Source organism: Thamnophis elegans, chromosome 3 (assembly GCF_009769535.1).
Source record: "Thamnophis elegans isolate rThaEle1 chromosome 3, rThaEle1.pri, whole genome shotgun sequence".
NCBI lineage: Eukaryota > Metazoa > Chordata > Lepidosauria > Squamata > Colubridae > Thamnophis > Thamnophis elegans.
In genome coordinates, this window is record NC_045543.1 from 38,790,141 (window position 1) to 38,934,319 (window position 144,179).

The 144,179-nt window shown below is 38.5% G+C and overlaps 5 protein-coding genes across 6 annotated transcripts; 3 read left to right on the plus strand and 2 right to left on the minus strand.

The window, feature by feature from the left end:
- Positions 1-1,071: 1,071 nt before the first annotated feature.
- On the minus strand, positions 1,072-16,649 carry CCDC58 (coiled-coil domain containing 58). Of its 2 annotated transcripts, XM_032213996.1 has the most exons (6): positions 16,533-16,649; positions 11,536-11,661; positions 7,667-7,813; positions 6,672-6,753; positions 4,182-4,241; positions 3,446-3,472 (listed from the first exon to the last, which is right to left on the minus strand). In XM_032213996.1, the coding sequence occupies exons 1-5, from the start codon at positions 16,581-16,583 to the stop codon at positions 4,195-4,197; spliced, it is 453 nt and encodes a 150-aa protein (XP_032069887.1). In that variant the 5' UTR covers positions 16,584-16,649; the 3' UTR covers positions 3,446-3,472; positions 4,182-4,194. The 2 variants fall into 2 exon arrangements, with proteins under 2 accessions (XP_032069888.1, XP_032069887.1); XM_032213997.1 differs by lacking the exon at positions 6,672-6,753 and having other exon boundaries at positions 1,072-3,472; positions 16,533-16,639.
- Positions 16,650-21,005: 4,356 nt separating this feature from the next.
- FAM162A (family with sequence similarity 162 member A) lies at positions 21,006-32,150 on the plus strand. The gene is made up of 5 exons (XM_032214508.1): positions 21,006-21,153; positions 21,362-21,496; positions 24,677-24,779; positions 29,210-29,318; positions 31,758-32,150. The coding sequence occupies exons 1-5, from the start codon at positions 21,129-21,131 to the stop codon at positions 31,839-31,841; spliced, it is 456 nt and encodes a 151-aa protein (XP_032070399.1). The 5' UTR covers positions 21,006-21,128; the 3' UTR covers positions 31,842-32,150.
- Positions 32,151-35,825: 3,675 nt separating this feature from the next.
- Positions 35,826-84,260, minus strand: KPNA1 (karyopherin subunit alpha 1). The gene is made up of 14 exons (XM_032213172.1): positions 84,132-84,260; positions 74,025-74,158; positions 69,569-69,676; positions 65,004-65,103; positions 57,093-57,187; positions 54,239-54,370; positions 53,871-53,959; positions 53,367-53,466; positions 50,625-50,788; positions 46,684-46,762; positions 40,750-40,875; positions 40,071-40,198; positions 39,143-39,321; positions 35,826-38,300 (listed from the first exon to the last, which is right to left on the minus strand). The coding sequence occupies exons 2-14, from the start codon at positions 74,151-74,153 to the stop codon at positions 38,113-38,115; spliced, it is 1,617 nt and encodes a 538-aa protein (XP_032069063.1). The 5' UTR covers positions 74,154-74,158; positions 84,132-84,260; the 3' UTR covers positions 35,826-38,112.
- A 24,029-nt stretch (positions 84,261-108,289) lies between these two features.
- FBXO40 (F-box protein 40) lies at positions 108,290-115,383 on the plus strand. Its single transcript, XM_032213096.1, has 3 exons — positions 108,290-108,358; positions 110,569-112,452; positions 114,680-115,383. Exons 1-3 carry the CDS (start codon positions 108,290-108,292, stop codon positions 114,923-114,925), a joined length of 2,199 nt encoding a protein of 732 aa, XP_032068987.1. The 3' UTR covers positions 114,926-115,383.
- Positions 115,384-117,796: 2,413 nt separating this feature from the next.
- On the plus strand, positions 117,797-127,271 carry SYCE3 (synaptonemal complex central element protein 3). The gene is made up of 3 exons (XM_032213193.1): positions 117,797-117,923; positions 124,860-124,968; positions 127,023-127,271. Exons 1-3 carry the CDS (start codon positions 117,909-117,911, stop codon positions 127,187-127,189), a joined length of 291 nt encoding a protein of 96 aa, XP_032069084.1. The 5' UTR covers positions 117,797-117,908; the 3' UTR covers positions 127,190-127,271.
- The last annotated feature ends 16,908 nt before the right edge of the window (positions 127,272-144,179 follow it).

The following is a 144,179-nucleotide window of genomic DNA, read 5'->3' on the forward strand; positions in this document are numbered from 1 at the left end:
TAATGAAGAATAGCCAGAAGAGAAAATTCCAACATTCTTTAAGGAAACATTGAAAGAGACAGGTTAATGTTTTTTTAAGCGAAGAATTTATATCTTAAATATACAAGATATAATAGGGCAGACGAATGTTATGAGACAGAGGGATATTTTGATTAAATGCAATAAGAAATTTCCTACTAGCAAGTTGCTAGCAGAATATACAACTTCGTTAAAATCAGATGAACCTAACTCAGAATCTGAGGAATTTCCTACAAATGAAATCAATAGAAGTATGTAGGTAATTTTCATTTAATTATCCATGGGGGCATTCAGTCCCGATAATTCTTTTCAACTCTTATCAGTAGCTTTGTTTGAAAAGTCTCCAAACTAGGTAGTCTGACCTTAACACTGAAACAATTTTCTTCATTCATATCTTGTGATTTTTGGATATTCATATACTGCATCATTCTAGTAAAAAAGTTAAAACCTCTTTATTGTTGAGCAAAATTCATATTGACATTATTGACACAACCATGTGACTTTATTGATAATAGCATTGAGGTTGTTAGCCAGTCTTTGCTCAGAAGGTTTTTCAGTTTTCCAATTTGGCCCATAGTCCCAGTAGTCTCCATCAACATACTAACGAGGCCCCACCAACCCTGCTTAAGGGCAGCAAGTGCTATCACCAGCTGAGGTACAATAAATACTGTACAAATGTTTGGAAACTTAATCATATACCGAAAGAGCTCCATCAAAACATCTATGTCATTAAAGTTTGGTCAATGTTGAAACCCTAAATATGCCTATCAAAGCAGTGTTTCTACGCAAAAACTAGAAGCAATTCTCACTTTTATGTATAATTTTGAACATTTCTTAAATCATACATATTCCTTCTGCTATTTACTTTCAGGATAAATGTTATGTAGAGCCCAGAAAAGAGGAACAACAAAATACATGATATGGGAAAAAGAGAAGGAAGTATAACTGAAATTAACATATACCAACAGTATTCACTATATCTCCATGCCTTTTGAACTTTGTAAATCATCCTAGCTCCCACCATATTAATTCATCATTTGATGCACTTCTGTTTTTGCAATTCATCAACTGTTTCAGTTGTAATTTTTTCAATCTTCCTATTGACCCTATCTTTCTTCATACATTTATTTTACAATTGATTCTCTCTATACCATCAATTCCCCATAAATACTTCGGTTTTATAATCTTGCTTTTGAGTACTAATGGTGTAATACTAATAGTGCAATGTACTAATAGCATAATCCTAGATGTGATCCCAGAAACCTAAACAAATCTTTCAAAGACTCTGGCGCCCTGGGGAAATAGCAGAAGACTGGAAAAGAGCTGATGTGGTTCCCATCTTCAAAAGGGGGGGGGGGGAGTGGATCCAGAAAACTACAGACCAATCAGCCTGACATTAATATCTGGAAAGATTCTGGAAAATATAATCAAACAGTGCATTTGTGAGCACCTAGAAATGAACAAGGCAATTATTAGAAGCCAGTAAGGGTTATCAAAAACAGATCATGTCAGACAAACCTTATTGGCTTCTTTGACAAAGTGACTAAATTAATGGATAATGAAAATGTGTGGAATATAGTTTACTTATGAGTGCCTCAAGGTTCTGTCTTAAGCTATTTAACATCTTCATAAATGTTATAGATAAGGGGACAGGGGGGAACTCATCGTATTTCCAAACACCAGGTTGGGGGAAATAGTGAACATTTTAGAAGATAGTCTCAATATACAGAAGGATCCTGACAGACTTGAAAAACAGACAAACAACAAAATGCAATTCAGTGGTGAAAAAATTAAGGTCATACATTTAGGCAAGAAAACCCAAATGCACAGGTATAAAATAGGTGGTACCTAAATCAATAATTAGTGACTGAGAGAGGGATCTAGGTGTCCTAATGGTCAACCCCTTAGGTATGAGCCAGCAGTGTATTGCACCTGCCAAAAAAGCTATTCAAACAAGATGTGGGAACATGAACAGTGAAAATATAGCTGGACTGAATAGTTTAGAAAACAAAAATGAAGGAGGAGACTGGTCTAGCTATTTCTGCACTAGCAACAGCAATAGCATTGAGATTAATATACCACTCCATAGCACTTTATAGCATTATCTGGGCTATTTACAATGTAGAAGCATTATTGCACATTGCCCCCAACATTCTGGGTCCTCATTTTATCAATCTCGAAAGGATGAAAGGCTGAGTGAACTCCTGGCTGAAGGCAGAGTTTTCCTGCAATACTGCACTTTAACCACTGCACCATCAGGGATCCAATGATTTCTTCATAGCTAACACTGTCTTCAAACAACCAAAAGGATGTTTTTTATACACGGGCATAACCAGGTGGAGACATATAAAATTAAATATAAAAAATACAAAACTAATATCAAACAGGTAAAACCACCATCCTTGGAACTGGTTGGATGGACTCAGTTACAATGGTGACCATTGGAAGATCTGAAAGATTTCTATAATTATGAGAGTCATAGAGACTCTCATGCTGTGAACATCAATTTAATGGCACATAATCAATCCAAAACCACACTGTATATTATCTAATGTCTCTACAGGCATCCCTTAAGTGCTACTTTAAACGACAAAGGGGATATTAGATATATCAATGTGGAACCCTTTGCTAAGTATTGTATTTCGTCTCAGTACTTTACTTTGATCATATACTACTGTTATCACATTCAGAAATTAAACCTGAAGTCCATATTCATGCAAAACATTCCAAAATTCAACCTTACTAATTTTATGTGTATGCTTTACTTAAATCAACAAAAATTTCTAAGGTGGCTAGAGATTGGTTTCGAGGAAGGCAGTTTTTCTGAGGCATGGTTTTGCATGCTGCCTGGATCCGCACATGTGCAGATGGCGCTTTGCTCACTTGCGTGGCTTGATTCCTGACGGTCTGCAGACCATCCCGGTCTGCAGCCCTGGGGTTGGGGACCCTTGGGCTTTCACATCTCTGAAACATGCCATCACAATGTGATGTAATTACTCCAGGATTATACAATGTTGGTAATTGGAATAAAGTTTTGTTTACCCTCAATATTTCTCACAGTCTGAAAAGGACCTACACAATTAGTAGAGTACAACGTTGTTTTATATGTAAAAATCTCCAGGTATATGAGAGTGGTTAGACATAAAGTACATTTGCTACTATATCAAAAGAGGTCAAGTATGTGACATCACATTCCATCTGAACATTTTTTTAATGTTTTTTTCTTCTCATATGTCTTGTACAAATTAACAGTTGGTTTATCTTTATTAGCAAAATCACTCATTGTATAGATCCCGTGGGTATCATTTTTCAAGAGGTCCCATGCGTTTTGTTCCATGTTTCTTTTCCAGTTTATTTGCATTACTGAAGACCACTTTCAGGGGATTCTTCCCCCGCATTTGCATTATTGTGTCTTTGGGGGCTTATAATGAGTTCTGCAGCGTTCATTAAATATCTAAAATAGCAAAACAGAAAGTTGATTGATACAAATATTTATGGATCCAAATATCTAAAAACTTAATTAGCTGCAAAGCAGTAATCAAAACTAAATGTATGTGCTCAGAAAAAAACAAAAAAAGATGATATATACTTGTTCAGGTTTGTAGCTTTCAGAATAAAAGGGAATAAATAACTGGCTGAAATATTTCCACACATGGCAGACAGAGGGTTTTTTTTAATGACAGAACTGTTCCCAAGTTCTGATGGCATCACCCTTGTGATCACATGACAGCAATCACATGATCTTTATAACCAGTTGCAGTTCTGTGGTCATGTGACAGGATTTGCAACTTTTTTTTGTGTGTGCCACAAATCAACCTTTTCAGCTGGTTGCCGGCAAGAAATGCCCATAGGAACACATTGACTTGCTTAATGAATGTGGTGCTTGCCTAACAATTGCAGTGTTCACTTAATGACTGCTGCAAAAAGGGTTGTAAAATCAGATTGGTCACATGGGTGTCTCAAGTTATGATTTATGATGGAGGTCCTGGGCTGCATTACAATTAAAGACTACTTACATGCATTAGTTTGGATGTAAGATATTTCTACTTGATTTTCATATTTGGATTTAACTTCAACTATAGTTCTCTTCCTAGCTTTCTTCCCAATCAATCAGAGCCTTAATATGGTATGACAAAAATTCACAAATTAGGACTGCTCCTTACCTTCCAGCTTCTGTCATTTACCACTTCTTCGACATTTAACTCTGATTGCATTAATTTCAACTACAAGAGAAGAAGAGAGGCTTTAGAGACTTAGCATAACAGTTGGGATTGACCATGAGCATACAGATTGTATAAAAATAAATTTGGATAACAATATTAAAAAATATACTTAAAACAGATTAAAACAGAACATTTAATCAAATTTTCTCACCATTCACTAAATAAATCTTCCTATGAAAAATTGGAACTTCATTGTAGAATATTGGGGAATTAAGTATTAGAAGTGGTAAGCATTTTATAGACATTTAGAAGAGAACAAAGCTAAAGCTAAAATTCATACTGGTGAGAAATTAGAAAATATTTTTTTCACCCCAGCTGAAAAATGGCAAAAACAGAGAATATACTTTTGAATGGGTTATTACAATGCAGTGAAATCTTGATTTGCCAAACTTTAATGCAACATATAAGGGTGTGCACCAGACCTAATTTTGCCATGATTTGCAATATTTGCATGATGATGTCATCAAGCATAAGATGCAAATTACATCATTTAAATCAATTTATTTCAGTGGCATAATGATGCAACAACACAAATAACTAGATTACCTGGGTGATGTTGTCATATAGATGCTGTAAATCCCCATGACAAATGACAAATTCTTTATTCAACATACGTTTCTGAATAATGAATCCCTCCCTCCTAATTAACTGTTTAAAAAAAACCAAGGTTTTTTTTAGTAATAATTGCAGTTAATTTTAAATGAGTGAGTTGAGACCAGAATGACAGTCCAATTACATGGACAGAATTATAGCAATGTATATTAAATCCCATTATTTCACATTTGCCTTATAAAAATTTGCAGATGTCTGAAATTACAATCATATGGCAAGTAGATTCTAGATAGTAGAGCAGTATTTCTCAACCTTGGCAACTTGAAGATGTCCGGACTTCAACTCCCAGAATTCCCCAGCCAGCGAATGGGAGTTGAAGTCCAGACATCTTCAAGTTGCCAAGGTTGAGAAACACTGTAGTAGAGTGGCCAAGGTGGTGCAGTGGTTAAATGCAGCACTGCAGGCTACTGCTAGATCAGCAGGTCCAAATCTCACCGGCTCAGGGTTGACTCAGCCTTCCATCCTTCCGAGGTGGGTAAAATGAGGACCCAGATTGTTGGGGGCAATATGCTGACTCTCTGTAAACCGCTTAGAGAGGCCTGAAAGGCCTATGAAGCGGTATATAAGTCTACTGCTATTGCTATTGCTATAGAGCCTTATTTCTATGCCCTCTTTGGAAGCCTTTAGGAAGAAACTGTGGGTTCCAGCTAACTGTTGGAGTTGCAATGCTCCAAGTATGTTCATCACCTTGCCCTGTACTGCTCTCTCCTGGACAAAAAATGACTTTACAATTTTTTCTGTTTCAGGAAACCTTTTTTCTTTTGTCAATACTCAGATAGTTTAACAATAACTAAAATACCAAATGTTTGGGAAGAAGCTGAAATGGATACAGTACCTTTTAATATCACAAAAATGTAAAATATTGATAGAACATGGGATCTCCAATCTTTACTATCATTACAGAGAAGTCTGAGCCATTCACCTGTTTTTCTATATCTAATAAGCATCCCAAGGACTGCTTAGAAATTTCGATGTATAAAATAGCAATAGCAATAGCAGTTAAGACTTATATACCGCTTCATAGGGCTTTCAGCCCTCTCTAAGCGGTTTACAGAGTCAGCATATCGCCCCCAACAACAATCCGGGTCCTCATTTTACCCACCTCGGAAGGATGGAAGGCTGAGTCAACCTTGAGCCGGTGAGATTTGAACAGCCGAGCTGCAGAACTGCAGTCACCTGAAGTAGCCTGCAGTGCTGCATTTAACCACTGCACCACCTCTGATTTATGGGTTAAAGTTTCATGTTTCTTTCCTTTCAAATTGTGTTTGACTTCAGCTAGCAAACATTAATAGTTTAATTATTAATTTAAATTAATCAATATAACATCTGTTAGTACAAGTTCTCATAAACAAGACCTAATTAGGTGTGTTTAACAAGTCATGAATACCTGGGTTTCCCGAAAGTAAGGCCCAGTCTTATATTTTTGGGGCTACAAAATAAGCACTAGGGCTTATTTTCAGGGATGTGTCTTAATTTTTTTTCATGTACTGGAGGCCCAGTTCTGCTTCCTCACAGCCTCAACAGAGGAGACGAGCCGAGACATGGTGGGACAGAGTGGGCAGGTGGGCTTGGAGGCTCATCTTCAGGTATCTCGATTTTCCCGCAGCCCACATAGCATGTAAGGATTGCCTGCCTTCCCCCCTTGTACATCTGCCTCCATCTGCTGCCGATGCCCCTGTGTGAAGATGAATCTCCCGTGGCGCCCTGCCTGCTCCATCCCACCAACTCTTGGCTTACCCATGTCCCATGCGATGCGTCTAGATTGTGTGCCTCCCCCACCTCACCTCTGCCTGCTGCTTGGACATATAATCAACTCACCTGCACTGTGCAGCCTGTGGCTGCTGCCAGACATTGTTGGCCCTTGCGCCCGCACTGCCTCTGGTGCTGTCCACGCCCCCTGCTAATGACAACCTTAACTAGGGCTTATATTTGAACTAGGGCTTATATTAGGAGCATGCTATAAAATCAGACTAGGGCTTATTTTGGGGGGTAGGTCTCATTTTAATACATATAAGGGTACATACATATAATAATATAAAACTTTTGTGTATGTGTGGGTATTTGTGTCTGTGCATATATACATTTTGTTTAGTACATGAGAAAATTATACTGATGGCAGATTCCTTATTTTTGTCTTTCCTTGTGCGTATATGCCTTCAAAACAATCCTGCAACTACTTGGCCCAGTCGCTGCAGTTTACGTAACAACATTTTTGGAAATAGTTTGCTATAGCCTGTTTCCTATGGCTGAGAAAGGATGATTGGCTTTGTACCTAAGATAGGGCTAGAACTCTGGGTCAATTTTCCCCCCTGAGTAATCCTGTTGTATTATCAAACTGATCTTGGCTGAGCAGGATCAGGCTGGCTTAGTCCTTAGAATGAACCCCCAGGGCTTAAGGCAAAACTGGGAAGTTGAACTAATTTCCTGAAATATGACAAGGCAGGTCCATACTGTGGCTGAGAAAACTGTAGATATGCTCAAGAAGGTGCCGGGTGCCAGGAGTTGAGCTTCACCTGGAGAAGGCATGGCCTTATCTAATAATACAATCTGCAACAGCCAGTTTGTCAATTCATGATTTCTATTTCTATCTTTTCCGGATGATGAAGCATGGGCATAAAAGAATATCTAATGACAGATACATTTGTTAGAGAGAACTGGTCCTTTTCCAGCATTAGGAGGATGATTATAATGTCAAACCACAGATAACTATTTTTGTAATTTTACATGTTTTACTTTTATGTGCCACTGGAACAGTCAATTTTCAATCATATTTTATATAATAGAACTTAAAGAAACCAAATTCTGCTACTTACTTTTGTCTGCTCTTTCCTAAGTTGTTTTAGTAGTGTTATGTCATCTGGAGATTTCTTCCTCTCTTCCTGCAGAAGTTTTACTACATTAGAAGTTTGGGCAATACAGCTTTTGATTATTCTCTCTCTACTTTCATGAGCTTCTTTCAACTAAATAGACAGTAAATATAAACAAAGAAAACCAGATGAGCAAGCAATCCAATAACGAGTGAAATGTTAAGTAAAATAAAAGCAGAAATTGAGGAGGTTTTCATAGAATTACCACTTTCCATGCATATATAATGGACACAGCAGAAAAGCTTATTATTCTTATCACTTTTTGTTCAGAGCTTACCCAGATATTGTAGCTATTAAACAAGTGCTTAGCAGAAAAATCCTTGTCACTTAAAAATACAGAAATTAGCAACCACTTACATTCACTTTCTTTTTTTAAAAAAAGGAGGAAAAAAGTCACAATGCGTCATGTGACGACAATGTGACCTTGTGCGTTTGACACCCCTGCAATAGGCTATGGATCCTTTTCCAGAATTCAAGAATTGCAAAGTGGCATTTATAAACAGCATGTATTACATTCCACCAAAGCATCAACATGTATATGGCAAAGCTTTGGTAATCTGGAGAATCAGGTGATAGAATAGTGGTCACTGATTATAAAAGCAAAATTGTTGAACTACAATAAAGCATATAAAATTCCATAGATATAAAAGTACAAAATTCAAGAACTTCAACTCCATCTTAACAAAATAAAATTAGTCAGAAAACATAAGTATATAATTGATCATATTTGGAGGAATATCAAGATATGATATAATATAAAGAAAAAGGATATAATGGATATATGGATATTTTTTGTTTAAATTTCTATTAGAATGTTTTTGACTCTGGTATTGTGCCAGTGTCTCTTAATGGAGCTTATATCAATATACTGTACTTAAAATAAAGTCAACATGATGCCCATTGTCCTGTTTAACAGGATGCTTCTGCCTTCTTAGTTGCTGCCCAATCCAGGGAAAAGAAAGGCAGTTATAAAGAATTGCAAAAAGTTGGTAGATTTGTACTCCCACAACTTTCAAAATACCTTTTTGTAACTAAATCAGAATCTCCTGATTGTAGGTCTATTCATTGATAAATGTTGGTGCTAAAATATATTGTTTTCAATGTTTATAATATTAAGTTGTAATCTGTATTGGCAGCTTACAGTCTATAACAATAAAACAATACAATATAATAATAAAACAATACATTAACTTCCTCGTGCTCCCCAAATACTCTCTGGAAAAGCTACTTTTCCTGCTTACAGAGGGCAATTAGGTTATGTGCCGATTTGATCTCAGGAGTTACTCCGTAACATTGGGTTTGCAAAAAAACCCAACCATATTTGTGAGCCTGTGCTGCCTGTAATGTTTTAGTAATGGAAAACTGTTAATGGATTTTGTTGGGAGCATGCAGATTCTTCTTGAAGGAGGAGGCCCCAAAGATATTTAGGAGCCAAGACATCTAAGGTGTTAAGACAGCACTTGTATTCAGAACTCGATGGGCAATTAATGTATTCAGAACCTGATGGGCTCACAGCAGAGACATGTTTTTTCTTTCTTTTTTCTTTCTTTTTTCGTTTCTGTTATAATTTGCACCAGTGAAGTTAAAACCAATTTTGTTGTATTTAAGTACAATGACAATAAAGATTATACTTATGTGATGACTGCAAACTCCATATTTTGCACAAACTTCAGCTTTCGGTAGTCTTCAAAGTAGCCTTTTATATGACATTGTGGAACAATATGTGCATGAATGGACCTCTCTAGTCATGACTTCTACCTGCCTAATCTAGTTGTAGCGAGGTATCCAGGAGAATCCCCCACCGCATAGTTGCTCCTTCAAGAAGTGGAACCACCCCATCCAGAGTTATAAATCGAGCTGGCAAAGAATCTCCCAAACAAACATCAACTTCATTTTGTTTGGGTTCAGCTTCAGTCCATTTTGTCCCAACCAAACTCTAACAGCTTCAGGTACCAGATGAATATTTCCTTTGGCTGACCTAGGTAATGATGTAAAATAAATAGCATGTTGGTGCCACCCCAATTATCTGAGATTGTTGCAGATTGACTTGCAAAGATATTAGAAAGCTTGATATATTCAGGCTAATTTGTCACAGATAGGGAGTTGGCAGTCTCTCAGACTAACTTACTTCAATAGGATTGTTACTGTTGTAAAGTGGCATATTTATCTGATGGCAGGACATTAACAAAGAACATCAGGTTAGTGGATAAAGCCTACTCCCAATGCCTATTTGCTGATTTCTTTTATGTTATTTCATTTACTATTAGATTTATACCTTGGCTTCTACTATCAGTATGCATAGCACTGTTGTTGGTTTTTACTTGTTACTTTTTATTGTGGCTGGACCATTCCCTGTTGGCAAGTCCACCATAAATATTTGTTTTGTTTGCTTTGTATATTTTTACAATGAAATAATTTTCTTCAGGAATTTTTTAAATGAATCATGAGTCTTTTTGATTTCCAAGTAGGCGTATGAGAAGCAAAATAATTTTGGCTAAGTCTTTTCTGTTGGAAAACATAACAACCTGTCTTCTCTTTTATGGTTTAATTTGGGGCACAAAACCCTCTTGGTCTGTGCTATATGGAAAACCAATGCAGATTAGGTGTACTACATGTACTGATAAACCTGAGCCTTAGGCACCAAAATCAATACAGTTAATTGGTGGTTTTTAAAGTGCTTTCTGGCTCTAATATTAAATGATCTAAATATGAGCTGAGACCTGTGGAGCTACAAAATTATCAAAGCCATTTTTCTTTGGACACATTTCATATCTGTGCAAAAATAATACTAATTTGATAATAATAATTTGAGGCTGAAAAGAAAAAAGCAATAATTGCTATTTGTAGTGCATGTGCCAATTTATATAAAAACTAGTATGGGGTTGGAGTAGTAGTTAAAATGCAAAAATAGCATTGGGGAGATTCAGGTCTCCCTCAGGGATGAGAGCCACTGGGTGACTTTGAGTCAGTCATTTTCACTTGGCCATAGCCTGGGAAATAAATAATATCAAGCCACACTGAATGAATGTGGTGGATTTAGGAGGTCTTATTACTTTTGAACTGCAGGAGGCAGCGAGCATAGTCACCTCATGGCTGTTGCTGTGTTGCAAATTTTCAGGGAGGGCTTATTTTAATGGATGCGCTCCAAAGCCCGATTGGGCTTATTATCCGGGGAGGTCTTATTTTCAGGGAAACAGGGTATATTTCTTAGTGTCAAATACACTTAACATTAGCAACTTAATTATACAACACAATATGACTAACTTTATAAGACCTATTTTGATTAAAATAAGACAAAAAGAAGTATAGTTATCTTTATATATTTTTGGATATAAATGTACTTAAATAATTAAAAGCATGATACAAATTAAATTGGCAGAGTTAAAAAAGACATACAAACAAGACATACAAACAAGAGGAAGTTTGGAAGGAGTAGCATTGCCACAGATTCTATGGCTATAAGGTACTATGGAGGAGAAAGAAGTACAATGATCTCTCTCTCCCTTTTGAGTTAAGTATTTTTAATTGTATATGACAGAAGTAGGAAAATTGGTGACAAGAACAATGAAGGAACAATATATGCTTATGATTTAAAAGGCCAGGTATGAATTGCAAGAAACAGCTAGATGGCAGCAAAGAACTATAGAAAACTCTTAACCTTTGCGGTTATCTAGTGGTCACCTAGATGTTGGCGCTCCCAGATCTATAGATCTATAGAACTATAAGATGCCAATGTGGCCACGAACACCTGGTAAAAACAAAATCAGGTTTCAAATGAAAAAAGTTAAATGAAGAGGAAGGACAAATATATTTACCGAATGATGAAGTTCTTCACAAGTTTGCCTAGCATCAACTTTTCCTGCGAAAGAAGCTGTTGGAACGGTAGTATTTAATTCATGGACTATTCTGTCATCAATTGTTCTTGTTACCCTGAGCAATTCCTGGGTGGGAGGGGGCAGGGGAGGAAAAACTTAGACTTAATGTTGCAAAATTTAAATTAAAAAAAGAAACAGTATGTTAGCAACCAGATCAAATAGTGTATTTTTGAACCACATATTTAAAATTCCTAGAAACTTGCAGAGTACTTTACATGTTGATTGTGCCAGATTACTATAATAGATCATAAGATTGAAAGGAACTCTAGAAATCTTCTAGTCCAAACCTTGCCCAGGACAGGAATCCCCAGATCAAAAGCCATGGTCAACAAAAATGACTGTCCAAATTTGAAAATTTTGTGATGCTTTTTAGCGGACAGGTCATTTGATTCCTTCTACGAAAAGAATAGCAAGTCAAGTTGTGGGAGTATGTTTTAATGCCTACAATAATTTCATTTCTTAAAAGTATATTTGACCTGGAATTCAACAAACTGGAATACATCTTGTTCCATGCCTTTGTCCATAATACAAGAAAGATGCTGAGGAATTGGAAAAAATCCACAGACAAGTGACAAAGATGGTAAGGGGCTTGTGGCTAAATTCTGTGAAGAATGGTTAAAGAAATTGAGTACATTTAGCTTAAAGAGAAGTGGAGACACAATAGTAGTCTTCCAACTGAAGGACTATCTCCTGGAGTAATGGGTGCACCATCACCAGAGATTTTCAAACAAGGCAGAAATTTTTCTGGGATGGTCCGAGGATTCGTCCCCTGAGTTGGGATTTGCACTAAAAGACTTCCAAGATCCATTCCAATCCTACAATTCTATGATTGTATTTACAAAGTACATTTCTCAGGTTAAGCTAGCCACGAATTTACTCATTCAGTTTTATATGTTTGTATAATACATTGAACCATAAATTATCTACATTGGCTATTTACCTAACACAGTAGGGTAAATTAATTGGCTAGCTTGTGGTGTGGGATGTTGTGAGGACATGCTTTTTTACAAATAAATCTGATTGAACATGGACATATTATTGAAAAACAGAGATGAATGTCATTAGAGCCCAATCTGTATCCATCTATATCCTCTGCTTGTTGATGCTTTCTCCTTCTACTACCTTATGCTGCTGATCTTTTTCTATTTATGATGCTTCCTCCCCCTACCTCTCCAATTCAGGGACATCCCATTCTCCATATGTGCTCTAATACTAACATTCTTGGAAAGGGAGGGAAATAAGTTAAAATCCATGAGCAATCACTTATATTGTCCATCCAACCAAACCTGAAGCAGAAATTCAATGACAGTAAGCTAGCTCTTGTTGAAGCTGCTATCTTCCTAATGTAGCTCTGACCAAGTAGGAATGAATTCCCACCCTCATGTTACCTTAGTTGAACATGGGAATACTCTCATACAACTTACTCTTTTACTCATTTATTGAATTTACAGTAAATCATCACCCTGATTTGTTTACAATAATTTCAAAATACACTAAAATAACCACAATAAATAAAACATAAAATAAAGTTAAATTAAAATTGTAAACACAATCCTGACAATGTCACAATTCACTTCAAAGCCCTCTGAAATAAATTGATTTTAATTAGCGTTCGGAAGTCTATATTATCAATTAAGCTATTTTCACTTCCAGGAGAAACCATTCAAAACCATCCCAGAGATTTTTTTTTGAGCCTTGGCCTCCCTCTCTAGCAGCAGTTTTTTTCCAGGGGAAACATTTTAGGAGGGATGAATCTGGTTGAAAAGGATCTAGATAATTATCCCCAAGATAATTTGAAGATGAATCAACAACTCCTAGTTGACATTTGGTTGGAGAATGGGTGACAGTTATCAAACAGTTGCTTCCAGAGATGATCTCTTAAGGAAGGGCATATTACCTCTTTCATGGTCCCATCTTTCCCCAAAGGAGCCAGAAGAGAAACCCAAAAGTGATAAGGGTCATGCTACAAAATTTGACTTAGAGTACACCTGTCAAAAAGAGTCCTAGGAGAACTGTTTTGGTCACTACCATGAATTTTGCCCATATGGAGTGAAGACCTCAGCAATTCTATTTTATATATTCTGTACAATTTTTTCAGCAGTTACATAGTGGCCAGGAAGGCATCTAATCATTCTTGCCTTTCTAGAAATTTGCCATCCTAACAGTGGGAGGCTGATGGCTTACTGATGAAATAAGAGAGGAGATGTAATGCTGCTTTGCCTCTTTTATTACCATAGTGTAAGCTCAAACCTGAGGTATACCCATATTTGATTAGATTCACTTCCACAAAGTGATCTCACCAAGGCAAGAGTCAATACAATATCTTCCCTATCCTTATCATAGTTCCAAAGCAAAGACAAAGACTAGAGTGTGCCCACCTATATGCTTTGGATTACATATCTAAGACTAGTCCACTGTTGCTGTGATGGGTATGAGTTTCATGGCTGTTCCCAGCCTGCTGTCAGAAGGTTTAAGATGTAAACTGCCCAGCCATCAAAGGGATTTAGCTGAGATACAAGATCAAGGAGTCTGGAGAAGGATACAACTAAGCAGCAGCAGGATCACCAGGATGACACACAGCTTCTCTTTGTAAGACACTATAACGCTGTGCTTCCCAAACTTTTTCCTTCATTACCCAAAACCACTTATCAGAAAGTCCTTTTTACCCAACGTAGATAAAACACTGAGTGTAATATAAACATCCCTGTTGTTATTGGGCTTGTCATTATCCAAGAAAAACCACTTTTATCCAACCCAAGTTTGGGATGCACTGGTAAAATATCTAGGCATTCACATCCTATTACCACAGAAGTGAGTCTCTGGCCACAAATAAAATCAGTGCCACCTCTCCTGGATTTATGGAGGTTGCTTTTTTATATGGCTGTGCCCATATTCATTTTTTTTAATGGATTCTTTTAAAAATAGGAAGCTTACATTTTGAGTCAGTTGCCTTGAAATTCAAGAAACAAATAAAAACCTAGAAGAGAAATTCTCCAAAAAGGTGATATCTCATCCAGTCAATTTTGATAATGCAAATCAGGAATAGGAAAAATAATTACCATGCACCTATACAAATAGCACTCCTGAAGGAATGCATTACTTTGCTACTGCCACTAGAGTGCTTTCACCCATGATGGGCTGTCCCTTGTCCAACTGGTGAAAACAATCAAACACTAAAGGGTCTCAAAGCATCTTACAACTGGTTCTGGGATCAATTCTGAATTTGCAATTACTGCAGTATTTCACCATTGCAGTAGTTGTAAACCCAACTGTGGCTTAACTGCTTGTTCTGCTATACAATTAACTTTTAGACTACAAAATAAAGTAATAGAACCTAGTCATTCTGGTTTCAACTATCATAATTCCCATCTTTGTCCTTACTAGCCCTTTTATCCAGAGGTGGGTTTCTGCCAGTTCGTCCCAGATTGTGCAAACTGGTAGTGGTGGCGGGAGGCTCTGCCCATCAGCCTGGAGGCTTCTCCACATGTACAGAAGCTTCTGCACATGCGCAGAAGCGTTGCACAAGCATGCACGAGCGAACCGGTAGTAAAATAAATTGAAACCCACCACTGCTTTTATCCCATTACCTTAAACAAATAGACATTGTTTAGTGGATGTTCACAGTTACAACAGTGGCAAAAAAGTTTGCTATCGATCCTCACATTTACAACCTGTAAAGCTGAAATAAGATTGTAAGTACATTCATATTTTTATTTAGTGTTCACTTCCCTTAACAACTGAGTTGCTGGTTCCATTTATGGTTGCTAAATAAGTATTACCTGTATTTACTTCTAAGGATAATGGTTTCAGTCCCATGCCTACTTTGATCTAAAGAGGCCAACATTCAACATCTTATCCTAATATTTCTGGCTGTTCTGCTCAGCTACAAACAAATGCAATAACATGTTCATCTCCAGCAATGATGTCGGTGGTGTTGTATTGAAGCAGCATCTGAATGCTTTGTACTAAAGAAAAGGATATCTGCTCCCAGGATAAGTCACTTTCCTCATGCTGTTATTCTACCTCAAGAGACCACCATTCCTGCTGCAGCCCAATCTTTTCATTCTGGGGAAGTTATTCTAACCGTAAACCTAACCTCCTATGTTCAAGAGTAACAATCTGTGTCCTGTCTCTTCTGGGCAAGTATTCCATGTTTCACAACTATAACAAGAGGCTGCAGTTCTAACTGCAGAAGCCAAAACATAGAGTTTCTTTTGTACATTTTTCTTCCTTTCAAAATGATTAAAATAACAGAATGAAAAGAACAAGATTATAATTTCTATGCGTTTGCAACACATTGAAGGCAGCATAAGAATCACAGAAATTAATGTAACAGAAGAAGAAATGTGTAAATTAACTTTTTCCCTGTTTGCCCATAGTCTCGCAGCTCCCACCTCCTATTTATCTGCCATTTGACCCTTGTCTTTTCGCGGGACAAAGGAAGACTCTGACTGACATTCAGCTTTTTAATAGAGATCCCCAAGGTCCTCCGGAGAGGCAAACCATGCACCTTCTCATCTCTCCCTTCCTGGATTGCAGTAATGCCCATCTATTTTAGAGAAAACTCCAAGGAAGAGCGTTTCTAAAACATCGAACACACTACTACAACCAGGCAGACATCCCTCCAAGCACGTGCACGGCTGTCGGGTGTGCTGGGCAAAAGAAACATTTTACAGCATCCAGGAACCCGGCTCTCCTTCAAGCCCCTCAAAACGAGCCTTCTGTTCTCCTCTCCACGGGTGGAGAATCTCTCGAAGTCTGCTCCACGCCCGTCCCGCTCCTCCTTTACGGCGCGAGCAAAGGTACTCCGGAGGGCGAGGAGGCGCAGCAGCTCCAAGATCTGGAGGCGAATCAGCACGTGCCAGCCGACCGCGGGGAGGGAAACGTCCCGGGCGCCTCCCCGCCGGCCTCCACCAGCCTCACTTTCGTCTCTGTACCTGAAACTCAGCGAAGTCCTCGCAATTTAGAGTCGAGCCGGGCGCTGCCATGTTGGAAGGTCTCAACGCAGCCAATTGGAAGGCGTGACGGAGGCAGGCCCGCCTCCTCCTGCTCCTTCGCCGCGCCAAGAGCACGCTTCCGCGGGATCCCGAGCCGGGCCGGAAGTCGCGGGGCGTCTGTTGCGCTGCGCCTTTGCCCGTTCCTGGTGCGGATGGCCGATGTCGCCGGGGTGCAGGTGGTTAGAGATCTTGAACTGGTCACGTAGTGCTTGAGACCGATTTTAAAACGCAACAGCAGCCGCGTTTGGAGTTGAAAACCAACCAACTGCAGCTGGTCTTTTTCTCGGGGCAGCTTTCTTGGGATGCAAAGTTTTTTTCCCCAAGCTTCAAGATTCTTGTTTAGGCAAGCCGGCTAGGAAAAATAGTTCATTTAGTACAGGCAGCCGATCTTGAAGCCATGTGTGAACCAGGACGTGCCACGAAGGAGACTGAAGAGAGGTTGAAAATATACTATTCCAAACGGCTACAAGAAATGGACTTTTAGAGATAATTTTTATTTAAAAGAAACCTTGTCAGAAGTTAAACTTCTCCTTAAAAGCTGTTGTAAAATGGAATTACCGTAGTTGGGCACTGGGCATAGCTCCAAAGACTTTGGTACTGTAGATTTCAGATATTATCTCAATCATTCTTAGGAATTCAATTTTATTTTGTTTTAAGTTAATAGTGGGGCAATAGACAGTAAAATAGAAAAACCCAGGAAAGAAAAAAAGTCCACTCAGGTTGGCAGAAGGCAGTTTAAAATTGCTCAGCTAAAAAGCTAGTTGGCCAGATAGAAGAAAAGGAATATTTGGAGATGTATGTGGCAGCCAAGATAGAAAGTTCCATCTACTCCTGCCCTCTGGATTCTAGTAGAGATAGTGCTAAAGGCTAAAGTGATGGGAAAGGGTTTGAGTGGAGGAAAGGAAGTCAGGATGGAAAAGGAAGCAAAAAGCTAAGACAGGAGGGGATTGAATGCCAGATTTGGAGGAGGCAAGGCAGAGGGGGAAAGAAGAAAGGAAGAGTATTTGGACCAGGTGAGGTGAAGATCCCTGCTAGGCAAGCAGAAAGGCTGCTTGTGAACTTTGGGAAGAGAATCCAGGAAAAGCTTTTGGTCCTTTAACCAAGGTAGAGCGTGAGCAGCTGCCAGTTTTCCCAGCCAGGAGACTGCAAAGTGGATGGAATCAGTTTGGTCTAGTCTAGTTGTTAAGGCTCCAGGCTAAAAAACAAGAGACCAAGAGTTCAAGTCCTGACTTAACCATGAAAGCCATCTTGAGTGACTTTGGGTCGGTCACTCTCAGCCCAACCAACCTCACAGATTGTTGTGGGGAAAATAGGAGAATCGTGTGTTGGATATGTTCGCCTGGTGCGCCAGTTGCGACCCTACCTGAACCGGGAGGCCCTCACAACAGTCACTCGGGCCCTTGTGACCTCTAGGCTGGAATACTGCAACGTGCTCTACATGGGGCTGCCCTTGAAGAGCACCCGGCGACTTCAGCTAGTCCAGAATGCGGCCGCGCGAGTGATCGTGGGTGCACCTCGGTTCGCCCACATAACACCTATCCTCCGCGAGCTGCGCTGGCTACCTGTTGATCTCCGGGTGCACTTCAAGGTGCTACTTACCACCCATAAAGCCCTTCATGGTAGTGGATCTGCGTACTTGAGAGACCGCCTCCTGCCAATTACCTCCTTGCGACCTATTAGATCGCACAGATTAGGCCTCCTCCGAGTTCCATCCACCAGTCAATGTCGACTGGCAACTACACGGAGGAGAGCCTTTTCAGTAGTAGCTCCGACCCTTTGGAACGATCTCCCCGTGGAGATTCGTATCCTCACCACCGTCCAGACCTTCCGCACAGCCCTCAAGACCTGGCTATCCCGTCAGGCCTGGGGATAAAGATCGTAATCCGTCCCCACCCGAATGATGAATGTTGTGTACTATTTTTACTTATGTATTGTTTTATGTCTTACTGTCTTATACTCCCCTCCCTATATATTGTAAGCCGCCCTGAGTCCCCTCAGGGAAAAGGGCGGCCTATAAATAATAAAACCAAAACCATAACCATGTTCACCACTTGAGTTGTTTGTAAACATAATAAAGGCTGATACAAGTGGACCAGGTTGTTTCTACCCACAATAGCCATCACCTTGAAAAGCTTCCACCAAATACATTTTTAAATGAGTGCAAAAGACCTAGAAGTAATCCTCAACTTACGACATTTGTTCAGTGACCCAAGTTATGATGATACTTTATCAGGGACTTACAATCTGTGACCAAAGTTCTGGCCACTGGACACATGATCAAAATTCCAGAGCTTGGCAGCCCACCGTACTTACAACCACAGGGGTGCTGCAATTTCCCATACCTGCTTATCTCCCTCCCCTTCTGTCTCTGGCCACCCTCCACCTGTGAAGCCTTCAGAAATCTTACCAAGGCTTGTGACTGGATGACACAAAGAATGGCTTGGCTTGACCTGGGTTTGTGGTAAACAACAATTCTTGGTTTACAGCTGCAGTGGGGAGTTGCTGTTTCAAGTTGAGGCAGTCATGTGACATTTTGTTCTATAATTACACACACTAGCAATCCCAGTCACAACTGGTTTACCTGTAATGCCTTTGACTTGTGTTTTGGAGAAGGGGTGGCAACTCATCAATGGTAGTAAGAAAATAGGGCACCATTAATGAGAGGGGGGGGGCATATTCTTTCAGGTTGCTGACATCCTTTAAGATGTATTTGCCTTCTTTGAGGGAATCCTATTAATGGCAGTGACTGTGGGAAGGGAAAAGAGACAATTTCTATTCCAATACAAATTGAATAAAGAGAGGCTGCTTCTGTTGCATGATGCCTTTCCCCAGCTGGAGGACTCCCCCAACTTAGCAGCTGTTTCTTCAATCTGAGGTTGAATCATAGAGCTGGAAGGGACCTTGGAGGTCTTCTAGTCCAATCCCCCAAGGTTGCACTAAGTGGTGGATTTGCATTGTGATACATTTTAAACCCCTTCATGGCATGAGATCATGTTCTCCCCAGATATTTCAGCCTGTTCTATATTAGATTTGGCAGAGAAGGCTGCTACGATGCCATCAGCTAGAGATCTACATTTGTGAATCCCAGGAGAGGTATCTGCCATGGTATCACATTATGGGGCATCCTTCCCTACCCTTTGAAATTAATTCTATCCCTTTTGACATTCTGGAACTATATTTTATGCAGCATATATTTTTATAGCTGTTGTTTTTATATTACTTTTATCTAGTTGTTGTATACTGCCCAAAGAGTTGCTAATGGTGAGATGGAAAACTATATAAATTTAGTAAATACATAACATATCACCCCCCTCATTCTACTCACAGACAGGTGCAATCCATTAATTTTCCCAGCCTTATTTTTCCTCTATGCAGCCACCTATTATCCAAGTGCAAGTCTTTCAAAAATGGAACCCTTACAGCTGGTGAAGAATAACCTCTAGGCATCAACTTCCAGATTCTTTTGACCTCTGTTTACAAGAGATCAAATAGCTAGAGCTAATGAGTCCAACCCTGCAAGGAAACAACAGTATTGTGAGAGCAAATGAGATTGAACAGGAACCAGAGGAGAGGAGATGTATCAGTTGGAACAATCAATAAATGCTTCCTGGTCACCTGACTTATCTGATGTAAAAGGGGGTGAAAGGTATCTTATATGGGTATGCACACACCTTACAGCTCTTGTTGGATTCCATTGGCTTGAAGGAGAGAGTGGTTAAACCTGTCTTGCTCATGGGACGGGGAGAAGATGATAGTATTTTTATGGGTATGGCAGAATGGCAGATGCTGCCAGGATGTATTTATATTTTATTTAAATGCAAATGTGGATGGGGTCTGTTATGGAAAAATGAGAGGTCAAATGTCTACTTACAATTTAAAGTAGTCATCAGATTCTTATAACAACAGAGGGTGGTAAGGGGGCTTGTCCAGTTGAGGAATTCTATGCCACTATAAAAAGCTGCTATTTCTGGTTGACCACCAACTTGTATGGACTAGTATTACAATCCCAGATTTTTTTTATTGGCCCCTTCTTTCCAGGCTAGATCCATCATTCTAGTCTCAATAAAAGCAAGGCTGTATTTTAGGGGTCATTTTTCTAGCTTGCCACTTTTATTCAGCATATATTTTATCTTTTCCAGTGAAAGAACTAATCCAAACATGATATTTTTATCAGAATATATTAGCATCATATTAAAGAAAATATGAATTGACACCAGGAAAGCAGCAGAAGGGCAATGGGAATTATTTCCACCCCTGCAATAGAAGACAATAGTTTCTAGAGTAATGAAGCCACAGCAGAAATTCATATAATCCTAAAGAGAAATCCTTATTCTCCTCCCTGCGCTCCGTTCTCGCTTTTATTTGAAGTTCGCGCTGGTTCCACTAGTCGGCCTCAGCCCTCAACCTCTCCCGCTTGGCAAGGGGCGAGCGTTGCCATCGAAGAAGCCAGTGCGCGAAGAAGAGGGCTGGAGCAGGAGAGCGGAAGGACCGGAAACCCGAAGTCGGACCGCGGAAATCCAAGGACAGTTCGCGATCATGTCTGAGTTACCGCTGGCTGTTGGTGGGTGCTTCTGGTGGCTGCTAAGGCAGCTTTTAAGGTTTTCTCGCCTTAGGAAACGGAGCTCCTTCTTTTCCGCCCAGTCTCGTAAAATTTCCCCGATCGACCACCTGCCCATTCTCTTTCGAGCTAGAGGAATCGGAAGCCAAGCGATGGGTTACTTCTTCATTTCTCGTTTTTAATTTCATACACCTGTTTCTTTTTCATCCAGGCAAAATTGTCAGGAGGCTGGACAAGCGCATTTTTTCGGTTGCGCGGGCTGCTAAAAGACCGTATTCTATAACTAATAGGCTGTGTTGCAAAACTGAGAAGGCCGAGGAAAAAACCCCGCATTTGAAAGAACAAGGTAAAGTTCATAATTCATAATTTCTTGACGAATCCTGTGTATGCTTCGTTGGGAGCAATTCACATGGTGTAGATTTATGCCCCAAAATACAGTCAGCTGCTTTTTCAAAGAGTTGGAGAGTTTGATTTATTTGTGAGATCAATAGCTTTTCCAGCAATTTGTGTTCTCTAGTCTATTAAGTCCTGTCACAACTAAATATGGTCAGGATTTTAACTTGGAACAAATGAGAAAATATTAAGGGCCTAAAGAGTATGAATGGAAGTTGACACATCTGTGGGTTCACACAATATGCCGAACCAAAATGTGATTGCTTGTTTTCTTTCTTAGTATGTTATGTGAACTCGATCACTTTTAGCAAACCATGATTTTTATAGCTTGTGGTATGTATATCAGTCCAGGTAACTGATTTGTTCTGGTTAGATGGACCTTGGGTTATGTTTTTGGATGAACACAGCACAAATTTGTAATTTGCCCTTAGAAAAAAAAGTCAGTTTGGTGTAGTAGTTAAGGTGTCAGGCCAGAAAACAGGAGACCATGAGTTCCAGTTCCACATTGGTTACAAAGCCAGCATGGGGATCTTGGGCCAGTCCCACTCTTTCAGTTGTAGGCAAGGCCAAGCTATTTCTGAAATCTTGGCAAGAAAAGTTCAGGGCCTTCTTCAGGAAGTCACTGGTGTCAAAATTGGCTTGGTTGGTTTTTTTTTGGTTTTTTTTGCTCCTTTTTTGTTTTATATTGTAAGGAATTCATGCTCCAAAAATATGCATATGGAGCTAAGCACTATCTTAAATATTGTACAAAAGTTGACATAGGTATGTCAAAACAAAATATTAAACATACTTAAACTTTAATAAAACAGAGTGGACCAATAATATACAGTCACCCTTATATATAGATTCTGGGATGGCAGGGATGGCTTCACTCTTTTTGGAAAAGAGGGTATATTGAATTAGAAACAAGACATTTTCCTGTGTTGAATTTCTGTATCATTCCCTTGACTGAAGTATTTGAGAATATCCAGGAGTACAGTAAACATTCTATTAATAGCTGAAAAGAAGGGGCCACTTAGGCATACAATCTAACTCTTTGTTCAGTGTGTGAATCCAAATCAAGCATTCTCTGCTTGAACAATCCAGTAAGGGGAAACCACTACATCAATGGGTAATTGATTTCAATATTGAATTGCTCTATTAACAGATAGAAGGATAGGAGTAGGTATGTATGCCGGCCTGAGTTATTTATAAAAATAAAGGCATGCTATAAATATATAAATAAATAAAAGTTCGAAAGCAAACAGAATCCTCCTTTTGATAGCTTAAATCCATTATTTTGTTTCACATGCTCTAGCTCCGTGATGGTGAACCTAGGGCACGTGTGCCACAGGTGGCATGTGGAGCCATATTTGCCGACATGCCAGCCCTCAGCACTGGCATGTGTGCACCGGCCAGCTGATTTTCAGCCTTCCGGAGGGCTGTGGGAAGCCATTTTTTGCCCTCCCCAGGCTCTGGAGACTTTCCTGAAGCCTGGGGAGGGCGAAAACTCCCCCCCCATTTCATTCTGTTATTTTCAAGTCTATTTCTTAAGAGGTTATTTATTTGAAATTTGTCTCCCATTCCATCCACTTATGTGTCATTTGATAAGCATTCTTTCCAACTCTTTATCCAGCTCATTGGTAAAAATGTTAAATACAGTAGAGACCCACAACTAAAGTCTGACAAGGAATCTTCAGCAAGAAAGGGGCTCCCCCCTTCCTGCATAATGAATATACAGTGCAATGGCACCCACAAAATTCCTTCTCCTAACTCTGATTATTCAGCAATCAGACTTTTTTCTAGGAAAGTAAGCAGAGGTTTAGTTGCAATGTATACTTTTTCAAACTAGCAATTGTAATATTAGCAGGCATGCTTCTGCTATTTTACATAGGCTCCATTCTCAGAGGAGTTAGCAGGTTTGATATTTTGAATCTTATTTTTAGTCATTATTGTTTGAATCCAAAAAGCATATACAGATCACCCTTGACTTACAACCATTTGTTTAGCGACTGTTTGAAGTTAGAGTGGCACTGAAAAATGTGACTTAACAACTGGTCCTCATACTTATTGCAGCATTCCCACAGTCACATGGTCAAAATTTGGGCACTTGATAGCCAGCATGTCTTTACAATGGTTGCAGCATCCAGGGTTATTTGATCTCTATTTGTGACTTTCCCACCTGGCTTCTAACAAGCAGAGTCAACAGGGGAAGTTAATTTCACTTGACGAGTGCAAGATTCAGTGATTCACTTAGCAACCATGCAAAAAAAAAAAGATTGTAAAACTGAGCACAACTCATTTAATAACTTGGCAACTGCTTAGCAACAGAAATTCTGGTTCCAATTGTGATTGCAAGTCAATGACTACTTATATGTAATACATCTCTCTGTATTTTTACAGTCCTCACAACAGTTTAGATTAGGATTAGAGAAAGTGATGTTCTCAGACTAGTTTGTGACCCTTCTGCTGACTTGAGATTTTGAATCCAACTTAATTAGTGCAAAGCCATGATTTTTCCTGTGAAACTTAATGGAAGTGAAAGTTGGACTGAAGCAGGAGAGGTAGATTGGTGATGTTTTTGATCTTTGGTGTTGGTCGTGACTGTCACAGACAGCAAAAAAAACAAAAACCTACAAGTCAATCCAGTGTTCTCACTTGAAGCGCAAATAATGAGGTCAAATTATTTTCCTTTGAATATATTACACCCAGCTCTCTAAAAAAGGCTGCTATGAAAATATCCCTTTGACCTGAATATCAGGAGAGAACAATGAAAGAAGGAATAATGGCAGAAAGTCTGGGAGTCACAAAAGTGAAATGTTTACCTCTACTATCACATGGGCGTGGGTGACTGAATGCCAATTGCACAGTTGCTTCTCTTTGTGGTGGGCTAAAACTGTCTTCATTGTTGAAACTGGACAGCCATTTGTGCAAAATAGTGTAGGATCTTCTGCTTGAGGAGGGGGTTGGACTACAAGATCTGCAAGGTCTCTTCCAACCCTGTTATTCTGTATTCTCTGACTATAAAGTATGTTACCCTTAGGAAAACTGTTAGCATGGGGCTCCTTGGCTATGATGCTAGAATTCAATTCTGATGCTGCCTTTTGTCCTTGGGTTTTCAGGTGGTACATTTTCTCTTTTGTTTCTCCTGCAGTGCGCTCCTCTCCATTCAGCCACGAAGTTTCTGAATGGGATAAGAAACTGTTGATGTGGTCAGGCCGCTTCAAGAAAAAAGAAGATATACCTCATGAAATTTCGTATGTTCATTACCCATTAAAAATGATTGTTGCTGACACCAATTTCAAATAGATATATATTTTTCATGTGGTAAAAAGGAAGGTGGTCATGGGGGGAGGGGGAATGGGAACATTAATACAAGAGCAGCAATCTGAGGCCAACGTGCTGTTTTCTTGGAAGCTCTGGTTCAGCTTTTGATCTATAGTCACCTTTGGAATTGTTGTCAGTTGAGCCAATTTGCTCTGCCTATAATGCAGTTTGTAACTGGCTACAAATGCAGTTTGGATTGTAGATAATTTTGTCTACAAAATACTCCCATCAAGAACTAGAATATTATCATATCCTCGCGAAATTCTCTTTGTCAAGATTAAACCATTTCCCCCAATCTCTCTTTGTAGGACCACTTTTCCATCTTCCTGTTCCAATTTGTTTGAATCTTGAAATATTGTTTGTCCAAAGCTTGACACACAACTCTAGGTTTAGTCTGATAAATGTAGGGTAGAACAGAATTACTGCCTATGATTTGGAAACTCACATCAAATACTTAAGTCATTCTTTATGAGGAACTATCAAAAAAGTTTTCTGTTTAGTTCAGATAGAGCAGCTTATAAAACATTACAGACTTATAAAACTTGTCCTCTGGGATATCAAGTCAAGTGGATTTTCATCTGCTTCAGGCTAAATAAGGCTTAATACTACTGTGGAATTATGATATTGATACTTATTGATAGACGACTGTCTTAAATAGTGGTTTTTTAAAAAGAATATAATATTTGTATAAAATTTATAAATAAAAAATGATTAGAGGACTGGAGGCGAATGTGTATGATGAATAATTATAAGAATTAGTCTAATGAAGAGGACTAGGGATGACATGATAGCAGTCTTCCAATATTTGGGCGTCTATCACAGAGAAAGGATCAATAGAATATAGGTTTAGTTTTCTGCTTGAGCAGGAGGTTGGACTAGAAGATTCCCAATTCCATTCTTGTTATTCTATAGTCTCTAAATTTGGTGAGAATAGTGTCTATTGGCAACTAAACGGAATATTTTGTTCAGAGGACATATTTTATCTGCAGAAAAACTTTTGTAAAACTCTTAGGATGCTGAACTAAAGAGTAATTGTAGGTATGATTCAGTAAACTCTATTGGCTTTCCCCAGACTCATCTTTCTCCAAATGTTTGATTTCCTTAGTAATATGAGCAATGAAAATTCTGGAATTTGAAGCTCATACATCTGGCTCACATTCAGATTGGAGAAAGCTGTCCACTGCTTTTAACTTTCATAATACAAGCCTACCTTTTACATTTCACTTGCTTTGGTATTGTCATGCAAACATGCTATTTGATCTTTGCTCATAAGCCCTGTATAGGAAATTGCCAACATCCTACTGTAATTATCAGGAAGTATGATTGCTTTTCAGTGACTCATCTGTGGAGTCTCTTCAAATGTATTGTTTTAGCCACCTATCAGTATGCAGAAGAGACAGCTAGAATTGCAAGAGAGATGATCCATCAGATAGATTTGATATTTTCTCTTGTTGGAAATTGGCAAAGTGTAAACATATAGGTTCTTATCTCTCTCATTTGAATGGCCATCTAGCTCACAATAGAGTGAAACACAATAAAAACAGAGCAGGAGTGGAGGGAGGATCCAAAGTTGCGACGACACAACGTGCAATCTCAATGCTCTGAGATCGCAGTCGATACTTGCCTCTGGGTGGTCCAAAGGGACCTAAACCGTCCCGTAGGGACGGTGAACAGGAAGAATACATCTTGCTGATCACAGGGACATCGCAAAGTCTCTGTTTGATCCAAGAGAAGTTCTTCAAGGTGACAAAAAAATCCAGCCAAATGGCTGATAAAGTCGGGACAGCTCCAAAACGGAAGGATATGGAAAGAGAAAATGTTTTCAGCTGGCGAGAAATTTTTACTGTTTTAAAAATGACTGCCTATAAAAAAACCCTTAAAATTAATTTAAATTGGAGAACAGAAGAAATAAGTGGCGGAATTAAATTTGGACTGGTTTTGAACAGTGGGCTATCTTACTTTTTAAATGCTATTTGTACGGATGGAATTTATGCAAGCCTTTTAAAACGAACGGATTAAGTTTCTTTCTTCTATTTTTTTTCTTTGACTATTCTCTGTAATCTATGACTAAAACTCTCCCCTTTTATTACTGTGTGTGTTTTTCTAACTCATTTAAGAATCAGACCTTTTTTTAAAACTTGAAATACAAAAAGATACAAAAAGAAACAAACAAATGGTAACATTGTAACGTACCTCTGCTACTCGGAAGCTAGAGGTTTGTGTATTGGAAACAAAATACTTTTTTCACTGATTATCCTGGCTTGGCACTTCAAGGACTCACAGCTTGTTTATAGAGAGTGATAAGAAGAAAAGCACATAGATGTTCCTTTGAAATAGATTTTTAACCAGAGAAAGGTGAAATGTTATTGTGATGCTTAATTCTGCTAAAACCTTCTAAGCTAGAGTAGCAGTGTTTGTTAGCTGGAAATCATGGCACAATTTCAACACCAGAAAAAAGTTTTAAATCTGAAAAAGATATTCTCAGAAATACAGAAATTATCAAATACAAGTGAGAGGATGAGAAGAAGTTGGATTACTTAGTGCATCTAACAGTAAAATATGATGGAGAAGTTGAAGATGTTCATCAAAAGGAAAAAGTGGCGGTTAAAATCCAAAAAACCAAAGAGGAAAATGAATATAAAAAAATTAAAATTGCTGATATTTATGGTGATTGGTTTGTTCCTGAAAACAGAAAGAGTGGAATACTGAAAGAGGAATTAAATGAAGGGGAAACCTACCCCAGATGGGAAGATACAGAGAGGAAAAAAATAAAAGAATTTATGGATTTAAAGAGAGAAATCTTATTAGCAATAGTTTTGATAACACCACCAACAATCAAAGATAAGCTGATTAAGGAAACAGAAGAAGGGTATCGAAATTACATAAGAGATCTTACAAGCAAAGAGTTGCTAAGAGGAGTCCATACAAAGCTGTTTAAGGAGATGATTAGAGGACTGACGCCACGAATGGCAGAAGATATGACACTGTTTTGTTACTGGAAAGATACAGGTTGATAGATGGAAGAGTATAATTTAAAACGAGCTAAATTTAATGATAATATAAATAAATGATTGATATTATAATGTATACAATGTGTAGTGTTATGATAAGTAATGACTAGATATGAATATTGAATGATACCCATGAAAGGAAGATTAGAAACCCTTTTGGATTATATATAAAATAATAATAATAATAAAAAGAATTAAGTTAGATTCAATTAAGTCTTGATTACTAGGGGGAAATGATATGATGCAGGATATAGTCAAATAAAGGAGGGATAATGATAATAACGTGTGTGTGTGTATATATATATATATATATATATATATATATATATATATATATATATATATATATATATATATATATATGTCTGTGTGTGTGTGTGTGTGTGTTTTTATTTGTTTGTTTATTTGACTCTTGTGACGAGCCGAGTGACAGATGATGGAAGCAGTTAGCTTCCTCCCATAATTGGGGCATACCAGGGGTTGTGACTTTAAGTATATTATACATATACATATACATATACATACATACATACATACATACATACATACATACATACATACATACATATATATATATATATATATATATATATATATATATATATATATTAGATTTTTTACAACCCCTGGTAAGGCCCAATTATGGGAGGAAGCTAACTGCTTCCATCATCTGTCCTTCGGCTCGTCACAAGAGTCCATCACGACCGAAACCCAATATTTTTACTGTTGCCTTTGTTAAACAAATAAACACACACACACACACACACACACACACACACACACATATATATATGGGTACAATATAAGGAAATGAGATGTAAATCGTAAACAGTGATTTGGAAAGAAGGATAGAAAACTTTGTTATTAAATATTATGGATGTTTAGCTAGAATAGGACATAAGGATTTAGTGTCATTGAAGGATTTTAGAAATAGTACATGAAATGCCAGTATGTGGTCATATATTAAATCTTGGTATATTTTATGATGAAGGACATTTAAACAACTATAGTCAAATGAAAATGGAGGTATGATGACAGTAACATGTATAAATATCTGAGTTAAAATACTTGAGCTAATATGAATTATGCTTGATGACTGTGGAAGAGATGCACAAAAGCCTTTTGTAACCAACTGATACACTTTCTACAGTATGTAAAAAAGGAAGATTTTATGTGTTACTTGTTTTGAAAATTAAAAATAAAAAAAACCTTATAAAAAAAACAGCAAATGCTTTAAACCATTAAACAAGTAAAATTTAAATGTCAGGTAAAACTGGGAAAGTTGCTTTCAAGATCTTACATACAAGATAGCCATTTCCATGGGATAACATTATGTTTGCTTTTTAAAGGGCAAAGATGATGAGTGCATCAAGGAGCAAACTTCGTGTGAAAGTTGCCTACGTCGCAATGGCTATCCTGCTTATGGGTTTTGTATCGGCAGTTTTCATAGGGAAACAGGTTAGTAGAAAATTGTTACAGGGTTGAAAGAGGGATCAAAAATATTAATAGATTACCCATTATTCAATTATATTTCAAAGCTCATTGAAAATAGTGTGAAGACCCACTGCAATGGCTGACAAAAAAGTATGATTTTCATAGCCCCTGCCAATCAATCTGCAATTGTCCTATGGGACTGCATTATTTTCTGCCTTTTGTTTAAACATCTTCCATGGAGTAGGAAACACTTGGGTTATGTGAGCCAATCAGTCATCTATCATAAACAATGCCCAAAGAGCTTCTTGGGTGCTCTCTTTTTTATATACATAACAATGACTTCATGATTAATGTTATTGTATCCATCATTTGTCCAAAGAAATCCAGATCAAATACTTTACATCTCCACCCCTGGTGACCCAAATGATGCTGTTAATGCCCTCCAGGGCTGGACGCTGTGGGGGCCCAGATAGGGGACAACAATTTCAATGGAACTCTGGCAAGACCAAATGGTTTTGGATACTTGGAACTTCAAGATCCAGGATTCTTAACACATTTAGTTCTGGATGGGGTTCCACTACCCCAGGCAGACACAGTGCGCAACTTGGGGGGGGGGTTCTCTTGGCCCCTCAATTCTGCTGTCATAGCCAGGAGAATCTTTGCCCAACTTTGCATTGTGTGTCAGTTGCACCCCTTCAGTCCTTGCACTCAGTCACTCAAGCCCTAGTCATCTCACGCCTGGACTTCTGCAATGCACTCTAATGGGGTTACTCTTGAAGAGTATAGCTCAGAAGTTATAACTGGTGCAGTATGCAGCAGTGCAGGCAGTTTTGGGAGCTTTGACTGGCCCATATTATACTGTTGCTTCATGAGCTTCACTGGCTGCTGGTTTGCTTCTGGCTGCAATTCAAGGTTAACACCTTTAAATCCCTGTATGGCTTGGTCCCAGCTGAGGAATCGCCTCACCCCAATTGAGATTTCTCCCTTCATCCATGCCAGCAGAGAGGGCATGCTACGGATCCTGTCAGCCAAGAAATTCCATCAGGCAGGATCCAGAAGACTTTTCTGTGGTCTCTGCTCTTTGGAATATCATACACCCCCCCCCCCCCAAGGTGAGATCTGCACCAACCCTCCTGACCTTCCCAAGGGCCCAAAGACCTACTTCTACTAGCGTGCCTTGATCCCCAACAAGGAGGCATCACTGTGGAAGTGGTTAGTAGATTGAAGACCCGTGTTTATGCTTTCTCCCTCTCACCCTTTTAAATCAATTTTTAATGATTACTATGATTACTATGATTAATGTTTGTAAGCAGTCAGTAACCTCCAAAGAGATGGGCGACACATAAATCCAAAAAATACAAACATACTTGAACATGGAGTAACCCAGTAAAAACATAGGCTACTCTCCTTACCTCTCTTCTGTTGCAGATTTCAGGCTTGTAGGATTATACATGTGTCTATATCCAGTGACATGCGGTGAGGTTTATGGCTGGTGAGGCAGTCCTCTCCCCCAACACCCCATTGACTAAAGCAGTTTTTCGCCCCCCTGAGCTTGCGGCAGCCCGCCTGAGCTGCCACGAGCACAGGCAGGCAAAAGAAAGTGCGTTAGTCAGTGGGGTGTCGCGGGAGAGGAGAGAATGCCTGAGCACTGCATTTATTAAAGAAAAAAGAAAATTTGAAGAAAAAGAGGGAGCGTGGGGTGGGGGGCATCAGAAACAGAGAGAGGAGGAAGCGTGAGCGCGATGCTGCAGCTTTAAACAGAATGAGAGTTGAAGCCTCTAAAAAATGTGCCCTCTACTATGAGGCAGGAGAACTGCGTGCCTCAACTACTTCTGGATTTTTTAGGCTTTTACCCCTCGCTTAACTCTGCTCGAGCGCCTAAAAAGTCAGACTAGGTGAGGCATGCAGTTCTCCTGCCTCATAGTAGAGGGAGCTTTTTTAGAGGCTTTTTTAAACAGGCAGTCATTCACGGTGTGGCAGCAGCTAGCTAGCCTAACCTCAGCACTCGCCTTTTCCCGTTTACATTTTTTTTCCTTTTCATGATTGATAGTGGTGAGGCTGTGCCTCCCCTGCCTGCAGGTCACTGTCTATATCCTTAGAACAATGAATGTAAATGGAAAAATGTGGCAATCGAGAGAGCTAATTTGTTGCATTCTCATGAGCCTTAGACCGAACTGATCTGAATAAGGCCTGTATCTTAGAAATATACCTCTGGCTTATTTTAGGAAGCAGTTGTGTTTTTCTCTAACTGCTGAAGTTAGAAGTATACATGTTTGCTGATTTACTGTGTGTTATCCAGTAATTTAACTAGATAACCAAATTTATCTTCTGTCCACTCCTGTATTAGGGGTATTTTCAGAATTAGAGATAAGTGAACATTAAGGCATCTGTTTGCCATGCTGTAGAAATAATGACAAGATTAACTGTCTCTTACTTTCCATGTTATGGTTATTCCTGCTGCAGGATGTTCAGAAATATAGACATTTGCGGTATATGCCCATTGAGAAGATAGTAGAGACTGATGAAAGTACTTCTACCAAGCCATAATCAAAAAGAAGATTAGATCTGTTGGTGTGTGATTTTCATCATGAATTGGAAGAGCAACTTAAGAAACATTTACTTCATTTTTTTCACATTTCACAAAGAGAATTTATAGTTCAATGACAATGCTAAAATTTTCATCCTTTCTGATGGAAGACTTCATTTCTGACTAAAACAAAAGCACCTTTTGTTTTTGAAAGTCTGAATCTATATTAGAATGTTTCTTTAAATCCTGGTGTGTATGTATATTCTTTGTAACCTGTAAAATACACCCTGCTCTAATAATAAATGGATCTATCCAGGATACTGAATTCATCTGAACTGGATAACATGAATGGTAAAATAATTCATACTTTCTATACTGACTAGTGTGCAGATTGTATCCAAAGTTTTTTACTCTTGGGCATTTTTTTCCATTTCATGAAATAAGAGTAATTTCAAACCAGAATATTGAAATGACATAAGGCTACGAAATGAATCATTTCCTGACATTTGAAGAAATGCATGGTATTTAATAAACAATAATCTAACAGCAGCTATCCAAAAGCTACCTAGAATACGAAAGCCTTAAGAAACCATACAGCATACTTTTAATTGCTTTCCAATACTGCTTATGCCAATATTTATTTCAAATTGGAACTCATTTTTGTTATTAAATGGATATTCGAAAATATGCAAAAGGCTGGAATTTAAAAAATAGATCCATTCCAAAAGTTGCTACTAAAGTTTAATATGAATTTAAGTATTAAATTAGATGGTAGTGAATGTCTTATTTGGCTGATAAGAGCACTGAATCTTAACCTTGTAGTTACAGTACATGAAGAGTTGGTATTGAACCAGCTTTGTCCACTAGTTATGCAAGTATAGCTGACAAGTAGCATCAGTTGGAAAGGATATGTGTGTGTGTGTGTGTGTGTGTGTTTGTATGTGTACGTGTACATGTACATATATATTTGGTAAACGTAAGGTCAATAGGTTGGGAGATGAATTATGGTAAGAATAGAGTTGAGAAAAGCCTGTTTTGAACATTAGTTTTAATATTAATCTTGATTGAGGAAAGCTGGTCATGCCCAGTAGAATTTCTAAGAGGTAATCCTCGACTCACGATCACAATGGAGCCCAAATTTTCTGTTAAGCGAGACATATGTTTTAGTGAGTTTTGCCCCATTTTATGACCTTTCTTGCCACTATTGTGAATCATCGCAATTGATAATTTAGTAACCCAGTTCTTAAATGAATCTGGTTCCCCATTGATTTTGCTTGTGAGGTTGTCGCAAAAGGTGATCACATGACCGTGGGACACTGCAATAGCCATAAATATGAACCAGTTGCCAAGCATTTGAATTTTGATCACATGATCACAGGGATACTGCAAAGGTCATAACTTTGAAAAACAGTCATAAGTCACACTTTTCAGTGTTGTTATAACTTTAACTGGTCATTAAACTGTTGTAAGTTGAGGACTACCTATACCATGGAGTATCTTATGGAATAGTATGAGCAATTACATCCAAATGCCAAGGAAGGAACACCCATGATGAATTCCTATCTCTCAGATTTAGGACAAATACATTCCACAATTATGCAGTAGAACAAATGGGAAAGGAGGCAGCATGTTGGAAGCATTCTTACAAAATGACTTCCATGATGGGTATGGCCAATCATAAAAGATAAAGTGGAAGGGCATGATATCATCCATTGCTTACTTCATCTTTTTTTAAATGGACAATTAGGGATACATCTCCACAAAAAAGCCTGGGTGAAGCCACTTGCTTTTTTCCATTGCAAAAAAAATGTCTATGGGTCTTATGTGTTCTGGAGCATGCCAATTTCAAAATTGGTTAAATTAAAAAATATTTTAAAATGAATTCAGATTATCACAGAACATGGCTGACAATCGGCTGTTACTGATACCTTAATACTTGTGGATAGCAGGCTGCCTATCTTGCTGTTACAGTGACAATTCAACTCAGATGGGATTCCAAGTGCAATGCATAGAAGATATATTTAAAAGTTTGTAAATTAAAGCATTAAATTTAAATTAAATGCAGGAAAAAACTGAGAAAGGAAACGAATTGTTAAGATGTATCTCAAACTTTTCATAAATGATCAAAGGAGAACTGAATGGAGAAATTCCCTTGTACATTATTAATGGAATCATACCAGCTTTACTAAAATCTCGTGTGTTTTGTTCAGCACAGAATCTGTATCCGGGGCACAAAAAACACTCTCTACAATAACCAGACTTCTGTTGGCAACCTACGCTCAAATTCTTACTGTATTGTGTTTAATAATAATGGTATGTAGATAATACATTTCATAAGGCAACATCCAAGGTGTTAAACTGCAGGTTAGTAACTCTTTTCACCTAGGATTTAGTTCAGAAGGACAAAATGACATTTCCCTGGACACACAAGATCTGTCTCCTCCTGACTGCAGAGAGATTTTCTTAGCTATTAATTACCAACAATTTAGCAGAAGAGCTAATTTTCCATTGGGGACTGTCCTTACACAACAGTTATGCTAACCATACTGCTGTCCATTCATACTTAGCATGGCATTCTAGCAACTGGATAGCAACTTAATTCTACATTTCTCAAAAAATTCATCTTATCTGCATTAATGCTAAATTAAAATATCTTTAAGTGTCCTAGTCTGGTCTTGTAGTTTTGGGATTTGTCAGTGATGTGTAACTTTCTTTTAAAAAATTACATGTTTTTCTTAAGACAAAAAGAAAACATTTTATGAAATGTAATGCCTCACTTGAATAATACTAATGATGTCTTGTAGTTTTGGCCAAATCTGCTGGCAGAACCAGATCTAATTCTTCCTTTCTTCCCAGTTGAAAATGTCCATTGCAGTTCAGGTTTAGAAATAACAGATCAAGGTACAGGTAGTCCTAAACTAAGGATCAGTTGTTTAACAACCACAGTTACAACATCCTCAGAAAGGGTGATCTGTACTGTACTTCCGGCCATTGCAAAATGTGACCACCCCCTGGTCACAAGACTGAATTTCTAGTAAAAAAATGACCTTTCTGTACAATAGATTTACTTACGACCAAATGATTCACTAAATGATGATTGTAAAAATGGTCTAAAAATTGGGTCGTCATGTGGTATTTTGAGATGCAACTAGGACTAAAATTCAGGTCCCAATTGTGGTTGTAAGTTGAGGGCTATCTGTAGAATTATAGAATAGGGTTAGCCTTAATTTTTGAAATTGGCCCTAAATTCATGAAGTGATGAAAAGTACAGGCTATCATGGAAGGAAAAGAACAGTTCATCCATATTCATTTTCTTTCACTCTTCTGGCCTATGTTGGAACAAGGGTCCTCCAACCTCTGGGCTGTGGTCCACTAGCAGGTCGGGGCCTATTTGGAACCGGGCCGCACAAGCAGTGTGCGTGTGGAACTCCATTCACGTGAGTGGTGGATGCTTGTGCAAGCAATGGGCACTTGTGTGAACCACAAAGCTCTGCTCAAATGGAGCTGTGCATGTGTGCGCACCTGCCACTCACACAGAATCCTCCCATCCCACTGTATTAGAGGAATCTTTGCTACTGCCAAAAATCTTGTGATTATAACTCTGGATACATAAATAGGATACTAAATCCAGTGTTGGCTTTCCCTTGTAAACAAAAGGTTTACAAGCTCTTCAAAGAAGATCTTTCCAAACTCTCCCACCTCCCATTTTTTAAAATCACTTTAAGACAACATAACAATTACGGTCCTCTCACATTGCATTCAATCCACCGATTTCACACCTGAAAAGTATTGACACTTGTTTCAGGAGTTTATCGCCTCTCCTTGCTCCACATTAAAAAAAACAACCACCAAATAACTATCTTCAGCAGGCTACGTAACTAGTAACATTTTACAGCTTCAGCTATCTAAAATACTTCAATTATACAACTCTGGATTGTACAATCTATTTCTACATTTCACCTATATAATAAATCTAATTAACTCTTCTATAAACACACACTCCATTCATTTGAATATATGATTTAATTCACCCTTTTAAAGAGAGAACTGTCATCATTTACTAGAAGAAACACCAATGCACCATTATTGTTCTAGGAGCTTCAGAGAAAAACTTCCACTGTGAAGTTTGTGTAAATATACATATATACATACACATTAGTAATTATTCCAGAAGAGTGTGTATGTGCATGTACAAACTAAGTATGCACAAAAGTATTAGTATTGGTGTACATGATACATTTCAGTATCATATACACACTTCATTGAAGCTGATTTACAAAATATGTAGCTCCTCTCTAGAACAACTATGCGATAAAGTACATGATTTAAAGCATATTATATAGAATGACATGTAGTCAGTAATTTATCCTTTAAAAAACCCAGCCATAAAAAAAAATCGCTGTGGAAACGAAATGGACTTTTTTTATCATCAGTGTTTCTACCATTCTTTAAGAAAAAAAGATGAATATATAAAATTAAAAATGTTAAAGATTGCTCATTTACTTTTGAACTGCAAACTACATATTGTTTGCTTTCCTATGTGTAACAGATTATTTTACCCATTTGACTTCTGGTATTAAAAATGGGGATCTCTTCCCAAAGCAACCATAGCCAATCAGGAAGCATGATTGTCACATCATCTGGAGTCAAACTTGTTATGTATACAACAATTAAAATGAGCCCATAAATTCCTTTTCTCACCTGGGGCCCAACAATCTGGACAATCAACAAAGTGGACAATTAGTTTATTGCAAAATGTACCATCCTAGCCATCTTAGCTCTATTTTTAAATCCTAAGATCAAACAGGAAATTCAACCGACATTGTAACCTATGGTGCACCCTCAGCATAAGAGAGTGCTATCATGAATGCAGTAATTTCGACTGTGATGGCTGCTGAAGAACAGATCTCACCGGAAACTATGTGGGATGTAGGATATGGATCAGACTTTGACAAAGTAGTATGTTGTACGTGATGCTAGTTTTCTTTTGTAAAGTGTAAACAAAGGTCATCTGTTTGGAAAAAGTTAAATTGAATTCATAGGACAACACTCCTGAAGTAGTTATATTATACTATCAAGATCAGAAGACATGAATGTAGGAGATCACAGCAACTGGTATTCATTCCCAGGGTCTTAAATCCAAGCTTATTAGAGACCTCCAACCTCACCTTACCCAAAAGATATTCTTCAAGAAATGGAATCTCTTAGCTGATGCAGAGGCTGAAGTACTACTTTTTCATTGGAGATAGCTGTATTGAAAACTAAATGAAAGGTGCAAGAGTGTTAAATGGCTGAAGTGCTTATAGTTTAACCATGAAACAAATTATTATTTGGGCGTGTTGGAATCTATTATACAGGGCAGATGGTTTCTTCTATTTTTAATGAATCTGCTAATAACCAATCTGTCTGATTTGATTTAGAAACTGCAGTCTGTGAAAGCAGATGCAAACTAGGGATCAAGTGTCCTAGCATCAATAATTTAGAATATTAACCACTTACATACAGCTTTGTTTGATGGAGCTGTACAAAAAATTATGTTGGAAGTTTTCATCACCATGCTAGTGAGGATGTGAAAGTATGCTTTAGGAGAGAGTGCTAATTTAGTGGTAGAGAGGTTTTCTCTACCAATGGCCCAATTCAGAACATGTCAAAGAAAGTGCTATAGTCTTAATAGAAGGATGAGCTGATTCCCAGTCTGCATTGAAGAAAGTGAGCAACTCCAAATCCTATGCAGTCAAAATGGGAACACTTAAATCAGCTTGCTGATAATTAGCAATATTCCTAGAACCTGGAGAAAGGTATTCACGGGCTGCCATAAACACAGGGAATAGAATAACTCTAACCATATATGCTTATAAATTAACAGGAATCCAGGATGCCGCACAGAAGAATGCCACTCAAATTCTGAGTGTGCATTAAATATTTCTCTTAAATTCATTGAACAAGGCAGGCACCTAAAGGAATGCATGGGAAGGAAGAGTCTCTCAAAAGTCTCAGTAGACAGTGAAGAATGCTCCATATGGAAATGTTGTCCTTGTTTGAGATTCTAGGGTTACGTTTTCAGTGTATTAGGAAAATAGGAAAAATGGTATCTTTAAAGACGTGTGCCAGTTCTGAACATGGGCTCAGTATTTAAGATAAGCCCTTACCAAAGTGGCATCCTACAACTAAGAGCCAAATATTTTTCCAGTTGTGTTTAAGGTAGTGTATGTGCAAAGCAAGCAAATTAGCTCACACATTTATGGTAAATGAACCACTCAGAGCTCTACATTAATGGCAGACAGGAGCACTTCAGAGCTGGAAACCTTCCATGGGAGCCTCACACTGCTGGAAGATATATTGTTGCTGGCCAATATCTACTTGTGGGACAATGTTGCTGTCTTCTTCTTCTGTCCCAAAGTAATGCTCAATCAGGTCAAAGGCCTTTTGATATATTTCTTGGTTCTCATGACTTTGCAGGAATTCAATCTTATCCAGGCCTGCAAAAAAATAAAGAACTTCCATCAAATTTTGAACTGGAAGATATAGTTGCTCTATTTCAGCCTTTCCCTAAACCTAGAGACTCAACTAACAGACAGCCTGAACTCACTTATTCTTATGCAAACTGTAAAGAAGACTAGCTCTGCACTATTCAAGATGCAATAGGTCCCTTTGGCACTAAAGTTGGTTGAGCCTTATTAATTAATGTTCTCTTTACTATCTTAGAATCTGCAGATGCCAGTTAGACAACAGAGAAGCAGTATACAAATAATTACATATTCTCCAAATCTCTTAATGTTGTAGTTCAAATTAATATGATTTGTTTAACCCAATGTAGCCAAGTACCGCTTAAAGTCTAATGGCAAGATATGGCTTCCACAACCTTTTGTGGTACAATAGTACTAGTGAATTTTAAAATCTTGTTCTTATTTTGAGAATAAAAACTAGATTTACATTTCTACTAACCTTTTCTATGGCAATATACAAATATTATTTGAAATGGAGGCAACTAAAAAGAATATAGCAAAGATGAAGGCAAATACGTTTATAACAACTGCTTTAGACAGGGACTGAAAGAATAGGCAAACTGTATTAAAATTCAGATTAAAATAAACAATGGGAAATAAGCAAAGATCAATCTACTGGCTATTATTATATTTTTATCCCACATTTGTATGTATGTATGTCAACTCAAGGCAGCAAGCATAAATACTCCTGCCAATTTTCCCCATAGCAACCTTATGAGGCAAGCTGAGCTGAGAGGGGGCTGACCTAACTGGCTTTCATGCCAAGAGAGGCTTAGAATAAACTCAATCTTCTGGTTTCTAGCCATCATCCTTACCATAGGCTTCTTCGATGAGTGCACAGTATGGATTAATGCCAGTGCCACTTCTTCTTGCTTCTTGCTCACCCAGCCTCAGGATGTTTTCCAGTCCATTAAGTGCTACCTGCACAATCTTTGAATCCATCACGGTAAGGAGATCACAGAGTGGTTTGATGCAACCAAGTTCTACTAGATATCTGAAAACCATACCAATTGGAAGTCACACAGAGTATTTTGTTGGTCAACGTGCACATCATGGTTAGATCACTTATTAAAAACAGGTAATTTTGAAAAGTAAAATTAATAGGGCTCAAATGTAAAATTAATATGGCTCAAATGTCCTAAATACAAAAGAAGATTATTGCTGGTAATCAATTTTCTCTGGGAAAGTAGTAAAATAAAGAATTGAAAAACTGCTAAATAGTATTAAAAGACCAACCTAAAGCATTAATGAAAATATATCAAATAAAATTAGTTGCAGGCCAGAAAAAATAAAACATGGAATCAGCTCTTACCACAATTCTATTTTAAAGTATCTTTGGGAGCAATTACAAGAAGAGAAGGCAATTGCTATCCAATGGAAATAGGGTTTGGTTGATGTTCAGGTTTTTTTGGGGGTGGGGGTGGGGGTGGGGTTTCTGGTTTTTTTAAAAATAGAAGAAAGTTGGCAGTGTTGTTATTGGTTGTTTTCATTTTTTGAAAAGTCTGGGAGGTTTAAAATGTAAAATAATGCATTAAGCACTGTAGAATCTTATTATTTTTCTTCTGCACTTTTAATAATATAAATATTTGCACTGCAAAAATGGCACTTTAATGAATTTCATTAGCACAATCTTTGGGGGTGTTTTAAGGGGGTCAAGAACATGCAGCTCTTGGATCACCACCATTAATGCTTCGTAATGATTCTCATAATCAGCTATGATCAATTTACTACTTTATTACTTACTTTATTTGTTCAGCAGAACCACCTGATGTTGCATTAGTGATAGCCCAAGCTGCTTCTTTTCTTGTCCGAAACTCAGCAGTTTGCAAAATATTTATTAGAGCTGGGAAAATATTGGCATCTATGACAGTCTGAAAAACAGGATTTAATATCAAATAAAAATTAGACAACCTCCTCCCTCTTCATAGATTTAATTTAAATAAGAATTTGATGGTAGTCATAGAAATGTGCATTTATACTGACATATGTCTACACTATTATTTGACACCAGTTAACTGATAGTCCTTGTTTAGTGACTGCCTTGTACATAAATCATTCAGTTACACGGGTGATTAAACTATCTTTGCAACTAACCTCACTTTTATAATCTTTGTAGGTCTGTAAAGCAAATGAAAGCTGAAGTAAGATCATAACCCCAATTGTGGTTTCACTTAATCACTGTTTCACTTAACAACCAAGTTGCCAGTCGCAACTGTGGTCGCTAAATGAGGACTACTTGTATTTCCAAAATGTTAATATAGGTGGAGTTCACTTCTCTTAAAAGTTTCTGCTTAGAAATACAATATAACATTTCTTGGATTATGAGGAGAAAGTTGCATCCTTTTCAAAAGTTTTATAAAGACGTCTCATTTTTCCCTCGCAAATATGTCCCGGTTTCTCCCGCCCGAAAATGATTAATTACTTGTATCTGTGCCCTGTTTCCGGCTGTAATGTTTGATATTGTCCAACATGCCTCCTTATTGATTGATTCTTTAGGACTACTCAGCAAGTGTAATAAACTTTGCAGGGCTGCACAGTTCAGTATTACCTAGAAAAAGGGAGAATAGATTTTAGATTATACTCGGACGATGTATTTACTTCAGAGAAATAAGGATGATAATTAACAGAAGCACAAAACAACAACATCAGAAAGAGTGGTCCTAGACTTCAGCAAATAATTAAAAAAGAACCTTAAGAAAAACTTTCAGAGAGAAGCATAACTGCAGATGGCTTATCCAGTGAGAAAGGACTGGAGGGATGGTCAGTGGAAACAATATGAGCAATGACTACCAGAGGCTAAAGTTAATTCTCCCTTAAGTGGAGCTCATGGCAGCAAAATGGGCCATTCCCAAGTTCTAGGATGCTTCTTCAACTATAGCCCTGGGGATCCTCTTACAGCCCCTCAATTCAAGTACTAACTAGGTCCACCTCCAACTAGCTTTTGAGATTAACCAAGAATGGCTGAGGGCTATCATGCTGTGGCATCAGAAGTAGCACTCTACGCTGATGTGTTTGTTTCTTTTTGCTGTTTACCAATGGTTTATTTTGTGTGTGTGTGTGTGTGTGTAAGTGAAGATTTGGAACTGTAAAATTCAAAACAATGGAATAATAACGGATATTAAAGGGAGATACCACCCAAAGTGCACATCAGATCCATTCCATGTACTGTATATACTCGAGTATAAGCCTAGTTTTTCAGCCCACTTTTTGGGCTGAAAAAAGCCGCCTCGGCTTATACTCGAGTCAGTGAAAAATTTGCCCGAAATGGAGGAGAAAAAGGGGCGGGGCCATGCCGCTGGGTGACACTCGTGAATGGCCCAGTGCCCCTGTGAGTTTCCCCTCCCTCTGTGTCAGTTTGCCGCGCAGCGCGCACCGCACCATCCCCCCTCCTCACGTTCTAATGTAATGCAGGGCTGTCTTACGATTCCCCTTCCTCCCCCTCCTGCCGCTCTGCAACGATGTCCCACCTCCTCCTTGTTATGGCAAGCAGCCACATAGCGATGTCCCACCTCCTCTGGTACAGTGATCCAATGATAGGAATCACTGTGCCGTGTGTCATAGGAGGCGGGACATCGCTCCCGCGGCTGCACGGGACATCATCATCACAGCGGGACATCAGCATCATGAGGTGAGTGAAGTATTTCATTGAATACACCGCTAGTTTACTGTTTTTCTTTGAAATAAATATTCAAAAACATTATTGGTATCTATTTTTATTTTTGAAATTTACCGGTAGCTGCTGCATTTCCCACCCTAGGCTTATACTCGAGTCAATAACTTTTCCAGTTTTTTGTGGTAAAATTAGGTGCCTCGGCTTATATTCGGGTCGGCCTATACTCGAGTATATACGGTAGTTCCCTGGCAGGTCTGAAACAGTACACTTGCTTTGTAGCCCACAACACCACATGCATCACACAGCCAACATGCTGGCGGCAGAATAGAGTTTAGATTAAATGAAACCTACTCTGCTCATAGCATCGTGAAGTATCTTTGTGGATGTGCAGGCCTGTGCCTTCTAATGCTATTTAAAAAAAAGATTTTAAAGTATAAAACGGGAAATTTTTTGTTAAGCAAATGAGCATTGTAAGCACAGAGCAGTTCGTTTTATGCTGTGCAGAAATGTTTAGGAGGCAAAAAACTCTGCAGAGAGGATTTTTACACCTAGGCAGAGCTTTCTGTGTTTTGATGGAGCTTGGGCAGGGGCAGCAATCTTGCCCATTTTTTTTAATACAGCTTTTGCCAGTGTGTATGTAATTATAAAAATATTGGGTTAGGACTTAAGAGGCATTTGCAGAGAAGCTCACTGGGATATTTTGAAACTCTCAGATCAATCAAACTCAGATGTTTTGTTGTGAAGATAAAATTAAAGCTGAATATGTCATGTAAACCATTTTGAGCTCCTGGAGAAAAAAAATCTAACCAATATATTTTCAAAGAAATTCTCATGGAAGTATTACCATAAGCATCAGTTGAACACACAGTTTTATTTTCTAACAGCCAGCCACCGCCAGGTTACCAACACTTCTCTCTACGTGCTAAATCTGCTGCTTGAACTTGAACTGTATATCTATGGCAGGTTATGCTGACTGGCATGTGCCACACAAGTTATATTACAACAGAGGAAAGGACTGTGGACTAGGATTTTGAGCTTAACTGATTTTTAGGTAGCCTACATTTTAAAAAAATGTTTGTATATACAGTTTTGAATGGAACTTATAATCATAAGAGAATGGAAAAACATATACTTGCAGATAGCTAGCTAAAGTCTTTGCTACATCTGCCTAAATAACAACAGGATAGGAAAGAATCTGAAAGCAAAACCTTTCAGTAAAACAAATTTACGTATCACCATGATATGATGGCAGGGAGTACAGGAGAGCCACAGGTTTGACTGGTTATCTGACAGCTGTACTGAGCTGTACAGAACTTTTTATCTTATCCCAATTCTAACCCGAATTAAGGGATTACAGGATCACAAAAACAGACGAGACGTAGTTGTTAAAAAGGACTTAGGCAAGATCTGAGAAACAGAAGAGCACTTAGCTTAAACTGCTTCCAAGCAAACTTATGAAAATGGTAATCAAAGAAAAAAAGAGCTGCTACATAAAGGAAAAGCCTCTCTGGAGGAAAACCTAAAATATTTGGAATGTAAACAGACATGTGGATGGAGATGTATCAATCATCACAATATACTCAGATTTTCAAAGTGTCTTTGATAAAATTCCTCACTGACCTATCCTTTAATGCAGTGGTTCCCAACCTTTCTGGCTCCATGGACCAGTGGCAGCAGCAATGGCATTGCATGTGGATGGTTTTGTGCATGCAACCTATATTCTGCGCATGCAAAATCTAGATCCCACATATGCACAAATGAAGTTCTGCGCACTCGCACGCTGCTTGAATAGCCTAGTTCCCAGCAGACCATGGACTGGTATCAATCTCCAGACTGGAGGTTGGAAACCCTGTTTTAATGGATGATTTATAGTTAAAAAATAAAAAACAAAGAGTAGAATAAATGGGCAAATTTCCAACTGGCAACTAGAAAATACTGGGAAAGGTGTGGTGTCAATTCCTGTAAAAATAAGAATATTTAAAATGTGCTAGGATAGCAGATTCAATGTAGTTCAGAAGCTGGAACATCATGGGAAGTCTGGGGAGATGTTTAAAAATGATCCAATGAATGTAATGAAATGGGTCCGCCTTATTCTCTTATTGAATACATGAAATATTAGCTAAAAAGTATCATTTAAGAAGGCTCAACATATAATAGCTTTTCATGTAGCTGATATGCCTTGGCCATTTTCAAAACAATAATTTTCAACCCAAGTAGCATGTACACTTAACTGTCAAACCTTAAAACCAATGCTTAAACACCACTAATCAGAATATTATAAAATATTTTATCAAATGCTTGGGCAAATGCTTGAGTCAAATATTAATGAATGCATACAGCAAATAAAAAACTGATAATAATCTATGTTGATCTTTGGTAATTATTGGCAATTATGATTTAAGGATTGGGTTAAGATGATGGAGGATACAGAGTGAAAAAGAAAATGTTAGCCTGCACCACTTATACTATTGATCAACATCTAAATAGCTTTTTCTTGAATTCTAAGCATGCTGCATTCCTTCCTTCCCAAGCAATGATTGGAATAAATTTGGTTACAGGACAATCGACTAAGATAAATCAGAGATATCAATAATATTGATTTATTGACCAACTAATGTATTTCTAGGTATTAGAGAACCTCATAGACTTTTCCAGTCTTTTACTTGGAAATAACAAGCATATTTATGGATATAGATCACATTATTTGATACTCAACCATTCACCTGTTTAAATACCACTATGATCAGATTATTTACATTTGTAGTTTCATTTTGAGAAACAAGAGCATGTTCGGAATCAAATGTGAAATAACTAACATTCCTGTGTTTAAAAAAGCAGCTATCATCAAGGAACACCTACAAACATAGGTAGTCTTATGCAGAGACAAATGATTGGGTTCATTTCAATAGAACTGTCCAATAACTTTCCATTATTTCAGGAAGTTTTTGAAGTCCTAGTTTAATATTAGGAGCTTATTGAAATATTTTTGTTTTTGTTTAAATATTTCTACACCATTTATGATACATGATGAATCCCCAGGCTTTGCAGAGAATTCAAACATATATAGATCTGGTTGAAAACATCTGCTCAACCACTCAGCAATGGACTATTTTTAATATGCTACCATGTTTCCCCGAAAATATGACATGTCCTAATAATAAGGCCATGCCACATTTTTCAGGTGGGCAAAAATATAAGCCCTCCCCCGAAAACAAGCTCCCTGGACAATGCCCCCCCTCTGGCCAGGTAGAGTGCTGCTCACCAACTTAGCCGTATCCTGAAGTTGCCAAGCTGCGGGAACGCTTGGCACCTTTGGAATACTGCTAGGTTGCTGAGCAGTGCTATGCCCAGCTGGAGAGGGGGGGTTGCCAGGAGCCTGCTTTCTTGCGAGCGGGCTCCCAAAGAGCCGGGCACAGCCTCAGGGACGAACGGCTGTGTTGTGCTATTGCAGCAGTGCAACACAGCAGCCATGAAGTGACCACACTCATGAGCAGCCACCCGGCAAACCCCCTTTCCAGCCGTGCACAGTGCCATTCCCTGACTTAGGGCTATCGCCAAACTGTGTGAGTGCCTGTTTGCCGCCACCTGGCTCCCGCAGCTTGGTGCCTTAGAAATACCAGTGAATGGAGCTCTGCACAGCTGGAGAGGTGGGCTGCGCAAGCGGCTGTTCCAATCCCGCTTGCACACCTTCCAGCTCACGATGCCCTGGCCCAGCTCTCCCTGCAGAGCCAGAGCACCTCTGCTGCCACCGCCACCCCAGCATGGCTTTTTCGGCGGCTTCCAAACTGAGTCTTCCGGTAGTGGCCACTCTGGGTGTACCCTCTATGGTTGTGGGCCGCCTGCCGACAGAGCATATTTCCAGAGCGTACAACCATAGAGCGTACGCCCAGAGCGGCCACTGCTCATGCATCTTGGTGATACCCCTAAGTTCAGTGAATGGAGCTGTGCCCGGTTGGAAAGGGGGTTTGCTGGGTGGCTGCTCATGAGCATGGTCACTTCCTGGCTGCTGTGTTGCACTGCTGTGATAGCGCAACACGGCTGTTCGCCCAAGGCTGTGCCCAGCTGTTTGAGCCCGCTCACAAGAGAGCAGCCGCCTGGCAGCCCCAAAACAAAAAGCCCTCCCCTGATAATAAGGCCCGAGCCATATTTTGTGGGTCAAAAGAAAATAAGACCCTGACTTATTTTTGGGGAAACACGGTAATAAGCAACAATATGGGTGACTCTCACAAAAAGGAAAGCACATACAGCAAAGAGTAAAGAATAAGCTTGGCCCTTCCTCCGCCAGCTCACATTTTTATGCTAATTTTTATTCAAATTCTATATAAAAAAATAACATTCTTCAGGGTTAAGTATTAATTCAACAATTTTGTATTTTGTTACCAAGAGATGAACAATATGAATATGCAATGCATATTTACAGATAGATCCTATTTCTAAATCTTTAAGAAGGAACGTACCAGATCATATAAAATTATTTATGATCTAAAGATTTAACTGCATTTCAAACAGATAAAATTAATAGGGAGAGACATACCTATTCCGCAAACTATGTGTCTCAGACTCTGTAAACTAATTTTCAGCAAAGCTCAAAGCACTGAAATCTGAAGTACGATAAGTGAACCATGTTGCCTTTCGGGGGGAAAAACTTGTCTTTTTATGATGTCCCTCAGATGGGCAAATTTACTTCTGTTCAATGACTTGTTTGAAATGAATACATTAGGTTCCTGTATGAAATATTAATACCTGGGTTTGGATATCATCTCCTGTAACAATATTCCCAACTGCTCGCAAGGCAGGTGATATCACTTTGTAGTCATTGTGCCTAAAACAAGAAAAAGGTGCAGTTTAACAGATGTAATACTCTGTTATAATCAAGAAGCACATAAGTAATCTTAAACACGTAAGACTCCCCAAAATCCAAACCTGATTAAAAAATACCACAAAAGAAATTATTACTAGACTGTAAAATATACACAAGTGTTTATTCAAAGGTAGATATATTGTGATGATTGCTATGTGGTGTCAGTTTTTATACTACCTCTTTTCAATGAATATTCATGAACATATGACACTGTAGCATTTCTGGCTATGTTTTGCTTTTGGGTTGTATGTAATAGTAATATTGAATATCGCTTATCATAACATTGCTGTACAGTTGTTAACAAATGCTGAAACCAAATTTGTCACATTCCTTGAAAACGAGTCATGAATGCTTAAAGAAAAACTGGGTATCAAAAGTAGACAGAGCTACATTGCAGTATGAGAAGGGACTGTGTGAGTCCATATATAAAAACTATATATAGCTTAGAGATTTAAATTACCAATAATTAAAAAATACAAGATGGGGAATGAATAAGGATCTAACTTCTACTGTCAAATGGGTAAACCATGTGTAAAAGAAGTAACATATCCAAATTCAGAACTTTAAAAAAAAATACTATTTTGTACTTTGGGAGGAAAAAGTCACTGAATTACTCTAAGGGGAGTCCAGAGTCCAATGCAAGCAAATGTTTAAACAAATTCCTGTTCTTTGAATCAGAAATTTTCACTTCTTATGATGTCACAACATGCGGTCTTGATACTCTGAGACCGCCGTTGACAGTTTTGCCGCTGGATGGTCCATTGAGACCTAAACTGTCCCGTAGACACGGTGATCAGGAAGACAAAGCCTTCTTGGTCTCAGGGACATCGCAAAGTTCCCCAAGGGAAGTGCTTCAAGCCGGCAGTAAACAGGCAGCCCCCAGGCTGATGAAATCAGGACACTCCGGAAGGAAGTGAAAAGAGAAAGTGAGTCCATCTGGTGAGGTATTTTTTCTATTTTGCTAAAGACTGCCCAAAGAAACGTTTCTTTAAAGCCAAATTAGATCCTTAAGCAAAAGAACTGAGCGGCGAAAATAATCCTAATTGGATCACTGTGGAAAGTTTTTTTTCTTTGTAACTATTTTTTGTGGATTGAAGTGCTCGCAACGTTTTTCATCTCTCCTCTTAAAGTGAACGGATTGATTTTTTCTTCTGCTTTTTGTTGCTTTATTTTTTGACTTCTGGATTAAAACCTTCCTTCTTATTTTAACAATTCTTCCTACTACTTGTTATTAAATCACACTAAAAGAAATCTAAAGAACTTTGTTCCCTATAAGCCAGAGATAAATATTAGAAGGTGAAAATTAACAGTGCCACTTGGAGGTCAGAGGCTGGGTTTTTTGAAACAACGTATCTCTTTTCTTTCCTTATTTGACTTCACTAACTTTGTAGCTGAAGGGTTTGCAACTTGTTTACAGAAACTGATAAAGAAGCAAGGGCACAAATTGTTTTCACAGGCGCTTCTGATAATTATTTTGGCAGGGGAAAGAAAGGGGGAGGGGAAACAGAACCCTTCTCCTTTGAAGATCATAAAAGAACTTGTGTTCAAGTCAATCTAAAATAAAAAATAAAAGAGGCCTGGAAGGCTAGAGTGGCAGTCTCTATTAGTTTCTTTTCTTTTCTTTTTTCTTCTGTTTTGGAAACATGGATCAGTACTCAGATGAAGAAACCTTAAAATTCCAAAATATCTTGGCTGGAATTCAAAATCTATTGGAAGGATATGGGAGAATTGAGAAGAAGTTGGAAATACTAGTCTTCCTCACAGCAAAAGATAATGGGGTTGGAGCCCCAAAAATTAAAGGGCAGAATTAAGATATAGAAGATAAGACAATAGATGAATTTATTAATGGAGCAAATGGGTGAAAGTGGAAAGAAGGGAATATGAAAAAGTGAATTCGACGAATTGGAGTTCTACCCGAGATTCCAGGACACAGAAGAAAAAAAAATACTAATGATGATAGACATAAGAGAAATTTTTTCAGAAGCAAGATTGACAACCAAAGACAAGACAATTTTAGTAGCAACTGGTGGGCAATGAGATTATCTGAGAGACCCTTCAAGCAACAAAGTGCGGAGAGAAGTCTATAAAAACCTTATAAAGGAGATAAAAAGAAGACTTATACAACAATTGGCAAGAGAGATAAGACTGTTTTGTTACTGGAAAGATATAGGTTGACAATGAAAGTTGTTAATAAAAAATCAGTTGATTTTGGTGATTAATAAGTAGGAATTTTGTAACTCTTGGATTGTTTTAGATTGTTATCAAATGTTTATTCATTAACAAATAATTAATTATAATAAAAATAATAAAATGATAATGGATACAACTTAATGTACTGGCAAACTAGTAAAAGAAATTTGGATATAAATTGCAAATTGCGATCTGGGAAAAAGACCTATAAATGTTAATGGTCATTGTTTAACAATATATACATGCTACGGTATTGGCAAAAGTAACTTGGATATAAATTTTAATCAGTGAGTTGGAAAAAAAAGGGGGGAAGGTTTAGAAATTTTATTAATTGACTTTTACTTAAAAGATGTTATAAAGGTTTAATGTTATTGGAGGATTTTTTGAAATAGCTAATGAATGCCATTATGTGGTTGTGTCTTTAAGTATGAATGATTTGAGGTAAAAGTATGTTCAAATAATTGTAGTCAAATGAGAATTGTGGTACATTGATAGTAAGATATAGAAAGATTTTTGATTTAAAGTGTATAATCTAATATGAACTATAAGTAATGACTGGAAGAACTGCACGAAAGTTATCTGTAACCAATCGACACGCTTTCTACAAGATGTAATGAAGGATGATTCTTTTTTTGTGTTTTTGTTCAATTAAAATAAAATAAAAATTTGAAAAAAAGACAAAAAGAAATCACTAAAAATATAAGCACCGCTCTATACTTTCATAATTTACCAGTTCATTTGGGAGCAAAATGGATTTTTTTTTCTGAAATGTATAAAAAGATTCAACTCAGTCTCTTTGTAGGTCTCCTACAGTGTAAATATAGTTTATGCTTGTTTAGTATTGCATTTCAGAATGTTAAGCTATGTGATCCAGCGTTAATTACACACGAACATAAAGTCAATAATTTTTCACATTAAATTTTGTAATTTTGGGAGAACAGAAGATGCTGTCGGATGAGGGGAGGGAATCATATACGTACAAAAACCATATGAAGCTCTAATTTATTACTTCCATTCCTCCTTGGCCAGTTGGTGGATGTCTGCTGTTTGTATGTGGGAGGTGTGTAGATATGCATCAGCTTAAGCAAAATGTGACTACATTGTTCTCATTAAAGCTACAGTGTTAACCAAGGATTCTTTCCATGCTATTCTGTCATTTAGTATAGATAACCGTCATCCTTAATTGTTCTGAGTTTATTATCTCATTGAGATGTGTGCAGTTCCCCCAAAAAGCCTCCAATTGTTAATCTTGGTTACATGTCCAACAATGTCAAGATGCCCCTTCCCAGCTGTTCATGAACTGTGAAGCATAAGAAGGAAGAATTGTTTATGTAGGCTTCAATGAGTGGCAAAAAGAAGACTGGGCAACTACAAGAGATATTGCAAATGGGCAAGTTTTACTTTCAAATAAAGACCTTACTCTGAAAATTATTCTTCATCAAGATCACATAGATAGAAAAATGTGCTGTAAAGCCAAGTTGACTGCTTGTTTAAATGCTATTCAAAAAGGAGACACTGGAACCAAATGAATCAGTCACTGAATGTGAAGCAAACATTGATTCAATCTTACATTGATATAGGAAACAGAATGACTTAATGAAAAATCATATGTACTTGATCTAAAATCCCTTACATCAACAGCTCTACAAGTCTTCTGCACACCCCAGCATCAATCACAGCCTGAATTTTATCATTGGGTCCATCAGACAAGTAGGAGAGAGCCCAACATGCATCTGCTAGAACATCTGTATCATTAACAAACAGCAGCCATGAGAGTACACTCAGACAGGGTGACACCTGCAAAGGTAGAAAGAGGAAAACAATTAATCAAATGGTTTCTATGAAAATGACTCAATAAATGCTTCTTACTCACAAGGTTGCTAAAATTGAATTCTTATGTATAAAAAGAGTGCTCCACTATACATCAAGTTTAGATTGTACAATTGAACCAGTCCAAAGATTAAATAATTGTAGTGAAAAAAATGTATGTAACCATTGGATTATCACTGTTGATTTTAATATTCTGAAATTAAGAAGAATTTCAGAGTTTCTACTGAAAAAATAAACCAAAATTTAGAAACAAATTCTCCTTTCAGATTTTAGCAAACTGAAATACGTATTGCTTATGATATGACAAATTGCTGGTCCTTTAAATGCCTGTCCATTTAGGAATACATTTGCATTTTGTATTTGATTTTGCATAACACTTGGAACCTTACAGAGGTAAACAAACTTTTTGTTGGGAAAGGACTCCTGCTTTCCATACACATCAAAATTATTGACTTCCTGTCTAAATTCCTAATGGATAATTGTGGCTTTAAAACAAACCACAGATATAATTACCAGTATATGTTGATGAAAAAGAAAAAAGACGTATCAAAAGTTTTTAGTTTTTAGTCTCTTGGAATACATTTTTAAACAGTAAGAATGGTGGAAATTTGAATGCTTACTCTGGAGTAAACAGGCAATAGAAAAGGGGACATTCTGACTCTCACACTAGAACAGAAATGCAGCTTCTAAACTCTTAAGACTATATAAATTAACCTATATTTTAAATTAATGCAATTATTCATTAAGACAGTTACTCTTATCCCTTGACCATTAGGTTTACTCAAAAATGTTTTAAGAGGAATTCTGTCAAATAATTTTTGAAAGTTGAAATAAATGATATTGATGAGGCCATCTCCAACCATGCTCCTCTTGACACTCTCAAAAATTTTGCTGATGAAATCAAGATATACTGTATTACATTTACAGTATTCCCACATTGGGTTTTCCCATTCCCCCAGTTATACAGCAGCTTATATGTAATATTTTCCTCAGGTAGACAAGTTACTATGTGTTCTATACATATCACAAACTCCTCCAGTCATCAAATCATCAACTATATGGGGGAGTGTTCTTGGTATGTGCATTCATTATCCAAGGATTAGGATTCTCCTATGGGAACATCTCAGTCTTCTTTGAAATTATTGCCCGGCTCTAGCTCACACGCTTCAGAGAATTCAAGGGCTTTCCAAACCCTTCCAAGACTCTTTCCTAGAAAATCTTCAATCCAGTGACAAGGCAACCCCCCATCCCAACATGTTCACAGCTCAATTCCGGAATGACTTCAGTATGAATCCACAAAGCTGGAGAAATCTACAAGGTAAGACAAAATAGAAGCAAGGCAAGGCACAAATACCAAGGTCCACCGTCCTAGGTCTGGAGACAGGGTTCAAGGCAAAGGCAAGTCCAAGAGGCAGATCCAAGAGTCAAAGCACAAATCCAGGGTCTAAAATACATGGTCATGGTCATGAAGCTCAACTAAGAGGTTGATAAATGCTAGATACCATAATAAATACATTGTTCCCAATGTTGTTTCCCTCCTCCTCCTGCACTAAATAGCCGGCACTCAGTGCAGCCCATTGAGAGGGGGCTGTAGCTTTGTAAATGGGCTGACCTCCATTGCTCCTTCTCTTCTCTGCCCTGCATGCTCTTGGGACTGGATGGAGGAGGCAGTTCCTTCTCCTCCTTGCTGGCTAGCTGCAGCTGCACACTCTCTCCATCTGAAGCCTCAGGGCTGTCCTGCTGCAGCTGGGCCTCAACTGACTCATACTCAGCTGGAAGCTCATCTGATCGCTCCCTGTGATTGCTCCACTGTGTTTGGACTTGTTGCTCTACTCAAAGCCACTGGCCACCTCCGGGCCTCTCCATATGACATGCCTGGGACCGGCTCATCTTCCTAAGCCTATGACTTAGGCAGATGAGCATAAAACTGACATCCTGTGCAATATACCAAAAATAAAGCAGGTATTGTTGGCAAGTCTGGCTTAGTTTAGAAATGTTTTTATTTCACCATAGGAGCTATGCTTTACCTCCTATGATATATTTCTATAGAGTTTGGACCCCTGTCTTCTTCCATGTAGATCTCTTGTTTTTCACTCTGAAAAAAATCAATGGTTTTGAATAAGTTGTCAAAAAGGGAAAGAAACCTCCAGTTGTTTCTCAATTACTGTACTTGAGGTGCTTTGTACCCTCTATTATTAATAATGAGAAATTGGCCACTTCTTCTCTGTGCAGGAGCCTATTGCTATTCTGAAGAAATATTCCAGAAAGATTACTTATAGGTTACAGAAAAACAGCAATAATTGGTACAGCTGAGAATGAAAAAGTAATTGTGAAGAAGACATTCTGGGAAAATAACCCTCCTATGAACAACTTTTTCCTCAAATAGAAAAAGTAACAGGGAAAACAACCCCCAGAAAAGAACAGAACCGAAGAAGCTTTTTGGCTGAGAAGTGAAATATTTTCAAAAAACAATTCAAGAAAGCCCAGATGCTTTTTGGAAAAAGCACCTTTCAGACATTAATTCTCCTTGAATTTTATTCTGTACCTTAACAAAATCTGGAGGAGGGTTCTTCCCTCTGCAAAGATTAGATAGTGCCCATACTGCATTCCGAGTCATGGTAAGGCGATTCTGTTTGGAAAGCAATCTGAAAATAGAAATAAAAGGTTTACAATATCATCTTCCTGCATAGTTGATTGACACTATATTAGATATTTATTATTCAGGCTTATGAGATGCATTACTTATGAACCAACTGTAAGTATCTTTAATGAGAAATAAGTTTAATAAGTTAATGAGAAATACCAATTTGTCAAATACTTCCTTATTTTATCTACATTACACTTTTTATTTCACCTTCATCAAGGAAATGAAGGTGGCATAGGTCAGTTTCTATCCAAGCACAGAACAGATTCAGATTATTTAGTTGTAGGATGGCCTGTTAGTTCATATACTGAAATTATTTTGATGTACTTTGCTGGTAAACAGTTTCTTTTCACAAAGATTGCATCACCCTTGCTGATAAATATGAATAACATTTGTATCACTTACTGTAATAGAGGGGGCAAGATGTTGCAGTCAAGTACATAGTCTCTACACATGGTACTATCACCTGCAATATTACCTAGAGCCCAAACAGCCTGAGAAAGAAAGAAAATAATTAAATATGTTTCCACTACAAAGGCTTTTCTAACATTATATTATACATCTAAGAAGATTTAAAGACTATACTTCCAAGCTAACTATCAGTAAAATAATACTACAATTTAAACAGTAACAAATCATAAAGTCACAATAAAACAAGACACAACATAGCAATCTAGTAAGATAAAGTAACACTATAAAGACAATTTTCAGTTGTGGGGAAATCCATACTATTTCATTTCTCCTTTTCCCTTTTTATTTTCTGAGAATCTAACCTGTTCCTGCACATCTTCAAATTCCGAGCTGAGTAGTTCTATGAAGATAGGAACAGCTCCTGCTTGAATCACAATCCGAGTTTGAAGAGAATTTCCAGAGGCAATGTTAGTCAGAACCCAGGCGGCTTCAAACTGCATTAGGAGATAGAAAAAGCTTCCGCCACTGATTTTTAAAATATAACATTAAATTCCATTAGTTTATACTCATTTGCATTTACAGGGTATCATTTAAGTTACCAATAATAACAAGAAACACAAGGAAGTCTTTAGTATCTGAGTATCTAAGCATCTATGGTTTCTCCAGTGATACTATCTAACTTAGAGAGTTAGCTCAAGATAGATCTAATGAAAAGGTTCTTACATATAGAAGGTTAAACAGAAATTGCTGCTTTCATTCACAATATAATTTTAGTGTCTAAACCAGCCTATTTATAGCATATCAGTTCTCAAATTACGAATTTTATCTTCAACTCAATTTAATATTCTCCCCACAGCTTCCTGGAAGGGAAATATAGAAAAACTCCATATGAAACTCAATACTGCCCTTATGATATGGGTTGCTATAGAAACCACAGCCATGTTTTTCTGTATTACCAGTTCTACAGAGCCATTCACCACTAGTTCATTACCTCTCTTTTCTTTAAATTTCCTGGGCACTCTGATAGCTTTTAGTTGCACCATCTGTTAAATAATCAAGAGAAATTTCTCTAAAAGTAGCAAAATTTTGCTAATTATGTGTAAGCTTCATCCACAAATGGTCGCTAGTAGTTCTTGTTGATAGGGGATAGTTTTGTGTTGTTCGTTTTACTGATTGTATGCTTATTGATCAATGACCAAAATAAAGTTCTATATGTCTGTCTATCTAGTAATCTATCACAATTGAGAGAGTCCTTGCTTATTGACCATTCATTCAGTGACCAAAGTTACAGCAGCAATGAACAAGTGATAGTTACACTTGACCCCCAAAGTTACAGCTGCAAAGCCCCAGCCACCCCTGCAATGCACAGCTGACCTTCATCATCTTCCTCGCATTGCTGACTAGGTGCACTGCCCAACTTGGTCCTCTGTGGTTGTGACTTTCTCCAAATAGCATGCTCCATTCTCACAATGCTTCAAAAAGCTTCTGAGGCCTTCCAAAGCATTGCAAGACAGTTGTGCACACCAATCTCCAAATTGTGCATGCCATTCTCACAATGCTTCTGAGGCCTTCTGATGCATCACAAGAACAGCATGTGCAAATGGAAGAATGGTAGGCAGAGTCTTCTTAAGAGGTTTCAGATTTCAGAAGCCATTTAAAGCATTAATAGAACAGTGCACATTATTTGTGGAATGGTGCTTGCTACTTGGATCATTTGTCTTAAATACCATTAAACTCACATTTTTATAAACAAGTCATAGAACAAATTGTGATTTAAGGCACATGTACAAAGTGATTAACATGGGGAAAACAAATAAAAAGGAAGAGAAAGAAAATGATTTGACTTTTAAAGCCCATCATTTTAAAATGAGCCTCTTGGGGTGCAATTTTAAAAAAAAGGGGGGGGGGAGAAATGCCACTAAAATCTCCAGAACTACCTGTCTTTATTTTCATATCTACAATTATAGATACTAAAGTATCTGAGTCTGGGCTTGCATTCCTTTCAGGAGAAACAGACAGAAATTCATAACAATAGGGAAATCTTCAGGGAAAGTAAACAGCAGCCCTTAAGTCTTCAGTCTACTACCTGAACAACATTACAAGTCCCATGGACCAAACTAGTATTAGTTCAAGCTAATACTGATCCTTTGGACAGATTTGTGTAAAGAACTCTACCAAACCACACAATATAAATCGTGACAAACCCATATATTCCACTTTTGTAACCTTATGGTGGGTAACTTTATGCAACAGCAAGTGTTGCTGACATCTGTTAGATGTATTCCCTAATATACCAATGTAACTGATTAAGATATAGTATGATTAAAACAAAGAATCCTAAGAGTAATATAAGAAAAATACATTAGTTTTAATATTCTTGGGAGCACTACATAAATTGATACAGGTAGTCCTCGGCTTACAACAGATCGTTTAGTGACCATTTGAAATTACAATAGCACTGAAAAAAGTGGCATGACCATTTTTCACACTAATGACTATTGCAGTATCCCCATGGTCACATGATTTACATTCAGATTCTTGACAACTAACTCACATTTATGATGTTTGCAGTGTCCCTAGGTCATGTGATCACCTTTTGCAACCTTCTGACAGACAAAGTCAATGGGGAAACCAAATTCACTTAACAAATGTGTTACTAAATAATCAATTGCAGTGATTAATAAATTATTCGCTTAATAAATGTGGCAAGAAAAGTTGTAAAATGGGGCAAAACTCACTTAACAAATTTCTCACTTAGCAACATAAATTTTGGACTCAATTATGGTTGTAAACTGAAGACTACCTGTAGTGAGAAAATGCCTTGATGAATTCTGTCTTCCACCTTAATTTAAACTCAAGGGATTTTGCACACGAACATCTCAGTAGAGGGGGAAATGTAATAGTACATCAATAGTGTCATTAAAGTTTACTATTAAAGATGCATTTATTTGTATACTTATGCATCATTTGGGAATTTAAACAATTTATAAGCAAAGAAACAGGAAATAAAACATTCACTCCTCCCAAATGAGTGGAAATAAACTAAAATGAGACAATGTTCTTTGTAAAAATATTTTTTTTAAAGCTGAACTGCTAAGTTTTTCACAATAAAAGCTTCTGAGTTATCATACAATAGCTTGACTTCTGTGATTTTAGATTTTTTGAATTATATATGAATATGCATTTTACAAACTAATGAACACACAAACATCACACCTGTAATGTGCAGTTTTCCTTCCGTTTCAGGAACTCCACAAACCTGGCAACAACTCCTGGTGTGCTGATAACTTCATCTATAGGAGGATTTGGTTCTGTTTGAGATGATACAAAATACAAATATATTAAAATAACACTGTTATTCTTTAAATATCAAACAATTTAACATTTGGGCAGATAGCTATAGTATGCTCTGTATCATAAATGCAAAACCATTCTTTTAAATATGGTCTGAATCACATTTTGAACCAGGTGCTATTTTCTCAAAAAGGGAGCAAATAAAATAAGAATTAAGGTAATTGTTAATTAAATGATAAACATATAGTTTCACTCCAACTTTTAACTGATTTTAACTATAAAATATATGATAGAATTGAGTATGAAGTGCATAAATAGATTCATGTTATAGATTTTAAACGATTTGTGCACTCATATATCATCCCAACTATTTCTCTTTCACATAGACACAACATAAATTGCAGAATTTAACTTTTCACCAACTGGCTTTCTACTCCTATAAAATCAAACGATTCTAGGGCAACAAATGCAGACAGGACTCTGTCCTTTATTTCCTTCCCTTTCTAAATGATTTAGTTTGTCTCTAAAGAACATTAGGTAGTTAGGTAGACTGAAATTCTCCAGGCTTCCTTCCCTTCCCTCTCAGTTCAGTTTTCTTTCCCCTCTATCTCTGGCCTGTTCTTATGTGATAGGCTTTTTCTCCATAATAGAGAAAAGTACATTAGGGACTGTAAGCTGTAAAAAGACTTGAAAGAAGCCATTTTATCAGTATGTTATTTTCTTAACAAACCTTTTATTTTATTTCATTTCATGCAAGTGCCTGCCCGAAGACTAGGAATTTGAAAGTAGTCATGGTAAGAATGGAAAACTAGTCTTCACCCCTCTGCTTAATGTCACAGTCCCTCCTCCCATCTAATGATGACAACAAATATGCAAACAAGTGTGTGGAACCAGATACGGTTGGAACTTCAATGGTCTCAAACTATAATTTAGCTATCTGAATGGTTTTGGAAATAGAAGTGTTTGCTGAATGATTCTTTGTCTTCCACAGCGAGAGAGGAGGAAGAAAAGGACAATTTTAAAAAAGCAGCACGTGGGAATGATACAACAGGGGACTCTAGGAGAAATGCGCTTCCCAATTTCTACTTCAATAAGAGAAAGCAACAAAAATGAGTTTTTGTTATATAGTGCAAATACAGAGACAGAAGATACGCAATTCAGCAATTCAATTTGTTGATCTATGTTTCATTCTACAAGGCACTTTCCTGTTTATAAATTTTCTTCAATTTAATCTTATTGGATTAGCTTTCAATGCGCTTAACTGTAACTACCAATAATCCAGCTTTTTTTTGGCTAAATATCTGCATCTTTATTTTAATTTGTAGCCTCTAAACCTGTAAGTTTTTCTCAGAAATGTGACTTGACTCTACTCGCTAAAACAGAAAAGAAAGGATGTGGGAAAATGTTGCACCAACGTTGCGACGATACAGACGTGCGGTCTTGATGCTCTGAGACCGCTGCCGATACTTTTGCCACTGGGTGGTCCAATCGGACCTAAACCCTCCCATAGAGACAGTGAACAGGAAGAATTGAATTGAATTTATTTAGCGTGTATGCCGCCCTACTCTTGGAAGACTCAGGGCGGTTAACAATAAGAAGGGAAGGGGGGGATACAAGAAATAAAAAGCAACAATTTAAAAATTCACAACAGTCATAATTTAGGATGGGGCTGGATAATTCAACAGCCCTAGGCCTGCCGGAACAGCCAGGTCTTGGTCGCTTTGTGGAAGGCCGGAAGGGTAGTAAGGGTTTGGATCTCAACGGGGAGATCATTCCATAGGGCCGGAGCAGCTACAGAGAAGGCCCTCCCCCGGGGGGGTCGCCAGCCGACATTGGCTGGCAGATGGAATCCGGAAGAGGCCTAGTCTGTGCGATCTAATAGGTCTTTGGGAGGTGACTGGCAGGAGGCGGTCTCTCAGGTAACCAGGTCCGATACCATGTAGGGCTTTAAAAGTAACGACTAGCACTTTGAAGCGTGTCCAGAGACCAATGGGAAGCCAGTACAGCTCGCGGAGGATAGGTGTAACGTGGGTGTACCTAGGTGCATCCACAATCGCTCGCGCGGCTGCATTCTGAACTAAGAATACGTCTTGCTGATCTCAGCGACACCGCAAAATCCCTGATCGATCCAACAGAAGTTCTTCAAGCCGGCGACAAAAAGTCCACCCCCAGGCTGATGAAGTTGGGACGGCTCCGGAACGGAAGAGAAGCGGAAAGAGAAAGTATGTCTATCTGGTGAGGAAACTTTATTGTTTTGGAAAAGACTGCCCCAAAAACATTTTTTTAAAGTTAAATTAAATCCAAAAGCAGTAGAAAATAAGCGGCGAAATTAACCTTTATTGGATTGCTTTGGATAGTGTGTTTAATTTTACTTTGTGGATTGAAGTGCTCGCAACTTTTTTTTTAAGAGAACGGATCCGTTTTTCTTCTATTTTTTTATTTTTATTTTTTAACCTATGGATTAAAGTCTTCTTCTTTATTTCAACAAGGACTTGCTATTACTTGCTATTAATTATATTTGAGAACTCTGTTTCTTTTAAGTTTGAAATAACATTAGAGCGTGGGAAGCAATACTGCCACTTTGAGGCTGGAGGCTTGAGTTTTTGAAACAATGCACTTTCCCTTTTCCTTTTGATCTCACTGACTTTGTATCTCGAGGCTTGGCAACGTTTATAGAAAGTGATAAGAAGCAAGGGCATGAATTGTTTTTACAGGTGCACTTTGAGAGTCATACTGGCAGTGGGAGAGAAAAAGAAATAGAACCTTCTTTTTTGAAGATGATAAATGATATAAGAAGCCTTGAAAGCCAGAGTGGCAGTATCTACTAGCTTATCAAAATGGCACAATATTTAAAAGAAACAATAACTTTGCAAAACATCTTGGCTGGAATTCAAAATTTATTAGAAATAACAGAGAAAATTGAGAAGAAGATGGAAAAAATAGAGTTTATAACAGCAAAACATGTGGTCAGCATCCCCAAAATTGAAGGGAAAAATGATTTTAAAGACAAGACAACTGATTACTTTACCAGTGGAGTGAACGTGGTTGAAAGTGGGAAAAGGGGAGTATGGAAAAGGGAATTAGATCGAACTATACCCCAGATTTCAAGGCATGGAAGATGAAAAAAGAGGAAAAACGATGGATTTAAGGAGAGAGAACTTCTCAGAAGCAAGATTGACAACCAAAGATAACCTGATTAAAATAGCAGATGGAGGTCATTGAGATTACTTAAGTGATGCTACAACAAGCTGCAGAGAGAAGTCCAGAAAAAATGTTATTAAGGAAATAAATAGAAGATCAATTCTACAAATGACAAAAGAAATAAGACTGTATTATTACTGTAAGGATACAGGCTGATATATGAAAGTTGATAAGAAAAAATTAGTTAATTTTAGTAATTAGTGATTAATAATTTCATAATTTCTAGAGTGCTATGTTAAATAAATAATTGATAAGGATAATAAGGTACATACATGTGTTGGTTTGATGAGAGGAAATTTGATATAATTAGCGAATGAATTTTTGTTAATAAATAATATCTATAACAATAACAATGAAATGACAAGGGATATAGTGAACAATATATATATATATATGTACTGGTTTAATAAAAGGAATTGGGATATAAATTGTAAACAGTGATTTGGAAAGGAGGATCAGAAACCTTGTTATCAAACATAATTAATTTTTACTTAGAACATGCTATAAAGGGGTAATGTTATTAGATGATATTAGAAATAATTAGTGAAATGCTATTATGTGCTTGTGTTTTTAAATTTTGGACTATTTCATGTAAAAGGATGTTAAAACAACCACAGTCAAATGAGAAGTGTGGTATTTTGATAGTAAGATATATAAAGATTTTTGATTTAAAATACATGTGATTTGAATTATAAGCAATGACTGTGGAAGAAATGCATGAAAGTTATTTGTAATCAATCGACACACTTCTACAATATGATTAGTGATTAGTAATAGTAATCTTTAGAGTGATATGTTAAAAAAAATAATTAAATAATTATTTTATGCAAAAGGACGTTAAAACAATTATAGTCAAATGAGAATTGTGGGATGTTGATAGTAAGATATATAAAGATTTTTGATTTAAAATATACAATATGATATGAATTATAAGTAATGACTGTGGAAGAGATGCACGAAAGTTATTTGTAACCAATCGACACACTTCTACAATATGTAACAAAATATGATTTTATTTTATTTTGTGTTGTGTTTGTCTGTTTAACCAAAAATAAAAAAAAATCTTTTCAAAAAACAAAGAAAGAAAAGAAAAGTAAGATACCAAGAAGCATCTTTTTATGTGGCATTTTAAAATGTTTTCAATATTTTTTATTTTAAGTCTCACTTTTCTTTATGTTGATTTTCATTTATTTCTGTGCCATTTGTCTTGGGTATCTTTTAAAAGATAGGGAATATTAAATAAACAAATAGTGAATACTCCACGTCTACCCAAAAATTATCTGAAGAAATCTAGTAATAGTGTAGAGAACATCTGGGTTAAAACAAATGGATCAGCAAATAAAAACTACTATTGTTGATGTCAATTACTGTTTGTCCACATAAGGAAAAGATACTGCAAGTGTATCTAAAACCAGATTGCAAATATTTTTTAAACGGAGGGGAGGAGTTTAATCATCCAAATCAATCACTGAGAAAAACTCTGTCAAGTATGGTTCTGACTTGTGTTAAATTACTCCTTCAGAGGGTGAAGGAATATGAGCTATTCTTAGCATGATTCTAATAAAAATATTAACATTTAATTAAATTTGACTATAGTCAAAAACATACTTTAAACCTCAAAAAGTGGATTTTAATAAATTTAGAGCAATAATCAAGAGGATCTTGTGGCAGAACACTTTTTTTGGAAAAGGAGCTTAAGCTATATAAGAGTTTCTTTAAAAGGAGATTCTAAAAGCACTATCACAAACAATTCTAGTGAATATAAAATGGAGGACATAAAAAGAAGCCCATATGACAATTAAAAAGCATAGTGCTATTGAAAACTAAAGTTCAGAGTTTGTGAAAGATGCTGAGGATAAAGATGAATGCATTGAGCATAGAATAAGAACCAATATTAGGGCCTAGTACTTTTTAAAAAACAATTACTTGATTTAGGAGGTAGCAATAATGCATATTCATTCTGTAGATGGCTTAAAATTGGATGGGATACTTAATATCCTTACTAGAAAGAGAAATTATGATGTAGCTGCAAAAATGACAAATACAACTTTACTCTGGATCAACGACTTCTAAATCATTCTGCATTGGTCTAACCATTCCAAATACCGTGTTTCATCCTGGACCCTATATTTTAAGGGTTCAGGAGAACTGGATTCAGGATTCAAGAGAACTGGAATATGTTCATGGAAAAGTGATGAGGATGGTCAAGGGACCAAAACCTAAGTTCTGTGAAGAGAGTTGAAGGAATTATGCAAAATCAAGTCTTAAGGCCAGATTATTTAGAAAAGAATAGGAATGCCACACAGAAGGTATTCCTTGATGTTGCAGAATCCAAATAGAACCATGGATTTAAGTTGCCAAAAGGCAAATTTCAATTAGATTATAAAAATGTTCTAATTGTAACAGTAATTCAGGTGAGAAAATGGAGACAAATTGTGGACATAATTTTAAAAAAACACATGATAGATTAGGCAATTAGTTATTTTCAATATGCTAGTGATCAGATAATAAACATTGCCTTTAAGTATTAATAAAGACCAAGAGTAGCATTTAGATCTTCATCTTGTGTTGCATAATTAAGAACATGATTACATAAATATTTTAAAGAAGGTTATGTGAGGGTGCATGTGTGAGTATGTGAGAGAGAGTATGGGAAAACTGCAAAAAGATGTTGTGAGTGATCTACAAAACAAGAACCCAATAGCAATAGCAATATGCGAAATCTACTTGAAGCAAACAAATCCTTGCAATTACCATAAAGATTCCTTTTCCTTCAGTGGACAAAGGGAAATCCTTCTGGGTTGCTCCTTCTATTCAGTCTGATAGGCACTAAAGGTTTTGCATGCTTCTACTGTGGAAAGAAGCAGCCCCTCCCCTGCAGTTTTTGAGATAAAACTCCTTCAGAATATAGAAGGATGAAAAATAAAAGATAAATTGGAACAGGTCTTTCCCTCTGCTGGGTGAGTATTCACTTGAAAAGAATAGATGCAATCTATGCTCATCAAGGTGGCAATTTTTCTCTCCCTCAAGATATTGGTTGCCTCACTTGCTACATAGAGAGCAGGTCCCCTGTGTGGTAGTATAGTCTCCTTTGCCATTGGGGGAAATGGGTCATGATTATTGGGTGGGGAGAAGTCTGCCAAGGTTACCTGGTGCATCCAATGGCAGAAGTCCAGAAGAAACGCCGATCACTTGGTCGTGGGAGTTGGGGGATTGGCTGCTCGTTGTCTCTAGGCTTAGTCCCTTCCTACCCCATGGTCTCTCAGCTCTTCATGGGGATTGAGGGAGTTCTGTTCACCTGCAGAGGTGGCACAAGTGGAATCTATTGACTCAGCTGTTGAGCCAAGAACTGTTCCTGGGATAGTCGGTGGAAGGGAGGCTGCTGCCGAGGGGTAGGGGGAAGACTTTAGGAAGACCGGTTACCTTTTCAAATCAGAGACACACTGTATGTTTTGATCCTCCTCTTAGGGCGAGTGAAGAAGAGCAACCCAGGTAAGGAAAATTTCCTCCACTGTGGAACCCTGGATCCCTAGATGCACATTGTTTTACAAAACTGAATAAACTCTAATCTTGTAGGGAAAGAGCAGAGCAGACTTCAATCTACAGAAAACTTCTATGGACAGCTTATGCACTAGTTCATTCTGTTTTCTGACTTTGCGCTTTCTATGATCTCACCATCCAAAAGTATAGTGTAGTTAAATATGAGTCGTATACATGTATATGAATGAATGATGAATGGAACAGGAAATTAAAATATTATTATTTATAATTATAATTAGGTCATTTCATCTACCTGCTTCTCCTATATATAAATATGTATCCATAAAAGTTATATAAAATATGAATTACTTTACATTGTGTTCTAAATTTCTTTCCTCTACAACCACTTTGGGGTAGTGGGTATTATCTGGCATTCTGAAAAACTCCTGTGAGTTCAGCTGCAAAATGATTACTGAGTGGGCATATAGCTAGATTGGAATAAACAGTTGCTAGAGCAATATATTAATTAGGACCCGAAGGGCAAAATATTTTGGGATATATATGGAACACCTAACTAAATGTAGCCTTTCTTAAGACTCTATTCCTGCAGTGCCAGCCACAAAAGACCCCCAAAAAATGAACCTGCTTTAAATTATTTGAATTGGGTGCAATGCACGTATCTATGAATGCTCTGGATTACATTCTGAATTCACATCACTGCATAGCTTCAAGGCATCAATTTACCAGAATGCTAACTACAAACCCTCACCCTCCACCAAGACATGAATTATGATCCGTATTTACCTTTGTCTATTTTCTGGACATGAAACAGAAATACAGGGAAGCAACCATTCATCTTGTATTTTTCTAGGAGAATTTGGGGATCATAGGCATTCTCAGAAATAATGAAATAGTTGCACATTTGCTCTACACTTGCAAGATGCCATCCATCCAATGTTTTTAATTATTTTTTAAGGTAGGAAATTGAATAGGAATGAGCCTGATGAGCATCCAGGGAGGTTTCTTTGGCACTGGTACTCCTCGGCTCCTTACCTGGCATCCTGTTAATGTGCAGTAACTGCTAATAATAGGACAGCTTTGATGAAAACCCAAAAGACACGCCTAGGAGCAGAAACTTTCTCTTGCACTTACCTTTTGAAAGAAGCTTTCGGAACTTTTGGGTAGCTGAGAGCTGCTGTTCTGGACTATTGGAAAATATCATCTCAGTCATGTCAGATGTGATCACTGCATTCTACAATTCCAAATGGAAAAAAATTACCTAAAAACACTGCTTAAAATTTCAAAAAATTAAATTAATTCACTTAACTGTAGCAAGAAAGGTTGTAAAATGGGGCAAAACTCACGTAACAACATAAATGTTGGGTTCAATTGTGGCCTTAAGTCAAAGACTACCAGTACAACCTAATATATGTACTCCTCGACTTACAACAGTTCATTTAGTGACCATTCAGTTACAGCACTGAAAAAAGTGACATGACCATTTTCACACAACCGTTGCAGCATTCCCATGGTCACATGATCAAAATTCAGATGCTTGGGAACTGCCATGTATTTATGATGGTTGCAGTGTCCTGGATCATGAGATCAACTTTTACAACCTTCTGACAAGCAAAGTCAATGGGGAAGCCAGATTCACTTAACAACCATGTTGCTAACTTAAGTTCCAGAGAGCGCCAGTTTGGTGTAGTTGTATGACATCAGGTTGCAAACCCAGATACCATGAGTTCTAATTTACACCATAGGCACAAAGCCAGCTCTCAGCCCTAGGAAACAGGTAAGGGCAAATCACTTCTAAAAAACTTGCCAAGAAAACTGCAAGGACTTGTTCAGAATCAGGCACAACTGAATGGAAGAAAAAAGTCCTGAAGAAACATACAATAGAAAATCAAATTATTCAGTTTCAATCAGTGGTGTAAAAAAATATATCTGTCATTGATTTTGTTAGAAGCAATATCTGGTTGAAAGAAGATATGGGACAACAGCTAACAAGAATGAAGTTCGGTACTTAAATTCTCCCTTTAAATAATCAGGTATAGCTTTGAAAAGGATGTTAAGACTAGAATTTCCCCCCCAGCATTGTGAATATCCTGCACAAATACTGTAACTTAGAGGTTTCCAGAGAGATTGTTTCTCCAATATAGAATGTTTGAGTATTTGAGTATTTATTAATACTTATAGGCCGCCCTTTTCCCTGAGGGGACTCAGGGCGGCTTACATAAAATGAGGGGAGGGGGTATACAAACAGTAGACACACACAATACATAGAAGTAAAATAATAAGCAACATTCATTCATCATTCGGGTGGGGGCAATTATCTTTGTCCCCAGGCCTGACGGGCTAGCCAGGTCTTGAGGGCTGTGCGGAAGGCCTGGACGGTGGTGAGGGTACGAATCTCCACGGGGAGATCGTTCCAAAGGGTCGGAGCTACTACTGAAAAGGCTCTCCTCCGTGTAGTTGCCAGTCGGCACTGACTGGCAGATGGAACTCGGAGGAGGCCTAATCTATGTGATCTAATTGGTCGCAGGGAGGTAATTGGCAGGAGGCGGTCTCTCAAGTACACAGACCCACTACCATGAAGGGCTTTATGAGTGACAAGTAGCACCTTGAAGCGCACCCGGAGATCAACAGGTAGCCAGCGCAGCTCGCGGAGGATAGGTGTTATGTGGGTGAACCGAGGTGCACCCACAATCACTCGCGTGGCCGCGTTCTGGACTAGCTGAAGTCGCCGGATGCTCTTCAAGGGCAGCCCCATGTAGAGCACATTGCAGTATTCCAGCCTAGAGGTCACAAGGGCCCAAGTGACTGTTGTGAGAGCCTCCCAGTTCAGGTAGGGTCGCAACTGGCGCACCAGGCGAACCTGGGCAAATGCCCCCCTGGTCACAGCCATCAGATGATGGTCAAAAGTCAGCTGTGGGTCCAGGAGGACTCCCAAGTTGCGAACCCTCTCTGAGGGGTATAGAGTTTGACCCCCCCAGCCTGAGCGATGGAACACTGATCGAATTATTGGGAGGAAAACACAACAGCCACTCGGTCTTCTCCGGGTTGAGTACAAGGTTGTTAGCCCTCATCCAGTCCATAACGGCCTCAAGACCCCGGTTCATCACGTCCACCGCTTCATTGAGTTGGCACGGGGCGGACAGATACAACTGGGTATCGTCCGCATATTGATGGTATCTTATCCCGTGCCTCCGAATGATCTCACCCAGCGGTTTCATGTAGATGTTGAATAGTAGGGGGGATAAGACCGAACCCTGCGGCACCCCATATGTTAGGGGCCTAGGGGTCGATCTCTGCCCCCCCACTAACACCGACTGCGACCTGTCCGAGAGGTAGGAGGAGAACCACCGTAACACAGTGCCTCCCACTCCCACCTCCCACAGTCGTCGCAGAAGGATACCATGGTCGATGGTATCGAAAGCCGCCGAGAGGTCGAGGAGAACCAGGATGGAGGGATGGCCTCCATCTCTGGCTCTCCAAAGATCATCGGTCAATGCGACCAAAGCGGTTTCTGTGCTGTAACCGGGTCTGAAGCCTGACTGGAAAGGGTCGAGATAGCTTGCTTCCTCCAAGGACCGCTGAAGCTGGAAGGCCACCACCTTCTCAACAACCTTCCCAACAAAAGGGAGGTTGGAGACTGGACGATAGTTGTTAAGGACAGCTGGATCCAGAGATGGCTTCTTCAGGAGGGGTCTCACCACCGCCGCTTTAAGTGCGGCGGGGAAGTGCCCCTCCCGAAGAGAGGCGGTAACAACCGCCTGGATCCAGCCTCGTGTCACCTCACTGCTGTTGACAACCAGCCATGAGGGACACGGGTCCAGTACACAGGTGGAGGCACTCACAGCTCTCATGGCCTTGTCCACATCCCCAGGGACAACATCCTGAAACGCAACCCAGAGGTGGTCTACCTCATCCTCTTGTGCCTCGGCTGGAACTGCAGGAATGGAGTCCAAATCCGACCGAAACCGAGCAATTTTGTCCGCTAAGAATTGGGCATAATCCTCAGCTCTACCCTGCAAGGGTTCCCCCGTATCCCTCATATTTAGGAGGGAACGGGTTATCCTAAACAGGGCGGCTGGGCGGGACTCAGCGGACGCAACCAAGGTGGCAATGTGGGATCTTTTCGCTGCCCTAAGTGCCCTGATGTACTCCTTGGTGCTGGTTGTTAGAATTGCTCGGTTCGATTCGGATTTGTCGGACCTCCATAGGTGCTCTAGGCGTCTCCTCCGGCGCTTCATCTCCCGGAGCTCCTCGGTGAACCAAGGGGGTCTCCGGGATCCGCCGCCTCGGAGGGGCCGTAGTGGCGCAATCCGGTCAAGGGTCTCCGATGCTGCCGAGTGCCAGGCAGCAACCAGAGTCTCTACCGGACTGTGGGCGAGAGTATCAGGAATAACCCCAAGCTCTGTCTGGAACCTTAACGGCTCCATAAGTCGCCTGGGGCGGAACCACCTGGTCGGTTCCTCCTCCCTACAGTGGGGGTTTGGTCTCCGGAAGTCGAGCCTCAGTAGGCAGTGGTCTGACCACGACAGGGGTATGATCTCATTACCCCTCAGACCAAGATCACAAGTCCACTGCTCCGAGAGAAATACGAGGTCGAGCATGTGACCCGCTGAGTGGGTTGGGCCCCGGATTACCTGGGTCAAGCCCATGGCCGTCATGAACTCCTGCGCCCCATCAGAGTGTTCACCGAGCGATGGCAAATTGAAGTCCCCCAAGACCATAAGTCTAGGGAACTCAATTGCTAGCTCGGCTACCGACTCGAGGAGCGAGGGGAGGGCTGCTGCAACGCTGTTTGGAGGCAGGTACGTTAACAGCAGACCCACTTGACCCTTGAGGTCCAACTTTACCAGCAGAGACTCACACCCGACAAGCTCCGGAGCAGGGATCCTACGAGGTGCTAACGACTCCCGGATAACAATAGCCACACCCCCACCCCTTCCCTGGGCTCTCGGCTGGTGCAGCACCTGAAATCCTTCTGGGCACATCTCTACGAGGGGGACTCCTCCCTCCGGGCCCAGCCAGGTTTCAGTAATACATGCCAGGTCTGCCCTCTCGTCTAAAATTAAGTCCCGGACGAGAGGAGCCTTGTGAACCACAGACCTGGCATTTAGCGACAGCAGCCTGAGACCAGGGTCCTGATTACTCGCGCCATCTGGCCTCGGAGTGGGACTCATAGGGCCGGAAGGAGGGATCTCTGTAACGTAGCGAACCCTCCTTCCCCGGTAATGGCCAGCCCTAAAGTCCCCGCCATATCTGCCCCTCCCTGTTACGACCGTAATGCTCCGGCCCTCTCCCGTGTCTCTGGTCCCCTCAACCACCCCCGTGCCCCCCGCATTCCCCGGCAGGTCCTCCGAATCATACATACTCATGCACTCCCCCAGGCAATCCCCACGTAGCAGTTAAAAACACAAAAAAAATACAACAATAATAGTAGTAAAAAGTGGGACATTCATTCAATCACATACGTATCCCATGCATATCCCATACAAAAGAAAGAAGAAAAGACGAAAGAAAAGAAAAGATAAATTGCGCAGTTGTTAAAAGTGCAAGTGTTCATGCAATTAATAGATATCTTGATTCCAGAGAATTGTGTTTAGCTTTAAAGCTTTAGAAATGATCAGTAATAAAATTATTACAATAGCTGGTCACATAGTTAGCCAGATGTTCAGACTGGATTTGGCATTTTATTATGGACTTACTGATGTCATTTCCATGTTATTCATTTGAGTTTCATGGAAACCTCCATCTGACATAACTTCCTCCTCTGTCTCTTCATCAGCTGTGGCAACATTTCTACGTTTAAATAACTAGAAGAGAAATGCAATGACATTAAAATTAAAAGTATGTAATTTAGAGAATAAAACAATTCACAATTTATCAAACAATCATAAGGTCCTAAACCCCATAACCTCATCAGTAATGTTTGAAAAAAAAATGCTGGGAGTGACACAAAATAATATAACTGTTAAGAGAAAATGGAGATTATACAATCAGCTATACAATGGATATATAAAGTCTACAGGCTTTTGAGATGTAAAAAAAACAGGCCAAGATAAATCACTTCAGATTTTTTTCCCAGTTTTAACATAACATAAAAGCTATATTATACAATTGAAAAACAAACTGAAATCATTTAGGGTGAAATATAAAAAACGTACAGTAACATGGTCACATAAAGATGCATAACCTTAAACTAATACCTTATTAATTATTAAAGCACTTTTGATTTTATGACAGCACTCCGTCTTTTGGGGTAGGAGCCTGGCACATCTTGCTTTCAGAATCTTTTCCCATTCTTCCTTGCAAAAGTGATCAAATCTGACAAGATTTCAAGGGCATCTCCTAAGCTTTTCAGGTCATCCAGATTTTTAATTGGATTCTGGTCTGGATCCTTCCAAAACTTTGATCTTCTTGTGATGAAGCCATTATTTTGTTGACTTAGAGGTATGCTTTGAGTTGTGCCATGTTGAAAAGTGAAATTCCTCTTCGTTGTCAGCATCAGAGGCTGAATTGCCAAAATTGAGTGATATTTGGAACTGTTCCTAATTCCCTCCATCTTGACTAAAGCCCCAGTTCCAGTTGAAGAAAAACAGCCCCAAAGCATAATACTGCCACTACCATGCTTCACTGTTACTTTGATGTTGTTTTTGTGCCAAACATACTTTTTGGAATTATGGCCAGAAAGTTCAACCTTGGTCTCATTAGACCATGGGTGTCAAACTCAATAGTGTAATGTGGCATATCGTGACTTTTTTGCCTTTGTGGAGCCGTGGTAGCTGTGGCTTGCATGTGACATATCTAACCTGTGACCACCAGTTTGACAGGCCTGCGTTAGACTATAACATTTTTCCACATGCTTTTGTCAGACTTGACATAGGTTTTTGCAACAAGTTTGTTATTCTTTGTAAGAAAAGTTTCTGTCTTGTCACCCTACTCTACAGCCAAGACATATGAAGAATACAGTAGATTATTATCACATAAGATACACAACCAGTACTTGCCAGAACTTCCTGTAGCTCCTTCAATGTTGCAGTAGGCCTCTTAGCAGCCTCTCGGACTAATTTTGTTTTTTCTTCAATTTTGGAGGAACGTCCAGTTCTTGGTAATGTCACTGTTGCGCCCTATTTTCTCCACTGTTGATGACTGTCTTCACTGTTTTCCATATATCTAATGCCTTGGACATTTTTGTACTGTTTTCCTGACTGATACCTTCCAATAATAAGATCCCTTTTATGCTCTGTAAGTTCTTTGCAGACCATGGCTGCAAAAATTGTATGGTAAGAAGCAACTGAGTAAATGTCTTCTAACAAAATCCTATAATAGCTTAACTTTATGTGGGCTTGATCAGAGTCACTTTAATTGATTGCATGTCCTGACTATTATTTAATATCAGTATGAATGTGATTGGTTAATTCTGAACATAGCCACATCCCTACTTATGAGGGCGTGCACGCTTATGTAACCACATTATTGTAAATTTTTATTGTTATCTTTATTTCTAAAAGATTCCAGTTTTTCAATTGAATTATACAGCTTATATGTTATATTAAAGGTTGAAAAAAAATCTGATGTGATTTATCTTTGTCTGATTTTTTTAACATATCAAAAATCTAGCATTTTAACAAGGATGTATAGACTTTCTATATCCATTGTATACTGTGGAAGAGAGTATAAATAGAGGCAAAATACAAAAATTGTGCAATATATTTGAAAAAACCTATCCCTCCTGCACTTTCAGCTGTCATGTTTACTAGCTGAAAGACTGTGGATATTATGTTATACATCTATACATACATAACAGAATGACCAAAGGCTACTAATATCCTTCAACCTAAAGTAATGGTCTCTGAATTTCAGTCCAATTTAAGTGGGATGTAAGAGTATAGTGGAGCAGGATCGTCCAGGTCCCTTTACAAAAGCTTTAAAACATGAAATACTAGCTCTTCCAGAAGATTATCAACTAGATCAAAAGTTTCCAAACTTTCTTAGTTGCTGGCTTCCTTAGTTTATTTAATTTGGGAGTCACAGAGCTAGATATTGAAAGGGGCTCACAGTTCCTAATTAAACTTCTATTTATTTCACATATTTTAAAATAATCAGTGACATATTTTCTGTAAGTTGGAGAGTAGGTAATAGTAAGCATAAACTGACATCCTACTAATTTTGGGGGGGAACGAAAGAGATTTTCTGAATTTCAGTAGTTTCTAGGAACAGAATACTCAACATATTTTACGTTATTTCATATAGAATATAAAGTGAGTTCTTTAAATTACTGCAATACAACTATCATAGAAAGTTCAAATAGAACATTTATGAGTGGAACTTTTTTATCCAGCCCTGGAAACAAAAAAACACCAAAAGCATGTCCAAAAGCTGATGTTTTTTTCTTCAGTATTATTTCACAAGAACATAATTACACATTTAAGAAATTTAATTTTTTGAGTAATAGGGAATAAAAATATTTATTATGTTCAATAAATGAACAGTATATAACGTATTCCAATCTAAAACATGTTACATGTGTATAGGAAGGGGAAAATTTTATATAACACATAACAAAATTTAGATTGAATAACAGAACCATGTCCTTTTGAAAGTAAAAATTATAAACAGACCCAGTTAAGAATGACCAGATTTCTTTAAATGTGGTGTTATCCACTATGAATGTGTGCCAGTCTAAAAGAGGCACTGTAATAAATGAATTTTATAGTTTTGTTAGCCCTTTCGTCACACGAGGAAAGCCTTTGCCAAATAGGATGCCCTTTTATCTCCCTTCTAAGACTGTTGTGGAGTGGCCATTGAATTTAGCTAGGGAAAATGCCTTCTTATACTAAAGGGTTGTGATTTGGTAAATATTTGGCAGGATGAAGAGGCTAGTCAAAAATATATCCTTGGGAAGAGATGCTAGGTTTAATTGGCTAGCAATATCCTCAATTCATTGTCTCAAAGCTGCTGCTCCATCCTCAACGTTTGAACGTGCAGGGCTGATTTAAGGAAATTCCAGGATAAATCAAAATTATCAATAAGAATCCAGGACCAGACTTAAAGGAGCGGTTTGTAAAACTTTTGGTGCAGTATGTAAAAATGTGCAAACAAGTGTTGGTCTTAATTATAGTGCCAGCCTCACAGAAAAAAACTGCATTTGAGACCCAACAAGGAGCTTGGAATGTTCCTTAGAAATTTAATTTGAATGCTTTGTCAAAACAAGGAATTATACAAGCTTAGTTGGGCACAAAAAAACGCTGCGTTCTAACACTTGGAGTATACAAGTAATAAATAATGCCTCTTTAATATATAAGAATGATAGCAATGCTGCAGTAACAATCTCAACTTTCATTATTTTATTTATTATTTGTGGTATATATGCATTTTCTGTGAGATGACAGTATGAAAGACTATGCCTATGCCTTGAAATTGAAATCATTTCATTTCAATTAACAATATATGTTCTTGGGAAATCCATGCTAACTTCAAATAATCACTAATTTTTTTTAAAATGTTTACAGATCCGTCACTATGAACTGCACTAGCATCTTTCTAGATATCAAAGTCAAACTGATTGGCCTTTAGTACCTGGACCATTCTTTCTCTTACTTTTGAAGATAAAGTCAACATTTGACTTCTTTTACTTAACTGGCCCTTCATGATCCAGGAAATTCATAGATTTGGCTACTGCGAATAAATTATTACAATATACTACTTTTAGTAAATAATTACATCATTTTATACTGTTTCAAAGATTTCTAAACTGCTAACACACATATACACAAACAAAAATGTTTTTATTACCTGCCAAAAAGTATGTCGTTCTTAAAATCAATTAAGAATTCCATTAAACGAATTAAAATTTTGGGAAATCCATTGGCTTAAAAAAGTTAAAATGCTAGAACATAAAGCATTAGAAAATTTTACAATTAGAGGTAATTTTATTCATTTCTGAACTTTATTAACAGACTTTTTCTTAATTATATTTGAACATGACTTTCTGGGAAGAATTTTTTTGTTTCATTTCCCCCCTTCTTTTGCTTCTTGATAATTTCCACTAAATATTTTATGTATATATGTATGTACAAATGTATGAGTGTATGTATATGTATATGCATATACATGAATATAGCCCTTTCCATTTTCAATGTTCATAGAATTTCATTCTACCTGCTCCTCTCGTTTTTGCTTCCGCAATTGTAGGCCCTCTTCTTCCCGACGGCGACGCATTTCATCAGGGTTCAGAGACTTGTTTTTGTAACTTTTGAGTCGAAAATTCTCTTTTCCTGAAGATGTCATGGTTTCTAAACAGTGATTAGAAAGGAAATCTGTATCAAGTGACACGTAACTTCATGTTTTTACTTCAAATGTATTATTTAAAATCGATTGTGGAAAAGGTTTGGAGGAATTACCTTGTTTGAGGAAAAAACACCATTTGATAAACTATTTTTATTTTTCACCTAATATTGGCTTCATTTTGTCTAATTATTAGTAGAGATATTTCAGAGCAACTATCTTACCTTAATAAGAAAAACAAGCAAATGAAACATAATCTCAAAAATAAAAAAGGAGAAGAAAACACAAGCAAATTGGAATAAGCCAGATCTTATCACAATCAGTGTGATTTCTTCCTCTTTCTTTAATAAATGGACTAAAGCTAGTATACATCAAGTTTCTACAACTTCCCTCCTTTGAAGTGCACATATTTTACAGCCACTCCAGATGCAATGTTAGAGACACAAAGATTTAGGCTTCTGACTTGGTATTTTCCAATTTTTATGGTTCATTCTTCAATCTTTCTTGACCACCAAGAATGTAACCAAGCTAAAACCATGGCCAAAAATTTTTTTCTGTAAGTAACTAAAAGTAAAGTATTCTTCAACTCAAGTTTTATTTACATTTCACGGCCACATCATTTATGTAATTCTCAAATACTGATCAGTCTTAGTTTACAGTTCCAGATAAGAACGGCCCAAAACTTTAACCAGCTAAACCATTTGATATATACATAGGAGTTTTCTAACAGGATATGGCTCTTTTTGTTTTATTTTTATCTCATGCCTATCTTAAAAGATTTATTTCATCCTGATACAATCAATAAACCAACCTCCTTAAGCAAGTCAGCTGTAGATAGTGGTTACAAATGCTGCATATAGTTCTAGACAAAGCTTTTAAAGAAGATCTTGACAAACAGGAGCATATCCAAAGGAAAGCAGGCAAATATTAGGGTTCAGGAAAGACAAATCTATCAACTATAGTTAACAGAACAACAGAGTTGGAAGGGATCTTGGAGGTCTTCTTGTCCAGCCCCCTGCTCAAGCAGGAGAACCTATACCATTTCAGACAAGTGGCTATCCAGTCACTTCTTAAAGCCTCCAGTGATGGAGCTCCCACAACTTCTGAAGGCAACCTGTTTCCCTGGTTGACTGTTCTCACTGTCAGGAAACTTTTCCTTAGTTCTGGGTTGGAGAAACTGGGTATGCTTAAACTGGAGAAAATGGTGGGGAGATATGTTGGCAATCTTCAAAAGCTACTGTGTAGAAAGAGAAAAAGCAGACTTGTCCAGTTGTTCCAGAAGACAAGGAACAATGGCTTAAATTACAAGGAAATGGATTTTTATGGACATTTTAAAAAATCCCTAATGGTTACTGCTGTTCTACAGTTAAGCAGATTGCCTTATCAGATAGTGGATGTTTAAACAGAGGATGAAGGAAAGCTTTGTACTTATAAGATACACCATAGTAACAGAAAGTATTAGAATAACTATTTTGGCAGTGAACCCAAGCAATGCAGTTGTGAATTAGTTTGTTTTCACTCCTGTTTTAAGTTAAAATTATAGAAAAGCTTTTTTCCCTGTGGGTTTTAGAGTTCACTATAAGTATAATCACTCAACAGACAATTTTGGATTCAAGGGAAACTGCATCAAAATAAACACCAGAACTAACACTAGGAGTAAAACAAAGCTGAAAGAAAATATATGAGCAGTGAACATAAAGTAGATAGAAGTGAAAGAAGAACAATGTAAAGAATTGGCACTACTGGGAATAATAAACACTATCTCTAAGATGGAGCTCAGGGCCAAGGTGAAGGAGATCAAGAGTTGTAATAATGTAATGGCATTTAAATTTTATGAAGAGTTAATAAACCCAGGAACAGAACAGCTCTGTATTAGGATAAAGTGCTAAGCGCAAATAGTAAAGATAAAGGCTGTCTCTGAGAAGGATTTCACTGGAAATGTACAGAAGTGCTGCTAACTTCTCCCAAATGGAGGTTTACTTCTCCTTCCAAAGTAGATCCAAGAGGTAGGGCAAGAGTGATACTGGAGACCCTGGAGTGGTAATGGAGGTAATGCTGATTATTCTTTCAGTTTATACAAAACCTTGGCCATCAAGGTAAGGGATGTTATTCTCAAAAGACTTATTCCTCTTTTTAAATTCTTTAAGATCTCCAGTCAAAAGATGTTTTATCTTCATTCTTAAACATGCTTTATTATTCGTCAAGGAAAAAAACGAAACCCAAGGCCATCAGTACTGAGATGGAACACTTACATCTCCAAAGATTACAGTGCTTAAAAGTTAATTAACTGTTAGGAAATTTCTTAGTTTTAGATTGGTTCTCTCTTTAACAAGCTTCCACTCATTACTTCTTATCCTGCCCTCTGGTGCTTTGGATAATAGGTTGACCCCTTCTTCTCTGTGTCAGCTAAAGTACTGGAAGACAGCCATCATGTCACCTAGTTTTTCTCTTCCTTAGACTAGACATACCCAATAGTTGACACATAGTTGTATCTTTATTTTTTTTGATATTGCAAAGTGTATGCTATAATTGATTTTCAAACTGAATTTATTTATTTTGTTGTGTTTTATTTTGAAAGTTACTGTAGACTTTTAATACTAGGGATTTTTTTCTTTTAGGCCAGAAAAATAAGAAATACAAATAATGTCAGAGTTTTGGCAGCGTGGTTAGTATAATGTGATACACCCAGGAGCAATAACACAGCACACAGAGCCTTAAGACAATTAACAATGGTTTATTTACAACTATATACAGGCAAACACATGCAGAAGATAAAATCCCTTACTATTCACTACAGACACAAGGAGAGAACTGAATACATGCTGAGAAGAAACATCATCTAATAGCCACCTATATATAGATTTGTGAGGCCCTCCCATCAGTCTTAAAAGGCTTATACCATAGCTGCAATGAATTAATCTTATTTCATCAGCCCTGCCTTCAGCTTACAAATTACATCTTACAGTCTTACATCAGCTGGCAGCTATTAAATCCTCAGGACCTTGACAAATAAACTATATCGCTCATTACATTTCTACTTATACTGCTTTTAAAATTTCAAATTATTTAAGGGGATGCTCCCAAATGGTCTTTGGCACCAAACTACCGCTACCTCTAAGCAATAGGGTGGATTTGATGTAAATCAACTCGATTTAAATCATAATTTTTAAAGAGCAACTGTCATCTCTATTCTACAGTGGCTCCTCTGGCCCGCTGTTGACTCACCAACAGTCCCATTCACTTTAATGGGACAGCTGGTGATGCGGCAGTGACACATCAAGGTGGGGACGTGGCAGGCACCAGGTGAGTGAATGCCTGCTAACAGGCACTGCCATGATGGATCTGAAATGACAGATGCTCTTTAATATTATATTTATAAGCTGCTTAGGTGGTTTCACTTTCATTTTTACTGCTTTCCCTTTGTCCTCATACTTCGAACCTGGTGGTACAAACACATTTCTCTTCAAACATTCATATAGTTTGAAGTGTACATAATGTGTTTCCCTGAAAATAAGACAGGGTCTTATTTTCTTTTGCCTCCCAAATAAGTGCTTGGCCTTATTTTTGGGGAGGTTCTATTATTTTTGAGGTGCAGGAGGCAGTGGGCGTGGTCACCTCATAGCAGTACAATATTTTCGGGGAGGGCTTTTGATTGGGCTTATTATCTGGTGAGGTCTTATTTTTGGGGAAACAGAGTAGATTTGCAAAACAATGGGCCAAAAGAATATTCCTGAACTTTGTTTTATGATTTATCTCATGGTTACTGTGAAATTGTGTGAATGCATCAATTCAGTGCATGTTCTCAGCTTGTAGAACTTGGATTCATTGAATTTACAAAAAATGTAAATATTGCAGAATATACAGCCTCATGCTACATAACTAAACTCCATTTCATGCTGAATAAATTAAATTATTAATGTATCTTCAATAGAAAACTATCTTTAAATAGATTTTTACTCCAAAAGCATTTTATTAAAATAAATTTGATAAAAAAATTTAAAAATCCAATTTAAATTTTAAAGATCTGACGTTTTAATTAAAAAAAAAACATCGGTTTTTATCTACCCTGCTAAACAATGAGCTAATGTACACACTGGAAGGATTTGAACAGTTGCTTTGAAGGCTTCTTCACCTGATCGCTATAGGCAGAAGTATAAACAGCTACTTGGCTTCATCAGCAAAACAATTATGTAGGAATATTATAAAGACAAGCAAATGTTAAAGCCTTTGAAGAAACCAGTCTTCAGCAGGATATAGTTCCCTCACACCAACATTTTGTAAAATACCACTTTCAAATATTAAATAGCTTGCTATAGCAAGCCATTTCAAATGGTAGTCAATACCCATTGAGACTAATGTGGCAAGGTAAACTACTTGGGCAATCAATATCACATATACTTTTTCCAAACACTCTTAAGATACCCGGGAGCTCCTTATTAGCATGTTTACATCCAATTAAATGTATGTATATGTTTAATCAGCTTCTGAGATATCATATTTAATTCTCTGGTGGAAGAAAAAATATTATTTATTATCTCCCTCAATTATTGATGAGGATTGAAAGATTAAACATAGGGACTAAAGGTCACTGGAAATATTTGTCTATGACAAATATGAGCACAGAAAAAAATGATCCAACATATCATTTTCCTTTCAAATGACTTCACTTCTGCTGGTCAATAAAGGAAAAATAAAATGGGTAGCTGATATCAGCAATCTGCTATATTAATCTTCTACTCAGCTTTACTTAGGCTCAGAGCCACATAAACTAAAGTGGGAAGGAGGGTTCTAAAGTGGGATCTAACAGATACTTGACTTGGGCTAGGAATTAGATTGATGTAAGCTTTTTATCAAATATTGAAATTGAAATAAATTTTTAGAAAATGCTTAATAATATAGTATTGCAGGCTAATTCTGCCGACTGCCAGCAGTTTGATCCTCACCAGCTCAAGGTTGACTCAGCCTTCCATTCTTCTGAAGTCAGTAAAATGAGGACCCAGATTGTTGGACATAATATGCTATCTCTGAAAACTGCTTAGAGAGGGCTGTAAAGCACTATGAAGCAGTAAATAAGTCTAACTGCTATTGCTATCTGATTTCTACACACAGATACTTTCTCATTCATGTTTTCATGATTGATAGAAAAGTCTAGATTTGTCTGCTTTCCCACTAGCATTATATTAAACAATATACTCCCAATATCTCTGCAAGCTTACAATGTGCAATCAAGAACCCAGTCTCTCCTACCAAAAGCCAAATATTTTTTCATTAAATGCCAGCTTTTCTCTGAATTCATCTACAAATTTATCAGCCTCCTCTATAAATCTGTATTTGAAAGACTGACTTGTCATCCAGTTATATAAACATTCATTAATTAGGCGCATCAGTTCTCCCCCTTTTATTATTCCTCTTCCTCTTATTGCTTTTCCATAGACAGAGGTGACTCCTATCCAAGTTAAAATGCATCTATGAATTTCTCTCAAAGGCAAAACTGACTCAATTAAGCAAGGAGGGGTTTTTTTGTGGCACAAATCATAATTTCTTAAGAAAATGATTCCATGTGCTGTGAAGAATATGGGCATGGTCAGTTCTAGGGGCATTTTGTATTTGAATAAACATACTGCAATCAAACTGCTGCAAACAAAATCAAAGACACCGACATATATAAATCCAGACACTAAGATAGAAATGGACAATAAAACTTCGTTTTGAAATGACAATAAGACATGATGAGGCAGGCAGAAAGAAGGTAGTGAGATCAGCTTAAATCTGGTGAGATAGTAACATATTCACCCTAACAGATTCAACTTATTTTCAGTTTTATAACAATGTAGTATAAGAAAAAACAATTCAGGAAAGCAACATATATAACAAACTAAGAGAAAAATATGTACATATATTATTGTAAATAATTAAAGAAAAAAAATCCTGGAAAATTGTGTCAGAAACAGAAAAATTCCAAAACGGTGTTCCAACTAGCTTGAAAATCCTCTTATTCACATTTCTGTCCAAAAGAGAGAGAAAATGAAAGAGAGGCTATTTCCAACATTGATAAACCACATCTTTCAAAAATCCTAATATATACGTATATATGTATCTATTATTTCATTTATTCTTTTGACTACTTTCCCTGTGCAAGAACTCCACAATTCTTGGTGCTTTGATAAACTCCAAATTTATAAAAAAACAGCCAAGGATGCATATGCACTCTTGATAAGCAACATCATTTACTTATTTACTAAATTTGTGTCCTGTCTTTTCTCCATTGGCCTGAGCTAGCTTACTTGAGAATTTCTCCTCATTTTAATCTTTGTTAAACAACATCCCTCCTAACCTTGGTTGCAAAAAACTCTATGAGTGTCCATGAAAGTGTACTCTTGAATTCTCTACAATGCTAAATCACTATGCCACACAGGCTTTCTATTAATAATCATGTACATAATATGTAGAAAATAGTCCAAAATATGTCAATCACAAGATAAGCCGAGGCCATGTGAGTTAATCTTCTAACTACAGAAGTGCATTGCCAAATAAGGTAATTATAACAAACCTTTGTTAAACATTATAAATCCAAATGAAGTTTTCTATTGTATTATCTTTATTTTGAAATAAACTTTATTAATTAAACTGGCAAAAATGTCCAGCCTATACAGCATTCATTGAGCTGTCCATGAAACTTCTCACAGTAGACAGGTACAACTAGGAGAAATGTTGATGGGCCTTAAAGCATCAATTTCACTACAAACTCTCCAAAACAGATCTATTCTGCCTACTGATGGAGTTCAACCCTATGATATAAAACCTGAAGAAATCCACAAGCTGACAAAAGTTACATGCCTTGCTTTAAAACAAAATTTACCAGAACAGGGTACTTACATAGTAATACCAGATAATTAAAAAATCAAGAAATTTAATGAATCTTCTAAAAAGTTTTTAGAAGCATCCAGAAAAACATTTGCATTTTACTCACTAGAAAGTTCCACTTAAATATTCTTATACAAGCACGGACAGAGTGTTTTGGAATAATTCCAGTGGAGGGAGGAAACATAGAGACTACCATTTCAGAATCAAAATACTTAATAGAATGGCCAAGAACAGTAAAGAAAACAAAAACAACCTCCCCTGAGCTACCATTCCAGAAACATAAACCATGTCAGTTGAGGGAAGATAAAATATGGTATCTTCAAATAATGAGTTCAGAGAATGTCTTTAATTAAGATTACTTCTATTTAATCAATTACAATAGATTTCATTGTGAATTAGACAGAATAGATAGATAGATAGATAGATAGATAGATAGATAGATAGATAGATAGATAGATAGATAGATAGAAGGAATGAATAAAACATCTAGTTAAATTCAAAATATATTGCGGGAATTAAAAACAGCAATCTGAAGAATTCCTTCATGTCTTGTTGGCAATGCTCTGAAAATAAATAGCACAACCACTTTGAAAAATACTTCAGCTTTATATATCCTGACCACTTGTACAATATTAAAATGGAAATTGATTCCAATATAAATATTTGAAATATTTTTCAGAACTACATGACTGGTTACTGCATTTACTATAAGAACATGAACATCAAGTAGTTTATCTTTTCCATTCCTAGGGAATATTTTAGATATTCTCTTATCTATTCCTTATCCCCAAGTAGCATTTTATAGGCATACCTATGTTGAACGTAAGGGCAGGATCAGTATATGCTATTATCATTATAAAATAAAATGTGAAAATTGTAGCTTTAAAAGAAAATACTCCATATTTTTCTGAGCTTGAAGTATTTTAGCATGCATGTAATAAATAAATTATCTTTTCATTTTTTAATCCACTAACTGGGTCAAAGTTGTTCTCATATACTTAATAAGCAAGTACAGTAATTTATCAGACGGTTCCAACTTTATTTGGATAAACAACTCATCTGCAACCTTGTCCGGCTCAATGGCCACATTTGGTTCCTGAGGAACATGCAGGGACATGTGGATAGAGAGAAATAAACAAGTACAAAGATACAATTGATGTATGGTTGGTATATGTAAATGTCAGTTTACACATATAAATATATCATAACTTAACATAATTTTAAAATCCATTTTTAAAAATAAACTGATTCCCCATTCTACATTTTTAAAATGAAGCAATAAAACTATCTAAAGCAGTGTTTCTCAACCTTGGCAACTTGAAGATGTCCGGACATCTTCAAGTTGCCAAGGTTGAGAAACACTGATCTAAAGTACTAAAATTGTTAGAATGACTGGGAAAATGTATGGTACCAAAGTACCACAGCAAAGATTATAAGTGATCTTCTTGGGGAGAACATTCTTTAAGTGAAGCAATACCAAGGAAGAGAGTACTTCTGATTTGTCAGGATAAGAAGCTTGGAGGAAGAACTTAAGGTCTAAGTAGGTAAGAACCAAAAGAGAAGTACCACTTGTAGCTTGAATGTAAATTGTTTTAGGATTTTGTAAATACCAGTATGTTGAATTTCACTTGGAAACAGTACAGGGTTAGAGTTAGTACAGGATTAGGATTTTTGTGTGTGGCACAGATCACAATTTCTTAAAAAAAGATTCCATGTGCTGTGGAGAATAATGACAATATGTTACTGGAATAAGCATAATCAGTTCTGGGGGCATTTTGTAAACATACTATAATCAAACTGCTATAAACAAAATCAAAGACACTGACATATGTAAATCCAGACACTAAGATAGAAATGGACTTATTGTCTTCTGGCCTTCGTTTTGAAATGACAATAAGACATGGTAAGGCAGGCAGAAAGAAGATAGTTGGGATCAGCTTAAATCTGGTGAGAACATACTCACCCTAACAGATTCAACTTATTCTCAGTTTTATAATAATGTAGTATAAGAAAAAACAATTCAGGAAACAACATGACAAACTAAGAGAAAAATATGTATGTGTGTGTGTGTGTGTGCATTTACGCAAATAATTAAAGGAAATTGTGTCAGAAATAGAAAAATTCCAGAACAGAAAAAAGATCAAAAATATATCAATCATTGTCATAGTGATTTAACTGTCCTCCTTTGAATTGGAGAATGCCTAGATCATGTACTTGATGTTTGTGGAAGGGAAATTCACTTTGTAACAGAATGGGTACAACTGGACAAAATACCCATCTATGATTATAATACATCTTTAATATCAATATATCTAACACTTCTCGATCTATGACATCAATCCTTTATATTGGTTGGCAAAGCCATCTCATATAGAAATTTTCTGAAGTTATGCGCAAGTCAACAGGATATACTACTTACAATACAGATCTCCCAGAAAAACATTTTGGTTAATTGTCTCATCTGGAACGACTATATACTCTGGGCCTAATGATAATAGCTAACAGAAAAATAAAGATCTGCCCACTCTTAAATATTTGATCAAGGCTCACTTCCTTTGAACAAGGAGGTGGAGGGGCAATTTACAGGGGTTGTCCCCCCCCCCCCAGAAAATAAGACTGGTGTGAAAATTCTGTTCAGTTATCAAAAAGGGTCACGATTCATATAATGGGCAAAGGGTGGCCAAATCTTCCACAGGTGCCAAGCAGAGTCCCTGTCGCTATCAAATCATCCCAGGTAGGAAATATCAAGCCGAACTTTCGTTCTTAACCCTGGAAGGCGAAGGGAGGCCGTGTCCAGCAGCTACTTCATGGCTTCCGAGTAACACCCCCCCCCCCCTTTCAGCGCCGCAAGTCACCACCTCAAAGCCCCGCGAGTAAAAGCAGCAGCCCTCTCGAGGGGCCTGGCCCTCCACTCTCCGCTCCCCCTTGGGGGACGCCAGGCTCAGCCTGCGGCCGCCCCCAACCAAAAGGCCGCGCACCCTCCCAGCCCACCTTTTGCCTCCTCTCTGACCTGCTCGCAGCCCTGGGAGAAACGCAGCCCAGCGGCCGCCCTCTCTTAGGCAAGGCCGGCCCCTCGAATCAGGCGCGCACAACTCATCTACCACCAACCCCCAGTACCTGCTGTTGCGGCCGGCTAAACAGCCGGCCTACACGGTACCAAAATCCTTCTTGGGCCCAAGGCGCGCAGAGGCGCCTCTCCCTCTACGCAAGGCGAAGCCGGGTGCGAAAAGCCACAGCGCGCAGGCGCGGTTGAGCCAGCCATTTGGCGCAGCTTCCGGTCCGCCTGTACGTAAATAAGTCTAGGAACAGAAGGGGCCTGTATAGAAGTGAGTGCTATGTTTCCAACGAGACCTGGAGGGCGGGTTTGCCGGGCTAGCCTGCCGCGGGACCGCAAGGAAGATCCCATGTAAGACGCGCGAGATGCGTAACGAACGAGCCGTTTCTTTGCCTGCTTCTAAGGCGGAAAGTATAACCGGGAAAGATCCATCACTTCACTCAGCGAGCCACTGAACGAGAGGAGGTTGCAGCTTTTTTCTTGGTCTTTGCGCACCTTCGATGGGGTAACTAAATCCACCTGGTTTGCCCACGGAGAGGAATTTACAAGGGAAAAAAAAAGACAGGCAGATGCGCCATGAGCATTCCTAAATAACGGTGATTTAAAAAAGGAAATCCAAAAAGCGGATTCTGCAAAAAGCGGTGCAGCTCAGAACATTGAACATTCACATTTCCTGAAATGATTATTCTGCAACTTGATCCAACAGATCTTGGAAGAGGTAGCAGCTGACTTAATTGGGAAGTCCGCATAATTTGTGGGAAAGGAGTAAAAGATCTCTTCAGGAGATCTGACATAGAACTTTATTTCATGTGATATATATATTTTTTGCAAGTTCCATGGGAAACAATACATTGCATCTTTTTGTACAGAATGAACCCTAAATTCAGTTCACTCTGCCACAAAAACATGGACCATCATATGTAGGCTTCACCAGAAGACTCGGCACAAATAACATCATACACTATACCAAAAACAAAGAAAAGTGGATTTTTTATGGCATTAATAGTACATTTCCAACATTGACTCTTGGGATAAATCTTAAAATAACCCACCAACTAATAAAACCATTGGATATGAAACCTATTGGATAAAATGATCAGTTTCTAATGAGTTTGAGGGAGGGGGTGTTTTCTCTCTGAACATCCTGTAAAGCAGTGCCAAGCTGTGTTATAAAAACACAAGGTGCTTGGGATATTGTTTTTACATCTAATCCAGAACACGCTATTCAATGCTCAATGCTTGAAATCCCAACCATAAAACACCATTTGGCTGTTGGAAGCACAACCCCTAGTTTTATCCTAAATGGTAATATCCCTGCATCATTACTGTGCATCAGCCACAACACATTTCCCTGCCCCATGCTGAACTGAACTGGTTATTGTAAGAATGGATGATGATCAGAACAAGATGGAATTCTGTTGGACATTAGAAGACAAGAACTGAGATGCCAAACAATCTCGCTGCATTATCTTCTAGTCATGGTACAACAGGAAAGACTAACTACAATAGCCTACCAGGCAGTCCAGAGTGTTGATATCCTGTGGCCTCAGTACTAATATGGCTGTACTTTTCCCGTTCAGCTCCTGGCTGAAAAACTCTTATTTGAAACATTTATATAGCTGCCCATCTTATAACAAACTTTGGCAGCTTCCAATTTAAAATTACAACAACACAAAAACCATAGTAAAATGATAACCTAAGACATTAAAGAAAAACCTGGTGCTAAGTCAAGCTTCTGATATTCAGTCACCTCGTCTTATCTCAGCAGTTGTGAGAAAAGCCAGTTCTTCAGTGCTTTGCACTTCAGGAGGAAGGATGAGGGCTGCCATGGTTTTTGGCAAACCACTAACACACTAACCCATCTGGTAAGTTGCTGAAAGGATAAGCTGTTCCATGTGAGTTATCCGCAGCCTTCTTTCTGCAATGAAGTCCAAAACTGTCTTGAAGTCTCAAGATCCTATAGATCTAGTTAATGCAGTGATATCAAATAACATTTTATTATTATTAAATTTATTTGCCACCCATTTCACAGTTCAAAGTGACTATGAGTGGCTTACAACATGATAAAATATATACATAGCTAGACAAGTATAAAAAACAGATTAAAATTACATAAAAAATTAAAACACTAAAAAACCATGGGGTAGGGATGGACAAGAATAACATTAATATGCGCTTTCTGTTTTAATGCACCATTTCCAACCAACAGCTTCTTCATGACTCCATGCCTCCAAACTAGCATAGCCAAGTTTTCAATATTTTTCCCGAGGGCTAAAAGAGAGATGGGCTGGGGTGGGGGAATCTTACCACCTGCAGCAATATATTCCAAAGGCTGGAATATCCTGGATCTCATCATCTAAAATTCCTTGGCTGATGAGATGCAAAGTAGGCCCCTTCTGCCAGCACAAGTGGGATGGGCCAGTCCCATTGGGAAAAGATGGTTCTTCAGATAACCTGCACCCTTGCCATAGACACATTAAAATTCAATTTTAATTTTAATTTTGTGTGCTTGTGGCCTTCTCTTATTTTTGACTACATAAATATTTCCCCTTTTGATATCTAGAGAACTGGTCTCACTGATTTAAAAGTTAAACTATAATTACATGCAAGGTAGCACAGAACTATTAAATTTCAAGAGAGACACTAAGTTCCTTATGTTTGTTAATCCCTGAGCTTTGGGCAGAAGGTCCTAAAATACTATTTTTTAAATACTGGATGAAAGGGAGAAGCACTAATAGCTCCCCAGCAATATTAACTATAGTTTGTCACGAGCTTCAGTTTTAGTGACAATAACCACTCATAATCATATGATTACTCTTGGGAAATGGTGGACTGCTAAGATTTAAATTATCCCTTCTCCCAGTCTGTAAGTGTTTGATTTGCTATCCAGAAGTACCCTCTGGAATAAACTAAAAAAATATGACTATTGATAAACGCTTCCCTTATCTCATACAAAAACTATATTCTAACTCCACCTCCAAAGTAAGGTGTAACCCATAAGGAACTTTATCTAGCTCAATAAGTGAACAAAGGAGTACACCAGGAATGAATGTATTCAAGTAATTTGGGGTGGTTTTCTATAAGAAGGGCATTTGGAAGGCACACCTGAATTACAGGATGCAATCAGCTTTTAGATCTTCAAATGCTATCAAACATTTTTTGTACATGGGTGGAGGACAATTAGTCACCATAGACTTAAAACTGGTTGAGCTAAAAACCTGAGGCAAATTATGGGGCACAAACAAGATTTTTTTAAAAAGAAAGTGTCTTTAGAAACCATACAAACAAAATTCCTGTGATCCATTTTAGCTGCATTTAGCAGGAGACCAAATGCCCAGTTGAAAATTGAGATAGGAATATCAAATTCAGGTAAGGGCCTGGTTGAAAATTCTATTCTTCCCAAAGGGATTGACCCCTTTAGTTCTGATAGACAACTTCCCGTCTTCCTGTAAACAAGCGATAGAGCATAAGCTGGCCTTCTATGGACCTTCCCCACTGTTTTTAATATCCCTATATTCAAGCCAAGCAAGTGGTTACAAATAGAATAAGACACATGGAGTTCCAGCTAGAATTTAACAGGATATCTCTCCACAGCAAAAATAAGATTAAATGGGATTAAAGACCTCAGACTCCCCCCAGTGGCCATTACTGGCACTTCCTCCATCCTTTGGCTGGTCTCATCATTTTTACCATCTTTATCATCTTTACCGCCTCTTTAATTACCATCTACCCACCCCTCCTATAATTACATCTACAATTACATCTGTTGGGCTTCTTCACGTACGAACAAATTGTACCCATCTGGTTAATATTGCCCCTCGTCGTCCCAGGGAAACCATCTCAACTACCCAGACTCTGCCTTCACTGACATTATTGACAAACCGGACTTTAACATCTTTGACGATTTCTTTTAATCGCCTGGACTTTTGGGACCTTCCCAACTACGTAAGAAGGGAAGAAATGCTACCTCCCCTTCTATATATACTCTTTTATAAGATCTACGCACGCTGCGCAAATTTTTAAATGGTATGGTGAGTGCATGTGACTGTATGTGTGAACTGGATGATCCCACTTTTATTATTCCATGATTGTTGTATTTTTTATGTGTTTTTAATTATTACGTGGGGATTGCTTGAGTGTATAAATGAGTGTGCTTGATTCGGAGGACCTGCCGGGAATTGCGGGGGCTATGGGGTGGTTGAGGGGACTAAAGACACGGGAGAGGGTCGGGGTATTGCGGTCGTAACAGGGAGGGGCAGATACGGCGGGACTTTAGGGCAGGCCATTACCGGGGAAGGAGGGTTCGCTACATCACAGAGATCCCTCCTTCCGGCCCTAGGAGTCCCACTCCAAGACCAGATGGCGCAAGTAGTCAGGACCCTGGTCTCAGGCTGTTGTCGCTAAATGCCAGGTCTGTTGTACATAAAGCACCTCTCGTCCGGGACTTAATTTTAGACGAGAGGGCAGACCTGGCATGTATTACTGAGACCTGGCTGGGCCCAGAGGGAGGAGTCCCCCTTGTAGAACTGTGCCCAGAAGGATTTCAGGTGCTACATCAGCCGAGAGCCCAGGGAAGGGGTGGGGGTGTGGCCGTTGTTATCCGGGAGTCGTTAGTTCCTCGTAGGGTCCCTGCTCCGGAGATTGTCGGGTGTGAGTCCTTGCTGTTAAAGTTGGACCTCAAGGGTCAAGTGGGTTTGCTGCTAACGTACCTGCCTCCCAACAGCGTTGCAGCAGCCCTCCCCTCGCTCCTCGAGTCGGTAGCCGAGCTGGCAATTGAGTTCCCTAGGTTGATGGTCCTGGGGGACTTTAATTTGCCGTCGCTCGGTGAAAACTCTGATGGGGCGCAGGAGTTCATGGCTTCCATGACAGCCATGGGCTTGGCTCAAGTAATCCGAGGCCCAACCCATTCAGCGGGACACATGCTTGACCTCGTATTTCTCTCGGAGCAGTGGATGTGTGATCTTGGTCTGAGGGGGAGTGACATCATACCCCTGTCGTGGTCAGACCATTGCCTACTGAGGCTCGACTTCCGGAGGCCAAACCCCCACTGTAGGGAGGAGGAACCGACCAGGTGGTTCCGCCCCAGGCGTCTTATGGAGCCAGCAAGGTTCCAGACAGAGCTTGGGGTTATTCCTGACACTTTCGCCCACAGTCCGGCAGAGACTCTGGCTGCTGTGTGGCACTTGGCAGCGTCAGAGGCCCTCGACCGGATTGCGCCACTGCGGCCCCTCCGAGGCGGCGGATCCCGGAGACCCCCTTGGTTCACCGAGGAGCTCCGGGAGATGAAGCGCCGGAGGAGAAGCCTAGAGCACCGTTGGAGGTCCGATAAGTCCGCATCGAACCGAGCAATGGTAACCACCTGCACCAGGGAATATACTAGGGCACTTAGGGCAGCTAAAAGATCACACATAGCCTCCCTGGTCGCATCCGCTGAGTCCCGTCCAGCCGCCCTGTTTAGGATAACCCGCTCCCTATTGAACAAAAGGGAGACGGGGGAACCCTTGCAGGGCAGAGCTGAAGAATATGCCCAATTCTTAGCGGACAAAATTGCTCGGTTTCGGACGGACTTGGACTCCACACCTGCAGTTCCAGCCGAGGCACAGGGGGACCAAGTAGAACAGCTCTGGGTTGAGTTTCAGGAGGTTACCCCCGGGGATGTGGACAAGGCCATGAGAGCTGTGAGTTCCTCCACCTGTGTCCTGGATCCGTGTCCCTCATGGCTGGTTTCTAACTGCAGTGAGGTGACACGAGGCTGGATCCAGGCGGTTGTAACCGCCTCCCTTCGGGAGGGGAACTTCCCCGCCGCACTGAAAGCGGCGGTGGTGAGACCCCTCCTGAAGAAACCATCCTTGGATCCAGCTGTCCTTAACAACTATCGCCCGGTCTCCAACCTCCCCTTTCTGGGGAAGGTTGTTGAGAAGGTGGTGGCCTTCCAGCTCCAACGGTCCTTGGAGGAAGCAGACTATCTAGACCCCTTCCAGTCAGGCTTCAGACCCGGTTACAGCACGGAAACCGCTTTGGTCGCATTGATGGATGATCTTTGGAGAGCCAGAGATGAAGGACATCCCTCCATCCTGGTCCTCCTTGACCTCCTCAGCGGCTTTCGATACCATCGACCATGGATCCTTCTGCGACGACTGCGGGAGGTGGGAGTGGGGGGCACCGTGTTACGGTGGTTCTCCTCCTACCTCTCGGACAGGTCGCAGTCGGTGTTAGTGGGAGGGCAGAGATCGTCCCCAAGGCCCCTAAAATATGGGGTGCCGCAGGGTTCGGTCTTATCCCCCCTACTATTTAACATCTACATGAAACCGCTGGGAGAGATCATCCGTAGGCACGGGATCAGATACCATCAATATGCGGACGATACTCAATTGTATCTGTCCGCCCCGTGCCAAATCAATGAAGCGGTTGACGTGATGGACCGGGGGCTTGAAGCCGTCATGGACTGGATGAGGATTAACAAGCTTGTGCTCAACCCGGAAAAGACCGAGTGGCTGTTGTGTTTTCCTCCCAAAGATTTGGCCAATAATCCAACACTCAGGCTGGGGGGTCAAATTTTACACCCCTCAGAGAGGGTCCGCAACTTGGGAGTCCTCCTGGATCCACAGCTGTCATTCGACCATCATATAGCGGCTGTGACCAGGGGGGCATTCGCCCAGGTACGCCTGGTGCGCCAGTTGCGACCCTACCTGAACCGGGAGGCCCTCACAACAGTCACTCGGGCCCTTGTGACCTCTAGGCTGGAATACTGCAACGTGCTCTACATGGGGCTGCCCTTGAGGAGCATCCGGCGACTTCAGCTAGTACAGAACGCAAGCCGCGCGAGTGATTGCGGGTGCACCCCGATTCACCCGCATTACACCTATCCTCCGCGAGTTGCGCTGGCTACCTGTCGATCTCCGGATGCGCTTCAAGGTGCTATTGATCACCCATAAAGCCCTACATGGCAGTGGATCTGGATACTTGAGAGACCGCCTTCTGCCAATTACCTCCCTACGACTATAAGATCCCATAGATTAGGCCTCCTCCGCATTCCATCGGCCAGCCAGTGTCGGCTGGCAACCACAAGGAGGAGGGCCTTCTCAGCAGTAGCCCGACCCTTTGGAACGAGCTCCCCGTGGAGATTCGTACCCTCTCCACCGTCCAGGCCTTCCGCACTGCCTTGAAGAACTGGCTCGCCCGTCAGGCCTGGGGATAAGGATTTCTACCCCGCCCCCGAATGTTGTATGCATGTTGCTCATTATTTTATTATGTGTTGTTGTCTCAATGTTGTATTTCCCCTTTCCCTGGTTTTCTGTGAGCCGCCCTGAGTCCCCTCAGGGAAAAGGGCGGCCTACAAATGCAAATAAAACCTCTAAACCTCTAAATGTTTGGGAACCAGCAAGGTATCTGGAAGGCCTGATTTTTCTAAAAACAGATAGCATTTTTTTAGAGCCAGACCTAATATCCTCCCCTTAGCACTCCTGCAGGGCAGCTATGAGCTGAGTGATTGTATACATGTGGCAATGGGGAAATTGAAGATATCTCATATGTCCTATTGCGTTGCAAGTTCTACAGGGACATCGGATCAACATATATCCTCCCTCTATGGGAGAGATTTCTAGAGAGATAAGATAATTTCTATGTGCACCATCTCCTTCAGAATTCAAATGCAGCTACCATTCCTGCAGTAGCAAAATTTTGTGCTGCTGTAATGATAATAAGGAAAAAACGGGAAACTAATTGTTATTTTCCAATAATTTTTATGAGAACATATTTATTTTAATATTTAATTCTTGTGCTGATCTGTAACTGTAATAAAGATTGATTCTGATTCTGATTCTGTCAAAGTCTGAATTTTGATCACGTGACTTTGGGCATGCTGCAATGGTCATAAGTGTGAAAAATGGTCATGATTTCAATGATGTTATAATTTCAAACAATCACTAAATGAACTGTTGAAAGTCAAGGACTACTTGTATACAATTACTATACAGCTAGAAAGGTACACAGAATAATGATGAGATGTGACAGAGAACTGGGAAAACAATTAACAATGGAATGGCAGGTTTAATCACAATCGGCTACTGACCAATTTATAGACAGATAGGGATTTAAACAAAGTCTATTCATTTGTCACTATTTTGTCATATTATGTGCTCCATGTCTGTAGTGATCATGTGTCCTTATTATAAAGGGCAGTCCTTTATTTCAGAAAGCAGTTCTTTAGATTATTAATTTAAAAAAAAACACAATTTGTCATTTACAGTAACTTTAAATCTACAAACAGTATCACTTAACAGAGTCTTTCACATTCATGAAAAAATATGGAAATTGAATTTCTTTTTTAAAATAAGTATACATATACTGTTTGATTTTTGATATTTTTCTTAAAATATACATTTTTAAAACTTTTGTTTTCTTTAAATTTTAAAGCAAAGTTATAAACATAGCAATTAAATATTGTTATCCTTATGAAACCCTTTTAAATTTGTCCCTTTTTCTGGTTTGTCCTTTAGTTTTTTGAAAAAAATGTGGTTACTGTTGATATGCTTCAAAAATGAGGTTAAAAAGAAGTTTGAAAGGAGTAGGATCCGTCCATGCATTAGTCAAAATTCAGGCCTAATATGTTTCTATAAACGTAAAACTCATTAGAAAATGAAATGAAAAGCTGCTGCTAAGATGGAAGAAAGGAACAACCAACCCGTATCTACTTTCAAGCTTCTAAACTATGATTTGGACCTTGGTTATTTCTTAACTTTTAATGTCAGTAAGATTCATAAAGATAGTTTAAACTTTTATGTTTTCAGACAAGAAAGCTTATATTTTGTACTGAGTAAAGATTTGTGATCTGCTGCTATATATGGAAAAGGCTGAGGAAAAATATTTGTAGTAAAAAATAAAAGGAAAAAGGAATACAAAACTTTCTCTATAATACAGCAAAGAAAATACCATTGCCTTTTAGTGGTAATATTGTCCTTTATTAAAATATGAATCACCTGTTCAACAGCAACTCTGTTAAATATCACTCTAGCACTAGTGGAGAGAAATACCATGAAAGGACAGTGTTCCATAAAGTGAATCATGCTGCTGAGTACATCAGTTTTATTTTTAACAGTCCATGTCACATGGATCCATTTCAGTTATTTTATTTCCTGCCTCCTCAGATTTCTTTGTGCAGTGTTTTGCTCCAAGCATTCTCCGGCCATTTCAGCTGAACTGGATAAATCCAAGAGAACTTTATGTACATGAAAAGAGATTGTACATTTAACGGTAAGGCTTTTTAAAAAAAACCTTTCTAACAGAAGCTGAAAGATAAACGCTATATTGTTATGTCAAAATCACCATCATAAAAAATAACTTGCAGTTAATTTGCAAATTGTTTTGTCCAAATATTTAGACTATTTTGAAGCTTGAAGGATTGATTAAAGTTGGGACTGCAGGTTTACATACTGTACTTCCACTAGAAAATAAGAAATATATATCAAGTTGATTAACTGAAGAGAGAGATTAAGCATTAACCTATTTGAGCTAACTGCTTCAGATACTTTCCTCCCTAAATCCCATCAGCACTTGCACAGTTTATGTATAAGTTTACATGTAGTCTTAAAGTTTACTTATTTTGGTTATTTCTTTTTCTGTCTTGTATTTATTCTACTTCCGGCAACAGATTATAGTCAGCCTAAGGTATGATATGATCTCATCTTTAGAATCTGTTTTCAGTGCCAGAGCTCCGCTCCCTTAGGATATTAAATCAAAAGAAGGCCAGGAGTCATCTTATTTCTCTTCTGATCAGCTTAGAGGCAGAGTGGACAATGATAATGAAATGACATCACACAGTTGTTAGCACTGAAATGTCAGTGGTTGTGCAGCATTAAGCCTAACTGTGATTTATATACCATTCCTGTTTTATGACAAATAACATGGGGAAATTGTATTTTATTTTTCAGGAATTGCCAGCACTCATCCAAAATCAAATTTTTGGGAGGAAGTGGGTTGGGGACATTTAAAAAAAGAGCTTTTATACTTGCATCTAGCCCTCAACCTGTCTATCTTTATATCAAATAATAACGAATCTTAGTAAATGGAAAAAAAAACCCTTTGTACTAAGTAATAATGACGATTTATAATAAATGAAGCGGGTACAATGGCTCAGTGGTTAAAGGTGTTGAGCTTGTCAGCTGGAAAGCTGACAGCCTGGTTTTGAGATCCAAGCACTGTGTAATGGCTTGATCTCTTATTACTTGCCCACCTAGCAGTTCAAAAGCATGCAAATGTGAGTAGATAAATAGATACCATTTCGGTAGGAAGGTAACAATCACTTAAGAATGAGTCAGCAGTGTGCTTTAGATGCCAAAAAGGCCAATGGAGTCCTAGGCTGCATCAACAGGGGGACAGCATGACGATCACTTGAAGTTATAGTACCATGTTATATTGCATTGGTAACAGCAAATTTGCAATACTGTGTCCAGTTTTGGTCATCATGATACAAAAAGACATTGAGACTCCAGAACGAGTTCAGAGAAGAGCAATGAAAATAATCTGGAGGCTAAATGGTTGCAGGAACTAGGTATGTTTACCTTAATGAAGACAATGAACAGGAGTGACATGATATCAGTCTTCCAATACTTGACAGGCTGTGACAGAAAAGAAGAGGTTGACTTATTTTCCAAAGTATCTGAGGACAGGACAAGAAGTAACAGATGGAAGATTATTAAGGAGAAATCAAGTGTTGAACTAAGAAGACATTTCCTGATGGTGAGAACAGTTAATCACTGGAATAATTTGCCTCCAGAAGGTGAGTACTCTATCACTGAAGGTTTTCAAGAAGAGATTGGACAACCATTTGTCTATAATGATATAGGGTCTCCTGTCTTGAGCAAGGACTTGGATAAGGAGACCTCCAAGAATCTTTCCAACTCTGATATTCTGTTATAGGAAGGAAGGCTATCAGAACTTTATGCAGTCAGATGTCTGATCAGCTGAGAGTCAAAAGGAATGCATTAGCTCATTTTTAAAGTGTTTTTAATCCCACCTTTATTATTTTTATAAATAATGCAGTGAAGAACATATTCATTCTCCTTCCTCTGGTTCTCCCATAATAACAACCCTGAGAGATGAGTTGGGCTGAGAGATCAAATGGTCCAAAGTCACCCAGTTAGCTTTCATACCTAAGGCAGGACTAGAATTGAAACTTCTGGATTCTTGCCTAAAGCCTTAACCACTAGACCAAACTGGCTCTCTCTCTATAGACATTTATCTACGGATGGGTATACACCCACACAATACACCCACACCTGTATACCTGTTTGTGTCTGTGTCTATATTCCTCATTTAGTGACAACCTTGATTAGTGATAATTTGCAGTTTTGGTGGTGATGAAAAACGAACTTTATGACCAGTCATTGCATTTAAATCTTTGTAGGTCTGCAAAGCAAAGGAAGGCTGAAGTAAGATCATAAGCATAGTTGTAGTTTCACTTAGCAGCTACTTTACATAAGGACTATTTTCTGCTTCCAACTGTGACCACTAAGCGAGGACCATCTGTATTTGATATCTCTGTTGGAGTAAATATCATTGGTATCGCTGATGTACAGTACTGAGGATAGCTATAGCTGAACTTGAACCTGACCTAAGATCTCAGTTGAGGAAACAAGTTATTATTCTGAAAACAAAGTTAACAAAAGGGAAATTCATTTTCTGTAAAGGACCCCATGTCTTTTATTCACACACACACACACATACACAAACACACACACACACACTTGAGTGTACATTATTAGCACATTTCAAGGTCCTGGGAGAGAATGCTAATTTTAAATGGCTGCAAAGGACAGCTAATCTTTTTTTTCTGATGATGGTAATACTTCATTGATTAATTTTTTCTCACCAGAAATATGTAGCAGATAGAGTTTCTGTCTTTGTTTGATTAGAATAGTAGAGACAAACTTCTTCAAATTGTACATATTGTCCATGCTTTCCAATGCCATTGTTCATGCTGATTTCATTAGAAAAGTGTTTGCCAATAATAATAATAATGATAATGATAATAGTATAACAATAATAGCCTTTATTGTCATTGTACAACATGTATACAATGAAATTGGTTTAGCCTTTACTGGTGCTAACAAAAAATACAGGACAATACAGTTCCCAATTTATACAAGTAATTGGGGAAAGAAAAAACTAGTCATACATTTCCATATGTACTTGGAGTGATTTGTGATTGTGTTTAGGAGTCTGACAGCCCATGGGTAGAAGCTGTTTTTAAACCTGTTTGTCCGTCTGGCTATACTTCAATGTCTTCTGCCCAATGGTAAAAATGACAATTTTCTCTCAGTTTTCTATCATCATAGAAGTTAGGGGAGAAAAAGTACTGCAGGAAGCAGGTTCAAAGGAAGAGTTCTGAAAAGTAACTACCATCTTCAGGATGATCTTGTCTCCTTATGACCATTTTGAACATGTTCCTATTTTCTTTGCAATATAGGAGTGCCAGTGCCACCATCTGGGATTTTTTAAAAACTTCCTACTCTAGCCTACAACCCTAGTGTAATTTGGACATCCAAGTACTAACCAGGCCCATCTTTTTCTTCCTTCTCACCCATGACAAAGTCAAGCAGACACTGAACATTATATCTTCAGATCAGGAGAAAAGAGAGCAAGTATTTCATCTCTGGTTTGCTGTCTGTCCCTCAGTGTTTCTTATGGTCAAAAGAATAAAAGTACAAAGAGTCAATGTTTTTGAGTTGCATCTTCCATGCTATATTTATTTAAAAAGGTAAACTGATGTGATATATAGCATTTATGTACTTGGTATTTACAGCATTATTCATATATTGCTGTAGTAATATAAAGCCTGTCTTTGATAATGATATATTGCCGCAACAATGGCTAGAGTATGTTATAAATCACTAGTACAGTACTTGTCATATTTCAAATATAGAAGCATTGTACATTACTGCAACTAAGTTTATTAGCAGTAATTCAGTTATATGGCTTGTACAAATAAACCTTCTGTGAAGAGCATTAAAGATAATAATATTCAATAAACTACAAAAACGTGTACATGTTAATCACAATTACAAGAATCTCTATGGCTTTTTCTTTTCAGAAAACTTACCATGTATCTACATACTGAAATGTATACATCCGTTTCCAGGCATTTTTACCTTTCATGTTTACCTCTCCACCTTACAAATTATCTTGTGTAGCTGCAAGGGGGAGTAATAAACCTGCTTCTAGATTTGTGATATCTACTGGTAGAATAAGAGGGTCTTGATAAATTTTGCACTTAGAGCAATTTAAAAATCATCATCATCATTATTATTATTTATCTTCACTCCTGTTGTCATACACTGAGAGGCTTTTATGGCCTTCATAAACTTAGACAAATGTTCCTAGTAAAATTGTGTTGTATGAACAGGAGTGCTCTTCTTTCCTTCATTTAATGGAAGCTGGAACATTCTGATAACCCAGGAGAATTGGTCACAACCTCAAACAGCATCCCAGATTGGATAGTGCCTCTTGGCAGCTTAGAGATGCAAGGTCAACATGAAGATGAGGTTAATGGTTTTTCTTTTTAACACTTTTTTATTATTGTGATAAGTGGAAACTAGAACACCCACTAAATTTCATCAATGGATGCAGCCTCAGTGTTCATAGAATTACATAGGCTGAGGAGGAAAATGCAGGAAACAACATTGTTAAGATTAGATCCACCTACTCTTCCAATAGATCATGTTAAGGAGGGGAAAAAAGCAAAATCATCCTAACCCATTTTTTTTTATTCTGAAGGAGATTTCTCAATTAAGACAAGATCCTCACCTAGCAAGGGGTAGAAAAGTAAACTTAAGCCTAACTCTGTTGTTGTTCAGTCAGTAAGTCATGTCCAACTCTTTGTGACACCATGGACTATAGCATCCCAGGCCCCCCTGTCCTCCACCATCTCCCTGAGTCTGCCCAAACTCATACCCACTACATCGATGAAATTATCTAACCATCTCATCCTCTGTCACTCACTTCTCCATTTGCCTTCAATCTGTCTCAACTTCAGGGTCTTTTCCAATGACTCCTCTTTTCTCATGGCCAAAGTATTTGAGCTGCAGCTTCAGTATCTGTCTTTCCAAAGGACAGTCAGAGTTGATGTCCTTTAGGGTTGACTGATTTGATCTCCTTGCAGGGACTCTCAATTGTCTCAATAGAGCCGTGGCAGTTTACAGAATGATTTTGTTATGAGAGTATAGATCTTTGTTTTTAGGCTCATTGGTCTGTTTATATTTTCTGGAAATAAAGCTCATTGTGAGTTGAACCTCTAAATTCACCCACTTGCAAATGCCTTGCTTCAGCATGAGACCCAAATCATTAACAATGTGTGTCAATTCAGATGGTTGAACTGTAAGCCCAACACATGCCCCCTGTCCCTGTGCTGGCCCAAGACATTGTACTTTTAGCTGAAATAGCCAGAGATGATACTGAGTATTTGCCTCCTTGCTAGACAAATATTATAAGAATGCAAGTATATTTACAGCTCATAATAAATTAATAATTTTTATGAGACACTATGATTTTTCTCATTATGCTCAAGTAAGGTTCATGTTAGTCTAATGATGGGGAGTTGCAAAAGGGGCAATCTCTGTTGGATAACTTCACTAATTTTGTAGCATGTCTAAGGGCTAACTTCAAGAATCCAGCTTCATTTGGGTCTCATGCGGGAGCAAGGCATTGGCAACTGTGTCTTCTAGTTATGAAATTTGTTATCTCTAACAGGTTAAGCCTTTGGTTCAGAAGTATTCACTGAGTTTCAGCTATGTATTAGCTCAGAATTTGGACTAGAACAAAATAAACTCAACTAACTGGTATAAAGGACTGCCAGGCAAACTAAAGAATGATCTCATTTATGAAGGGATTCCGCAAACTGTGATAACCTGTCCTGTTCCAGCATTAATGAAACATTTGTAGTGAAGTATGGATAGGAGGGGAAAAGATATTTATTGCAGACATTTTCCTGAGCTGTGAGTCTTCTGCCAAATAAGTCCCAATCTGAATAAGGAGTTAAGGGTCCCGAGATCCAAGCTTTATTACAGTATTCAGTGTAAAGCCTGACAATAATCAAAACTGACTACTTAACATTCATTGATTTCTTAAAGGAAAGGCTTATTTCCTCTTTCTGAGAATAGATGACATGAAAGGTTCTTTAATTCACTTCTGATAATCTGTATAGTCAATTGCCCATACTTGAAAAGATTGATGGAAGTTCAGATTGAGACAATCTTCAAAGAAGCTCTGTTGAGCCATCATGGAAACTGGAATAAATGGAAGAGATTTTATATACTATCCCAAACATGGTGGCTTTTTTGACAGGTATCATACTTTTTCTGGCAAGATGTTAAACTGAAAAACCAGAGAATATGAAATCCTCACTTTGGTATAATTCAGAGAATTATGATTTCCACCTGCAATTTATACAGTGATTTCACTTTTTTCCTCAGCCATTCATAAACCATGAATGGTTATCCATATAAACATGTTGATAGAAGTTCACCAAGAGTTTTAAATAGAACTTTGGTAGAACCTGCTATACCTAGAGACAAAAATTTCCTAGAATTGTGAGGAATCAAAATTGTTTTAATGGATTACCTAACAGATTTCAAACTCACAAGTGAGATGTTACAGTGTCATTGTATAATATAAAGATGACTGTACTGGAACATACTGTATTGGTTTTAGCCATGATATCATTGACTCTCAGATCTTATCATACAGCAGATTTCCTAAATAGAGAAGACTTACTTGATGATGAGGCAGGGACAGAAATGCTGTGGAAAAAGTATTAAAATGATGCTGGGATAGAAAAAGTGTCAGAAAAGCTAAAGACAAAATCAACCAAATATAGCAAAAAAGAAAAGAAAAAATGGTAAGAACAATGAAAGTACGTTCAAAATAAAAGGAAGAGACAAGAATCAGTAAACTAGTTGAGTTACTAAAAAAAGAGCACAAAAGATGGCAAAACTACAAAATTCCTATTTTTTAAAAAACAAAACAATATATGCTCTCTTCTTAACAGAGAGATGAAAGAGCAAGATTGCCACATTATTGACAGAAAGCTAGACAAAGAATATGTATTTATTTTGAATGAATCAATATCTCTGGGGCATATGAATAAACTAAAAAAATGGAAGAGTACCAAGATAATATGACTGTTTATGAAGATAGTATGAATTATTGGCAATACATATCTTCTGTTTATTCACATTTAAAGTTCATAGGAATAATCATCATGACAGCAGACAGCATTCACTTGAGCTATTGAAATTTGATTGTAGGTTATAGAAAATGTCACAGTAATCTTACAATACAGTACAGTATTATCATTCTTGGTAGTCCAGTATAGATTCCCTACTATTGACTATCTTTGTTGCCATATTCAAAGGTGTCTAACAAAGCTCTGTTAGAAAGTTGGGCTATATGCTATGAAATTCAGTAATATCTGGTAAACATATGGATCAGTTTGGAGCAAGCCACTTTTATGAGTATTGTGCTTGTTCTGTGAATCTAAATGTTGTTATAGACATTTGTTGAGCATTTGACAAGCTTCTAATATGTTATTCAGTAATTAATACAACAATCAGGATAAATGAAAGCTGGTTCTATAGTCGCCCCAAAGTCATTATTTCTCCAACTTAGCTCTTTGATCTCAGATTCATCAAATTATCTAACCTATATTTTGTCAAACTGAAGAACACACATGTTGTCAGTTCAGCTGGCATTCAGATGCTCTTCTCTCTAATGTATCTGCCAGACAATTCTTTGTAAGTCTTTATTTCAATAGTAGCAGTATAGGTAGTCCTCGACTTATGACTGGTTGTTCAACCAGTCATAAGTTGAGAATTTGTTAAAATGGACTCAAAAAGGTTGCTTACAACCTGCCCTCAAAGTTATAACTTCCACACCACTTCTGGAGTTGTGTGGTTGAATTTTGGGTGCTTGACAACTGGTTTGCATTTATGACCGGTTACAATGTCCTGGACTCATGTGATCACACCCATTGGATAATACTGATTAACAACCATATAATTTGCTTAATTGCCATAGCTACTTGTTTTATGATCATCTAAAATGGTCGTAAAATTGAATCCAGTCATGTGATACTCAACTTATGATCACAATGACTTATGATGAAAATTCCTGCCTCAATTGTGGTCATGAGTTAAGCACTATCTGTAGATTAAGTGTGCTATGGTCAGCTTTTTTGCTCTTAATTTATGAAACTGAAATATTACTAAACTGAATAGTTCTTGAATTCTTGTGAGGAATATTTGCATTTATTCCTTTGCTAGATATCAGTAGCCCAGTTGAGCTGTTAAAGACTTTTGTGAGCAGAAAATGGTTCAACAGTTCCATAATTTAACAATATCTTTTTTAAACTCTTTGACCCTTGTAAAGTTTCAGAAAGCTCATCCTTTGACAAAATAGTGAAGGCTGTTGTAGGAATAATGAGGTTAACTTCTAATAAATCATTTTTTCCTGGCCCACCATTGAAAGCTGTTTATTTTGGCTTTGCTTTGTCAAGGTCACTGATAAATTGAGGCTTTAGATATACTATCAGCTGGCATGTTACTCACACAATTAGCACAGTCTGTTACAACTGCCTCATTTGGCATAAATAGTGGCTATACTTTGTAGAACATCCATAGTGGGAACATTTGAAAAGTATCCTGGGTTTCCATCATAAATGGCAATTAATAGGCTTAGTGCTAATAAGTGCTAATAAGGTTCTCTTTCTTCCTACTCACTCTTCTTCTTACTCAAGATGGCTATGTATCAATCAGCATGCCAGCTATTTTAAGAAGACTGAAGCTTTTATAAAGACAGTTAATCTGACAAAAGTGTCAAGGAGATAATTTATGAAAGCAGTTTAGTTTGCTTGATCAAAGGTAGAAACTATAATGAACAGCTAAAGGCATCCTCCTGAACTTCACTCAGAAGAGATTCTCTGGAAGAATCAACTATATATCAGTAAGTGACACAGGGAAGGACCTCCATTGGACCTGTTCACCCAGACAATAAATGACAGCTCTAAAAGATGTTTCACTCCATTTACAATTCCAATTTTAGTCCCAATGAATATGGAAAAAGGAGGGATACTTAATTTACTTAACATTTCCTTGACTGGCAAAGAGATCATCTATTTTTAATTGTTTTATTGGTTTAGCAGAAAATTGACAGCTTAGTCCTTTTTCTGCATTGATGAGATCACACTTGGAGCACTATAATCTGTGGTATGAGCAAGTTTCTAAGGCTGGTTGCAAAGATGATGCAAGGACTTAAAAACATGCCCTTTAAGGACAGCTGATAGAAGTTGAAATGTAAAAAGAAGACTGGGGGAAGGCATGATGTCAGATACATACAAGAATGTCATAGGGAAGACAATCAAGAACTAGTCTCCAATGCCTCAGAAACTAGGATCAGAAATAATGGACGGAATTTGCAGCTACTTAGATTTTGCTTAAATGTAAGGAAAAAACTTGACATTGAAATCCGTGACAATGTATGGCAGTTTACTAACAATAATTGGTGGTTCTTCATCTCTGGAAGTTTTTAAGAAGAGAGAGACAGTCAGGATTGTTATGTCAGGAGCTGGTTTGGCTAGAAGTTAAGGCCCAGGATAGAAACCAGGAACCATGAGTTCTAATCTCATTTTAGGTACAAAACCAGCTGGATGACCTTGGGCCAATGATTCTCTCTCAGTCCGAGGAAGAATGCCATAGCAAACCAGTCCAGCTAAATCTGCCAAGAAAACACTAGGGATTTGTTCAGGCAGTCATGAGGAGTTCAAAAAAGCCTCAAATTACAAGATGGGCAACAAATACATGTAATAATAATAACACTAACTTGAAGACAGATAAAAATGTAATGTCACAAAGATGATTGCATTAATTTTCCTGCATGTTTAAAAGATTTGGACTAGATAATAATAGTCCCTTCCAACTCCAGAATATTATGATTCATTGGACTTGTGTTGTTTGTTGTTTCTATTTTAATTATACAGGGAGCTGACAAACTGTGATTGTTTTATACTTCTCTTTCAGAAACATAAGCTCCAAAAGATAGGACAAATTATTTACTATGACTTAATTAAGTATTTTACAGATTTTTATATACATATTTTAAATATTTTTAGAGTAGTAGTTATGGATCAGTTAATTACAGCTGGAAATGTTTCCTTTGTTGGATTATAATACAGCTCCAACTAATTTTTAATTCACCTATATGGGAAATGTTATTTGTGTAGGGACTAAACTTTAATTTGGTACATTAAGAATATACTTTTTTCAGTTCAGATTTATTTCTGACATTCTTTTTAGTATCTCACTCTTTAGCTGACTGGAAAAATAATTGTATTATAGGTCCATATGAGAAGAAAAACAGAGATCATTATAACTTGGTACAGAATGTCTGAGATATCCAAATAACGTAAATTTTCAGTACAAATCTTAATTTAACAGCTGCCTTTTTTACTAACTGCATTAAGATGTGCTATATTAATATTTGAGCCAAGAATATTACAAAATGAATTATTTCCTCATCTGTCTTGTGGAATTCACGAAGGATGGTTTTCATCACCTCATATAATAAATTAGATTTGGGAACTATTGACCTGTCTTATTGGACAATTGAAGGTTATTCTGAATACAAAAAGAACTGGCGTTGAACACTTATTATTCATGCTGATGATATATATCTGATTGATAAGTATCAAAGTCTATGTAAAATTAGTTGATATAATATAAACATTTGATAAATTATCAGGTCAACTAATTGAAATAAGTCTCACATACTCCCTGTAGGCTTTTATCTATGGAAATCTGTAAAATCAGGAATCTCATATGTTGTTTAAATTTCAAACAATATTTTGAAATAATTTACATAAAAATATTTACATGGAAAAGTAAATGTTTATATTACTATTATGCAAATGCAATCTCACTTAATTCTTTTTGTCCAACTGACTTAATAACAACATCATAATCGGAAGAAGCAAACTGTTTAAAAGCACTCAAACCTTAATGGCTGATAATAATAAGAATATCATCTGGTGACGCTTTCCATCTTTCATTTGGATATGATCACAGTCAGTTATACTTGATCATATGTTGAACAGTATGAACATTTCTGAGAGGGGTCCATTTATAAAAGTTGCATATCTTTTTAAATACAGAAACATGAACAATGGATAGTCAGTTGCATTTTTGTTGTCTCTAGGTTTAAATCAATTAATTAGTTTTAGTAATCCTAGCATTGGAGGATCAGTTACACTATGGAGGAAGTTTATGTAGCTAACTAATAGCATTGAAGAGTTTATGTCAGAATATATGGCTTTTCTGCCTCCAGGAAGAAAAGTAAACGTCAGAAGAAATCTATTGCAATATTATAGCCTTAGTATTAAGTATGAGAAGATCACATTCACTTTGATTTACCAAAAACATCTAGTCACTAACAGGGTGACACTACAAAATATAGGGTTTTTTAAGACAGTGTTCAAGATATATATGTAGGGATCTGGTTGGCACTAATAACAGTGCAAAATTCCTTCTTTATTCTACTGTTGGTCTTGACTAGGAGAAAGAAGTAGGGATTCGTCATCACTGTATTAACTCCCTCTGCCTAAATTGCATTATTTTATTTGAGATCAAATATTTTTCACTGCTGCTAGGCCCTGCCTAATGATGCAAGGAATAGGTATAATTTTCAAAGGTAATAGAATTTTCAGCCACCCTAGGAATTCTGGTAAAAATATTTTTTATCCTTATCCTTTTATCATAATAATAAAATGTCAAATACTGATTGTATTTAATCAGTAAGCTAATGGCATTAACACCATACTTTTAGTATTGCTTTTCAATAGTATCTCTTTAAATACAGTATCACAGTATCATTCTAAATTTCAGGAAGGAGCTGATATCTTTTTATTAACTATTTTAATTTTTCTTCCAGAGACATAAAATACAACTGACTGGAACTATGGTAGGTACATTTGAAAAATAATAATTACAAAGAAGAAAAAATGTGTGGTTTTTTTGATAGTGTCATTTACTCTTCAATTTTGTTTGAGGTGGTGATCTAATAATGGCTCTCTACAATAATAGCCAGCGGGTTATAAAGTATGACTATCTCTCAAATGTTAACTGAGTTGGCAGTCTGCTTAAATTTCTGTTTCTCAGTTCCTTGCTATTTTTTCCTATGTCCTAAATGAAAATTTGGGATATTAATCCCATAATTAAATGAATAATAAACTCTAAAAGCACTTAGTATCCTTGAATATTGCTTAAATTGTTTAATAATTTCATACTCCAGTTTTTATAGAAAATTCCCATCTGATGCTAATTGCTTTTTGTGCTGGTGAGTATAAATTATTTAAAAATATTATATGGCCACCCATCTTAAGCAATTCTGGGAGTCCTCAACTACAGTTAAACAATTAATGTAGAAATGAGCAAATTTCTATAACTGAAATTCTGTGATGTTCAAATCTCAATTCCCTACTCAGTGAAAGAATGTAAATTAATGTATCACAGGGTGATGTTGTCCAGCCTCTGCTTGGACAGTACTGTACTTTACTAGCTTTTACTAGTTTGTCAGTAAAGGGGAACTTATCACTATCTGGAAAAAAAAATTCCACTGTTAAACTGCTGATATTATAATGATAGATCCATAAAGATGTCAAGAGTCAAACATGTCTTATATATATTTTACAAAAATAAACCCCAAACCCATAAGATTGTAAGATTATTAAAGCTCTTAGGATCTGAATATAGAAAAATGTATTTCTTAAAAGTTTATAACACTGTCCTTTTCAACAAAGAAAGCTTTTATTTTTTGCTGGTATAAATTGATATTTTTTTGCATCATCTTTGGAAAGATGAGATATTTTAAAGAAAATAGCCTGTTTCAAGTTGCTTAATTAGTTAAGAGGACAATTAAGACGTTTTCTTATTTTCTTCTTATCTACCTGTTTTTTGCTCATTCTTGTTTTCTTCTCAAATTATCCACTGGTACATTGAAACAGTCCACTTACATACCGTATCAGTACACGTGCAACATTGATTTTTAACCAGAGTTGGAAGGGACCTTGTAGGTCATCTAGTCCAACCCCCAGCCAAAGCAGAGATCCTACACCATTTCTGACAGATGGCAGTCCAGTCTCTTCTTGAAAGCCTCCAGTGATGAAGCGCCCACAATGTCTGAAGGCAAGCTGTTCCATTGGTTGATTGCTCTCCCTGTCAGAAAATTTCTCCTTATTTCCAGGTTGAATCTCCCCTTGTTCAGTTTCCATCCATTATTCCTTGTCTGGCCTTCAGATGCTTTGGAAAATAGTTTGACCCCCTTTTCTCTGTGGCAGCCCCTCAAATATTGGAACACTACTATCATGTCTCCCCTGGTCTTTCTCTTCACTAGATTAGACATGCCCAGTTCCTGCAACCATTCATTGTATATTTTAACATCCAGTCCCCTAATCATCTAATCATCTTGGTTGCTCTTCTCTGTACTCTTTCTAGAGTCTCAACATCTCTTTTATAATGTAGTGACCAAAACTGGATGCAGTATTCTAGGTGTAATCTTATTAAGGCTTTATAGAGTGGTATCAGTACCTCACTTGATCTTGATTGTATCCCTGTGTTAATGCAATTTAGGATTGCATTGGCTTTTTTGGCCACTCATATTTAATTGTTTGTCTACTAAGACTCCAAGATCCCTCTCACAGTTACTGCTATTAAGCCTGCTTTTACCCAGTCTATATGTGTACTTTTTGTTTTTTTTGCCTACTTTCCTCTACATTGAATTTCATTTTGTTAGATAGGATCCAGTGTTCAGGTCTGTCAAGATCTATCTGGATCTTGAGTCTATCATCTAGGGGCTTGGCTATTCCTGCCAGTTTAGTATCATCTGCAAATTTGGTAAGTTCCCCTTCTATTCCCTCATCTAAGTTGTTTATGAAGATATTGAAGGGTACTGGGCCTAAGACAGAGCCTTGTGATACCCCACTGTTTACTTCCCACCATGTAGAGGTAGTACCATTAAGGACTACTTGTTGATGATTTTTGTCTAAGTGCTATGTAGAGAAGAAAAACAGGAGATATATCACAAACTATTTGAAGTTACAATGGCACTGAAAAAAGTGATCTATGACCAGTTTTCACACTTATGACTGGCAGGTATTTATGACAGTTGCACTGTACCAAAGTCATGTGATCACCATTTGTAACCTTTACAGCTGGCTTCTGACATGCAATGTCAATGGGATAAGTCAGATTTACATGATTCACAACAACTGCAGTGATTCGTTTATCAACTGTGGCAAAAAGGTCATAAAATGGGGCATAACTCAACAACTGCCTTGCTCAACAATGGAAATTCTGGGCTCAATTTTGGTAGTAAGTCAAGGATTAACTGTGATATGCTTCCAGGCAGGCTCAGTTTAGGGCTGATTTCTCTCCAATTAAGTGTTGGCCAAACACTGGTTGCTTCTTCTCTGATTGAAGCTGACAACCACGTTTAAAATAGAAAAATAGACTGGTTAAGGGGAAATAAATTTCAGCAGCACTGATAATATCCTTGGGCAAGTACTTAAGGCATGTGCTGACCAGCTGGCCTCTGTTCTTACAGGCATATTCAATCTTTTGCTGCATCAGGCCATGGCTCCATCAAGTTTTAAGACTGAAATCATTGTACCAGTCCCCCCCCCAAAAAAAACTACCATCACACATACCTTAATGATTACTGTCCAGTTGCTCTCACTTCCATTATGATGAAGTATTTTGAGAGATTGGTAAAGGACTATATGTTTTCATGCCTTCCCTCTACATTTGACTCATTACAGTTTGCTTATTTTAAGAACTGCTCTATAGATGATGCACTTTCCTGTGCTTCATTTTAGTTTGGCACACCTGGAGGAGAAGAATACTCATGTGCAAATGCTGTTTGTTGATTTTAGTTTGGCATTCAACCCAATCATTTCTTAGCATTTGGTGAACAGACTGGGCATAATACTTCTTTATGTTACTGTATACTTTATTTCCTTATTGATAGACCCCAGTTTGTACGAATTGGAAGGAAAGTTCCAATTCCATCTCCTTGAGTATAGGTTCCCCATAGGGCTATGTCTTGAATCGGTTAGTGTTCACCTTGATGACCCATGAATGCTGTGCCAAGTCTACTATGAATCAAATTTGGAAGTTTGCGAATGAGTGTAGTGGTGCGGCTTCTCCAGGATGACAATGAAGATTCTTATAGGGAGGAAGTGAAGGCTTTGGTGGATTGGTGCAATAAAAATAACTCCATTTTAACAAAACAAAGGAGATTATTGTTGATTTTAGAAAGAGCTGGCATAGTCATACTCAACTTTGTATCAAGGCTGCAGTTGTGGAGGTGGTCAATAGTATTAAGTATCTGGGGGTGCAGATAACTAACAATCTGAACTGGTCTCTCCACATGTGATCCTTAGTGAATCATGCAAACCAGCATTTGCATTTCCTGTGTCAGATGAGGAGAGTACATATTTCTCCTTCTGTCCTGCTACTTTTTACAGAGGAATGATTTAACAACTGATTACTGTTTGGTTTGATGGTAGAAGTGCCTCAGGTAGAAAGCCCATTCAGAGAGTGATAAGGATAGCTGAGATTATAGGAAAATCGCTTCCTGTTATTCAGGATACTGCTTATAAGCGCTATGTGCTTAGAGCTTGAAGCATTGTTAGCGACTCCACACATCCACTTCTGCTTCTGTTGTCCCCCTGTGGGAGGTGGTTTTGAAGTATCTATAGCAGGACTACTAGATTCTGTAACAGCTTTGTTCCTTATGCCACCCATCTTGTAAACTCGCAGGATTTTTCCCCCCACCATACATAGACTGTGATGATTCTCTGCGTCATATATATGTGTGCATGTGTATATGCATAATGTTTTATTTTTTGAAAGCTGAATTCAACAAAATTTCATTTTAATGTATGCTGATTAATGTACATTTAAAGTGACAATAAAGTTATTCTATTCTATTCTATTCTTTCACTGTAGGTTCAGGATTCATATTTTGCAATGATTCAGTCAGCCTTAATTTTCTCATTGGTTATGGATGAACCTGAATTGTTACCGTATTTTTCAGAGTATAAGATGCACTGGCGTATAAGACGCACCAAGGTTTTGAAGAGGCAATTTTTTTTTAAAGTAGGTAGGTAGATAAAGGGACAGAGGGAGGGAGGGAGAGAGAGAGAGAGAGAGAGAGAGAGAGAGAGAGAGAGAGAGAGAGAGAGAGAGAGAGAGAAATAAAGATAGATAGAGAAATATAGTAGGTAAGTAGGGAGAGAGAGAGAGAGAGAGAGAGAGAGAAAGTGTAGGTAGGTAGAGGGATAGAGAGAGAGAAATAGAGAGAGAGAGAAATACAGTAGATAGGTAGGGAGAGAGAGGGTAGGTAGCTAGGTAGAGAGATAGATAGATAGAAATAGAAAGAGAGAGAGAAATACAGTAGATAGGTAGGGAGAGAGAGTGAGTAGGTATGTAGGTAGATAGATAGAGGGATAGACAGAAATAGAAAGAGAGAGAGAGAAATACAGTAGATAGGTAGGGAGAGTGAGTGAGTAGGTATGTAGGTAGATAGAGGGATAGAGAGAGAGGGAGAAATAGAGTAGGTAGGTAGATAGATAGAGGGAGAGGGAGAGAGAGAGAGAAATACAGTAGGTTGGGAGAGAGAGAAGGTAGGTAGGTAGGTAGGTAGGTAGGTGTTTCCAGGTGTATTTACCCACGTGCTGGAGAAGGAAATCACTGACTTTGTTCCTGCTGGCACAGCATTTGATCAATGTAATTCTCATCAATCAGTTAAAGAGCTTTCTAAAAGGAAAAAAAAGGTTTTGCACTCTGCAAACCTCTGCAAAACGGCCCGTTTTTTGCAAAAACAGGGCCTTTTTTTCCAAATAAAAGGCATGAATAGCCTTGGGCTTGCAGAGTGCTCGGGGGGGGGGGCAAAAACGAGCAAAAAACAGCCCGTTTGTTGTCAAAAAAAAAAAAAGCATGCATAGCCTTATGGAGGGTTATAGAGTGCTCCTGGGGGCTGGCAAAAAACGGGCCATTTTTTGCTCATTTCTGCCCTCCCCAGCCCCCAAGAGCTGTCTGAAAGCTTCTATAAGGCCATGCACGGCCATTTTGGTGAAGGGGGCGGGGCTTCAGGAGGCAAAAAATGCTATATTTGATGTATGAGACGCACCCAGATTTTCAGCCTCTTTTTTTGAGAAAAAAAGGTGTGTCTTATACTCCAAAAAATACGGTACTTGATTTTTATATTAAAATTTTACAGAGTTGTAGCTACATGTCATAGTTATTTTGAAAGTGGCTGGTTATCTGCCAAACCTTTTTGTCTAAAATATTTCATGTACTTTTCCGCATGCAGAATTCTTTTAGCTATAAACATTGTTTCAGTGTTCCTAAATGTTTTAAATCCTTGCTTCTCCTCCCCCGCCCCACCTTCCTTTAGATTAGCAGACGGCCGACTCCAGTTGGACTACATAAGCACTGTGAGAAGTGTTTCAACAAATACTGCCAAGCTCCAGCAGAGCCTTCAGTCTCATGTGTAGTGATCAGTTGCCATTCTCACTGTGGTGCTGTCTTTCATATGTGCAAAGAGGATGATCATAAACTCCTGTGTCCCCTGGAACAAGTTTCATGCCTTAATTCTATTTACGGCTGCCCTTTTACAATGGCCCGTTTTAAAGTGGCAAAACATCTCCAAGTTTGCCCCGCCAGCATAGTTTCTTGTTCTATGGAATGGAATCGTTGGCCATGTGCAGATTCTGAAGCCATTCTTCATGAGAACATTATGAAGCAGCAGCCCAAGGAAGAGTGCCTGGATGTAGCCATAGCTCTGAGAGATCAGGCAGCTCTCTTTAAAGCACTCAAAATGGCCAAGATTTTCCCAGAATGCAGAGGGGCTCGTACCCTGGAAGAAACAACAGATGATATTGACTATTTTGAAGAAAAAGCTGTTGGAGGAATTGCTGAGCAGAACCCACCAAATGAAGCTGAGGCAGCTGTGCTCACCCAGCAGGAACGTGAAAATCTGGCAAAAAATAAAGAAGGAATGGATTTGATTGGTTACAAAAGCTGGGAAAAAATGTTTAGTAAAGAATTTCAAGCATGCCAAGTAGCAGACCTGTCACCCAGCAATACAGAAAACGCATCTGAAAGTGGATCTTCACATAAAGAACATGCTTCTGGTAGCACTGTGGAAGGAGCCAGAAGTACAGAAGGCACTGAAAAAAATGAAATCCATCAAATCCATTTAGCAGCTGAAAAAACAGGGTTGGCTCCTTGGCAAGATGGAGTGCTAGAGAGGCTGAAGAATGAGGTTCCTGTTGGGGAATATAACATGTACTTGGTGCACCATGGAAGGATGCTCATTCATTTTGGTCAGATGCCCGCTTGCACTCCCAGAGAAAAAGACTTTGTATATGGAAACCTGGAAGTTCAGGAACTGAAGACTGAGACCACCTTCAGACCACCACTTAGTTATTGTGGCAAAAGAGCAAAGCTTGGGGATGCTATGGCAAATAAAAAGCCAGGTAAGAGCATATCCCTGGATACTTCAGAGTTGGGCATAGATGTTGAAGAACTTCCCAAATCAAACATAATAAAAACAACACTGTTATGCACTCTTGAGAAGGAACTAAAAGGTCATGAAATATCTAAAACAAAGTCCTCTGATGCCTTATATGTGGATACTGGGACTCAAACATACAGCTTTGTTGCCCAGCCTTTTTCTTCAAGAGCTGTTCTAGCAGATATTTTAGATACAAAAGACCCACTGGATCTCCATATGCAGCTCCATACTGAGAGTGTAACTCAAAGATACAACAAAAGCAGCTCTGCATTTACATTCTCTTGTAACCACTTTTTTAGGAGAGACGAGTTTTCTTCACATTTCAAGAATGTTCATGCAGATATCCAGTCCTCCTTAGATGGGTGGTTCCAGCGTCGCTGCCCACTTGCCTATTTGGGATGCACTTTTGTTCAATATCCTTGGCATTCTTCTGGGCAAAAGACAAATGTTATCTACAATCAGCACCTCATGGCATTTGTTGTTAAGCCAGAGATCGATCCTGTCCTCTCAGAAGCCAAGAAAAGTAACTTTATAAGTAGTAGACAAAGGAATGAAAGGATTGCTCTAACTAATCTTCCCATGGAGATCCTGAAGTACATTGCTGGATTTTTGGATAGTGTTAGCTTGTCTCAGCTAGCTCAGGTGTCAGTACAGATGAGGGATATCTGTGCTACTCTGCTGCATGAAAGAGGAATGGTTTTTCTGCTGTGGAAAAAGAAAAGATATTCTCATGGAAGAACATCATGGAGAGTCTGTGGAAAGGTAAGTGCTGGGGGTACAGAAAAGTGCAGCAGAATTATCCAAATAGAAGGATAAAGGGATATTTATAGTGGCTTCTAAGTTATGGATATTTTTAGCATTACAAAGTACAGGTAGTCCCTTACTTACAACTATTTGTTTAGTGAATGTTCAAAATTACAATGGCACTGAAAAAAAAGTGACTTATGACCACTTTTCACACTTAACAACAGGTGCCGCATCTCCATGATCATGTGATCAAAATTCAGACAGGTAGCAATTAACTGATATTTATGATTTGCAGTGTCCCAGGGTCATGGGATCACCTTTTGTGATCTTTCTGACAAGCAAAGTCAATGGGGAAGCCAGATACACTTAACAACCTGGTTACTAACTGAACAACTGCTGTGATTCACTTAACAACTATGGCAAGAACGATTGTAAAATGGGGCAAAACTCACTTAACGAATGTCTCACTTAGCAACATAAATTTTGGGCTCAGCTGTAGTCTAAAGTCGGGGACTACCTGTAATTTTAGTTAAGCATGAACATACTATAAACAATCCTGTGACAATCAGAATGCATGATTATAGGATTTGATTTAAACTTCTCAAAAGAAGGGTCAAAGAGTCTCCAAATGAAAAATTTCAAAATGATTGGCCAAACCATAGGCAGTTGACTGATTAAAGCCAGACAAGAGGGACTGGTGTTAGTCAGTAGAAGCTGTACATGGAGACTGAGTTTCATTCTATTTTGTGTGATGTTGTATTACCTCAGAAAGAATAGATATGCAGCATGGCAATGCTCTGTGATTGTTATCTCTCACTGAACATAATTGGCAGCTGGAATGAAATGCATCTTTATGTAATTATGACTATAGTACCAGCTGCAAACGTTCCTGAAAGAGTCAAGAATATGCTTTGGTTATATCTTTGGATTATTAAAGTGTACAAAATCTAGGACTATTTTTACAAGTGTCAGAACTTACTACTGGTATAAAATGAGGCAGCTAGGCTGTTAACAATGCAAAGTTGAAGGATCATATGATACATACAATTGGTGGTCTGTATTGATTATCAATTTTGTCACAGATAGAACAGTGCATTACAGTGAATCCTGAAGCATGAAATGACTTAGAAGTTGACAATCTGAGGGACAATATATCCTATTGCAAACCTAACATCTATAGGAAAGATCATAGAAAGATCATAGGGCTGGAAGGGACCTTGGAGGTCTTCTAGTCCAAACCCTTGCCCAAGCAGAATACTTGATTCCATCTTGGACAAATGGCTTCTAATCTTTTCTTGGAAACCTCTAGTAATGGAACACCAATTACTTTGGGAGGTGTAAGCTGCTCTGTTGGTTAATTCAGTGCCCCCCAGTGCGCACCAGGGATTGGTTTCATGGAGATTTTCTGCAGACCGGAGGAGGGGTGATTTCTTGTGCTGCCTGCATCCCATGGGTAGGGCTTCACTTGTTTGTGTGGACCTGTTTCTGGCATGCTGCGGACCGGTGTCAGACCATGGATTGGGGAGACCCCTGGGTTAATTGTTCTCACTGTCAGGAAATTTCTCTTTAGTTTCAAGTTGGATCTTATTTAGATCCTCCATGAATCCAAAGAATTATATATTTTGAATTTGAATCAAGGAAATATGAACAGTCAAATAAAAAGTATATTAACATCTTTACCCATACCACACCCATAGATAAAATTATCTAGAATTTTTACTATAATTTCCAACCATCTCAACTAAAACATTTAAACCAACAACTTGGTAATTCAACTTCAGATGGTACATAGATAAAAATGGATCTTGGAATCACATTAAAATAAAAACTTTTGTTCCTATAGAGAACATTTTATTTATCAACAGATACCACAGATAGCACAGTTTTCCTGACAACAGGCACAATAATCAACATCTGGTGTTTGAATAAAATCTCTAATTCTGAAATGCTCTTTAAAAAGGGTAGTAACATAACATATGACTTAGTTGTTTAAAAAAATCAATGCAGGCTATAAAACTATGGATAGCCATGTTAAACCAGTACTTGTCCAAGAGTTTTAAAGAATGTAAATAAATAAAATACATAAACACTTTCCTGTTTTCACCATGACAAATCTGTTGAAATAATTAATATACAAATATTGTCCATGCTTTCCTTTGGTTCATATAGGAAAGAGTTATTTGCAACATCTTATCACAATACTGACATTTTCTTACTCTCTTTTGTTCATCTCTTTTGGTAGATCTGGAAATTTAGCACCTTGTTCTCCACTATCAATAGGTGGCAACTCAGCAATATTCCATCCATAGCTGTACACTTGAAAACTTGCCCTTTTTATGAAGTGGAACATAAACAGGATCCTATTTTGCTTACTAGCATGCTTTTACCTCAAGAACAAACAGAAGATAATTTGGTCTCCACATTTAAACACAGACGTGGCTGTGGACCTGGTTCCAAGAAATTTCAAGAAGACTGCACTGATTTCTAAAAGCATATGTCAAAGCATTTGGGGTTCTTTGAAATGCACTGCATAGTCTGCTTTAATATGTCAACAAAGTATTTTTTATAGTTTGCTGATTGGTCAGGATGATATGCTGTGCTCTAATTTTATAATTTTTGGTTCCTACACTGGCTCTAGAAGTTCTAGAGAACCTCTCTGAGTCCCTAAACTTTTCTTTATATTCCCCCCCCTTTTTTTTTGCTGATTTACATTCCCAAAATTCATACCTTTCTCCCAATTCATTGCTTACTTGCCTAATGGACCCTAATGCCTGATGTGATCCTTCGAATTGTCCCTCTTGACTCATCAAGAGTGGTGTCCATATTGTTGGGGGGATAAGGGAATATGATAGCTTTCTTCAATGAAAGAAAGTCTAACCTGTTATCCCAGAATGCACTAACTTGTTACAAACAAGCAGATTCCATTTATGTTTCTTATGAATTTGGATCTGGATTCAAAAGTTCTTTTCTAGTGTATATGTTTGACATTCATTATGCTTTAATGCTGCTTGAGAACTGCTTTTTTTTGGAGAATATCCTTGTAAGTTAAGATTGGACAACAGATAAATTATGTAAATAAATACTTTATGTGATCATTTTAATGTATTTCATATTTTTTTCAGTTTCATGACATAATGCTTTAGAATTCAGCACTAAATAGGACCTATAAAGGCTGCATCTAGGTCTGGGGAGGGGGCATTGCATGTGATCACGAGGATTCAGAATTGCATCATGTATTTAACATGAATCAGAAATGGGGAGACTAGAATTCTACTACTATTCAACCACAAAGTTCTATGAATGACTTTGGATTAACTTCTTTTTTTCCAGAAACTTCTCTAAAAAATTAATAAAAACAAAAAACCTTATATATTAAACTTATCAAAGGTACCCAACTCTGTAGAGCCCTGGAAATTACACAATCCATATCTCTATGTTAAACAAACTCAGCCAATTGCTTATTCAATAAATCACTGTTAAACAAACAGTGAATGAAATGTGTCTAATGGGATTCAAATAATTTAACAACTGGTTTTCTGCCCTAATGACCAGCTGGATAGGTGTGGCTCGGTGGTCATGTGACCATGTGTTCATGGCCAACTCAACGTCACTGATGTCGATGGGTGCTTTACCTTAGCTGTTACAATGTAATAAGAGTTAACCGGAGAGGCAGTTTCTGTAAGCAGGGCAATAAAGATTAGGCTAGAAACAACACCACAATGTTTTCTTCCTGCCTTCCTTACAGGATTAGCCCTGTAAAGTGGAAAAAAACAAAAGGAGATTTCTTCCAACAAACGGTTGTCTGAACTGCTTAGAAAGTTAACTGATTAATTTTCTGGCTGAGTTTGAATCCCACTACTGGTCTTAAGCCTGTTTGCTAGAGTTATAAAATTATAACTACTTATTTGTATCAGTGCATCTCTAAAAATGTCCCTAAATTTATTTTGGAAAAGTAACTTTTGACAAAATGGGGAAGCTTCTCAAGTAATCTCTAACGTGGAACAGTATTCTATAGAAAAGGAAAGAAAATAGCATAGCCTTCTGCAATCTAGTGCCTTTCAGATAGATTAGAATATATCTCTTAGAAATAATAGCTTGCCATCATATTGTAGACTAAAGAATGGAATATCAGTAATAATTATATTTTTTAAAAGTTGAAAATGCCATTTTCTAAGAGAATAGCCCCCCCCCAACCTTTTGTGTACCAGGGAATGGTTCTGTGGAAAGGTTTTTCCGCAAACCAGAGGGGGCATGATTTCGTGTGTGGTCTGCATCATGTGGATGAAGCTTCAGCTGTTTGTATGGCTCAGTTTCTGGCATGCCACAGCCTGGTGCCGGTCACAAACCGGGAGGGGGGTGGTTAGGGACCTCTGATTTAATAGACACAAAACCAGAGTTTTGACTGACTGTTAGTTCACCATATCCCTGCAAACTAATTTCTGCTTTAAGAGAGCGAGAGAAAAATTCAGGGATACCCAGGGAGACTCAATTTATTGGATTTATTTAGGCTGCAATCCAAGGAGAATATAAGCAGGAAATGGGTTCCAAACCTTCTCTTCCTTTTACTTACCGTAAATTTGATTGCATTAAGTCCTTGGGTTTCAATCCTCTTCCTGTGTTACATATTTGAAAAACTAGACAATTTAACTCATTCAGATGAAAAAATAGCCAGATAAATTTTCAAATAGGTGCTTGGACTCTATTTCAGTTGATTAAGTCACATTATTTGAATGGCTATCAAAAAGGACAAATACATAGCCATCATTATTTGTTGAGCACAGTAACATTTTACAAAGTGATTGTTTTTTTTCATTAAGAATATAAGGCAGGAGGTAGTAAAACCCAAATGCGCATAGATCCACATGAGTTAAGAGCCCAGCTATGTGGGTACCTTTGTAGTTCTATATTATATTGTAATGGTTTTTTTTAAAAAAAATGTTACTTCATATCTGTTTTTATAAAGTATGTTTTCTACCTTAACATGTGCTTATTAATTTACCTATGCATTACTTTTACTTTTATTTTGTGTGCTATTGGTTGAACATCCATGAGTTTTATAAAAATAAATATTCTTCTTAAAAGCCAATTTTGATTTTTAAAATCATAAACCTACCTAGTACCTAGTAGAGGTTAGAGGAAGAAAATCAAATCAGAATAGAGTATTTGATGCAGAATGGACAAATGTTTTTTTTTTCTCAACTAAAAGACAAAATTATATAACTTGTGGGTCATGAGACAATAAGCGTCTTACTGTACGTGAAAAGTTGGTGAATTCTTTTTTCTTCAACATTGCACGTCCGATGAAAGTTGTGGGCAGAAGAACCGGGTGCAAACGCCCAGGGATATTCCCGCTGCGGCAGCCGAGGAAAGAGGCGCGTGGGGGCGTTTCGCGCACCAACCGTGCCGCCTCCTCCTTCCTCTTTGGGCGAAGCGGAGGTCCAGCCGCAGCGGCCCCGGAGAAGTGTGGGGGGATGGCGGGTGAGAAGGTAGGTCGGCCCAGGGCGGCTGATACAGGCGGCCCAAGGGAAATAGGTCGAGCTCCCCTTGCGAAAGGGAGCGGGCACGCCGTTAGAAGCCGTTTGGGAAACCGAGGCGGGAGGCAGTGAACTGAGGGCGGCCCAGAGAAGGCTGGCTTGACTCCCTCGCTCTCCCTCCCTAATTAGGTTTAATGTAGCCCCGACCGTTTCCATGTGTAAAGGTTATTTGGAAAGGGCTGCCAGAGACCACGGCCGCCGTCCTCTTGCCGCCTCCTACTCAAGGAGCCAACCCCCCCCCCCAAAAAGTCCTGCTTTCTAGTCTTTCTAGCCAAGTCGTTTGGCAGTAGTTGAGGAGAGCAGTCTTGGAGGAAGTTCACGTTTCTTCGACTCCACTCAACGCCAAAACCGGTGATCCAGTATATCTTATTTTACCTAAAACATTTACTTCCTTTCTCGCGTGTTAATGTGTCGCGTGTGTTAAACCTCAGTGAAATGTATTGTAAAAAAAGTAAGCCAGTCTTCCTCAGTCACGGGGGCGGCGAGCAGTTTATCCCGTAGGGTTCTTTAAAACTCCTTTATAAAAATTATTTTATACTTCATGTGGGCCGGAAATAATAATGATCTGGTTTAACTTATACCCCAATCCGACATAGGTTTTCATGGAACTAAGGTCAGTGGAGTGAATATCCTGTTACCTATTTATATCAAGTCCCTACTTAATCGACTTGAATTTACTTGCAGATAAACATATGTTTTTGACTGCCTGGAAGGATATATACCATTGAAGTAAAAAAATTATCTGAGTGATAAATTATATTTCAGCAATGTTAAATGTAACTTTCTTTGGATGTAAGTCCTATTAAATGGAATACCATAGACTTCTGACTAAATGTTAAGATTCATGTGACTATATTGTATTATATGGAAGCTTAATAAATGTCCATTAAATTAATTATGAATATATTGATATATAAATAGGACATTGCAGAATTAAAGTACTTTTTCTTAGATAATATAAATCTTTGTGATTTTGTTCTTTCATTTTGCTTGTATGTTTGTGTGTGTATGCATGTGTGCACGTGCGCACGCACACACACACACACACAACAATCATTTAGTGGAGAGCAATTTTCAGTTTCAAAATATGTAAAGAGCCTATATAGTTCAATTATATTAAATTTCATTTGTTGTCTAGAAGGATACCATGTTCAACATCTCTCTGCTTAAATACACTAAACACAATCCAAAATTGTTATAATATTATGAACAATTTTTATGAAGTAAAGCCACAGCTAAATTCCAAGTAATTGGGATAGGAAATGACCCACATTCAGATTTGGCTTAAAAATAAATTGCTTCATTTAAAGTAGGTTACCCATCATTAAAAATCATTATACTTCCATGAAGTATGCATTAAAATTGCATTTTGCTTACTAAGAGCCAAGGTGGCGCAGTGGTTAAATGCAGCACTGCAGGCTACTGCTAGATCAGCAGGTCAGCGGTTCAAATCTCACTGGCTCAGGGTTGACTCAGCCTTCCATCCTTCCGAGGTGGGTAAAATGAGGACCCAGATTGTTGGGGGCAATATGCTGACTCTCTGTAAACCGCTTAGAGAGGCCTGAAAGGCCTATGAAGCGGTATATAAGTCTACTGCTATTGCTATATATTGCTACTAAACCCAGAACAGAGTATTTCATTTGACCCACTTCCAATCAACAATCTAATCAAGTCCAATAAATAGGTTTGTATGACTTTTTATTACTGTTCTCAATGAGATTAGTGCCTAAGTATTTCAGATTCATTGATACATCGTATAGCTATGTACTTCAACCTTGAAACTAAAGTCTAATTCTACAGTTGTGAAGGACATTCAGTACCATTTTTTCCAATTGCTTTAGAGGAGCAATTTGCAAATTATTTATAAATCATTCAGTGTTTGAAAAATGTATTGCCAATATTCAGACAGTAGTGTACAAAAGTATTTCTATTCACAAACAGAAAATAACAAGATCTAGGATGCCAGTACAGATAATATTTTGTCACTCAACAGAGGATAGATGTCGTTAGTCTAGCATTATCCCTGTGTGAAAAATTCCTACGAAAGAATAATGGAACTGCTAGAACATAGGCTATGTACTCAGACTTACATATCGAAAAGATACAAATATGCACTGCCAGCATATTTTTTCTACCTCATTTCCATGACTTTACCTTTATCTCATCCACTCATCTATGAGACAGGCATAAATCATCATTAGCTACACAAGTATTATAATAGTATTTCCTCCTTTATTCTAATATTATTGAAGGGCAACCTTAAAATGTGTAAATCTATATTTGCTCAATAACTGGTATAATAGACAGAGAGTAATGGGTATCATATTTCATTCTGATACAACATTCTGATTTAAACACATATAAACAGTACTACAGCATGATTGTGGAAACAACCCTTAGATCAAGGTTCCACAAAATGATCAATCTTGACCCCCAAGGTTGATGGGACTAACCAAAGGCCAGTATTGTTATTTGCACTACTAGTAGTAAAGTCAATTTTATTTAATTATTTTCCTACAAATTTTTTTTACAAGTCAATGAACTGAAGAGTTTGGGGACGCCACCTTAGATCATTGAAATGTTTGAAATAGCATCTTTGTTAACTTGCAGATTTAGCTTTCTAGTAGCAAAGCCCTCCTTTTTGGCAATTTTCTTTATCCTGAGATGGTTTGGGTGGCCTTCTTCGGAAGCTTCTTATAAGCAAACTGCAATTATCCTCCAAAGAAAAAATGCTAAAGCCTCTGAGCATCAGGATTTCACAATATCCAGAAAGGTGAGAAGGATGATAGCAAAAGCATCCATTCTAGAGTCCAGCTCTTTCTCTAGTGTCCTCCTCTCTGGAGGAAAAAAATGCTAGCGAACTGGCATTCTCAAAGGCTCTGCTCAGAAAGTTCTGTTCTTCCAGGGTGAGGGAGGATTTCCCCTCATGGAGGTGAGGTAAAATCCCTCAGTGTGCTGGGGGTGGTATTGTGGATGGCAAACCCTTTGTCTCCTTTGTTAGCAACTTTCCTCAAAAACAGGCAGAGAAGATTGTAACTGATGATTGCAAAGCACTTGTCAACTAGTTGTAAATATGAGCAGGTTGCCAAACAGTTTGCCAGGTGCCCAAAATGTAATTGTAACTGGAAGAGGGTAGCACAATGTTTTACATTGCCTGGAAGTGATTGGTTCTGTGACCATCGTGACTGTCAACAGTTATTAACCAATTGAAAGTTTTCTTGTGATTTTCTTGGGATCATATCCTATTTGGTTTTCATTTTGAAATTATGTTAAAATTCTGAAATCTGTTTCATTTGTCTAATAAATTAATGGTTATTCAACAAAGATATTTTTGACTAATCAAAACAAGTATCTAACATTTTAAAATAAAGTTAAGTAATTCAGTAGGCTTCAGTATAAGCAATAGTTGCATTAGCTATTTAAATTTTTGGATAAGAATGTAGATGAAAACAATTGTGCTGAATAAACATTCACACTGGAAAAGATTAAGTTTATCCTACATATTAATCAACTATTTGACAGAGGAATTCAATTGAGATGGAGACAAACTGCAATGAGTTAAAAGAGTTGTTATGGAGGTAGAACAAACATGTGGATATATGTTCACTGTTCAGTGTTCACAGACAGCAGGTTTGGGTTGATTATTAGGAAATACTTCTACATAGTAAGAGTTGTTAAGAATGATGCTGAACTCTTTCTTTGGAAGTATTTAAACAGAGCCACATAATCATTTATCATTAATACTATAATAACTGACATCTGCATTGGACAAAGGATTAGACTATGATCACCCAACTCAATAAAGTCACTCTCTGTTGAGTATACAAAAGTCAATTACAAACCGGAAAAAAGAGAAACACAATACTTAAAAAATGAACTAAAGCCATAAAATGGCGACTGGATTAAGGTGAATTGCAGTTAATAATTGTGACTACAGTATATTCATTGAGATCCCAAGACCTTAGAAAAGAGCCACGTCTCAACTGCTTTTCTAAAGACTTGCTGGATCAGGGGGCAGATTATTCAAATTTGGGGATATATTATTAAAAAAATAATAAGGGACATGGTGGCTAAGACGCTGAGCTTGTCAATAGAAAGGTTGGCAGTTCGACAGGTTCGAATCCCTAGTGCCACATAGCACGGTAAGCTCCTGTTACTTGTCCCAGCTTCTGCTAACCTAGCAGTTTGAAAGCACATAAAAAATGCAAGTAGAAAAATAGGGACCACCTTTGGTAGGAAGGTAACAGCGTTCTGTGTGCCTTCGGTGTTTAGTCATGCTGGCCACATGACCATGGAGACATCTTCGGACAGCCCTGCCTCTTTGGCTTTGAAACGGAGATGAGCACCACCCCCTAGAGTCGGGAACGACTAGCACATATGTGCAAGGAAAACCTTTACCTTTACCTATTAAAAAAAAGGAGAGGCTGCCACTCAGAAGACATGCCTTTGAGGTCCCAAAGGCGGCATTGTCCCAATAAGGCACCTGGAGAATGCTCTTCCAGTTGGAAGGTGTGAGGTAGGCAGATATCCTAGCACTGTGATGGGGAACCTACGGCACGTGTGCCAGAGGTGGCACGCAGAGCCCTCTCTGTGGGCATGCATTGCCAGCTGCTCTTCGTGGGCACAAGTGCACCAGAAAACAGTCTGAAAATGGCCCCAAAATTGTCCCCAAACCAGGCTGGTTTTGTATCCATTTTCTGGGCCATTTTCTGGTTATTTTTTGGCCTGAAATGGCCTGAAAACAGCAAAAAATGTCCCCAAAACAGGCATGCATGCGCTGGCCAACTCGTCTTCAGGTTTCTGTCGCCCCGGTGCGTGCATATTCACACACGTTCTGGTTTGGGCACTCGGTGCTGAAAAGGTTTGCCATCACTGTCCTAGCAGGGAGGCAGCTCCGCATGGTCCTATACCATTGGGTGTTTTGTAGGTAACAACGAAAACCTACAATTATACTCAGAAGCCTATCGGGAGCCAGTGTAGATTGTGGAGTCAAGATGTCAAGAGGTGATGAGGAATCATTTGTTTTGCTGCATTATGTATCAATGAATTTTTTGAATGATTTTAAAGGGCAGCCCCAAGTAAAGTGCATTGCAATAATCCATATTTGAGAAAGTCCTGGAGACCAGGTGAAGAAATGTTGCCTAGGGAATGGCCAAATGAGAGAGTGCATAGCTTGCAACAGCATAATGGGTAGAGAAAAAGGCTCAGAAGGGACCCTCCCTTAGCTTCTCAGGATGTAAAGGAGATGATGGGAGGTTTGTACTTTCAGACTTGTAAGATTATGTTCACATAGCCTTAACAATAAAGTAGAAAGAACTCATCTGCTTTTGTTTCCTGTCTGGTCTGGTCCTACCTGGAAAGGGTGTCAGGAGGTGACATGAGAGATTGAGAACAGGGCTCCCAGCTCTAGGAATAGACACAATTGGTGCACAAGACAAAGTTCTGTAAAAATGCCTTCAGCCACAGTTGCCACCTGTTCTTTCAATAGGAACTGTGAATTCAGAAGGATACCCATGTTGTCAAATACATTCAAATGGGGCAGGATTACCCCACTCAGAGACAAGGTTTAAAAATTTTCCAGTTCTTGTAGGAGCCAAAACTAACAGCTACTCAGTCCTGGAAGGATTGAACTGGAATCTGTGGTTCACCATCCAGATCCCATAACCTCTAGACACTGACAGAAGTTTGCTAGCTTCACTTGGTAGCAACTATGGTGGAGATGTAAAATCGAATATCATGAGTGTAGTGGTAAAACTGCACTCTAATGTTAAAAAGGAGAGAAAAACACCTGTGGTACCCCACAAAGCAGGGGCCTAGGGGTAAAGCAACAACACTGGTCTGAAGGAAGGAGGAGACCATTGCAGGACAGTACTCAATCAGTTAAGCCAGTCCAAAAGATTACTATGGCTAATCGAATTATTGGAGGCTACTGAGAGGTTAACAAAAAAGAATAGGATGAATGAATTACTGCCATCCTGACCCCAAAATTTATCAACAAGTGTGACCAAAGGTTTCTCAGGACTATCCTGGACTGTATTTGACTAGAAAAGATCCACATAATCCATTTCTTCCAGGACCTTTTAAAACTTGGGCCTTCCTAGCAAAACATGTTGCAGACTGGATGAAGATTGTCCAGATATGCAGGATTCAATGATGATTTCTTCTTGAAAAGGAGCATAGACTATAGTCTGATTCAAGCATCAGGACCATCCGTTCTCTTAGGGAAGAATTTGCCACTAGACAGACCCATCTACATGCCCCCTTCCTGGCCTTGACCAGCCAGGAAGGGATTGAATCAAAATTACAGGTACTGTATCCACAGTACCAAGGACCCTATTCACTTCCTCAAATCTACTGGGTAAAAATAATTATAGATAACATAGGATCAAGCTTCAGTCAAATCCATAGGACTTGCCCAACTGGAGACTAACTTGGAACAAATCCAAGCAATCTGATACACAAGGTACTGAGAATAGTTATTACAGCAGAACTGTAGTATTCTCATATCAGTGGTGCTGTGGGCATTTCTTTTGCTGCTTTACCCACCAAAGATCCTTCCAAGTTCCTCCTAAAACTAGGAAACATACCAGAGTCTGCACAAGAAGAGTGCAGTGGTGTAATCTATTTGAAAGCATCACCACTCCCTTATTCAAGCAGTGACCAGGGCCTCAACCAAACTTAAGAATCTTAAGCGCCCTCTGAAACCTGATTGTGTCTGCACTCAAAAACTATTTTTATTTATTGTTTCTAAACCAAACTGGGAATCTTCTGGTTTGATAAAATGCTTAAAATGAATATTAATTTTTTTTTAAACCATCATTTTATTGTTTGCATCAAATATAGGTTCACATGTTGCTCTACTATTAATAATCATTTGTTTTCTATTAGATGGCTAAATGTGAACCCTGCGAAAGAAGTTATGATAACATGGTAAAAATGCTTGAGGATTTGAATAGGGATTTGGAAAAGCTTCTGGAAGACATGGAAAAATTATCAGGTGTGACGTATTCCTGAAGTGTATCTATATATTGCTAACAAATTATCAATTCAGAGTAATAAGAATTTACTGCATTTTTTGTATATGTTCATTCGAATTACAATACTTATTAGTAACTGTTGGATGTGCGTTCCCATTAGGTAGCACTGGTCATATGTAGCATATAGTTAAGAACTATGGATTTCTATGCTAGAACTGTTTTATGTAACCTGATCTGTTTCTGCAGATTATTATTTTATGGAATTAAGCTTAATGTAGTTTGTTTTTATGAACTTTTTACTTTGCTTTTCCAGAAAAATTGCTCATTTAAGTACCATAATTTCTTTTCATTTTTCAGAAGAATGTTTTTTTAAAGTACTAAATGAAAATAATTTCTTATAGGAAATGTCATCATTTTGCAAATGTGCAGACTCAATTATAAACACACTAATAAAGAATCCTAGAAAGAAATTTTTGTTTAACTATCTTTAACTAAAAAAATTTCTGCCTTTTCATATTAAATGTTCCATATGTATTAAGGGCCTTTAAAAACATATGGAAAATTAGTTATCAAGGAAGCAGATCAGAGATGGGTTGCTTCCAGTTCGGCCCGGTTCAGCTGAACTGGTAGTGGCGGCAGCAGGAGGCTCTACCCACCCACCTGAACACTTCTGCACATGTGCAGAAGCATCACGCGTGCACAAATGAACCAGTAGTAAAACTGGTACAAACCCACCACTGAAGCAGATAATATGTTGTGGGAAAAGAGTAAATATTTTCAATTCATTATGTCTCTGTATTGAAATCCTTCTTTGCAGATTAGGTTTTCCAGTTCATGAAAGAATATTGTACTATTGGAAACGCATTAAAAAAACTCTGGAAGAAAAACTCCAATAATAAGGCTAAGTGATAGGGCTACTAAGCAAAATATTACATGACCCTGATGGACTTATGATCTCACTTTCATGACAGTCATTAAGTGAATTACCCACAGTCGTTAAGCAAGACATCACATGACTGCAACTTTCAATTTTACTGCCAGCTTCTCCATTGACTCTGCTGGTCAGAAGCTGGTTATGAAGTGTGCAAATTGTGATCATGTGATTGCAGAATGCTGTGACAATGCCCACCGATTATAAAGCACCTAAAATCTCAATCATAGGGACACTGCGATGATTATAAGTATGAAGACTGTTCCTAAAGTTATTTTTTCAGTACTGTTGTAATTTCAAATGGTCGCTAAATAGGGTAGTCATTTGACTGATTGCTTTTGCTCTCATTAAAACATCATTTTACAAATAAAAATCTGGTCTCTCTAATTAGACGTTCTAAACATATAGCAACTATGATAATGTAAATCAGATTATGCAAAAAACAAACAAACCTTGACATACTGTTTTCATCAGGAGTGCATTTCAGGGAAGAGATTTTAACTTCCTTTTAATGGATCAATTCCTGATTCATTCATTCACACTACTGTTTTTAATGGACTAATTTAACATTGTGAGATTAATTACTTAACAATTTTGTTTATTGCATATCTGTACATTACAGTATAGTGTCCATGTTAAAAGTAATCAGGAATACGTACATAGTCAAAACAAGAACTTTTGTAATTAAAAATTGAGCCAAGGTGGCGCAGTGGTTAAATGCAGCACTGCAGGCTACTGCTAGATCAGCAGTTCAGCGGTTCAAATCTCACCGGCTCAGGGTTTACCTCAGGGTAAAATGAGGACCCAGATTGTTGGGGGCAATATGCTGACTCTCTGTAAACCGCTTAGAGAGGGCTGAAAGCCCTATGAAGCGGTATATAAGTCTACTGCTATTGCTATTGCTATTGACACAGAACTACCCTGATGATTAGTAAAATGGAAAACAGTAGATGAATAAACTATTTTCTGTAGCATAATACAAACATTTGCAAGCATTGGCTTGAATCCTTAAATACCATATTTGAAAAAATATTTAGAATTAGAATTGGCAGTTCTGCTACTGTTTATTTTTTATTACTTTCTCATTCATCCTATTCAAATCCACCCATTGAATCACTGAATTTATCTGTTGGGTTGTCCCAGTGCAGGCTACTTGGATGGCTTATGATATGGTGGTAATGCGCGCTAATCCAGACTTGGCCAATTCAATGAGACGTCTGGAAGATGCCTTTCTCACTTGTAAGGAAGAAATGGAGAAAAACTGGCAAGAAATGTTGAAGGAGACTAAAAGTGCTGAACCAAAACAATAACTGTTTTTGAAATCAGTGGTGGAAGAGTTAGTCTTGAGTAGTGTGCTCAGTGTTTATTTACAAAATACATTTTAAAAATATGTTCCTGAGCTGTGTCTCTTTCCATTTTTATTCTTGAATGAAAATGCTTTCAAACATTTAACCGGTATGCACAACTACAGTATGATTTTATTTTATTTTCATCATTGATGATGTCAGTCGCAGAACATATTCTTATCAAATTCATTTCCCATATTAACCTATAAAATTAATAACCTTAAGAATAGGAGTTACTGAAACTAAAGTTACTGAAGTCTTGATCTTGCTATATATATTTACATGAAAGAAAAATTTATAAATTCAATCCAGTTTATTTCCATCAGCATTTGTAGGAGTGCAGCCCTAAATGACAAATAAGATGAGAATAATTTGACCACAAGATGGCACTCACACACAAGGATCAATTTTAGAAAAACAAATCTTAGCATGCCAACAACACAGGTTGTATCCATATATACAGTAATAGACAATTCAGGGAAGAGATAGGATAGCTGAATGTATGTTAAAGCCAAAGATGGAAATATAATTCATGAGAGGTGAAGGGGTAGAAGATGAAATAAAGAGAATTACTCTTTTTCTGATTTGTGGCAAGTCAAGAGGAGCTGGAGGGGGGAAAGTACCTTCTGATATGAGATAAAGAACATACCCATCCTAGTGAAGTTAGCAGAGTGGAAGAAGATATGTTTGAAAATTTTGGCATTAATTGACAAGGAGAGAAGTCACCTTTGGAAAGTGACGAGGTTAGAAGCATGGATGCACCAAGAAGATGCAAAGAACCTGTTTAGCTGTCTTCTTGCCTTTTCTATGTTCAAGAAGGTAGAGTGGGATGGGAAAGTGACAGGCAAAGGAGGAGCAGAAAGCATTCAAGATTGAGGAGTGAACCCTCATGTGATTGAAAAGTTTCCCTTGTAAGGTAGTACAGTACATCTGTACATCTACAGTATGGAAGATGCAAAAAGCATGTATACCAAGATACAGAGGGAGTATTTGGATCAAAGTCTCTTTCTCTTTGTGTTCAAAAGATGGGAGTGCATATCATCTATTATGAGAGTAAGTGAGGGTTTTGTATGTTTTGGTGGTAGTGACTGCACTAGTGCTGCTGTGACTCTCCAGACACAGGCATGCCATGCAATGCATGCAGAGGAGTTGAAGCTCCACCCATTTGAAATCTCCAGTGAAGCTGATTGAGAAGTGACCACTGTCATAATTGCTCTGCAAACAACAGATACTATACAGAATCTGGAGACAAAGTTTTTATTGGAATTTTGTTTGGTATATGCAAAGACTGCTGAAAAGAGGTTTCTCTCATATTTTGCTATAATATGCATTGGCTACCATTTATTATTGCAGTTTTATTGTGTACATAAGTCCCACTCAGATGATACATTTTCATGAACATGTACTCCCCAAACATAGCTGACACCTATCCCCATGAGTATAAGACAAGGAAGCTTCATAGAGCACATAGTTGCACTGTATTCATGAACTATTGATAGTTCTGATAACACAGCATATCTTTATTAAGTGTCCCTTTACATGGGAGTTGGTATTCAACTACAGTATGGGGCAAGTATACCACACAGTATATTTCCAGAATAGAGTTACAGTTAATTACTTTTTAGTAATTAGTAATCGCTCTTTAATTACCTTTTCTTAATTACTATGTCACCCAGTCGGAAAAAAATTGTGTATTCAGGATGCATTTCTGCACTGATACAAATGTTGAGTGTTAAAGACTCATAGTTGTTTCTTGAAGCAGGAGATACAGCAGTACACATTGCTTCTATGTTTGCTTTCATTAGTCCTGTGACCTGTGAATGCACCCGCACCTGAAAAAAAGAAAGATCAGAATTCTAAGATTTTCAGAATTATTTGCCATTTGTGGCTTATGTTATATGAAAACATACAAGTTTTTGAGTATTATGGACATAGGAAGCTATAAGAATTCTGACCAAGCCCCTTGCTTAACAGTAAGCATAATCCCAAGCATAACAATAACAGCAAAGATAAGGTGGTAGGCCACCTCACTGCTCCAAACCTGATTGTAGAAAAACTAGCTACATATTATTCTTGAAACATTTTTGCAACAGCCTATTTTATAAATTTTATGGAAACAAGTGATAGATATTCTTCCTTTGCCCTTAAATATGAAACATTCATTTTGTCTCTCATTCCCCCTCACTCCCCTTGTTTGGAACAGCTCCCAATCTCCCACATTCCTTTCAGTAACTTATAGGGCAGGCTAATTACTTTTGGTCAGCCTACTGATATAGCCAAGATTTCTTCAGAAATATTTAAAATCACTCTAAGTTGTCTAAATTTATGTCAGCAATTTAGAACTTTGCAGTTCAGTTTCCAAAACTATGTTGTTTGGGGTAATTTGTCACTAATTAACTCTGGGAAACAACAAAACAAAAGATTCTGTTTTAGCTTTGTGGAATGAGAACATTAAAGATACTTAAACCAGCTATTTAAAATGTTTTTTTGCAACATAATGCAACATTTGGACTGTAGTGGCAGAACATAGGAGTATGAGATGACATGTGTACATTAAACAAATCCACAGATGAACCAGAATGAAATATGTCTATGGAAATTATCAGTCAGGACATGGTTGTCCCAAAGGTGCTTTTTCAAGAAGCAACTGGACGTTCTGGCTTTTCTTTGGAGATATTTCATTTCTCATCCAAGAAGCTATGACCCATAATGGCATTGTTGAATCATTGATACAACAGGTCAGACAACCATTGCCTTTGAGACTATATATGTATAATGTGCTTTGATGAATCAATGACTGAGTCTCAGCATTTTGTGAATAGCTACTTACTCCACTTTAGACATTTCATGATTTTGTTTTAACATCCCAGTATCCCAAGAATGAAATGAAATGTGAGAAAAATGCCCCTGGGTTTCTGAATTTCAAAGATTATTGTCAAGACTGGTTCAAAGGTTTGTTTTTCTTCAAAAGCCAGGACACTATTCTATGAACTAGACCAGTGATGGCGAACCTATGACACGCGTGTCAGTGCTGACACGCGTAGCCATTTCGGGTGACACGCACATGCTCCCCAAACTTGTTTCAGCGGCAGCTCTCAGCCTGGGCGGCAGCGTCACACAGGCTGTGGAAGGAGGAGGAGGAGGAGGAGGAGGAGGGAACCAACCAAAGAGAGGCTTTTACCGGGTCTGCGCCCCACAGCCAGGACCGTCCTGGCGCCTCAAGCCACGTTTCTTCCTGCAAAGCCCTTCGGGCAACCCGAGAGTTCCGCTTGACGCCAGAAGGGCTTTGCAGGAAGAAACGCGGCTTGAGGCGCCAGGACGGTCCTGGCTGTGGGGCGCAGACTCGGTAAAAGCTCTCTTTGGTTCCCCCCTCCTCCCCCTCCTTCCACAGCCTGCGTGACGCTGCCGCCCAGGCTGAGAGCTGCCGCTGCCGCTGCTGCACAACTGAGGGAGGGAGAGGGAAAGCAGAGGTAGCCTCAAATTCCACCATTGGGACGGGGGAAAGGGCTTGTCCCTCAAGAGTGGGGGGGGATAGAGGTGGGAAGAAGGGGCCCGGCCTGTCCCCAGCGCCCCCCACAGACGGATTACGGATCGAACGCTTCTCTCTGCAGCCTTTTTCTGCAAGTCCCAGCTACTCAGCGGGGCGTCATCATTTCCGGGGGGTTGCAGTTTTCCAGCTCAGATATCAGGATCCGCCGGGATTAAGTGGGAGAAAACGCCGCTGGCCGAGCGGAACAAACACATCCAAAGGTTAATCTTATTTTACGAAAACACAACTTCCAAAAGTCGATCGTGGCCTCCGTCAAGAAGCTCTTCCCCCACCCACCCCCACCCATTCTGGGGTCTTAGTGTCCCTCGGCTAAGATCCACCCCGGAAAGCAGAACGGGGGCAGCCCTCCTGTAATTCTGGCTGGGTTAAAGAGCAGGGATGGAGGAGACCTATCACACCTTCATTCAAAGGGTGGGGAGGGGGAGGCCCGATAAAGTCCCTCCCTTGGGGTGTCTGAAGTCCCAGCTGAAGCAGCCGAAGGAAAAAGGATAAGCATCCGTCGCTGCCCAATGGCGCTTGGGGTAACCCCGCTGGGCAGAGCCAGTCTAGGCTCATCCTGCAAATGAGGGTTTCCTTTGGGGAGGGCCAGGTGGTTTCAAGCACCCCAAACAGCCAATCTCTCTCTCTCCGTCCCCCTTCCTTTGCTCCTGGGGCTGCAGAACTTTCCATGGGCTCAACAGTAATTTTGAGTAAAATTCTAAGCCACTGCAGTAGCTGCTTTTTGGTTTTATTTTTTTTAATATTTATCAGTCTCTCTTTTAGTTGAAGAGTTGAAGTCCACAAGGCTTAAAGCTGTCAGGTTTGAAGACCCCTGGGGTTTTTTTCCTAAAGGGTTAGGGGTGCAAGGTTCTTGTAACTTGACAGCTTTAAGACTTGCACGCTTCAATGCCAGAGTTTCTGAGCCAACATTTTGGTTGCTAAGCAGGACCGTTGGTAAGTGATACTGATAATAATATCAAGGGCAACATACAAAATCGACTGATTAACAAAGAAGTTACTAAGCAGCTATGTTAAATAATTTGTTTTTGGTTTATTAAATACAATTATATTGCAATTATATATTTTTGTAGTTTAAACTATAAATTGCGCAAAATTATGTTTTTGTCGAAGTGACACACAACGCGAGTTATGCTCGATTTTTTGCCGATTTTTGACACACCACGCCAAAAAGGTTGCCCATCACTGAACTAGACAAATGACGATTTAAGAGTAAGATGCCTAAAGTGTGAATCGGAGGTGATTTTATCCGGTAGTATCTGACCAACTTTGGCTGAAGAAAAGTCAAGACAGGCCAGATCAGATTAATAATTGGGTGGGAGACCACCAGGAAAATTTGGGCAGTAAATTGGCCTGGAAAAGTCTCAGAAAAACACAAAAGCTTTTCTGTATTACTCCTGGGACAATCACATAGATGTTTTAAAGTTACCAGGAATTGAGCTTGATTTGAACAATTCAATTTGTTTTTGCTTTTAAACAGATAAATAAGAGCACTTCAAAAACAAGTGAAAGTGCTGTGTGTTGGCCTTAACTTTAGTCATTGTATCTAATAGGGAAATGTATTTATTTCCAAGGTAACTATTATCTATGACTGACACCTTCCTTTCCTTTTGCCAAATCATTTTTCACCCAGGAAACAACTTTAAATGAAACTTCATTCCTTTCTTCTCCAGAGCCTTCACAGTTAGAAAGCTGGAATCTGTTCCTGTCTCTAAAGTCCTGAGTCCCACAGCCTCCACTCCCTGTCATCAATTGCACACTTATGTTTAGAAGAGTTCAAGAGATCATGTGAGGAAAAAGGGCAGGCCACTATGTCTCTTGGAGTTGCTTGGCCACATGGCCAAGGTGTTGGTTATTACCTTTAAAGCCCTATATGACTTAGGGCCAGCGTACCTTCGAGACCGCCTACTGCCACATACCTCCCAGCGGCCAGTAAGATCCCACAGATTGGGCCTCCTTCAGATGCCGTCAGCCAGACAGTGTCGGCTGGTGGGCCCCCGGAGGAGAGCCTTCTCTGTGGCTGCTTCGACTCTTTGGAATCAGCTACCCCCAGAGATCCAGACCATACCCACTCTCATGGCCTTCAGGAAAGCTGTAAAAACTTGGCTGTTCCGGCAGGCCTGGGGCTGTTGACCTCACTGTTGAGGTCCAGCCCCGATTAGAATGAATGTATGAGGTGTTGCTATTTTAAACCATTTTTTTTCGTTATGTGTCTTTTTTTTCTTTCTCTTTTTTGTAAGCCGCCCGGAGTCCTTCGGGATTGGGCAGCATATAAATTTTATAAATAATAATAATGGCTCCATCTTGGAGACAGCTGCCATTTTCGGAGGGGACACAATACATTACAGGCACCCTGAAAATGGCCCCTTCTTCTGCAAGAGCCATGTGGCTTAGGGACAGAGTAGCCTGCTCTGCTTAACTAATGCAATTTCTGGAGAAGAACAACCGTAGAACAGGCTACTTCATCCCTAGGTTGTATGGGTCTCTTCCAGAAGCAGGCACCATTTTTGGAGTGATTGAAATGAATTGTGGCTGCTCCGAAAATGGTGCCCATTTCTGGGATGGAGCCCTGCAGCTGAGGGATGCAGAAGAATGTAGCAGCCTTCCTACTTTCTCTCCTGTGCATTTCAGACTCTTCTAAATATAAGCGTGCAATCAGTGACAGGTAGAGAAGAGGCTGTGTGGCTCAGTGGGGTGGAAAGCAAGCCTAAGGCCTTTAGGAATCCAATGGAGTTAGATGAGAAGGAGAAACAGGCAATAGAGACAGGCATCAACAGTGAAGAGAGCAGTTTTCATGCAGTAGAGCTGTTGTTGGCTCAAAGAGTGTCAGAGGGTATGAGGTCAACATTAGGAATGGGCTACAACCTGCAAAAAACGAAACAAAACAGACCTAATTCAAATATGCTTTACTCTAAAGGGTTCCTTTTACACTATTTGTATCTTGGTTCAGTTTCTTTCTTTCTTCCTCTTGTTATTCTTTTTCATATTTCTCCCTTTCCTTCTATGTCATCTCCTATGGTTTATCTATGATACAGAGAAGTTCTAAGCTCTGATGTCTCAATTCCTTTATGTTTTAAAGTTGTTCTTTTGTTTGAACTTTGTTTCTGGTCTTCCATGATCTGAAAATGGAGTAGGTCAGAAATGCATGCCCATTGGTCCTGGAAAGCCATGTGTAGATTCATAAGGTTTCCAAATGATGACTTCAAATGAGAATTGGTTAATAATTACTTAATAATTGGTTAATAAATAACTCATGTTTTGTGGTAAATAATTTAAAATATATCTAAGCCTAAGCTCACCTTAAAAAGTGAGTTTCAGATGGAGTTGCAGTGGGTTGTAAGCCGAGTAAAAATTGTTTGCATCATTTCTGGGATCTGCATAGAATCATTCAATATACACTGTTTTTCTCCCAAGTCAAACAACTTTTAGAAACTGAAACCTGGCAAATCTGTTTACTGGTCAAAGCTGAGACAATTGTTATAAAGCAAGCCAGGAGGTCATCTGCCAGTTGCCTGAAAAAGACTGGTTCTCATTCTTCAGCATAAATAAATACATAAATTATGCAAAATTTTATAATTATGCAAATCAAACAAGAAAATCTTTTCTGCTATTATTTCTAAGGAACTTTTGATCCTAGCTTCTTTTGTATATTTATTTATGGTAATGGCTTTATAGACTTGGCAATAAATCTCAGGTAATTTCAGATTTTACCATTCACAATTTTATAAAGATTAGGAAATTATGGGATTTTCTGCAAATTATGTGTTTTTAATGCTTACAAAGTATTTGTAGTATAAATAAAATGTATTTATTGATATGGTTTATAATTCACATTAGTTTAAACAGCATTTATAGTTTTCAGAGATGAGTTCTTATAGGCTGATTTGTTTTGGATAGTAACATAACTAAAAATATTGATAGACTCTTACACAGAGTAGATTGTTGACTGTAATAAAATTTTGTGCAATGGCCTGATATTTAAGATGCAGCTGCCAATGTTAATTATGAAGGCAGTGCATGGCAAGCTAATTATAGACTGTTTCTAACTTGTTTATTTCCAAAACCAGAATAGGTTTTTCAGCATATGTTCATTCACATATGCTGGAAAAACTATACATACACATGTTGTAAAAACTAATCCGAATAATACATACATACCCACATACTATACATACATACATACATACATACATACATATATATATATATATATATACACACACACATACACTGAGCAACCAAAGTTAAGCAAGGTATGCTATCCTATACATATGCGTAACTTCCTCATTTTTAAGTTAATCGTTCCTCAGTTTACTATACTTATTAAAAAATCAGTTTCTAAATACATCACAGATAGTCACAAGATATGTCAAAAGTATTTCAATGGAACATTGTCATGGCCTCAGCTTCTACTTGCTACATACAAGTCTTGAAAGCCATACCTAAAATTTGGACTCCACATAATGGTTTCTGATGGCTCTCATCCTGATATCAATGCCCTCTGCAAACAAGCTGCTCATATATCTGGCAGTTCTGGGCTGTTCTTTACTTATAAGACTGATGCATTGAAAGGAAAGAGGTGCCAGTAACAGGAAAGAAGCAATAACAAATGCCAGGGTAAAAGCAAGTGAATGGCAGCCTGATCCATTATTGGCTTTGACCAACTTAATTATTGGCAAATATTTTCCCTCCTGCTTCTCCCAGGCTTTTGAGAGACAAAAAGTTCAGCCAACACTAGAGCCTTCAAGAGGGCATAAATAGACACTACGTAGGAATGGGCTCCTGACCTCAGGCTCCCACCATCACTACCACCTATAGCTGTGCGCATGGATCTCTTCTTCATAGCAAATACTCTAAGACACTATAGCCTGGAGCAAACCATTTAAATGGGAATCCAGGAAGCTGTCTTTCTGTTTAAACACATTTAGCAATGATATACTAAACTCATTTTATATTAACTAACTGTTCAGTGTAGAAATTGCTGTAATTCAATAAAAGTGAAAATCTTTAATGTTTTTCATTAAGCCACATCACCTTCTATAAAATAATCCTATTTGCAATTCTAATTTCTGGAACTTGTTTCTGAAAAATCCATAATTTCATTTTGTGTTCCAGAAATGTTAAGTATTGACTATGTCAGTGATATTTGGCAGGGACACCATTGCTGAGTGCAAACCCAGCAATTCTGAATTGGGTAGTAAATCATGGTTTTGCTATTCCTCTATTTATATATTACACATATATGTATGTTCTTGAAGACAGGCAGAAGGATTTTAACTAACTATATAGATGTGTATAATGATAGATGGTCAACTGAGCAGTACATTTCATTAATTTCCCTCCATCAAATCTATTATTTAGTTCAGGGATTGGCAACCTGAAACATTCAAAAGAGCCACAAAAATCCTAATTGGAAGCCCCCCGTTCAATTCTGGAGCTGACTGGAAGCCTGGTTCCCCCATCATAGAGTCTCTTCCTAGCATGGCATCCTTTTTCCTTTTACCAACTGGCGACAGGGAGCCCCAGCAGATGGATGAAAGAGCCACATGTGGCTCCAGAGCCATGGGTTGCTGACCCCTGGTTAAATTTATGAGAATAAACCATCTTTCTAGTCCGTTTGATAATCCTTAGTAATTTCTCAATGCAGGTAAGACAAGTGTGATAACTGGGAGGTGGAATTGCCAGTCAAAAGAAGACAACATAGGGTATCCCCTCCTAGGCTGTATTCTGGCAGGGGGATGGAAGAGAAGAATTGAAAGGTGTGGGTAAAAGAACAGCCTGGGAATTGCTCCGTTGGTCTGAAAGTCAGGATTTAGTCTATTTTTAGTGCTGGTAGGCTGGTATTGATGGTGTTATATACTGTAGACACTTTGTAAAACAAATGGCCCATATTAAGAACTATTTTTGATTAAACAATTTAGTTCCTTTGTTTTCATATTTCCCAATGGCCAGCTGATTAGAGCAGAAAACTTAGAAAGGCTAGGAACCAGCCTTTGCCACAGAAAGGCAGGGTCACCTTGGCAGGAGGAAGGGTAGCAGCAAAAGTAGGAAAGGCAGATGCTCAGCATTTTTCTTCCACATTGTTTCTTGCTGACAAGGCAGTCAAGCTCTTTTTCCCTAGGCTATGTTCCCTTCTAGAAGCAAGCACCATTTTGAAAAGCCTACAATTCATGATGGCTATTCTGGAAATGGCACTGTTTCAGGGCTGCAGCCATGCGTTCTAGGGACATCAAGTAATGTCGCAGCTTGCTCTTAATCTCAATACGAAAGTGCTTCCAGAAGGCAAGAGTCAGTCACCGGTTGACAAGGCTGGGAAGGACTTTTACCCATAATCTGCCATTAGACTCATCCCATGTGTTTTCCTTTCCTATAAGAATGTTTACTCTCATTGGCTGCTTACATGTTAAAGTTGTTCAATAAAAAGCGAAATGCTACTTTTGACTTTTGTCACTTACGTTATTTCATGATTTTGCTCCATTATGTTTCTTTATTTGTCTGCCTCTGATCCAAGAGTAAAAAAGTTGCAAAAATAATCAAGAATATAGTTGTGGAAATAGTGAGTGGAGAAGAGCAATTGATGCTGCTGACTATGTCAGTCCATTGGAAGGTAGGTATGCAGCTGAGGAGCAAATTCACCCACCTTAGAACAGTAATTGTCCCCTTCCCCATGGACAGGATGGATCACTGAGTTCCTTCTCAGAAGACCCAGGAATCATTTCTTCTATCTTGCATAGAGCCCATTGTCTCTTTCACTTTTCAGTGCTTTCCATTTGTATCGGTTGGGATTGCTTTGAAAGGAGAGGGAAGACAGACCTGAGCAGGCAAAGGATTTGAGCAGACTTGGAGTCATGGAGGATGGCAGTTTTTGTCACCTGCCTGGAAGCTCACCCTTTGGCATGTTCCTCTTCTAAGCAACAGCAAGGGGTGTGCTTCATTCATGCTCCCTCTCCAAAAGAACATAAGGCCTGCAACTGCAATTAAGTTGCTCCTGAAGAGACCCAGATCCTGAAGTAAGTTGAGGAATGAGCTAGGGATGGAATGGATGTTTATTCAGATCATGTGGGCTTATCTCACATGTTAAGATGATTGTGGGAAGAATAAAAGTCTTTAAATGACAGTCTTTCTGAATTACATGCCAACCTTTGGAATACATGCTTATTTGAAAAATTGTGCACATATTGAGAGTAAGGCGCAGCAAAGTATTTGACCCTTTTCAGAGGCAAAAATGGTGCCATGCTGGATTTACCACCTTGGGTGGATCAGATTTTTTGGTGTCTGCTGGAAATCGTGCCCTCTGCTGACATAATAGACAGATCAATCTTATCCAAGTCTGAGTCTATCCACACACAAAGTTTATCACTGAGTTTCAAACGGAATAGGGCTGGGGTCTATTTATAGGAGGTTTCTAGCCCCTGTGTTAACCCAGAGAAGGACTCTGAGCTTGAGAGCTGATTTAAAGGAACTCCCAGGCTGGCCCTTTCTCTGCTCTGATAGGCCTACTGCCAAATCTTTCCCCAGCAGAGGAGCTTTAAGAGCCAATTTACCTCTCTTCTGGGACATCCCAAAGAAACATTCCAAACCTCAAAAAGTAGACCTTTGAGTCTGATCCATTTGGCAGCCTCCTCACTCCTCACTGGGGAAACTGGCAACTGCTCACCCTCCAACTTTCTGCCCACAGATAGGGACTCTTCACCTCACTGGTCCATATGCTCCACTTGTCTTCTTTCTCTCTCCTCCTCTGCCTTTCCTCCTCCAAACCTAGCATCCCATCCACTCAGTGTTTCTCCGTTTGTCCACTGCTTCCTTTTCCCTGCAGACTTCCTTTCCTCCACTCAGTCTCCTTTCCTACTACTAGGCCTTAGATCTTCTATTACTAGAACCCAGAGGGCAAATCCTGCCATCTCCAAAGATCCCTTTCCCTGCATCTTGCAAACTAGCTTTTAGCTGAACAATTTTAAACTGCCTTGTACCATCCTCCTTGGAAACCCTGAACTGCCTCCCCTCTTGGATTTTTCTGTTTTGCTCTCTTTTGGCCCACTAGTAAGCAGTTGCTCGGTTAAGAATGCCTGGCTTAAAGACAATCCTTATATACAAATCAAATTACCTGTTACAAAGTGGCAGAGTGCTGACCTTTTATAGTATGTAAGATGGCAGATGGCTGACCTGTTACAGAACTTAAAATGTTCAACACCATTCTCCTTCCTTGAGCTGATGAACCACTGAAATTACAAAATGCTTTCATGAAATACTGTTTTTAATATTGTATACACTCTGTTTTCAGCAGTTTATAAAGCAATAAGCAGATTCAATGGTTCATGGAAGAAGAGAAGAGAATGTAGTCCGCCATTTTGTCCCTCAGCAAGGCCCTAAGGGATGTGAAGTGGGAAATGAGTCCCAATCCATCAAGGTATGTGACACCTCAGAGGGTGAAAATGTGCAGTTTCCCAGGGAGTAAATGTTTGGAGCTTAGGAGCCTGAATCTGGAGGAAGTATATTCCACCAAGTATATATATTTTTTCTCCTGCTAGTTCAAAGGTCTCTAACTTCAACATCATTATTTCCAATATTTTAAAAAATGAGGTTTTGGTCAAATCCTGTCTTTAAGGTAACGGTGTCAAACTTGCATTGTCACATTGTTGTCACGTGACGTATTGTGACTTTTCCCCCTTTTCTAAATTGGGGGTGGGTGTGGCCAGCACATGATGCATCTGGGCTACGAGCTGTGAGTTTGACACCCTTGCCTTAAGGGCTACATTGTGGCGAGTTTGATGTCTTGTCCTCGTCTCCCAACTGCTTCACTCACAAGTGAATGACCAGGATCATCAAATCCTGTGGTCTCCTCATGAGGAGCAGTTGTCTAGACTACAGATGAGCACTATCTCCATCTCTTTTTATCGATAGACTGCCCAGGCCTGGACTTGTTATCATATCACTGGTTTCCACTTCCTCGAAGATGTCTTAGTTTGCCTTAGTCGTCATCCAGAAGCCAGAGAGTAGGTGACCCTCTTGCATATTCCCCAAACTCACACTCCACCTTTGTACCCTTGGGCTCCCATGCCAGAAAAAAAGAGATTTTTCCTCTGAACAGATAGGATTTGGACCTGTTGAAAGTTTGGCAGGGGGTAATAAGCTTTGCTAACTTGAAGGGGAAAGAAAATTTAAATTGCCCAAGAGGCCCAGCAAAGAAGCAAGTTGCTATCCCTATCTGTCTCTGCTTTATACCACACATAACTGGGCTTTTGCATTGCTCATGAACGATGACTGAATTGTGCTATGATGAGATGTTGAAGCAGCACTTTTCCAGGAAGGAGGAGGCACATTTCCAAAGAGAGGGGACAAGATGAGATAACATAGCCCGGAGCTGGATCAGAGACAGTTATAGAAGCTCCTCCCTAGAATCTCTAGGGTTTATCTAAGAGTAGTATTGGTTTAGTCTGGCAAGATTCTGCCTATTAGACATCAGCAAATAAATAACTACTTTGCTGGATCTTTCTATGTCATTCTGGGACTGGACCTGACATGAACAGACAATTTGCCACGCAAAAGGCAGAGGCCAAAGGCCACCAAGAGAGGATCATCAGGCCTGCAACTGGCCTAAGAGAAACAGCATTCTTGTGTAGATTCAAAAAATGGCTACTGAATGACTCAGGCACTGGCGCATGTGAGGAGCCAGACAGCTCTTTTGATGGGGTCAGTTCTTGTACCTCAGAAGCACCTTCTCCAAGAAATCCACTTCCTTTCCTAATCCATCTCTTTCTCTGATAAAAGGAAGGTCACTCTTGAAAGAGGGTGAATGGCTAGTTTTGATCTTTAATCTTTCCCCAGCGGTGATGGGCAGAAGAGGTAGGGACTGTATATGCTAGAGGAGATCTTCAATGAGTTAGTAAGTCATGATCATCTCCTTGCCTTTGCAAAGGCAGAAGCCCTGTCTCTGTGGCTTTGTTGATATGCCAGCAGATGGATGGGGTGAGGCTGGAGGCTGGGTGATAGTTTTGTATCCTGTTTTCTCTTTTTCTCCTTCACCCTCTGTCTGCTGCTTTCCTTTATGCTGAGTAATTTCAGCTAGATGGGAACTCTGCTAAGCTGGAATTTAGCTTATGGATGGTTTGCTAAAGAGTCAGCAAATAAAGAACAGGATCAGAGGTGGTATTCAGCAGGTTCTGACCAGTTCTGGAGAACCAATAGTGGAAATTTTGAGTAATTCGGAGAACCGGTAAATACCACCTCTGACTGGCCCCGCCTCCATTTATTCTCTGCCTCCTGAGTCTCAGCTGATCGGGAGGAAATGGAGATTTTGCAGTAACCTTCCCCTGGAGTCGGGTGGGAATGGAGATTTTACAGTATCCTTCCCCTTCCACGCCCACCAAGCCGTATCATGCCCACCAAGCCATGCCCATAGAACCAGTAGTAAAATTTTTGAATCCCACGATTGCAAAGGAGCGTCTCTGTTCCTTCTTCCACTAAAAGTTCCTCATGAGTAAAGTGAGGACAGTTGGATTTGCCAATTAGTGCAACCTTTCCAATCCAACTGCCAGATGTGCCTGACCATGAGTTGCCTCCCTTAGTCGGTATGGCCAGCCCTGATTTGACAAATCTGAAACTGAACCTCACATTCTTTCTAATTTCCAAAGAAAACAATCCCCTTTAGCTCTGTATTCAGTTAAAGAAAGTTTAGATTGTAACTTTAGAATTCATCAAAAGTAACCCTGCTTTTAGATAAGACGAGCTGCCTGGGGGACGTGAAGTAGGAAATGAGTCCCAAACTATCAAGTTAGACAGCACCTTGATGGGTGAAGATGTTATGGCAGCTTCCCAAAGAGGAAAGGTTCAAAGGCTTTGGTACATGCACAGGCTAAAGATTTGTTTTCAAGAGGCGAGCTTATCAGATCCCGCCTTCCATCCCATTTGGGACATTTCTCCTAGGACCAAGAAGAGACAGGCATATGCTGCAGAGGAAGCGCTGGAGGCCAACATCTCTTCCAGCTTATGGATATAAAAGGATTTACTGTTCTTCTTCTGGATCACATGACTCCAATTCTTTTAGTCTTTGTCTAGCAGTTGTCTGGAATTAATTTTTCCAGATTAGGTACCTGCCATATTTTAGACATGTTTTTGGTTTGGGATAAAGCCAAATTCTAAAGATAAAAAATTATAGAAAAATACAGAAAAAGGGAATCTTTTTATTTCAAAGCTTTTCCTACTTTTTAGTGTGTCTGATTACAAAAGATCTGGTATTTACTAAGGTTTTGTTGATATTCTTGCTCTACTACTTGCAGGTATACTGAACTGATGCTTCCTTCCACATTGGTTTATTTTTTTTCTTATGGTCTGGTTCCAGGAGTTAGCTTGTTGTTTTCTGTTGCCATTTGGAGAAATATATTGAAGAGTACTTATCAGCAAAATAATTACTTTGTGATTGTTAGTACAAAACTATTACAGTTCCAGGGTTCACAACATTTATGCATTGGAATCTTAGGTGATGGTAATAATTGTGTCCGCTGAAATATATGCAAATGTCTTTTAAAAATTCTTCTCTCTGTTATTCTCTTCTATTCTAAATGAAGACAAGAATACGAATTGGGAAAAATGATGCATTATGAAAAGTAAATGTGGGACAGGCCATAATCTTTTTATTATCAAGAGTGGACTTCTTAGAGTAAAAAGAAAAGTGACTAAAAAAAGGTGTTGGAAGAATACAAGTGATCTGAAGTAACAACTACTTTTATTAGGTAAAATTTATGAAGGAGAGATGCAACCTAGAAATAAAGAGGAATTTCCTGACAGTGAAAACAATTAATCAGAGGAACAGCTTCTCTTTAGAAGTTTAAAATCACTGAAGATTTTAAGATTAGACAACCATTTGTTTGAAATGGTATATGGTCTGTTTCTGTTTCTATTTATTTTTATTTCCATTCCCATTCTTATATAATTCCAGAAAACCTAAAGGAAAACTACTAAGATATATGCTATCAGCTGCATTGGAAAAAGTGAATCTTGAATCTACCAGATTGGGAGATCAAAATGAGAACATGGCCAAGTACAGGCAGTACTTGAGTTACAAATGGAATTGAGCCTGCTAATTACATTCATAACCTGAGGATTCAGAGGAGTGAATCATGTAACCTGACCGCAATCACTCCCTGCTTTTGCACACACATTCGCTAATCAAATGCACGGGTCATTAACTGCACATGAAATATCTCAGGGTAGAGAAGGCCATGCCAGGGGCGGGGAGCTAGTGATGGAATAGGCCACTTGCTTAAGACCACCCAAGACCTCCCCAACCCAATGATATATCTTGTGCTTCCCACAATCTCTGCTTAAAAGTCCCATTGGCTTGGAAGTACTTTGTCAAGCCATTGTAAAAAGTCTTGCAGCAGGAATGGAGCTTGTGAGGGATGTGCTGGCAGCTCTCAGGCTCTGCTGTTCATAGCAAAGGAATTTTCAAAGGGTTACTGAAGCCTACAGTAATGCAATCTTTGTAAAAAGCCTTTGCCAGTATGGCAGAACTTCGGAGGGATGTGTGCACCATTCTGGGACTCCATTTTTGGTGGCAAAATGCTTGAGGAGGCCTTTGCTGATGAGAAAAGAGGCCCGGAGGGATGCACACATGCAAAAAACCTTTGCAAGCAAAAGCCTTTGCCGGTATGAACAGAGCTTTGATGGGACGTCTCTGCTTCTCCCAAGCTGCACTTGTGCTGGCAAAGGATTTTTGCAAAGGGCTGCCAAAACCTAACAGTGACACAATCTCCCTGCAGGCTCCAATAAGGAAATGGCAAATGGAGGGAAGTCCTGAAGAATTGAAGCCTTCCTTCCATTTGCAAAGTCTTTTGCCACAGATCTTGTCCAGGATTTAATTTGCAGGGAACAGAGGCCTAAAGTAGTACGAGATCACAGGCACGAAATCTTGGGCTAATGATCTCACATGATCTTATTGTGTTAATGATCTCACATGATCTCATGGTACTTTAGGCCTCTGTTCTCTGTGAATGCACCAAAGGTCTCAAGCAATGAAGCAGGCAAAGAAACCACGGCAGAGAGGAGATCTTCACAAGGTAAGTGTGTCTCTATAGGCAGAGTGCCTGTGAAAGGGGGGGGGGGGCGTGGGGAATAGGCAAGGTGAATGTTGCAGCACCTCTACCATCGTTTGTAAGTGTGAACGACAGCTGTGATGCTGCAACATTCATAATTTCGGGACTGGTTCGTAAATATTTGAGGCTACACCATAACTTTGAATGGTCGCTAAGTGAACTGATGTAACTCAGGGATTACCTGTATATATCTGTAATAGTAGTCCAAAATGAATCAAGAATGGCTCTCTTATAAACTACGTATTATAAACAAGACAATGTAGACACTTAAAATATGGTTTTGAGGAAAAAGTTATGAACAGTCAAAATAATACAT

What these genes read in the sequence shown, in the direction of transcription:
- CCDC58 (XM_032213996.1), bottom strand. Translation starts at nt 16,583, where the DNA reads ATGGCAGCGCCCGGCTCGACTCTAAATTGCGAGGACTTCGCTGAGTTT. An exon ending in AGGACTTCGCTGAGTTTCAG is followed by an intron (nt 11,662 to 16,532) that starts GTACAGAGACGA and finishes CCTCCCACCCAG; the next exon opens with GAATTGCTCAGGGTAACAAG. An exon ending in GTGAAGAACTTCATCATTCG is followed by an intron (nt 7,814 to 11,535) that starts GTAAATATATTT and finishes CTGTCTATTTAG; the next exon opens with TTGAAAGAAGCTCATGAAAG.
- FAM162A (XM_032214508.1), top strand. Translation starts at nt 21,129, where the DNA reads ATGTCTGAGTTACCGCTGGCTGTTG. An exon ending in TGAGTTACCGCTGGCTGTTG is followed by an intron (nt 21,154 to 21,361) that starts GTGGGTGCTTCT and finishes TTTTTCATCCAG; the next exon opens with GCAAAATTGTCAGGAGGCTG. An exon ending in GATATACCTCATGAAATTTC is followed by an intron (nt 24,780 to 29,209) that starts GTATGTTCATTA and finishes TGCTTTTTAAAG; the next exon opens with GGCAAAGATGATGAGTGCAT.
- KPNA1 (XM_032213172.1), bottom strand. Translation starts at nt 74,153, where the DNA reads ATGACATCTTCAGGAAAAGAGAATTTTCGACTCAAAAGTTACAAAAAC. An exon ending in TTGAAGATGTGCAGGAACAG is followed by an intron (nt 53,960 to 54,238) that starts GTTAGATTCTCA and finishes TTTCTTTCTCAG; the next exon opens with GCTGTTTGGGCTCTAGGTAA. An exon ending in ATCTTGCCCCCTCTATTACA is followed by an intron (nt 53,467 to 53,870) that starts GTAAGTGATACA and finishes TTCTATTTTCAG; the next exon opens with ATTGCTTTCCAAACAGAATC.
- FBXO40 (XM_032213096.1), top strand. Translation starts at nt 108,290, where the DNA reads ATGAGTGTAGTGGTGCGGCTTCTCCAGGATGACAATGAAGATTCTTAT. An exon ending in GGGAGGAAGTGAAGGCTTTG is followed by an intron (nt 108,359 to 110,568) that starts GTGGATTGGTGC and finishes ACCTTCCTTTAG; the next exon opens with ATTAGCAGACGGCCGACTCC. An exon ending in CATGGAGAGTCTGTGGAAAG is followed by an intron (nt 112,453 to 114,679) that starts GTAAGTGCTGGG and finishes CTCTTTTGGTAG; the next exon opens with ATCTGGAAATTTAGCACCTT.
- SYCE3 (XM_032213193.1), top strand. An exon ending in AGACATGGAAAAATTATCAG is followed by an intron (nt 124,969 to 127,022) that starts GTGTGACGTATT and finishes GGGTTGTCCCAG; the next exon opens with TGCAGGCTACTTGGATGGCT.